General features: G+C 41.1%; 5 protein-coding genes across 8 annotated transcripts; 2 read left to right on the forward strand and 3 right to left on the reverse strand.

Moving 5' to 3' along the window:
- Nucleotides 1-12677: 12677 nt before the first annotated feature.
- cyp2a13l (cytochrome P450 family 2 subfamily A member 13 like) lies at nt 12678-24283 on the reverse strand. Of its 2 annotated transcripts, none has more exons than XM_031901644.1 (11): nt 24167-24283; nt 22970-23051; nt 21616-21812; nt 20465-20621; nt 17737-17886; nt 17240-17400; nt 16905-17081; nt 16298-16433; nt 14939-15123; nt 13666-13807; nt 12678-13466 (listed from the first exon to the last, which is right to left on the reverse strand). In XM_031901644.1, the coding sequence occupies exons 3-11, from the start codon at nt 21796-21798 to the stop codon at nt 13288-13290; spliced, it is 1470 nt and encodes a 489-aa protein (XP_031757504.1). In that variant the 5' UTR covers nt 21799-21812; nt 22970-23051; nt 24167-24283; the 3' UTR covers nt 12678-13287. The 2 variants fall into 2 exon arrangements, with proteins under 2 accessions (XP_031757504.1, NP_001004878.1); NM_001004878.1 differs by lacking the exon at nt 24167-24283 and adding an exon at nt 23204-23265 and having other exon boundaries at nt 13156-13466.
- Nucleotides 23378-38731, forward strand: LOC100494424 (cytochrome P450 2K1). 2 transcript variants are annotated; one of them, XM_018094493.2, is made up of 10 exons: nt 23378-23432; nt 25317-25509; nt 26276-26438; nt 28459-28608; nt 29374-29534; nt 30086-30262; nt 31317-31458; nt 34521-34705; nt 35447-35588; nt 37058-38731. In XM_018094493.2, the coding sequence occupies exons 2-10, from the start codon at nt 25339-25341 to the stop codon at nt 37234-37236; spliced, it is 1470 nt and encodes a 489-aa protein (XP_017949982.2). In that variant the 5' UTR covers nt 23378-23432; nt 25317-25338; the 3' UTR covers nt 37237-38731. The 2 variants fall into 2 exon arrangements, with proteins under 2 accessions (XP_017949982.2, XP_002944453.3); XM_002944407.5 differs by having other exon boundaries at nt 23383-23467.
- Nucleotides 38732-40213: 1482 nt separating this feature from the next.
- LOC100124950 lies at nt 40214-54800 on the reverse strand. Its single transcript, XM_031903023.1, has 10 exons — nt 54708-54800; nt 54351-54542; nt 49430-49592; nt 49192-49341; nt 47361-47521; nt 45206-45382; nt 42730-42871; nt 42214-42398; nt 40960-41101; nt 40214-40581 (listed from the first exon to the last, which is right to left on the reverse strand). Exons 2-10 carry the CDS (start codon nt 54528-54530, stop codon nt 40403-40405), a joined length of 1479 nt encoding a protein of 492 aa, XP_031758883.1. The 5' UTR covers nt 54531-54542; nt 54708-54800; the 3' UTR covers nt 40214-40402.
- Nucleotides 54801-58551: 3751 nt separating this feature from the next.
- Nucleotides 58552-83844, reverse strand: LOC100490986 (cytochrome P450 2K6). 2 transcript variants are annotated; one of them, XM_012964113.3, is made up of 10 exons: nt 83735-83844; nt 81968-82160; nt 79674-79836; nt 78282-78431; nt 76778-76938; nt 71213-71389; nt 69040-69181; nt 67407-67591; nt 60985-61126; nt 58552-59012 (listed from the first exon to the last, which is right to left on the reverse strand). In XM_012964113.3, the coding sequence occupies exons 2-10, from the start codon at nt 82136-82138 to the stop codon at nt 58834-58836; spliced, it is 1470 nt and encodes a 489-aa protein (XP_012819567.2). In that variant the 5' UTR covers nt 82139-82160; nt 83735-83844; the 3' UTR covers nt 58552-58833. The 2 variants fall into 2 exon arrangements, with proteins under 2 accessions (XP_012819567.2, XP_031758890.1); XM_031903030.1 differs by lacking the exon at nt 83735-83844 and having other exon boundaries at nt 81968-82506.
- A 9669-nt stretch (nt 83845-93513) lies between these two features.
- cyp2e1 (cytochrome P450 family 2 subfamily E member 1) lies at nt 93514-114058 on the forward strand. The gene is given in 11 exon segments (NM_001126507.1): nt 93514-93578; nt 94274-94489; nt 97455-97647; nt 99397-99559; nt 99808-99957; nt 101619-101779; nt 104484-104660; nt 107686-107827; nt 110017-110201; nt 112079-112220; nt 113600-114058. Coding segments are annotated over 9 exon segments (1470 nt in total). The 5' UTR covers nt 93514-93578; nt 94274-94489; nt 97455-97476; the 3' UTR covers nt 113779-114058.
- Nucleotides 114059-117871: the final 3813 nt, after the last annotated feature.

Genomic DNA, 117871 nt, shown 5'->3' on the forward strand with positions numbered 1-117871 from the left:
GAGAAACATTTGACTTTTAATAAAAAAAAACCCTAGGTGTTGTAGCTGCAAAAGATTCTTGACTAAAGGTTGAGACAGTTGAAACCTCAATGGTGCTTGGTGTTTATGGGGTGAGCTGATTCCTACACATCTTTAGGTGACTATCCATAATACTCATTTATACAGGATAAAGGGTATAAATGCAGCATAAAGCCGACTGTACCTCCTGTTGCCTGGAGAGGAACGCATCAATGAGGTTTCTCTGGTCATTTATGTCCAACTCGGCTTTGTGTTTCGAAAAAGTCTCTCTAATAAATTCCATCAGCTCCTGTATGTTATTATAAATGGTTTTGTGGCATCCGGGTACCCAACGCATTATAGAGGGGTAACTGTTGTAAAGCTTGTAAAATATAAACCATGAACAGACATTAGCCTTGATACATTTACACAGGGCTTTTATAGAGATTGTTCATCATTCGCTCCTGCCCCAGCGGCACAATCTGGGGTCCCTATCACATACACAAATGCATTCACTAGAATTCATTTAATGATGTTGGCTCACACACTATAATATATATAAAGTGTAAAGGAAAGAGGTGGAGACTGCAACAGTATGTACTTGTTTTTGTTGATACCATTTACAATATAAATAGGGTACTTAGCCCTATCATTTTACTTCATACCTTTCGTCCATAACCCAAAGACTCTGTGACAGAACTATACATTTTCTTTGACTTATAACAGAGAGCAGCAGGAAATGTTAGTAGTTTTGTTCCTGGATAACTGATAAATAGTTTATTCCTATATTGGTACCTACCCACCAGCTGTATTCTATAGCCTACAGTGTTTGTGTATAACATAAAATCTCAGTTTTAATGTCTTGGGCACATTAGGACTGGGGTACAGCAACCTGTCAAACAGACTTGATTATACAAATATTAGGGGACATTTACTAAGACCCCAAACAGGAGATTGCAAGAACACTAAGGAACTCAAAAGCTCAGCCCCTAGTTCTCATTCAGGAGCACCTCTGCCAGGGTCTACACTCCATAATCCATATTGAGTGTTTTTCTTGACTCTTAGGGGCCTATTCATTAAAGTACGATTATGTCCGAATGCTAAAAATTTGTATTTTTTCTGTGCATATTTTCTGTGATTTTTTTGTTAATTTTCGCAACTTTTTCACCAATTTGTGTGACAAAATCTTATTTGTCACAACAAGTACAAAAGTTTCGGATTCATTCAAGCTTCGGTATGGTGACTTTCCTTGGGCCAGGTTGGAGCTGCAGAGTGCCATTGAGCCCTATGGGAGGCTTTCCTTGGGCCAGGTTGGAGCTGCAGAGTGCCATTGAGCCCTATGGGAGACTTTCCTTGGGCCGGGTTGGAGCTGCAGAGTGCCATTGAGCCCTATAGGAGACTTTCCTTGGGCCAGGTTGGAGCTGCAGAGTGCCATTGAGCCCTATGGGAGACTTTCCTTGGGCCAGGTTGGAGCTGCAGAGTGCCATTGAGCCCTAGGGGAGACTTTCCTTGGGCCGGGTTGGAGTTGCAGAGTGCCATTGAGCCCTATGGGAGACTTTCCTTGGGCCGGGTTAGAGCTGCAGAGTGCCATTGAGTTCTATGGGAGGCTTTCCTTGGGCCGGGTTGGAGCTGCAGAGTGCCATTGAGCCCTATGGGAGACTTTCCTTGGGCCGGGTTGGAGCTGCAGAGTGCCATTGAGCCCTATGGGAGGCTTTCCTTGGGCCGGGTTGGAGCTGCAGAGTGCCATTGAGCCCTATGGGAGACTTTCCTTGGGCCAGGTTGGAGCTGCAGAGTGCCATTGAGCCCTATGGGAGACTTTCCTTGGGCCAGGTTGGAGTTGCAGAGTGCCATTGAGCCCTATGGGAGACTTTCCTTGGGCCGGGTTGGAGTTGCAGAGTGCCATTGAGCCCTATGGGAGACTTTCCTTGGGCCGGGTTGGAGCTGCAGAGTGCCATTGAGCCCTATGGGAGACTTTCCTTGGGCCAGGTTGGAGCTGCAGAGTGCCATTGAGCCCTATGGGAGACTTTCCTTGGGCCGGGTTGGAGCTGCAGAGTGCCATTGAGCCCTATGGGAGGCTTTCCTTGGGCCGGGTTGGAGCTGCAGAGTGCCATTGAGCCCTATGGGAGACTTTCCTTGGGCCAGGTTGGAGCTGCAGAGTGCCATTGAGCCCTATGGGAGGCTTTCCTTGGGCCGGGTTGGAGCTGCAGAGTGCCATTGAGCCCTATGGGAGACTTTCCTTGGGCCGGGTTGGAGCTGCAGAGTGCCATTGAGCCCTATGGGAGACTTTCCTTGGGCGGGGTTGGAGCTGCAGAGTGCCATTGAGCCCTATGGGAGACTTTCCTTGGGCGGGGTTGGAGCTGCAGAGTGCCATTGAGCCCTATGGGAGACTTTCCTTGGGCCAGGTTGGAGCTGCAGAGTGCCATTGAGCCCTATGGGAGACTTTCCTTGGGCCGGGTTGGAGCTGCAGAGTGCCATTGAGCCCTATGGGAGGCTTTCCTTGGGCCGGGTTGGAGCTGCAGAGTGCCATTGAGCCCTATGGGAGACTTTCCTTGGGCCGGGTTGGAGCTGCAGAGTGCCATTGAGCCCTATGGGAGACTTTCCTTGGGCCGGGTTGGAGCTGCAGAGTGCCATTGAGCCCTATGGGAGGCTTCCAAACATTTTGCGACTTTTTCGTATTTTTTGCGATTTTTTCGGCGTCTTTACGACTTTTCGGAAATTGTCGCGACTTTTTCGTTACCAATACGATTTGCGCGAAAAAATGCGAGTTTTTCGTAGCCATTCCGAAAGTTGCGCAAAATATGGCGATTTTTTCGTAGCGTTAAAACTTAAAAGGTGCGACGTTTCGCGCAAGTTTTAACGCTACAGAAAAATCGCAACTTTTTGTGCAAGTTTTAACGCTACGAAAAATCGCCAGATTTTGCGCAACTTTCGGAATGGCTACGAAAAACTTGCGTTTTTTCGCACAAATCGTATTAGTAACGAAAAAGTCGCGACAATTTTCCGAAAAAATCGCAAAATACCGATCATTACGAAAAAAACGCAATCGGACGCATTCGGCCCATTCGTGGGTTAGTAAATGTGCCCCTAAGTATACTAAATCCAACTGCAACAAAATACCTAATTCTGTATTTAGATACTTAAATTCTTGGCCCCCAGCTGCTAATTCACAGGCTCTCCTATATCCTTCCTAATCAAAGATTAATTTAATTAAGCAAGTGTCATGCATATGTTAAATTCTAGATGCATAAACTTGCATTTATCGACAATAAATAGTATGGGCCACTTACAGTATAGATATGAAATCTGTTATCTGGAAACCCATTATGCAGAAGATTCAGAATTATGGAAAGGCTATCTTCCATTTATATCCATTTAAAAATAAAACAGTACCTGTACTTGATCCCAGCTAAGATATAATTACCCCTTATTGGGGCAGAACAGCCCTATTGGGTTTATTTAATGGTTAAATGATTCCCTTTTCTCTGTAATAATAAAACAGTACCTGTACTTGATCCCAACTAAGATATAATTACCCCTTATTGGGGGCAGAACAGTCCTATTGGGTTTATTTAATGGTTAAATGATTCCCTTTTCTCTGTAATAATAAAACAGTACCTGTACTTGATCCCAACTAAGATACAATTACCCCTTATTGGGGGCAGAACAGCCCTATTGGGTTTATTTCATGGTTAAATGATTCCCTTTTCTCTGTAATAATAAAACAGTACCTGTACTTGATCCCAACTAAGATATAATTACCCCTTATTGGGGGCAGAACAGCCCTATTGGGTTTATTTCATGGTTAAATGATTCCCTTTTCTCTGTAATAATAAAACAGTACCTGTACTTGATCCCAACTAAGATATAATTACCCCTTATTGGGGGCAGAACAGCCCTATTGGGTTTATTTAATGGTTAAATGATTCCCTTTTCTCTGTAATAATAAAACAGTACCTGTACTTGATCCCAACTAAGGTATAATTACCCCTTATTGGGGCAGAACAGCCCTATTGGGTTTTTTTCATGGTTAAATGATTCCCTTTTCTCTGTAATAATAAAACAGTACCTGTACTTGATCCCAACTAAGATATAATTACCCCTTATTGGGGGCAGAACAGCCCTATTGGGTTTATTTAATGGTTAAATGATTCCCTTTTCTCTGTAATAATAAAACAGTACCTGTACTTGATCCCAACTAAGATATAATTACCCCTTATTGGGGGCAGAACAGCCCTATTGGGTTTATTTAATGGTTAAATGATTCCCTTTTCTCTGTAATAATAAAACAGTACCTGTACTTGATCCCAACTAAGATATAATTACCCCTTATTGGGGCAGAACAGCCCTATTGGGTTTATTTAATGGTTAAATGATTCCCTTTTCTCTGTAATAATAAAACAGTACCTGTACTTGATCCCAACTAAGATATAATTACCCCTTATTGGGGGCAGAACAATCCTATTGGGTTTTTGGTTTTTAGCAGACTTAAAGTATGGTGATCCAAATATCAGACCTGTTATCTGGAAAACCCCAGGTTCCAAGCATTCTGGATAACAGGTCCCATTCCTGTACAAGCTAAAGTTGCCCAGATCTCTTCTCGAGCAGATTTTTCATTCAGATGTTAATAATTTGCCATCAGCAAGACAGGGGAAGTGCTTTAAATGGATAAGCCTTTATTTTTGTACTTTGTACCACTGAACCATTTTATATATGTGATTGTTCTCTTGTGTCACAGGAGACCAAAAAAAAAAAACAATGTTTGTAGCAGTAGCCAATTTAATCAATTCATATTAATCTAATGTAATAGTTCTTACCGTGACCTTTGGCTACTTCATCAAACAAAGGCAGGGCAGGCCGGTCAGCAAACTCATCGGGGTAATTGAGAAGGGCATCTTTCACTGTATCGTAGCCGCACAGGACAACCATCTTCTGTGGCCCTACCCGAACGCTGAATACAGAGCCATACTTCTTAGATAACTAAAAATGTAAAATAAAAGGCATGTGATTTAGTTCAGTTACATTGTGCCTGTCACTTTACATCACTCATGTATACTGGCATACTTTTATATTAAGGGCTTAACTCCATGAGCAGTTTTCGTCAGATTTTGTGGAACAGATTTAATCAGATCCTCCATGCACCAGCACAAGTCTGATTTCAATTTACATGAAGAGGAAACTTTAGAAAGTATATAATATAATATTCCCAAATGCTTAAAGGATACTATACCTATACAAGTATGGGACCTATTATCCAGAATGCTTGGGATCTGGGGATTTCCAGATAAGAGGTCTATCCATAATTTGGATCTTCATAATAGATAATGTACTTAAAATCATTTAACCATGAAATAAACCCAATAGGGCTGTTCTGCCCCCAATAAGGGGTAATTATATCTTAGTTGGGATCAAGTACAGGTACTGTTTTATTATTACAGAGAAAAGGGAATCATTTAACCATGAAATAAACCCAATAGGGCTGTTCTGCCCCAATAAGGGATAATTATATCTTAGTTGGGATCAAGTACAGGTACTGTTTTATTATTACAGAGAAAAGGGAATCATTTAACCATGAAATAAACCCAATAGGACTGTTCTGCCCCCAATAAGGGGTAATTATATCTTAGTTGGGATCAAGTACAGGTACTGTTTTATTATTACAGAGAAAAGGGAATCATTTAACCATGAAATAAACCCAATAGGACTGTTCTGCCCCAATAAGGGGTAATTATATCTTAGTTGGGATCAAGTACAGGTACTGTTTTATTATTACAGAGAAAAGGGAATCATTTAACCATTAAATAAACCCAATAGGGCTGTTCTGCCCCCAATAAGGGGTAATTATATCTTAGTTGGGATCAAGTACAGGTACTGTTTTATTATTACAGAGAAAAGGGAATCATTTAACCATTAAATAAACCCAATAGGGCTGTTCTGCCCCAATAAGGGGTAATTATATCTTAGTTGGGATCAAGTACAGGTACTGTTTTATTATTACAGAGAAAAGGGAATCATTTAACCATTAAATAAACCCAATAGGGCTGTTCTGCCCCCAATAAGGGGTAATTATATCTTAGTTGGGATCAAGTACAGGTACTGTTTTATTATTACAGAGAAAAGGGGATCATTTTTAAAAATCTGAATTATTTGATAAAAATTGAGTCTATGGGAGATGGTCATCCTGTAATTTGGAGCTTTCTGGATAACGGATTTCCAGATAACATATCCCAACCTGTACTATAATAATTCCAACATTTATCCTGAAGACGTTTTACCTCTATCAATGTTTCATATGGTTGTCTCCTATCCATAAGGAGTAAATTGCCAATAACTGGAAGGGCTCTTGGACCCGGAGGGAAATTCTGGCAAACATTCCTTTTCTTGCCAAACAAAACAAATCCCAGAAGAAGGCAAATAAAGGCTGAGAGGAGTATTGTCATTGGATCAGCGGCCAACATGGCTCCAGCCTGACCTGTAGTGAGAAACCACGATAAAGAACATTTCATAATAATAGTATCAGCTCAGATATAATCAAGCTCCAATGTGTATTATACAGGCCGGGCCGGCAGCGCACACCCAGCAGGAGAAGCAAGTACTTCTGCCCGGGGACAGGACAGGTTGGGACAGGAGTTCAATTAGATCTATTTGTTCAGTACTATCAGGTGTAAGGGGGCACTGTATGTAAGGGGGTATATTAGGGGGTGAATTAAGCTTCCCTAGCATCTTCCTTTCCCTTGGGAAGTCTATATGTCACAGAGACTATAGGGCGTGCTTCTCACCCGCTGCCCCTCCTGTATGCAGCACATACAAAAGAATATTTAGTAGAAAATACAAAACATTAAATAATACTGAATATAGAGAAACCAATACATATTAACTCTCTAAATTAACAAACAGGACATTGCATAAAAAGTTGTTACCTGAGTGATACTTCCCCTTTAAAGTTGCTGCAGACACAGGTAGGGCTGGGAGTGCTTCTGTTTATTTCTTCCCCCAGACAGGGAATTTACAGGTCAGGATTGCACATGTGCAGCCCTTTGACCTGCAAGGCAGTAGTAATACAGTCAGGGGCAGGCCAAGCCGATCGGGCGCCCTAGGCGACCCGGTCGGCCAACTCCGATCACCTCCCCGCCCCCCTCGAACGGCGCATGTGCGCCAAAGCACAGGAGGAGGTGCAGGGGGGGGGGGGGTGGTGCGATTAGATCGGTCATTGCCTCCACCCGCTAATGACAAGTAGCACTAGGGGTAGGCAGGAGAGGCCCCCCAATCGTTGCACCCTAGGCAGCTGCCTCTTCTGCCTACCCCTAGTTCCGGCCCTGAATACAGTGCTGTGAATTCAGCTGAGATTTTAATCATTATAGATATATATATATATATATATAAGTGGTGCCAGTGGTTAATGTAACTGTGCTCTGTATTTATGTGTATTTATTATTCTACTGAGCCCTATTTGTTCTGCTGAGGGCTGTGTGCATAAGTAGCACTAAATATATACATAGTTATATACATACATTTTACACCTAAATAAACTACTCTCCCTATCCCGGGATTTTTGCCAGAACTAGACACAAGACCCACTCAACTCTTTACAGGATCCCGTAGGCTTCCCAGTAACCCCCAGTAACTCCCAGCAACCCCTGGGAAGCTTGTCTTCGGCTCATCCAGATCCAGCTTTGGGCTCCAGTCACAAAGTCTCCCCTTTCCCGCCCTCTTACTTTACACACACATATAACTTGCCCTACACTTGCCTTTTCTTCTTACTCCATTCAGGGAACTACAAACAGTCCAGCCTTCTCCCACAGACACAGTGACAGCCACTGAGCAATGTATTTTCCTCACAGACCAGGGAAGAGCAATGCGCACCTTTTACCTGACCCACCCACCTCATAATTATCTGGCAAACCTTTTCATTTTTTGTATATTTTTTGTTTACATTTGCTGCCCAAACAGATACAGATTGGCCGCACACCGTCCTGCAATAAAATAAGGAAACAAGTTGTTTCTCTGCCCCAGAGAGTTTGCAGACTGAAACCATTAGATAAGGAAGTGAGAGAACTGCTGAACTGACTGATTAACTAAACAGAAGAGACTGGGGGAGGGAGGGGTTACTACAGGGGCGGGGACACGGGGAGACAATAATAATTCAGAAAAGAATTCTTGTGGAATGTGGAGCTGGCAGAAGGGATTGGAGAGGGGAATAAAGGCCCCCATACACGGGCCGATTGTAGCTGCTGATATCGGTCCCTTGGACTGACTCGGCAGCTTATCAGCCCGTGTAGGGGCAGAAACGAGCGGGCTGGCCGACCGATATCTGGCCTGAAATTGGCCAGATATCGATCAGCCAGGTTAAAAGATTCAGTTGGATCGGGGACTGCATTGGCTCGTTGATGCGGTCCCCGAACCAACTGCCCCATTGCCGCCTACATAATCCGGTCGTTTGGCCCCAGGGCAAAACAATCGGATTATTATTTCTTTTAAGTTCAAGCTCCCCGATATCGCCCACCCATAGGTGGGGATATCGGGGGAAGATCCGCTCGCTTGGCGATCTCGCCAAGCGAGCGGATCTTACCGTGTATGGGGACCTTAAGAGAGGAAATATCCTGGTGAAAATCAAGCAACAATATAAGTGTAGTTGAAGGTAAGGAGCAGGGATTTATAGTTTACTGGGGCTGGGTATGGGTGGGAGCCATAATGTGAGTTTAGAAGGGAAAAGGAGGAGATAGTGTATGTTCATAAGAGTATAACATATTGTGAGCAGTTGCATTGAGTAAGGATTGCAGGGGCAGCGAGACAGTGAGAGAGCAGGTTGCACAGGCTGTGGCTTCTGTACCAGACCAACTAATAATCACTGGCTCTAATCTGGAGTAGAAAAGCATCAGGTCTCTGGAATCAGGTAGAAAGTAAGGAAAGTCTGCAACAGTGTTTTTCAGAAATCCAGAAAAATAGCTGTATTCACCCAAATCCCCAACTGAATCCTAGTGGGACAGTCAGATGGAGTAATTATCTATTATGGGGTCACTTGGCACTCCTAGATTGAACGACAAGAAGCTGCAGCACTCTTTGCCTGGGCAGGGTTTGTTGTGTATTTGTTGTGTATTGTCTAATTGCAGGTATAACTAAGAGAGGATTGCCATGGATCCGGTCTCTGTACTTCTGTCTGTTGTCATTTGTATTTTCCTATATAAAGTCTTCTATGGCGGGAAAGAAACATCCAAGAACTTCCCTCCTGGGCCCAAACCATTACCCCTCATTGGGAATCTGCACATAATGAATATGAAGAAACCCCATCTAACATGGAGGTAACAGTTTTTGTTACTGTATGTCACACTGCTTTATACACTGCACATTGTTTTATGACTGTTTCCCTTAATCATTATTACTATTATTATTTAGATGACAGTATGCAATTAATGCTTCCATTACAGCTGGCAGAGAAGTATAGCTCTGTATACAGTGTTTACAGGTATGGGATCCATTATCTGGAAACCCATTATCTAGAAAGCTCTGAATTACAGAAAAGCCATATTCCATACACTCAATCAAATCAATCAAATAATCATTTTTTAAAAATATTTCCTTTTTCTCTGTAATAATAAAACAGTACCTGTACTTGATCCCAACTAAGATATAATTACCCTTATTGGGGGCAGAACAGCCCTATTGGGTTTATTTAATGGTTAAATGTTTCCCTTTTCTCTGTAATAATAAAACAGTACCTGTACTTGATCCCAACTAAGATATAATTAACCCTTATTGGGGCAGAACAGCCCTATTGGGTTTATTTAATGGTTAAATTATTCCCTTTTCTCTGTAATAATAAAATAGTACCTGTACTTGATCCCAACTAAGATATAATTACCCCTTATTGGGGCAGAACAGTCCTATTGGGTTTATTTAATGGTTAAATGATTCCCTTTTCTCTGTAATAATAAAACAGTACCTGTACTTGATCCCAACTAAGATATAATTACCCCTTATTGGGGGCAGAACAGCCCTATTGGGTTTATTTAATGGTTAAATGATTCCCTTTTCTCTGTAATAATAAAACAGTACCTGTACTTGATCCCAACTAAGATATAATTACCCCTTATTGGGGCAGAACAGCCCTATTGGGTTTATTTCATGGTTAAATGATTCCCTTTTCTCTGTAATAATAAAACAGTACCTGTACTTGATCCCAACTAAGATATAATTACCCCTTATTGGGGGCAGAACAGCCCTATTGGGTTTATTTCATGGTTAAATGATTCCCTTTTCTCTGTAATAATAAAACAGTACCTGCACTTGATCCCAACTAAGATATAATTACCCCTTATTGGGGGCAGAACAGCCCTATTGGGTTTATTTCATGGTTAAATGATTCCCTGGAGATCCAAATTATGGAAAGATCCCTTATCCGGAAAACCAGGTCCCATACCTGTACCTGATATACAATTTCTCTGTAATTTCTGTAATTCGGAACTTTCTTGATAATGGGTTTCCGGATAACAGATCTCATACCTGTACTGAGCAACGGCCTATAAATATGGCAGCCTTAAGGTAAGCATAACACACTGGAAGGACAAAGGGGTCTAGAAACTAATGTTCTTATTATATCTATTATATTGTATCTAAATATATGATTATATGGAAAAATAAATATGCTACACTATATATTTTTTCTTTATTTTTACTTTTTTTTCTCTTTTATTCATCTCCTTGCTTTAAGCGCTGGTTTATCTCCAATTGTACTGATGTGAGGCTTCTGGAGGAGACCCGGTGGGACTCTTGTTATTCATTAATATTATATGAGTTCTCTGAGTACTACATGATGTACAAAATACTATTTAGTTCAAAGAAGGAAATATCTACAAACTTGAAGGGTCCTCAGTCGCTGACATTTTTGTCATGTGTGCACTGACTTTAGTCACAGCATTGTTTCTATATAAACAGATAAATTATGCCTTTATGATGTATATAGGGAAACATGATGCAATATTAAACACTCTATTGTAATGTATACTGTGTCTGTGCCATTGGCATTGCTACTATAGGCCAGGCCCCTGTGGGAAAAATCTTGTGAGGCAGGGGTGGGCCAAGCCGACTGGGTGCCTTAGGCAGCCTGGCCGGCCACCTCGCCTCTGCACGTGGTCAAAGACAAGCAGTGGGGGAATGGGAGCGCAAACTAGGGGTAGGCAGAAGGGGAACCTGCCTGGCACCCCTCCAGCATTGCACCCTAGGTGCCTCTTGTGCCTACCCCTAGTTCTGGCCCTGTTGTGAGGGCCTGATCCACACAGTTTTTCTTCTGCTCCTCCTTCCCACTGCCAGCTGCCTGTGCACCCATCCAATAAAAGTTAAACAGAAGAAGGGGCTAAGAGAAGGAACTCTCATATAAGAGACCCAGCTGCTCTATCTGTACTAAGGAGCCAATTTAAGAATGTTTAAGCCTTCAGGTACGAGCATCGGGGTACTAAAACCGCACAAGAGTTCCCAAAGTCTTTCGTGGTTTCTTCATTCAAACATTCGATTCTGTATGAAGATAAAGATCTTATTTTTCCAACAAAGAAATAAAAAGCTCAGCAGGTTTTTAGGTGCCAAGCCCTGATCTGTACGAAGCATGGTGTTCAAATGAAGAAACCACACAAGAGAGTTTGGGAACTCTAATGGGGTTTCAGTACCGAAAGCTCGAATGGCTTGAGGATTCCTGAATTGGCCCCTAAGGCCCAGATTCATCAACATTCTGGTTTTAGTGGTTTTGAAACTATGAAAAATGTACAGATGCCAATAAAAAATAACCTTTTTTAAAAAGCACAAACAAAAAAAATGAAACAAGAGGATTTCGAATAAACCTACGAAAACCTTGAAATCCTAATTTTCGTAAAAAATTCTATACAAATTAAATTGTTTAAAAACCCACTCAAAACCTCTAAAACCACGTAGCAAAGTAAGCTTTTCACACTGGAAACGGACAGCTGCCACTTACTGATACATGACCCCACCATATTGACTTTTAAAGAAGATATGGTCCCGCCGGTGCCTGCTGCAATTGAACCTGATGTGTCAACACAAATATCTGTTAGCAAATTGGGTGCAAGTTGCAGCTAACATTTTCAGAGTGGGTATGGGGTCACTTCCAGAGCACAACGTTAAACTGCTATCGCAGGGCTCCCCAACCTTTCTTGCTTGTAAGCCACAGTCAAATGTAAAAAGATTTGGGGAGCAACGCAAGCACCATAAACGTTCATGGAGGGGCCAAATAAGGGCTAAGTTTATATGAAGCAGATTCTGTTACTTGTCACCGTAAGAAATAATTCCAAATTCTTTTCCATTGTGTTTGTCAAGCAAAATAAACTTCACTTACACTATATAAATAATATAAATCTTGGAATTGCCCATCACAGCAAGCAGGCAGGCGCCATTTTGTGGGCATTGTAATTAGGACAAACTTTGTATCACCCCAACTTCTAGTTTATGTGCCAGAATAGGGGACCTGATGCCCATGTCCATACACTGGCTACACAATTAGATGGTGAGGAGGGAGGGGGAAAGTGAGTGCTGAATGGAAAGTGAAAGCAATTGTCTGCCCAGCCTCTATGCCTAAGGTATAGGGGCGGGAAAGGCAATATATGATGACAGATGGTATTTTTTAAATGCCTTTATAGTGGGTATAGATGTCTTAACAAAAAAAGGAATTTGGTTTCATGTTTAATTTGAAAAGGACTTTTATTATACAGTTATGTCTGGGTGACAGGTCCCCTATAATCCCTGTACCCTGCTCATAGCAACATCGTTCCATATTTTTAATTCAACTGTTACTTTATAGTCAATCAAATAAAATCTGAAATTTTCCAGCTGTGTCTTATTATGTATCATGTACAGTAGAGGGAAAAGCCAAACTTAAAAACAAACAACCAGCTTATTACTCTACTGCCCAATCACCCAAGTCTGGGGCTGAAAAAGAAGTACAACAAAGTGGATAAAGATCACAACATAGTGCTTACAGACGTACCTTGGACCACTTTAGCATCAGGAGCACAGGCCCAGGGTCTTAGGTAAGTCATGCCTACAATCTGTGGCTTCTCCTATACGTTTGCTACGTGTTTATTAACCTATAGCAAACAAACAGCAGGCAGCTGTTTCAAAACCAACATCTAATTGGCTTATATGGTTAACACAAGTGGGTAAAATTAGAACGTTTTTATTACATTTTGTGTTGGCGTGGCCCCTCCAGCCTGCAGAACCCAAACTACAAATGTAACTCAAGATAACAAAGTACATTTTAAGAGGAATATTCAGTTAGTCAACGCACTAGCCTCAGGCACGAGGCAAAGCACAAACAGTATGTTGCATAGGGGGCGTAGCGATACCAACGTCAGGGGTGAGATCAAGTTCCTCCCCAGGTGGAGCCTGAAATGTGAAGTTCTGCAGGAGGCTTGTGAAGAACAGGAACAGTTCCATTCTAGCCAAATTCTCTCCGGCACAGCTTCTGCGGCCTAATTTACCGAAACAACAGATATTGGGGTATGTAATGATAGACACAGAATAAAATTCCACATGAATAATGGAAATTCTCAATCTCATTCAACAATGTAATAATGTTCTTTAGACTGTCTACTGCAGTGTGAATTTATATTGCGCATTGTAATTGTAGTTTTATGGCCAAACTATATAAGTGTGCGGCCCCTTCAGTACCTGCTGAGAAGGGAAGGAACGCGTCGTTTTTCACAAAATGTCCTTCTGAGTCGAGGAAATGTTCCGGGTAAAATTCATTCGGCTTCTTAAAGTAATTCTCATCTTTCAGTACAGATGCCAGCAATGGAATTACAAAGGTGCCCTAAAGAGATGAACATTGTGCATTATAACATTTTTATAGTTTATTTTATTTATTATTTATATAGCGCCAACACATTTCCAGAGTTTATTCATCATTCACATCAGTCCCCGCCCCAGAGGAGCTTTTAATCTAAGGTCCCTATCACATTCACACACACTATGGTCAGTATAGTCAGAACCCAATTAACCTGCCTGTATGTTTTTGGAGTGTGGGAAGAAACCCACGCAGACACATGGAGAACATACAAACCCCTTGCAGATAGTGCCCTGGCTGGGATTGAACTCAGGACCCAAGTGCTGCAAGGCAGGAGTGTCAGGGACTGAGCCACCATGCTGCCCATATATTGAGCATTTAGAAAGGAAAAAAAAATTTTATTTATTAATAGCTGAAAGCTAAAATTCTCCATTTTAAATACAATTCTGAACATCCTATAGGAATGAATAGAAAGTGGGTGGGTTTTTCTGTAGTGAGGTCTAATATAACACTTTGATAAATCTGCCCCTACCTTGTCTCTGCCCACAATGGGACAACCCCTGTGTCTTCCCATTCTCTGCTTCAACCAGTCTCCACTAAAGTCCCCTCAACATGTCCCTTATAATGTCCCAGTACAATGTCTCTTGTGTGCCAAGCTGTAATCCCAGGATATGACCTCACCATGTTTCTCCCCATAATCCCACAGGTATAGACAAAATGTCTGCCACAAACATCTAACTTATCCTTCACTATGTCATCACCACAACCTACAAAAATCTATACTAGGTCATGTAGTTGGAAGCCTTATATGGGACCATTCAATTGCTTTCTCCATGTATAGTATTAGACTTTGTGGACCACATATCCCCACCCCACAAAACTCACACATATGGTTTGGATAGTTTACAGAGCCAGCCACAAAAAGGACCAAAGCATGACTTTGTAAAGCTCTGCCTCAATGTTTTCTAGATATGATTTGGGTTATTACCATACATGAACGATATAATGGAGGTGCACTGTGAGCTCCTAGGACTGAGGTCCTTCTGATGTCCACACAACCAGCAGGGGTATCATGGAAAGGATTTTTATAGGAGTTTCCTGTTCATAACAAATATGTTATAGCCACGAATGAGCCCAGCAATATTCATTACTTCTTACTTTGGGTATTAGAAATCCCCTGAAAGTGACATCCTTTGTAGTTGCATGGGGGCCATTCATTGGAAAGATGTTGGCAAATCTCTGGATTTCATGGATTACAGCATCAGTATAGGGCATCTCTTTCCTGTGCTCTGCTCTGGGCTCAGCTGAGCCAATCACTTTCTCTATTTCATCTTGGACCTTCTCTGGTGACGATAAAGGAAATAAAAATATCAATGTCATTATTCAAGCCCTTCCAGGGGCTTATTATTAAAATATTATAAATTATAAATCAAAAAATAGGTCCTGCATCTGCATGTCTTACTCTAACTCAACTGAGCATGTGCGGGCCCCAGGATTGCTGCAAAAGGGCAGCAAGGAAGAGGATTGATCGTCTCCATTTACCCCAGGCCGGTGCAGTTTTCTCCCAGGAGTTTTAAGTAAGCAATTACAATCACTGGGGGGTTCCTAACATTTGGCACCCCCTAATAATTTAGGCTTTCCTTTTCCCTTAATATCACTCTTCCAAGCTATGTAATGAATATAATATTGACCAATCATGGATATAAAAATCAGTAGATGTTGTGTAAGGTTTTGATGCTGAGAAAAACAGTTCTTCCAAGTCTGAGAGATATTTTTTTACCAAAATGTCATCCATTTCCTCAATAAAAATCTCTGTACAGAATATTCTATGGCCATATCTTTTCCTAAAAAATATAGCCTTCCTATGAATATATAAATTGCTGTTTTAGCCATTCAGCCATAGCACTATATTCTATGTACTGTATCTATCTATCTGCCTATTATCTATCTATCTATCATCTATCTATCTATCTATCTATCTATCTGCCTATTATCTATCTATCTGTCTATCATCTATCTATCTATCTATCTATCTATCTATCTGCCTATTATCTATCTATCTGCCTATTATCTATCTATCTATCATCTATCTATCAATCTGTCTATCATCTATCTATCTATCTATCTATCATCTATCAATCTAACTATCTATCTAACTATCTATCATCTATTGTGAGCAATACAAGGAATACAAACACTGTTTGGTGTATTTTTCACCATTGTTAAAAGTGGCATAATGTTAGCACCGGGTAAAATGCCTGTTTGTGCAGCAGCTAATGATGTTTATCATGGAAAAGCCGTGAGTCCCTGGAGTAAATGGAGGGTTAATAGGATAGGACCTCCATTCCGTACTCCAGTTTAGTATTTTGATTTGGCCAACTGTAAGTAGCTGCCTGATTAGGCTGCAGTTGAGCAGCAAATAAAATGATATTGAGTTGAGACTCAGGTAGTTTGCAAGTACATAGAGTATGGTGTGATATTGTTATACAGAGAGGTAATGTTCCACTGCTTCCTTACTTTGGATTTCTGGATATTTCATCATTAACAGAAGTGCCCATCTCAGAGTCGTTGAAGTTGTCTCCATGCCGGCAACAAATAAATCAAACACGAGTATTGTCAGATTGTCATCGTGGAAATATTTTCCAGAATTAGGCTAAAAAATGAATTACAAAACAAACTTTAGGTTGTGAATGACAGTTGAACTTGGCGAAATTGTATCCACACAAATGACCTCCATTCTACATTTGGAGCTTTATTGAGTGATGGCACCATGGTCGGTCTGACAAAACAAAGATCCAGACTGACTAATGACCATGATCAGCCTGTGTATGACATTACTGTCCAATCAAAAAGAGACTGCAGCTCTACTAAGGCATAGATTGTAAGCTATTGCCATAAGGGGCATCATGGCTTTCTGTATTGGTTTGTATAACAGCCATGAATGAGAATTCTTTTTGGAAGTTCCATTTTAACTGCAAAAGATTCTTGACTAAAGGTTGAGACAGTTGAAACCTCAATGCTGATTGGTGTTTATGGGGTGATTCCTACACATCTTTAGGTGACTATCCATAATACTCATTTATACAAGTTAAAGGGTATGAATGCAGAATAAAGCCGACTGTACCTCCTGTTGCCTGGAAAGGAATGCATCGATGAGGTTTCTCTGGTCATTTATGTCCAACTCGACTTTTTGTTTTGAAAAAGTCTCTCTAATAAATTCCAGCAGCTCCTGTGCGTTCTTATAAATGGATTTGTGGCATCCGGGTATCCAACGCATTATAGAGGGGAAAGTGTTGTAGAGCTTGTAAAATATAAACCGTGAACAAACGTTATTATATTATTAACAGACTGCCATTGTATCCTTGTGAAATGGGGCAAAATACAGTTACAATTTGCAATTGTACAATAAGCAATCACATAATATTAAACGTAATATAGAACGTATGTTTACGTGCTTACCATGGCTATGCGGCTTGCCATGAACTTCGTGTTTTCATTCACTAATTTCAGGAGTCTCAGCAACGTTGGATTTTCATAATGAAATCGATGACTGAGTAAAATGGAAGCGATTATGTTGGCTACAGCTGCGTTCATTATCATAGTGGTGTCAAAGGGTTTTCCTTCAGTGTAAACATAGACAAGGTCATTTCAGCACAAATTCTAGTTCTGCATAAAATTCCTAGCGAAGCTGCCCAAATATTGCCATTAATATGACTAACCAAACTTTAGGATTGTGTGTGTGTGTATGGGCTCCTATAATGGTCACTTTAGCCAATCAACCTTTGTTGTGATCAACCCAAAACTGGTCAGGCTGAGTTAAAAATAATACAATATACGATGACCCATTTTGGTGCACGTGTGGGGTTGTCTGGCAACACTTTGTTCGGCTGGCCTGCACGTTGGTTTAGCAGTTTGACCAGTCATTGTGTTGGATCTGACCAACAAACAATACTGACCTCCGTAGGAGCTAAACTTTTGCACTAAATGATCACATTCTTCATTGATCTTGCTCTCTATCGTCTTCTTCCCCATTCCAAAGTCTCTAAGTGTCGAAAGAGCAAAGCGTCTCATCACCCTCCAGTTCTCACCATTGGAAGAGAGAATACCTTTGCAGAAATAAAAACTGTGTTTTAATCCAGAAAATCTAAAACAGAGACATCTATTGCTCAGCTGCAATGTCTTCAGTTAGATGGTCCTGCTCTAGATGGACATACTCAATCTCAGAGGATGCTTTTTTGTCCAATGGGAGTTTGTAATAGGGACTTGTATTCATACATTGTGATCTCTGCTTCTGTGATAACACCACCAGCTTGGTCAGCCACCATCATAATCAGGGCTGCCATCATAAATCACGAGGCCTCCTCACAACAAAATTTTCTGGGCCCCACCGCGCCCAATGGCCCCTCCCATCAGTACAAAGAACACACAGACTTAAAAAGTATCAGAGCCCCCCTAACACAGTTTCCACCCCTAACGCTATGCTGGCCAGGGCCCCTATACACAGTGCCCCCAATTGCCCCCTAAGACAGTGCCCCCATACATAGTGCCCCTCATACGCTATGCTGGCCAGGGTCCCCCAAAGACAGTGCCCCCTATTGCCCCAATACACAGTGCAGCTACAGTAATTGCCCCCCATACACAGTGCCCCCCTAATGCTATGCTGGCCAGGGCCCCTATACACAGTGCCCCCAATTGCCCCCTAAGACAGTGCCCCCATACACAGTGCCCCTCATACGCTATGCTGGCCAGGGTCCCCCAAAGACAGTGCCCCCTATTGCCCCAATACACAGTGCAGCTACAGTAATTTCCCCCCATACACAGTGCCCCCCTAATGCTATGCTGGCCAGGGCCCCCCATACACAGTGTCCCCAATTGCCCCCAAGATCCGGCTTCTTATTTGGCTTCTTCTGTGGCAGCTTCTTCTGTGATGGCAGCGGCTCCTTCTGCAGCGACAGCTCTGGTGACTTTGGGCTCTGTTGCTCCCTGTGCATACTGACGTCACACGTACACACGGGGCGTGACCAATCAGATTGCATTACGGATGACAGGGCCCGTAATAAACTAAAGGGGGCCCGAGCTAGTCAGAAAACTGTAGCACTGCTGGGCCTTTAAAAGTGAAGATTGCCCGGGCCTGGGACAACTGTCCCCCTTGTGCCCCCCTGATGGCGGCCCTGATCATAATCCTCCATTCAATTCAAGTTTCAAGCTTTAAATGGAGAGCAAAGTGCACTGTGGTTAAAGCCAACAATATATGGTCCTATATTGTAATTCTGCCCCTATACAGTTCTCATTTGCAAAAGGAATTACAATATAGGACCATATATTATTGGCTCCAACTGCTACAGAGTGCCATTCTCCTACATCCTTCTATATCAAAGATTAATTTAGTTACGCATAAAAGTATCATGCATATGTTAAATTTCAGATGCATATACCTAGCAACAATAAAAAATTATCTGCCACTCACAGTATAAATTAAAGATGTCCAGATCTCTTCTCGAGAAGAAAAGGATTCAGATGTGCAGATGTAAGTAATTTTCTATCCACTAGACAGAGGAAGTACTTTAAATGCTGGCTTCTGTAGGGGACTGATAAATTAGTTACCCTTTATGTTTGCAGGTGGTCCCCTAAAGTTTATAGACAGCTAAGTTGGGTGCTAAATCGCAGTTATGAGGGGACGCTGTTTCCAGAACTTGTGTAACAGTATGGTCCTGGCTGTTCCATAACTAACCAGGAGGGGTTGTTAGGCGGATGTAGGCCCAGCAGGGGAAGTTAGTTTATATTTCTATTATAACTCATTATAGGAGTGCGAGTTAGGATCAGGGTATTTGGTGAGCAGCCTGATGCTTCTATGAGGAAAGCAGAAGGATAAGGGTCCTTAGTTTACCATCTCAGGATAGGGACACAAGTAAAGGTGGCCATACATCTGCTCTCCCGATATCCCCACCTACGAGTGGGTGATATTGGGCTAATTCGGGCCAAACGATTGAATTAGAACAACGGGTATAGGTGTCCGTTAGTTCGGGAACCGCATCAACAAGCCGATGTGGTCCCCGATCCGACTAATTTTTAAACCTGCCCGATTGATATCTGTCTATCTATTTCAGGCCAGTTGTTAGTGCCCCTACATGGGCCCATAAGCTGCTGAATCAGTCTAAGGGACCCATATCAGCAGCTAGAATCGGCCCGTGTATGGCAGCCTTTAGGGACTACTGTAGCTCGCCTAGGTTGGAGGGCCTGAATTTTGAAGTTGGACATTTTTAAGTTTGACTATCCATAGAGTGGTCACTGGCCCCTGTTGGGCAAACACTTCTGAAGGTTCTTTGACTATATGCTTAACAACTGTATCATCTGTGACTAATGCCCAATACACAGGTGTTATATCCATGCCAATAATAGAAGGAATCATTGTTTTTATGAACCACTGGCGCCCATTTATTGCGCTCACTGAGAATTATAGTTCTGCAACACCCGCCCTCCAGAGAGCTGCTATAGTCCAGCACTTCCATTTACCAATAACCTTACACTTCCAAGTCACTAACAAATGGATAAGCCTTTACCTTTGTTCATTTCATTTTTGAACTGATTGTGCTCTTGTTTAACCAAACCCCCCCCCAAAAAAACAAATAGCAATGTTTGTAGCAGTGACTAATAATTAATCAATTTGTATTAATCAAATCTTACCGTGGCCTTTGGCTACATCATCAAGCATAGGCATGGCAGGCCGGTCAGCAAACTCATCATTGAGAAGGGCATCTTTCACTGTATCATAGCCACACAGGACAACCGTCTTCAATGGTCCTATCTGAAAACTGCATACAGGGCCATACTTTTTAGATACCTGATATTAAAAATGAATTTAATTTAATTCACTTGACATTGTGGCTGTTACTTTACATTACTAATGTATACTGCTATATAGGGTAGGTAGCACACAGTGGCCTAGATCATAGGTCCCCAAACCTGTCCTTGTGACTCACCAACAGCTCATGTTTTTAGAATACAAACCCAGCACCACTGGGGCAGAGATTGTAGCACTGATTATGATGGTCCCCTTGGCTCCCCAAACGTGGCTCCTGATGAAGATTAAATGGGAATATATCCATAAAGTGTAGCTCTATGTTTTTCCCAAAACTTAGGGTGGTGGCTTTTTTGGGGGTAAGAACCCCTCAAACCCCCATTTTTACAAGTAGGTATATACTTTTTGTAGGGTAGGTAGACCATAGTGGCCTAAATCATGGTTGCCCAAACCTGTCCTTGTGACTCACCAACAGCTCATGCTTTTAGAATACAAACCCAGCACCACTGGGGCAGAGATTGTAGCTTTGAGGGTGATGCATGGTCCCAAAAATCCACAGTCTTCTGAGAAACAGAGTATATTAATGAAAATATATCATACGGTGCAGCTTTATGTATTTCCCCACACTTTTAAAGTTAGGGTGGCCTTCACTGGCACACATCTTCTTACTTTTTTGGGGTGAGCACCCCTTAAACCTCCATCTTTTTTTCAGTAATGCTAGATTACAATGTCCTACAGGTGCCTTTGTCCCTTTTTAAAGTAGGTATCTCAAAGTAAACAATATTAATTAAACAAAAGGATGCATTTATAGCCCTACACACAACCCCTCAACCCATGTTTGTAGCTCAGGGGGCATAAAAAAATAGGGTCAATGAAAAGAGAATTAGAAACTAACTAAGCAAAAACACTTTATCATTTTTATGTAGTAATGAGCAACTCTGTCCAATTTGCTTTGCTGAAAAATTTCAGCAACTTTTTTTTATGCAACCATGACTTTTTTTTGCCTTGACTTTCATTTCACCTGAAGATGTTTTACCTTTAACAATGCTTTATAGGGTTGTTTCCTATCCATAAGGAGTAAATTGCCAATAACTGGAAGGGGTCTTGGACCCGGAGGGAAATTCTGACAAACATTCCTTTTCCTGCCAAACAAAACAAATCCCAGAAGAAGGCAAATAAAGGCTGAGAGGAGTATTGTCATTGGATCAGCGGCCAACATGGTTCCACCCTGACCTGTAGTGAGAAACCACAATAAAGAACATTTCATAATTATATTATCAGCTCAGATAATCAAGCTGGCTCCAATGTGTATTATACAGGCCGGGGCCGGCAGCGCACACCCAGTAGGAGAAGCAAGTACTTCTGCCCGGGGACAGGACAGGTTGGGACAGGAGTTCAATTAGATCTATTTGTTCAGTACTATCAGGTGTAAGGGGGCACTGTATGTAAGGGGGGGGGATATTTAGGAGTAAAGCTTCCCTAGCATCTTCCTTTGCCACCTTGGGAAGTCTATATGTCACAGAGACTATAGGGTGTGCTTCTCACCCGCTGCCCCTCCTGTATGCAGCACATACCAAACATTATTTAGTACAAAATATAAAACATTGAATAATATTGAATATAGAGAAACCAATACATATTAACTCTCTAAATTAACAAACAGAACATTCTATAAAAAAGTTACCTGACTGATATTTCTCCTTTACTGCAGTCACAGGTAGGGCTGGGAGCACCTTGGTTTATTCCTCTCCCAGCAGGGAATAAACAGCCCAGACAGGATTGGCACGTGTTCCGCCCTTTGACCGGCAGTAACACAATGCTGAGATTACAATACCACAGTCACTAGACTACTACAACTTTACAATTACCCCCAAGGATCAATGCCATCTGTCATTTGTAGCAGGAGTACTACAGGCAAATGTTAGGCACCCCCCAGTGATTGTAATCACTTACTTTATACCCCAGGCTGGCGCTTCTGTAAGGAGAAAACCCCCTAAAATCTAAACAGCATGAAGGATCTCATATGTTTCCTGTGGTGTTATTGGTTAACGTAACTGTGTTTTGCACATACAGTATGTATTTTTATGTATATAGAGCTACTTATGCACACAGCACTGTACAGCAGAAGGATAAATCAGCAGAACAGGGGTCATTACAATAATAAATACAGATTACAGTTACATGGGCCAAGTGTCAATGTGAAAGAGAAGCTTCCGCTATGTATTATTGTACTGACCCCTATTTGTTCTATTGTTCTGCTGCTCGGCACTGTGCACATAAGAAGAGCTATAAATACAATAAAAATATACTTACATATGTTTCACACATATATATCAACAATGCTTCCGACCCCAGGATTTTCACCATAAATCATAATAAGAACCACTCACCTATATACAGGATCCCTTAGGCTTCCCAGTAACCCTGAGTCCCAGGGTCCCATACAGAGCTCTCTGTTCTTCCCCTCGCTTCCTATACAAACAAACATATATATCTTAAATTTCTTCTTGGTCGGGTCAGGGAAACATAACCGTCCAGCCCAATTTCCTCTCAAAACCACTGGATAAATGTCTCTTGCTCTGTCTCAGACCCAGGGAAGAGCAGTGAGGGGCTGCCGCACATACCTGTTGCACCCACATTATGCACATAATATTATATATATATATAAAAATACAGGGGAGTAGGAGTGAACTTCTGAAGCGCCTACTGAAATAAACAGACTGGGAGAGGAGGGGTTACTACTGGGGAGGGGACACTGGGAGACAATAATAAATAAAGAAAAGAATTCTTGTGGAATGTGGAGCTGGCAGAAGGGATTGGAGAGCAGGAGGGGAGTGAGAGAGAAATATCCTGGTAAATATCAAGCAAAAATACAAGTGTAGTTGAAGGTAAGGAGCAGGGATTTATAGCTTACTGGGGCTGGGTATGGGTGGGAGCCATAATGTGATGTTAGAAGGGAAGAGGAGGAGATATCTTCTATTTAGAAGAGGATAACACATTGTGAGCAGTTGCATTGAGTAAGGATTGCAGGGGCAGCGAGACAGAGATAGAGCAAGTTGCACGAGCTGTGGCTTCTGTACTAGACTACTCCTAATAACCGCTGTGTCTTGGCTCTAATCTGGAATAGAAAAGCCGCAGGTCTCTTTATCATCCCATGGTCAACGTGCAATGCGGCCTCACCCCTCACCCTAATGCCATCCATCCATCCCACCCCCTTTTACCAAAAGGAGACCACAACACCACCAGACATGTTTGACTTGTTGGATGTGGAACAGGCCACAGCTTAATTAGATGTTCCCAGTTGATAATCTTCAATTCATATTAACTTTAAAAACAGTTTACACAAAAGCTATACAATAAACATAAATTAACACACATTTAAACAGATGAATATTAAACATCCTTGAGATTAACTAGCCTAATTCTTTGTCAGTATATGGCAATAGGATGCTCCTTTCCAAACAATGAAGTATTAAAGTACCAACGCCACCATCACCGCTGGAAGCCCGTAGCCGCCATCTGCTGCAATCATCCTGCCTCTACGGGTACGTAGGGGCTCCAGCTACCCAACAATTGTACAAGATTACCTTATGGCAACTGAACCCTCCAAAGCAAAGAAAGCCTTAAACCGGTATGGCTGGCTGCAGAAATAGAGACTGCACTCAAGGAAAATTTCAGCTGGGGAGTTTACCCCATTTATTGGGCGGTTACCCCTTCGTCAGGATAGCCACACAGTGAAAAAACAAAGCTTAAAACAGTAATGGAACCCCACCCCTAATCAGTAGGTGAGTGATTGACAGGATAATTAAGCACCACCAATCCTATTCAGGAACACATTGTTTGTGAAAAAGTCCAGCACAACAAAAACATTTTTAAAAAAAAGTCAAATACAGAAAAGACCAATATAAATTTCTGCAGAAGTCCCATTCTCACAATATCCAGAGTATAAATGTCAATTGTTTGTGAAAAAAGACCAATATAAATTTCTGCAGAAGTCCATTCTCACAATATCCAGAGTATAAATGTCAGTTGTTTGTGAAAAAGTCCAGCACAAAAACACCTCTTTTATTTTAAAAAAATCGGACAAAAAAGACCAATATAAATTTCTGCAGAAGTTCATTCTGGCAATATCCAGAGTATATGGCTGCATTTAACACCACTTTGCCCACATTGCCCAGGACCCCACTACCCTACCTAAAGCTGTGACAATAAACCTATTACTAAGCTGACTGCCACTGCCCAAAGCCAACTAGGGCGGCATGGTGGGGGCACTTTCGCTCGCTAAGCTGAAAACTGATCCCTCTAGTTACCTCACACCTAAAATTCCCAATCACCCTTTTAGCCAATCACCATTGAGTTGTAATCCACTCAGCCAATGGCCTTCCCCTAAGCATCGTTCCCAGGGTGATCAAACGGCTTCCTCAATTACTTCTTTATTTATTTATTACAATGGAGAAGACTAACTGGGATGAAGTAGAAGGGAAATAGCTGAATACACCCTAGTGGTACAGTCAAATAGGGTTAATTACCCTGCATGGGGGCAAAGGGACCCTGTGCCCTGAGGTGCAGCACTTGGCTCTTCTGGACTGGACTGCCCCCTGTCTGCAGACTGGGGAGGGCCAGGTTTTTTGTTGATTGGTTGCTATGGTTCATGATACCTGAATCAAACCTGTTATTGCTTTTTTCCCTATCATTGACAAAATGTGTGTAATTTTGTTATGTTTTTTCTAATTGCAGGTATAACTAAAAGCTAATTGCCATGGATCCGGTCTCTGTACTTCTGTCTGTCGTCATTTGTATTTTTCTATATAAAATCTTCTATGGCGGGAAAGAAAGACCTGAGAACTCCCCTCCTGGGCCCAAACCATTACCCCTCATTGGGAATCTGCACATGATTAATATGAAGAAACCCCATCTAACATTTATGGAGGTAATAACTAATACTATCACCTGTTTTAAAGGGAAACTACACCCCCAGAATAATTACCCAACAGAGTTTGTGTTATGTTAAGTGACCTATTAAAGAATCTTAAACTGGAATATATATATCAGTAAATATTGCCCTTTTACATCCTTTCCCTTGAGCCGCCATTTAGTGATGGGCTGTGTGCTCCCTCAGAGATCAGCTGACAGGAAGTGATGCAGCTCTAACTGTAACAGGAAGTAGTGTGGGAGCAAAAGGCAGAACTCTGTCCATTCATTGGCTGATGGGGCCTAGCATGTATGTGTGCCTTGGCTTGTTTGTGTGCACTGTGAATCCTATGATCCCAGGGGGCGGCCCTTAGTACTTAAAATGGCAGTTTCCTATTTAGGATTACCCAATGGCACATACTGCTAAAAAAGTATATTTTTATGAAAATGGTTTATTTAGATGAAGCCGGGTTTTACATATGAGCCGGTTTATGTGATATATTTTTACAGAGACCTACATTGTTTGTCATTTGTCAGTGGCCCAGGGGGGTGGCTTGTTAGGGGGGGTTTGTTTGGTTTACTCCATATTATTAATATAATCAATTATATTGATTTTTTCATCTTACATGATTGTGTTGCTGTATGTTACAATGCTTTACACACTACGCATTGTTTATAGGTGACTGTATCCCTTTAATTAATATAAGACATTATTTAAGAAGCATATAAAGCATTAATATTATCATTATTAAGCTGACAGTGTCCCATTCATGCTTCCAATACAGCTGGCTGAGAAGTACGGCTCAGTATACAGTGTTAAGCTCGGGACGCGAGACGTTGTAGTGCTTTGTGGCACCGACACAGTGAGAGACGCTCTTATCAACCACGCCGAGGAGTTCTCGGGGAGGGCAAAAATTCCAGTCTTTGATGAGGTTTCTAACGGACATGGTAACTATTCAAAATAAATTTAAAGTTAATTTATAGGTATTTAATCTACAGTCTGGTCATTCTTCTATGCGACAAAACTGTAATTTATGTAAGAATTATATTCTTATAAACAGCACGTTCCTACGTCAGAACATGCTGTTTATAACAAATGGCACATCCAGCTGTTGCTCTCTCCAAGCAGCTAATTTACCACCCAGTCCCCCTCCCGCCTTTCCGCACTTCCGCACTTCCTCACTATACACGGCCCTGTCACTGGCATCTCCTGTCTCACGTCCTTCTCAAGTGTCCGTCCGTCCTGCCTTGTGCTGCTCCCTCCCGGTCTCCCTCACCCACCCCTCCCTCTCCGGTCCTGTTTCTTGCGCCGCTCCCAGTCCTTATCTTTTATCATGTTCACAACAACCTACAAACAAATGAAACGTTATTGTCGGTAAAGTTGGAAACCATTGGCTAAGTTGCTGGCTATTGGGATTGTGCAGTTTGGCCAAACAAATAGATGAGGAAAGTGCCAGTGGTAGGTAACAGGACCAAGGGCTGATTGGCTGGACATTTGTGGATGATGATTCACAGTTACCCAGGTTGTGGTCACACTAGAGGGAAGCTTGATAGGCCATTGGCAGATTGTTTCACGAAATGGCTGAAAAAATTTGCAGCGTGCGTCTAAAAATTGTCGCAGGCGACGAAATAATAGCCGCGTGACTAAATTATAGCCGTGGGCAACGAAATAATAGCCACGCGATGAAATAATAGCCGCGGGCGACGAAATAATAGCCACACGACGAAATAATAGCCACACGGCGAAATAATAGCCACGCGACGAAATAATAGCCGCTGGTGACAAAATAATAGCCGCGTGACAAAATAATAGCTGCGGGCGACGAAATAATAGCTGCACGACGAAATAATAGCCGCGGGCGTCAAAATAATAGCCGCGTGACGAAATAATAGCCGCGTGACAAAATAATAGCCGCGGGCGACGTAATAATAGCCGCGCAACGAAATAATAGCTGCGGGCGACGAAATAATAGCCGCGGGTGACAATTTTTTTTGACGCGCGACATTTTCGTCGTTTCGCAAATTTTCCGCTGTTTCGTGAATCTTTTGAAAGATTCGCAAATTTTTCGGCTTATACTTTTAGCAAATGTCGACTATATTATCATGTTTATCAGTCAAACAGGGTAAAATGGTTGATTGTAAGCTCTTTTGGGCAGGGCCCTCTTCACCTCTTGTATCGGTTATTGATTGCTTTATATGTTACTCTGTATGTCTCCTTGTAGATTGTAAGCTCTTTTGGGCAGGGCTCTCTTCCCCTCTTGTATCGGTTATTGGTTGCTTTATATGTTACTCTGTATGTCTCCTTGTAGATTGTAAGCTCTTTTGGGCAGGGCTCTCTTCACCTCTTGTATCGGTTATTGATTGCTTTATATGTTACTCTGTATGTCCAATGTATGTAACCCACTTATTGTACAGCGCTGCGGAATATGTTGGCGCTTTATAAATAAATGTTAATGTAATGTAATGTAATGGTTGACACATGGGTTAAGCTACAAGATCCTATGTAGGAAGAAGGAAATATATACAAACTTGAAGGGTTCTGAGTCTCTGGCATTTTGGTCAGGGTTGGACTAACTTTAGTCACAGCATTGTCTCTATATAAACAGATGGATAAGGCTAAAGGTGGCCATACACGTGGCGATCTAACATCGTAAGATCCGCCACACACCATTCAGGGCTGAATCGGCAGGTAAGGAGGTAGAAACAATAGGATTTCTACCTCCTTCTGCCGATTCAGATCTGAAGGGAGAATTTTGGTCAGGCGCCTTCTATGGCGCCCGATCAAAATTTTCCAACTGGTCCGATCGGTGAGTCATCCGATATCAGCAGGTTCCTGCGATATCGGTCGACTCGCCGACATACCATACACGCACCGATTATCGTACAAAACGAGGTTTCGTACGATAATATCGGTGCGTGTATGGCCACCTTTAGATTTTTTTGTTTCTCTGTTTATTTTTCTGTTTAGGTATTGTCTTTGCTCATGGGGAGAACTGGAAAGTAATGAGAAGATTCACTCTATCTACACTAAGAGACTTTGGGATGGGGAAAAAAACAATAGAAGACAGAATTTCTGAAGAAAGTGACTGCTTAGTGGGCGTTTTCAAGTCGTATGAAGGTAGGAGCGAGGGTGTATGGGGCAGATTTACTAAAACTCTAGCGTTTCTCATTTTTTTCTGTATAATTCAAATAAACTCATTGTCACCAATGTCTGACATTTACCTATAGTCTGAATGGAAAAAGTACATGTGGGAAAAAGTTGCAGAAAAGTTGCCGCATTGAAATCTTTACTTTTTCAAACCATTGCGCAAAAAAACAGAGTCAAAAATCCAAAACCTCCAAAGTTGTAAAGCTCACAAACGTTCCTCCAGGAAAGGGAAGGGACATCTGCCATTGACTTCTACATGAGCTTGGCAAGATTTTCAGCCATTTTTAAGCATAGTAAATCCAAAAAAAGTTGCAGCTTTTTTTTGGCGGCTTTCAATGCTATAAAAAAAACTGAAAAAACAATCTGACCATTAGTAAATGGCCCCCTATGTGTTTGCATGTTGGGGTGGGCCATAAAAAATAATGCAAGGGGAAGCAGGAACACTAGCAGGTATCTCTTTACTGGTGAATTTACTTGCCCCATCTCCTACATGGTGCTTGTCAACTTCCTATCTGAATGTCACAAACTGCCTCATGTGACTGAATGTGCTAAGTACATACCTCTATAATGTTAAAGAAACATCTCCTGGTTAAGACCCACACGATTGTCGTTCCACCAAACACCATTCCTTCCTACAATCACCACCACCTGGGCCCAGATAAGAGAAGCTAAAATTGTGAGCTGGGCCAAAAAAGTGTTATACACTTACCCCTTCTTCTTTCCTCTATACCCCAGGGAAGCCATTTGATAACACCATGATAATGAATGCGGCTGTAGCCAACATCATTGTGCACATACTGCTCAACCACCGCTTTGAGTATCAGGATCCAACGCTGCTCAAGCTTATAAACATAGTCAGTGAGAATATCAGGATTGGCGGAAGTCCTATCGTTATGGTAAGAATTTGTTCCCAGAATCCTTTTGGTCTATTTGGTCTGGTATGAGGTGGTCTCCTCAACCCTTTTGACTTGTTCTTGAATCCCCACTCCTGGCTCTACCTAAGCTGATCAGAAAACCCCGCGCTACACTGATGAGCCCTAAGAAGGGCGAAACCGGTCTGTAGTTGGGAATCTGATCAGCTATTATCTTGGCTTCTGCTCCAAAAACCCAGTGGGTGAGCTTTAGCCTATAGGATAAACCCATGTAAATGGGATTTTTTTAAGAGCCTTAAGTATTTTGTTCCCAGAATCCCTTTGGTCTATTTGCATTTGTATGAGGAGGTCTCCTCAACCCTTTTGACTTGTTTATGGAACCTACCCTACATCTACCCATATGGAACTGTAGCCTGAAATCTTTTAGTTCTACAGCACCTTCCCTTTTGAACACTTTGGCACAGTGGTTGGTCATCTTTTACTTGGTCTCCTTCCCAGGGTGAGACATGTTTGCCCAGATCCTTTCCGTTTTGCTTTCTTTGTTTATACAAATGTCTTTGTATTATGTCTTAAAGCTGTATAACACATATCCGTCTATAATGCGATGGATTCCTGGAAGGCACAAAACGGTTGGTGCAAACACCGCAAAACTATATGACTTTCTTAAAGAGACCTTCACCAGACACAGAGAACATCTGGATGTAAATGACCAGAGGGATCTTATTGATGTTTTCCTTGTCAAGCAACAAGAGGTAAGGCTAAATTCAGTATTCACTGTTGTGTTAGTTATAGACAAGTTCTATTTGCTTCAAATACAGGACCTTTGCGCTTGTCTACTAATATTTGTTATTAATATTAACATGACCCTAGGTGCCCTGTTGGCGCTAACTAGGCTAGTAGGCATTAACGTTTAATTAGCAAGGGGATTGCACCAACTATGCAGTATAAGGTATTGAGAGACACCAATAAGAAACTCTGGAGAACTTGTGGCAGAACATGAAAGAGGTAATGGTGCCAGGAAGGGCAGCATCAATGATTCTAGATAAGGTGACACTTAGGGACTGTGGGACGTACTTATTTTGCCACAGTTGCCAGATGAGACCTCTACTGCTCCACTGGTGTTATTTATAAAAAGGTGAACTTTCTTTTCACCTTCAGTAAATATATGCCCCAAGGTTAGGGTGGGAGCAAAGGATAAAGGTAAGGGAAAGTGATGGGAAGGTTACTGTCTTCTCTTATGTCAGGGGTCCCTGGGAGCCACATTTAAATGGAAAAAGTGTTGGGGAGCAACACAAGCATGAAAAATGTTCCTGGGGGTGCCAATAAGGGCTATAAATGGCTACTTAATAGCCCCTATGTGGACTGGCAGCCTACAGAAGGCTCTGTTTGGCATTATACTTGGTTTTTATTCAACCAAAACTTGCCCCCAAGTCAGGAATTCAAAAATAACTACCTGGTTTGGGGGCACTGAGAGCAACACCCAAGGGGTTGGGGAGCAATATGTTACCCCCGGGCCACTGGTTGGGGATCGCTGTCTTATGTAATGGTTGCCTTTAGTTTTGCTTTTATGTTGCAGATATTTTTAGGCAGCAGTCACATACTAAGCCCTCTCCTTATGCATACAGCACTGTATTGATCCAGAAAGCTCCATGCTGGAGCACAAGGACCTGCACCTTTGGGCATTGGCAACAGGGCAGTTTACAAACCATGAAAACCCTTCTCCATAATTCAAAAACATCTCCTGAAATGTTTTGTGCCTTCTTACTCTATAATACACAGTGTATTAACTGAGATATGCAATTTCAGGAGAAGCTTTCCTCTACAAAGTTTTTTCACGACGAAAATTTGACAGTCCTTTTAGGCAATTTATTTGGCGCTGGAATGGAGACGACTTCTACCACTCTCCGATGGGGCCTCCTACTAATGATGAAGTATCCAGAGGTTCAAAGTAAGCATTTTTCATGCTCAGATGGACCCCATTGTTTGTCAGTAGGGCATAGACACAGTAAAGCTGATGGTTGAGGATGGGGCATGTGTAACTGCTCCCAAAGGATCTATTCTATATTTATTCCATAGCTCCCAACTTTTACATGACCTCAACAGCTTTTGGAGGGTGCATTTTTACAGTCATGTCTCTCCCATTTTCTCGCATAATAAATGCCAAAAAAACTAACTTTTTTAGATTAAAAAATCATATTTTTAGTGCAAAAAAGTACAAATCGCAGAAAAAAATGGGACCATTCATAAATGGGCCCCTAAGGGCCACATTTACTAAAACTCTATAATTTCTCATTTATTTTTGAATTTTTAAATTCGACTAAATTTCCTCGAATGTCTGACATTTACTGAAAAAAAACATCGATATGAAAAGTCCATGCGGGAAAACTCAAATTTTTCTAATTGTCACTCCAAAAAAGCAGCTTTTTAGAATTGTCAAAAATCATCAAAAATCCAAAACTTCGAAAGTATCGTGACAAGGAAAGGGAAGGGAACTTTGCCATTGACTTCTACATGAACTCGATAAATGTAACGTGGCGAATTGTCGGATTTGGATTTTTAGCCGTTTAGATGCATAGTAAATCTAGAAAAAATTGCAACTTTTTTCCCGGCGGCTTTTAGCGCTAAGAATCCTGATGGTTTGTAAATGGGCTCCTAAGTGTACCAAGTGTGGGAGGGGTTTGTTTATGCAAAGGCTTCTCAGCGGATAGCTGATTTGTTTTCATTGTGCTCATGTAATCAGGCTAAAAATGCTTTATCTTATTACTGGACATGCTGTACCAACCAAGTAGTTCAGTGGTACTAAACATTTTTCCTAATTACGCCTAATGGTCCCAGATCAGGTCAGAGAGTCCTGAACTGCGTACTTGGGAGGGTTTCGGGGGTTTCTGGGCACAACAGGACATTGCTGAGATAGATGAGAGGCATGACCTAACTTGTTCATTCTATGCAATTATATTTCACTTTATGCTATACAATAATATTTCACATTGTAATTAAAGTAAATACTTTGAATATGGCATTATGGCAGGGATCCCCAAACTTTGTTATACCCATGAGCAACATTTCAATGAAAAAAAAGCTGGGGAGCAACACAACCAAAAAAGCTTTCCTAGTAGGATATTATATATTATAAAGCGCCAACATACCCTGCAGCGCTGTACAATAAGTGGGTTACATACATTGGACATACAGAGTAACATATAAAGCAATCAGTAACCGATACAGGAGGGGAAGAGAGCCCTGCCCAAAAGAGCTTACAATCTACAAGGAGACATACAGAGTAACATATAAAGCAATCAATAACCGATACAAGAGGTGAAGAGAACCCTGCTCAAAAGAGCTTACAATCTACAAGGAGACATACAGAGTAACATATAAAGCAATCAATAACCGATACAAGAGGTGAAGAGAGCCCTGCCCAAAAGAGCTTACAATCTACAAGGAGACATACAGAGTAACATATAAAGCAATCAATAACCGATACAAGAGGTGAAGAGAACCCTGCTCAAAAGAGCTTACACTCTACAAGGAGACATACAGAGTAACATATAAAGCAATCAATAACCGATACAAGAGGTGAAGAGAGCCCTGCCCAAAAGAGCTTACACTCTACAAGGAGACATACAGAGTAACATATAAAGCAATCAATAACCGATACAAGAGGTGAAGAGAACCCTGCTCAAAAGAGCTTACACTCTACAAGGAGACATACAGAGTAACATATAAAGCAATCAATAACCGATACAAGAGGTGAAGAGAGCCCTGCCCAAAAGAGCTTACAATCTACAAGGAGACATACAGAGTAACATATAAAGCAATCAATAACCGATACAAGAGGTGAAGAGAGCCCTGCCCAAAAGAGCTTACACTCTACAAGGAGACATACAGAGTAACATATAAAGCAATCAATAACCGATACAAGAGGTGAAGAGAACCCTGCCCAAAAGAGCTTACACTCTACAAGGAGACATACAGAGTAACATATAAAGCAATCAATAACCGATACAAGAGGTGAAGAGAACCCTGCTCAAAAGAGCTTACACTCTACAAGGAGACATACAGAGTAACATATAAAGCAATCAATAACCGATACAAGAGGTGAAGAGAGCCCTGCCCAAAAGAGCTTACAATCTACAAGGAGACATACAGAGTAACATATAAAGCAATCAATAACCGATACAAGAGGTGAAGAGAGCCCTGCCCAAAAGAGCTTACACTCTACAAGGAGACATACAGAGTAACATATAAAGCAACCAATAACCGATACAAGTGGTGAAGAGAGCCCTGCCCAAAAGAGCTTACAATCTACAAGGAGTAACATATAAAGCAATCAATAACCGATACAAGAGGGGAAGAGAGCCCTGCCCAAAAGAGCTTACAATCTACAAGGAGACATACAGAGTAACATATAAAGCAATCAATAACCGATACAAGAGGGGAAGAGAGCCCTGCCCAAAAGAGCTTACACTCTACAAGGAGACATACAGAGTAACATATAAAGCAACCAATAACCGATACAAGTGGTGAAGAGAGCCCTGCCCAAAAGAGCTTACACTCTACAAGGAGTAACATATAAAGCAATCAATAACCGATACAAGAGGGGAAGAGAGCCGGCCTAAAAGAGCTTACAATCTACAAGACATAGGTCTTTATGCCTCCAAAACGTGCCCCAAGTCAGAAATTGAAAAATAGGCACCAACTTTGAGGCCACTGGGGGCAACATCCAAGGGGTTTGGTGAACAAAAATGTTTCCCTGAGCCACTGGTTGGGGATCACTGCATTATGGGGTGTTTCTGTATGGAGTTGGTATTTTCTCCCCGTGTTTCAGTTCCCTCCCACACTCTAATGACATACAGGCAGGTTATTTGTCTCCACATAATAGGAACATGATACGAACCCTAGATTGTAAGCTCCACTTGCGAATGATGTGTAATCTCTCTAAATAATAATAATGGTTATATGTGGATCCCTTCAAACACTGCTTCATATTCACTTTTATGTTTCTTCCAGAAAATGTTCAAGATGAAATTGACAGAGTGATTGGATCAGCAGAACCTCGGCTCGAGCACCGGAAACTAATGCCCTATACTGATGCTGTTATTCATGAGATCCAGAGATTTGCCAACATCGCCCCTACTAATGTTCCCCATGCAACAACTAAGGACGTCACATTCAGGGGCTTTTTCATTCCAAAGTTATTGTTATTGACAGTTTCCTTTTGAAGAGCACTTTATTTGTAGTGCAAAGGATTTTGCATTACACCCATATTTTACTTTTTCACACTGTGTATACTAAGCTACATATATGTAGGGCTTATTCTACTAGGGGAATGTTGGGGGTGCAAATGGGGGTGCAGGGTATCTTTGGGGTTGAAGGGTATCTCAGGATACTTCTGGAACTACTAGAAGTCTAGACTGATTCAGCTGACGGTTACCTACGGGGATCCCAAAGAGTAATCAGTTATCACTAGGGGACACATTTACTAAACAATTTTGAGATAATTTCTAACTTATAGAACATTTCAGAATGTATGCAAAAAGTTTGTTAAAATTCCACAACTTTTTCATGGTTTTCATAAAATTTCCACGGAAAAAACATACTTTGCGCAAAGAATATAAACATTTTGGAATTGGTTAACGCTTTGGTTACACTTTCCTCGGGACTATCTTTTCACCGGGTTGGATCTGTCGAGTCCCATTGAGTCCTATTGAAGGCATCAAAGCCAGAAAGGTTTTCATGACATAAACTTTTTGGCACTAAAATATTGTGACTTTTGGAACCCAATTGTGATATTTTTGTATTCGAGACATTTTAGAACTTCAGAAATTATCGTGGTTACTCCGAATTTTTACCGTATCGTGTAAATGTGCCCCTTAATGTTTCTGTGGGAATTCTTTTCTTTCCTGATGGGTTACATTCTTTTAAAACATTTTTAGGGAACCCAAATAATGCCACTGCTGACTTCGGTTCTAAGAGATAAAGCCTATTTCAAAAAGCCGGAAGAATTTTACCCGGAACATTTCCTTGACTCAGATGGAAATTTTGTGAAAAATGAGGCCTTCCTTCCCTTCTCAGCAGGTACAGAGAATCTGTTTAATCAGTATAGCTGAATGGCTCTATGCATTTACAGTAGCTAAGTGTACAGTATACCTTTATAGGGGTTACTATTGTATTTCGCAACTATATTATAATATTAGTTATCTGAATGAATAAATGTGAGGACTTTTCAGCGAGAATGTCGAAAAATGATCCATATGTTCACAATAGAATGGTGAGAATATGTACAAACTTCATTACTATGTACAACAGATTGGTTAGAATCAGGATAGAATGATAAAAATGTGTAAGATATACAGTAGTTGCGATAATGAGCAGGATTGAATGAGAAGAATGTGTTGAAGGGGAACGGGTATGTGCAGTGGTGAGTAGGGATGTAGCGAACCTCAAAAAAAAAGTTTGCGAACCCATTCGCGAACTTACGCCAAAAAGCGCGAATATTCGCGAACTTTGCGAACCCCATAGACTTCAATGGGAAGGCGAACTTTAAAACCTAGAAAAGCCATTTCTGGCCAGAAAACTGATTTTAAAGTTGTTTAAAGGGTGCCACGACCTGGACAGTGGCATGCAGGAGGGGGATCAAGGGCAAAAACTTCTCTGAAAAATACATTGTTGACACAGCGTTGCGTAAAACCGCAAAGGCAGCTGGCAGACCTAGCGGAAATACGTTGCGTTTTTTGCTATTTCGCACTATTAGCACCATGGAAATGGGATTTGCTTACACCAGTACTAGGCTGAAAAACGCCATGTGTGGCTTGTGCGGCGTTTTTAGGGCGAGAAAAAACGCAGAGAAAAAACGCAGTGGAAAAAAAACCGCGGCGAACTGAAATTGCGAACATACGCAGAAAGTTCGCGAACTTCCGAACACCCGATGTTCACGCGAATTAGTTCGCCGGTGAACAGTTCGCTACATCTCTAGGGGTGAGAATATATGGGATGGAATAGAAACAGAATTGGGAGAATGTGTATGGCAATATGGAGAAAATGTGTGGCTATAGAATGTGTGAGAATATATATATTAGATAGAAACATGAGTATAACAGCACAGAGTGTAGGACTGAATGGCAGAATCAGTGGGGTAGGGGAGATTGTGTAAGGAGTGAGGATGTGACAGAATAGCATGGTTATGTAGGGTTATATGGTTAGTATTGTGGGATAGAATGATAAGAACAGTCAGGATACAATGGTCATGAACAACAGGAGAGGATAGTTAAGCACAGAACAGAATAGTGGAGTAAAATAGTTGATAGTAAGTTTAACCCAACATATCACTTGGCACTGGAAAATGCATTGAATAAAAAGGTGAAAATGTATATGATCTAATGAGCATCTATTCATTGGGGGTTCTCTTCTATAACCTCTTAGTGCTTTATGAGTAAATGAGTATGAGTGCTTATGAGTGCTTTATGAGTGCTTTTATGAGTAAATCTGACTTGCTGATTAATGTAAAAATGATTTTTTAATATGGACTCACCAGCTTTCCCTCTTAGGTAAAAGAATTTGTGCCGGAGAGACGTTGGCCAAGATGGAGCTCTTCTTGTTCTTCACAAAGTTACTGCAGAACTTCACATTCCAACCCCCTCCTGGAGTTGAGGTCCAACTGACCTGTGCAGATTCAATGACGTCCACCCCTCTGAACCAAAACATTTGTACTTTGGCTTGCAGCTAGAAAAAAATGGCAATACAATCAGTCTTCTAATGAGATGAAAGAAAAAAAATACAACAAATGAAAAAGGAAACCTGTGTGAGAAGGACATGTTAATCCCCAGAGGGCACTGAGATTCTCTTCTATTTGTAGCTGCCATTTTCATAAATATGTAGCATTGTTTTGTTTTTTTTACCATATGTGCATATTTAAATATATGTATTTTCTATGTTTTACATTAGTAGTTTATTGTATTCATGTTTTTGGGCCACAATATAGGATATTTTTATACGTCCCGACGCAATAACTGGTGTTTGAAAAAGTATGTCATTTTTTTCTAGACCAAACATGACATATTGGATTTTAGGCAGATTTACTGATGTAAAGAAATTATTTACAATTTGGGGCCACAAAATAGGGGGGCCTGAAACCAAAAAAGAGTGGAAATGTTGGGTCCAGGCAAGCTGCAAATTAGGAAAGGTCCAGTCTTAATCCTAGCAATTGGTTTTTAGGCTTGGCACATCCTAGCCATATGTCAGTGATTGCCCATGTAAATATAGCCAGCCTCTGTCAAGGCCTGACAGCCCTTAAGGTGCCCATACATGTGAAGATTCCCTCACTTGGCCAAATAGAATATCGTATCTATTTAAATCACCATCTCTGTAACCTAAAAGGCACCTAATCATAGGGCATAAGACTTGTAAGGCTACAGAGAAATGGGCTTATTTATCAATTGTCAAGTTTCTGAATTCGAGATTGTTTTTCTACCTCAACTAAACTCGCATTTTGAATGGTGGCTTATTTAATAATAAAGAAAATATGGCTTGACTTTGCCTAGGCAACTCCCATTGACCGCTCTATAAACTCTCAAACTTGAATCGTGAATTTCTTTCTTCCATAATGGCACCAAGACTATAAACAGTTCAGCAAGGATCATTGATATTATTGATAATTATGTTGAAAATGTTGAATATAACGATAAATATGTCATCTGTCACCACAATCCAAGTAGGAAGGCCAATTAAGGGATGTGCACAACTTGTGTTGTGTAACTTTATAAACTTTATACAGATTTTTAACTCTACTTTCCATTTTATACATAATATATTAATTCTGGTGAATATTTAAATAAAGTTTGAACTCTGAGCAAGGACACAGTCCGCTGTGCAAGTACATTTTTGGTGTTCTGACCATATAAAGGATAAGTAAAATCTTTAAAAATTGCTCCGAGTGCTTTTCTAAGCACTTTTGCTGTTTACAATATTTTTTTTTGGTTTCAGAGTTATTACGTTTTTTAATAATTGGCAGTATAATGAATTTCATTACAGCGTCCCCTGCTGGTAAGTTCTTTTGACTGTACATTTAAAGAGAAAGATGAGAGATACATTCAGAAGGAAAACAGAAAACTGTTGTGATGTTGCTCTGCTCAGGAAAGACTTGAGAAAGGACTTCTGAGGCTTCTGATGTATTTCTCGAGCAGTGTTTTATTACATTTTTATTAAATTTGAAAATGGTTAAAGCTGCCTCCTCGTTGAATGACTACAGTCACTTTGTTCTGACAGATGTGGAAGAGTGAATAGGGGAGTGTAGTTAGTACATGAAGCCAAAATTTTTTTTAAAAAACCCTGTTCTACACTTTGTTTTTTATTTATTTCTAGGCAATAAGAAGGAGGTAAGATTACTGCCTTCACTCATTTGTGCCTTAATATTCTGTTGATGGTAATTCAATAAATGACTTTATGCTCGCCACCATTCTTAGCATTGGCAATAGACCAAAATGTCATTTTCACAGTAGCACCTACTGCCATGTACCCTACAAGTGCCTGTTAGCGACTGTCTTTTTCTGGTGAGCCCTAATGAGCTCCACCTAATCTGTGGGTGGAGTCTAATAGAACTCATGCTCTGGTCAAGTTGACATCCATTTTGGCATTTCCATTGCGTGCACACACACATACATGCAAACAGTGAATAATGTACCCATTATTGTAAAATATAAGGATATTATAAGTCACAGAGGAGTTCACAAACATACCTGTCCCTCTTACCAGCCAATGTGATGAAAGCTTGACAGGTGACAAGATAATAACTCACCTCAACACCTCTTGTAAATTATAACAAATTAGGAAACCATATACATGTGAAATACTGTTTGGGAGGCCCTGTCTCTCAAAAACTGACCCAGTGCTCTTCTTTTATCTGCCACCCAAACCATTACCCTAAAAGCAGGTTCTTTTGCAGGGAATTGTGGGGGGTTGCTCCTGGAGCTTTGTGTTGGTGGGTGGTGGCAGGAGAGGCAGAGAAATGAGAATGCAGCAATCAGAGATGCTTCTCTATAAGAGGGAGGAGAGAGATGATAAGCGGTAGGGGGGGGTAGACACAACGGAGCATTGGCTGGATTATCTGCAGGCCCGGATTTGTGGCAGAGAAATGAGAATGCAGCAATTAGAGATGCTTCTCTATCAGAGGAAGGAGAAATATGATAAGCGGTAGGGGCTGTAGACACAATGGAGCATTGGCTGGATTATCAGAAGGCCTGGATTTGTGGCAAAGCCACAAAGACATGTGCCTAGTGCAGCACAAATTTAGGGGTGGCATGCCTAGAGCTGTCAACTCCCCCAATTATCCGGGTGTTATCCAGTTTAGGCATCCCAACACAGTAAGCAATTACCCAAAGTTTTTAGCTTCTCTTTTAAAAAGTTTTTTGACCCAAAGGTCCTATTGCGCATATGAAAGGAGAGTGGAGGGAGGTGAAGGCTGTTGGGCCCCAGGTGCCCCCAGTAAAAATCCAGCCCTGATTATCAGCTTGCCTCCAAACACCTATACAATGCTGTGCTTTCTTAGAGCACCACAATAGCAATTAATAATGAACAGGAATGGCAGCCTGCACAATAAAATAGAAATTCCAATAAACTAATTTGCAAATTCAAATTTTATTTTCTGGAAAATTATGCTCACCATATGCATTGTATATAAAGATAATTTAAAAAAAATTACAAAATGATAACAGAATCCCTTTAATATATATAAAAAGCTACAAAGCACAGAATATTAGGTTGCTACGCATGCAATTAAAAAATGATGTGTCATAAATAGATTTTAGCTTCTTTTTATCTTCATTAGACAATACTTTTTTATACACATCATGATATAAAATATTTTATCACCAAGACCTTTAGTTTAGCTTTGAGTCTTAGTTGCGAGACAAGGCACAGATCTTATGAACCACAGGAACTGACGTAAACCCTCCTGTAGTGGTTAAGTTGAGGTCCTGTCCAGGAGGGGGCTGGAATGTGAAGTTCTGCAGAAGGTTTGTGAAGAACAGGAAGAGTTCCATCTTGGCCAACGTCTCTCCGGCACAACTTCTTTTTCCTAAAACAAGCAGATTTAGAAACATCAGTGATGATATCTGTACCATTTAATTATCATTCCACAAAGGCCGATACCAGCAAGGCTAGCCTCTTTTATGAAGGAAGCTCAGAAATCTGTTGAGACTCAAATAGACAGTGGCTCACACTATGGCTCACAACCTGACTGTATCACTTGGGTCTAGGGGGAATCAAAGGAATTATAGCCTTTGCATACAGTCAAAACTCCTGACTTATTTTGAGGCAATATAAGGTCTTTATAAAAGTAATCCTTTTGATGCAAACCAATTATTTCAACACAGATTGGATAATAAATGTTTGAATTGATTTGCTCATTTCTGTGGATAGGCTGAACCTGTAACTGGAATAGTAGACACAGTACCTGCTGAGAAGGGAAGGAAGGCCTCATTCTTTACAAAGTTTCCTTTGGAGTCAAGGAAATGTTGAGGGTAAAATTCATATGGTCTTTCAAAGTAAGCCTTATCCCGTAGAACGGAAGTCAGCATTGGGATCACTTGGGTTCCCTAAAATAAAGGTGGGAATAATAATTATAGTAAGCTGCAGATGAAGCTACTTGGATTTGTGAGTTAAATGCCTCATAACCCAAGATAAACTGAAGAAACTGTGTTATCTTAAGTCACGTAAAACTCATTTAGCACTTTTAACCTTTCAAAGAGCACCATTGTTTACGTAAGGCAACTCCTTAATTAGATGGGACTTCTGTGTTAAATGGGATAAGTGAGTTAAATGAGTTTAGTTATTCTGTGTTAAACACGAACCAAAGTGGCTTATGTTTCCAAGTATGTTTGTGAAGATTCTCATTCATCCAGGTCATGGTATATCTGTAGTAATAAGTCAAATCAACTGCACTTGCTGTATTTTGCCAGTCATCCAACTGAATTGAGAAAGCCAGTCGGATTCTGACTTGAGAAAGCCAGTCGGATTCTGACTTGAGAAAGCCAGTTGGATTCTGATTTGAGAAAGCCAGTTGGGTTCTGACTTGAGAAAGCCAGTTGGATTCTGACTTGAGAAAGCCAGTTGGATTCTGACTTGAGAAAGCCAGTTGGATTCTGACTTGAGAAAGCCAGTCGGATTCTGACTTGAGAAAGCCAGTTGGATTCTGATTTGAGAAAGCCAGTTGGGTTCTGACTTGAGAAAGCCAGTTGGATTCTGACTTGAGAAAGCCAGTTGGATTCTGACTTGAGAAAGCCAGTTGGATTCTGACTTGAGAAAGCCAGTTGGATTCTGACTTGAGAAAGCCAGTTGGATTCTGACTTGAAAAAGCCAGTTGGATTCTGACTTGAGAAAGCCAGTTGGATTCTGACTTGACAAAGCTAGTTGGATTCTGACTTGAGAAAGCCAGTTGGATTCTGACTTGAGAAAGCCAGTTGGATTCTGACTTGAGAAAGCCAGTTGGATTCTGACTTGAGAAAGCCAGTTGGATTCTGATTAGAGAAAGCCAGTTGGATTCTGATTAGAGAAAGCCAGTTGGATTCTGACTTGAGAAAGCCAGTTGGATTCTGACTTGAGAAAGCCAGTTGGATTCTGACTTGAGAAATCCAGCTGGATGACTGGCAAAACATCTTCAAGAAAAACACAAAGTTCAGTTAATTTGACTGTTATGAAAAATTCTCACCTTTGGAATAAAATAGCCCCTGAAAGTGACATCCTTAGTTGTTGCATGGGGAAGGTTAGCAGGAATAATGTCTGCAAATCTCTGAATCTCATTGATAACGGCATCAGTATAGGGCATTTGTTTTCTATGCTCTGTTTGAGGCTGAGCTGATCCAATCACTTTGTTGATTTCATCTTGGACCTTCTCTGTCATAATGAGCAAAAAAAGTAAATCACTCTACAGTGAGATGGACAGTAAGCCTGTGGGAGATGGCTATATGGCATGAAAGCTTGTGGGTGATGGCTATGTGGCATGAAAGCTTGTGGGAGATGGCTATGTGGCATGAAAGCTTGTGGGAGATGGCTATGTGGCATGAAAGCTTGTGGGAGATGAGTATGTGGCATGAAAGCTTGCGGGAGATGGCTATGTGGCATTAAAGCTTGAGGGAGATGGTTATGGACATGCTTGTGAAAAGTTACTGATATACATACTTCAATATATACTAAAATTATGGCTGGAATTGAAACAATCACTTACTTTGAATTTCTGGATATTTCATCATTAACAGGAGGCCCCATCGCAGTGTTGTTGAGGTGGTTTCCATTCCAGCAACAAATAAACCATCTACAAGTGATACTAGATTCTCATTGTGAAAAAACAGTCCAGGATTTGGCTTTTCCTGAAATGCACAGAGTAGATATTAAATAAAAGGCCTTCAAATACATGTCTAATGGAGTTATGATGATAAATGCTATTAAGTTGTTGTGTTGGGCCACTGGCCAGGGTAACATGTGAGTTTTTGCAAGGAGATTCAAACTAAATTCTCACTGAACTTTGCCAAATTAGTAGTTTGAGTTCTTTGCCAGTAAAAACCTAAAAATTCTATAATGGAAGCAGTCATTGTAGATATTGATGGAATTTATTGACGGCATGCCTCCTATCCCCAATGCTGTTTGCCCTAGCAATTGAGCCACTGGACACTCTACTTCGGGTGTCAACAGTGATAGAAGGGCTAGGACTACATTCCATTGAAGAAAACGTTGATGCAGATGACATGCTTATTTATCTGGCTAATCCCACCGTGGCCCTGACAGAACTATTGCGGGTGTTCTCAGCCTTTGAATCATTCTCTGGCCTCCAAGTCAACAAGAATAAATCGGTTATTTTTTCCAATAGATCCCCTTCCCAGTGTTCCACAATCATATATTGAGTAACGTCAGGTGGTACCCAGTTTTAAATACCTACTGATAATAGTTAACAAAGATTTTACTAAATTTGAGACCACACCAATTGTACAGGGTGTGGTCTCTAGAATCTATGTATGGCAGGACCTCCCCCTCACTCTCCCAGGTAGGATAAACCTACTCAAAATGGTAATTCTCCCCAAATTAAATTATGTCTTCCAGAACTCCCCAGTAATCCCCCAATAAGCCCAATGGTTTAATTGCCTTAATAAAATAATCAGTGGTGTCTCTGGGCTGATGCACACCTGTGTCTCAATATGAAAATCCTACAGGCACCCAGCACTAAAGGAGGGTTGGCGCTACCAGATTGTAAACTCTTCTTCTGGCCGAGCCAGCAGGTCTATGTTCATTGGTGGTTGACGCCGGCCACAGTTAACCTGGCTGTGATGTACTCTTTAGGAGCATTAGCCAGACTCCCGTACAGAGGTCCCTCACGTAATTACCGCATTACTACTCTGATGCTTACGGTGAATACAGTTTTTCAAAGATCCCCACAAATATGGTCCTCTCTGACTCCTTTATGGGGAAATTCCTCACTCACCCACTTTTCTGTAGTGCTTAAGATTAGTCTATGGGCAGATAAAGGTATTAAAACATTAAATGACATTGGGAAAAAGGGAGGTTCCCCCAGCTTTGTATTTCCCTTCCGTTTACAACTTAGACAAGCTTTTTCTGTCCAGTTTCCTACCAGACCATTACAGCTAAGAGAATCTTCCCTAGAAAGATATCTACACAGAACTGACCTGAGTAAAGGTTTGTTATGGTTTTATATTTTACTATGGCAATTAAATTAAACCCAATAGGACTGTTCTGCCCCCAATAAGGGGTAATTATATCTTAGTTGGGATCAAGTACAGGTACTGTTTTATTATTACAGAGAAAAGGGAATCATTTAACCATTAAATAAACCCAATAGGGCTGTTCTGCCCCCAATAAGGGGTAATTATATCTTAGTTGGGATCAAGTACAGGTACTGTTTTATTATTACAGAGAAAAGGGAATCATTTAACCATGAAATAAACCCAATAGGGCTGTTCTGCCCCCAATAAGGGGTAATTATATCTTAGTTGGGATCAAGTACAGGTACTGTTTTATTATTACAGAGAAAAGGGAATCATTTAACCATGAAATAAACCCAATAGGGCTGTTCTGCCCCCAATAAGGGGTAATTATATCTTAGTTGGGATCAAGTATAGGTACTGTTTTATTATTACAGAGAAAAGGGAATCATTTAACCATGAAATAAACCCAATAGGGCTGTTCTGCCCCCAATAAGGGGTAATTATATCTTAGTTGGGATCAAGTATAGGTACTGTTTTATTATTACAGAGAAAAGGGAATCATTTAACCATTAAATAAACCCAATAGGGGGTAATTATATCTTAGTTGGGATCAAATAAAATGTACTGTTTTATTCCTACAGAGAAAAAGGAAATCATTTTTAAAAATGTGAATTATTTGATTAAAATTGAGTCTATGGGAGATGGCCTTTCTGTGATTCGGAACTTTCTGGATAATGGGTTTCTGGATAAGGGGCCTGATACCTGTATATATGTCCATAGGTTGTCCAGATAAGTTCAAATTGGTGTGTGAACCACATCCTGTTCTGTAATTCTAAGGTTTTCAGTAGGCATTGAATCAATAAGCACAGCAGACTTGTGCCTATATTAGGTGCCAATATATACTGTAGTTGCCACATAAAATAACATTTAGGCACCCTGTAATGAGCTATACAATTAGCCCTTGTCCACAAAAATGATTACCCTTACCTCACTTTGCTTGGCAAGGAAGGCATCAATGAAATCTCTTTGGTCGTTTATGTCCAGTTGAGCCTTGTGTTCAGTAAATGTTTCTTTAATAAACGTATGAGATTTCTGAGTGTTCTTTATAACATTATGGTGACTCCCAGGTAACCATTTCATCACGGATGGATATGCATTGTATAGCTTGCAGAAAGAAATGGCAATGATGGCATTTTAATAAGTGTTCAAATACGTTTCTATATAAATAGAGTTCATCTTGAACCCTACATTTCCTACAGCAGGGATCCCCAACCTTTCCTACTCGTGAGCCACAGTCAAATATAAAAAGACTTGGAGAGCAACACAAGCACCATAAAAGTTCATGGAGGAGTCAAATAAGGGCTGTGATTGGCTATTAGGGGCCTCTATGCACCCTATCAGCTTACAGGGGCTTTATTTGGTAGGAAATCTTGTTTTTATTCAACCAAAACTTGCCCCCAAGTCAGGAATTCAAAAATAACTCCCTGGTTTGGGGGCACTGAGAGCAACATCCAAGGGGTTGGGGAGCAACATGTTCCCTCTGAGTCACTGGGGATCACTGGTGTATAGGCGTACAATGTAATGTTAGTAATTTAGCCATAGTACCAAGGTAATCTTGGAATCCAAAATTTCAATCCTCCTTTTAGGAGTAGCAATTTTACCCATTTTTTTTCCTCTACCAGGTCATCAGAATAAGGTCCCCTGCTCCTTCTCTTTGGGCAAATAGGTATTCAGAGCTTTGCTACCTAAACTGCCTAAATAATTGGGGCACAAACCCTGGCCATGGAAGGCTGAATGAATAGATCAGAGGTCCCCAACCTTTCTTACTCGTGAGCCACAGTCAAATGTACAAAGACTTGGGGAGCAACACAAGCACCATAAAAGTTCATGGAGGTGCCAAATAAGGGCTGTGATTGGCTATTAGGGGCCTCTATGCACCCTATCAGCTTACAGGGGCTTTATTTGGTAGGAAATCTTGTAATAGGATACTAAACCATATTAATAACGTTAAAAAAACATACAGACCCCGTAATGTTCCGCCTTACGCATTTCGTACCCTTCTGGTACTTAGTAATAGGCTGTTGTGTCCCTGTCAGAGAGAGGCACCACTCCCCTCAATGTTATGCATAATGTTAAACTGATTCATTTACAGGGTTCTGTATTATGTAAAGCTATATGTACTTCATATAAATCAATAATATATTAATGGAAATCTCGATACACTTTATGCCAATAATCCCTACATTAAATCAGCACTCCCTTAATCAGTATAAATTGAGCTTAATACAATACCTACACTAGAATTAGCAATATTAAATAGTAGAAGATCTATTCGAGTGTTGCACTGCTCCTAATGGCCTCATTAAATTACTTAAATCAATATTCCAATAAAAGACCTAATAAATAATATCTAAAGAAATATATAAAAAAACAGTAAAGCCATTGTAACATTGTCCCCGGGCTCCTCCATGTAGGTGCGCCCCCGGCAAGTCCATCCTCAGCACGTTCCATAACACGCAATAACGCGGGGCTGTGTCGTGACGTCGGCGGGCATTCTGACATCACTTTTGGCGCCAAATTTGAATTTAAAACCAGTTCTCTGCTTGTTTCAATTGCCCAAGCTGGTTCTGTGTACCTGGTTCCTAGCTAAGCTCTATTTGTGATTGATCTACTGGTTTTGACTCCTTGCCTGACTTCTGATTTGCTACTCTTCGCTGCCTGCCACTGACCCTTGCCTGGCTTTGATTCCGTCTGATCCCTTCTGTATCGCATTTCTGTAAATAACCTTGGCCATAACCTTGGCCGTGATGGGATCCCTGTCAATCCCACCGCAGAATGTCCAGGGCCCCAAAAAGGCGTCGGTGAACAGGGCTCTCCTGCCTCACCTAAGAGGTTATTCCTGGCAGTTTCAGGCTCCTATACATACAGTCCGTAACAATCAAACTCATAGTTAAGGCCCAAAGGTAAGCGTGTATGAAACTGAAAAACCTAGAACACTTCCCCTCTAGCCAAGAGGCCCAACAAATTCCCTCCTCTCACTCCTAATCTTACTTTCTCAATTCCCTGGACTGAAAGAAAATTAGTATCACTCCTACTGGACTGTGCAAAATGTCTTGTTATATTGCAAAAAGAAGTGCCTCACCAAAACTATAGGACTCCCCAGAATCCTGACCATTTCATTTGATAAGCCAATGAGCTTCAGAAGGGTTGGATCCTGATATTCAAAGCGATGGCCAAGCAGAATAGATACGATGATGTTGGCTACTGCGGCGTTCATTATCAAGTTGGTCTCAAATGGCTCTCCTGCAATTATAGCAATGGAATATACAGGTATGGGACCCGTTATCCAGACTGCTTGGGACCTGGGGTTTTCCGGATAAGGGGTCTTTCCGTAATTCAGATCTCCTACCTTAAGTCTGCTAAAAAAAATATTTAAACAGCAATTAAACCCAATGGGATTGTTTTGGCTCCAATAAGGATTAGTTGGGATCAAGTACAGGTACTGTTTTATTATTACAGAGAAAAGGGAATCATTTAACCATGAAATAAACCCAATAGGACTGTTCTGCCCCCAATAAGGGGTAATTATATCTTAGTTGGGATCAAGTACAGGTACTGTTTTATTATTACAGAGAAAAAGGAAACCATTTTGAAAAGTGTGAATTATTTGATTAAAATGGAGTCTATGGGAGATGAACTTCCGTAATTCGGACTTTCTGGTTAATGGGTTTCCAGATAAGGGGTCCGATACCTGTATAACAAACTACATAATACATACATGTTTCCTAAGAAATAAAGCAGGAAAGTATTAATTTGTACATAATGCCCTATATACTGTACACTACTCAAGCTTAAGATCCCCAAGGGATCTTAAGCCAGGGATCCCCAGCCTTTTTTCCTTGTGAGCCACACTTGGATATAAAAAGTTTTGGTGATCTGCTCAGGGCGGTGATCGGCTATTTGGTAGCCCCATGTGACTGAGGTTCTGCTTGGGGTAAAACTGTGTCTCTGTGCTCCCAAAACTTGTCTCCAAGCCAGAAATGTAAAAATGGCACCTACTTTGAGGCCACTGGGAGCAACATCAAAAGGGTTGGGGAGCAACATGTTGCAGTGACTCTGAGCCTATTGGTTGCAGTGACTCTGAGCCTATTGGTTGCAGTGACTCTGAGCCTATTGGTTGCAGTGACTCTGAGTCTATTGGTTGCAGTGACTCTGAGTCTATTGGTTGCAGTGACTCTGAGCCTATTGGTTGCAGTGACTCTGAGCCTATTGGTTGCAGTGACTCTGAGCCTATTGGTTGCAGTGACTCTGAGCCTATTGGTTGCAGTGACTCTGAGCCTATTGGTTGCAGTGACTCTGAGCCTATTGATTGCAGTGACTCTGAGCCTATTGGTTGCAGTGACTCTGAGCCTATTGGTTGCAGTGACTCTGAGCCTATTGGTTGCAGTGACTCTGAGCCTATTGGTTGCAGTGACTCCGAGCCTATTGGTTGCAGTGACTCTGAGTCTATTGGTTGCAGTGACTCTGAGTCTATTGGTTGCAGTGACTCTGAGTCTATTGGTTGCAGTGACTCTGAGTCTATTGGTTGCAGTGACTCTGAGCCTATTGGTTGCAGTGACTCTGAGTCTATTGGTTGCAGTGACTCTGAGCCTATTGGTTGCAGTGACTCTGAGCCTATTGGTTGCAGTGACTCTGAGCCTATTGGTGACTCTATACTATATTTAGTAAAAGGCACTTCCTATGCTTCTTCTCTCCTAATTATAGAATTGTTCAAGATTCCCAGCTTATCCAATGGGAGGCATATTATAATTGATTATTTTATTAAACATTACACATATACATTACCATAACTTTAATATGAATAATTCATAGCTATATAACTTCAGAACTTAATACATATACCCGACAATGGGCCCTTATAGTTTGTGTAAAACATGCAATACACGCACTGTATGTTATAATTCAGATCTAACCTTTGTAGGATTGAAATGTTTCCACCAGGGAATGACATTCCTCATTAATTCTGTCCTCTATAGTTCTCTTCCCCATGCCAAAGTCTCTCAGTGTCGCAATTGTAAATCTTCTCATCACTTTCCAGTTTTCACCGTGAGAAAAAGTAATACCTGCATAGAAAATAGGTGCACTGGAAATATATAGTCAGAAACCAAAAGACAAACTATATTTAGAAAAATGTAGTTTAAATGTAGTTACCATGTCCATTTGATCTTCTATGAAACGTTTCTATGATGGGCCGGTCTGAGAACTCCTCGGCATGGTTAATCAGAGCGTCTTTCACTGCGTCATACCCGCACAGAACAACCACCTTCTCTGTACCCAACTGCACACGGAATACTGATCCGTACTTTTTCCCAAGCTGTAAAGTGAGAATTTAAAAGGCAATAAATAGATGAAATAGTTTTCAGATATTACTTATATGTCATTTATAGACAATTAATTATATGAGTGCAAACCCTTGCCCCTTCCACATCATCTAATGTCCTCATTCTTTGTGGGTATTTTGGCCAACTTGATGTTAAATGCTAGTACAGGTATTGGACCTGTTATCCAGAATGCTCGGGACCAAGGGTATTCTGGATAAGGGGACTTTCTGAAATTTGAATCTTCATACCATAAGTCTACTAAAAAATCAATAAAACATGAATTAAACCCAATAGGATTATTTTGCATCCAGTAAGGATTAATTATATCATAGCTGGCATCAAATGCAAAGCTCTGTTTTAGTTTTACAGAGAAAAAGGAAATCAATGTAAAAAATCTGAATTATTTGATTAAAATGAAGGCTATGGGAGACAGGCTTTCCGTAATTCGGAGCTTTCTGGATACCGGGTTTCCGGATAACAGATGCCATGCCAGTAGTAAATATAATTATAATAATAATAATTATTATTATTAACATTTATTTATAAAGCGCCAACATATCCCGCAGCGCTGTACAATAAGTGGGTTTCATACATTGGGCATACAGAGTAACATATAAAGCAACCAATAACCGATACAAGAGGTGAAGAGGGCCCTGCCCAAAAGAGCTTACACTCTACAAGGAGACATACAGAGTAACATATAAAGCAATCAATAACCGATACAAGAGGGGAAGAGAGCCCTGCCCAAAAGAGCTTACACTCTACAAGGAGACATACAGAGTAATATATAAAGCAATCAATAACCGATACAAGAGGGGAAGAGAGCCCTGCCCAAAAGAGCTTACACTCTACAAGGAGACATACAGAGTAATATATAAAGCAACCAATAACCGATACAAGAGGGGAAGAGAGCCCTGCCCAAAAGAGCTTACAGTCTACAAGGAGACATACAGAGTAACATATAAAGCAACCAGTAACCGATACAAGAGGGGAAGAGAGCCCTGCCCAAAAGAGCTTACACTCTACAAGGAGACATACAGAGTAATCTATAAAGCAACCAATAACCGATACAAGAGGGGAAGAGAGCCCTGCCCAAAAGAGCTTACAGTCTACAAGGAGACATACAGAGTAATATATAAAGCAACCAATAACCGATACAAGAGGGGAAGAGAGCCCTGCCCAAAAGAGCTTACAGTCTACAAGGAGATATACAGAGTAGCATATAAAGCAACCAGTAACCGATACAAGAGGGGAAGAGAGCCCTGCCCAAAAGAGCTTACAATCTACAAGGAGACATACAGAGTAACATATAAAGCAATCAATAACCGATACAAGAGGTGAAGAGAGCCCTGCCCAAAAGAGCTTACACTCTACAAGGAGACATACAGAGTAACATATAAAGCAACCAGTAACCGATACAAGAGGGGAAGAGGGCCCTGCCCAAAAGAGCTTACAATCTACAAGGAGACATACAGAGTAACATATAAAGCAATCAATAACCGATACAAGAGGTGAAGAGAGCCCTGCCCAAAAGAGCTTACACTCTACAAGGAGACACACAGAGTAACATATAAAGCAACCAATAACTGATACAAGAGGGGAAGGGAGCCCTGCCCAAAAGAGCTTACAATCTACAAGGAGACACACAGAGTAACATATAAAGCAACCAATAACCGATACAAGAGGGGAAGAGAGCCCTGCCCAAAAGAGCTTACAATCTAATTCCTTCTAAACAGCAAGTCAAAAGCCAACACAAGGGGCCTGATGGTCATAGCTAGGTCAGAACACCAAATCTTGTAGGCAATTTCAACATTTTGGGCAGTAGGTCTTTTGCATGGTGTTATTAATGGTATCTACCACCTGCATGAAAAGGGTCATATTTACAGCATTTCTGTTGCTCTATGCAGCTGCTGTAGACTACCTAATGTACAAGGGCAGATGGTCAAGTCTTCTGCCCAAGGATTATCTCTCTTACTCCCAATGCCTATTTACAAAAAATAAGCCAAAGGCACAACATGCCTTTGCAAGATGCAGGTTGAGGGTGTGGCCCCATTAAGTTATAGTAACAATATGGTTACAGCGGATACAGAAAAGGCAGATGTGCTTAACCAGTTCTTTTCTTCTGTGTATACAGTAGAGGAGCCAGTGGGCCAAGTCCCACCCAATAGCTGCACTGTTGCCTCAGCTCCAACTACACAGTGGTTGGCACAGGATATGGTGCTTAAAGGGTTACACACGATAAATGTAAACAAGGCACCTGGGCCAGATGGAAAACCCCCTCGGGTACTGAGAGAGCTAGGGGCAGAATTGCAGTGGCCCTTGTTTCTGATATTCTCAGACTCTCTTTCATCAGGTATGGTACCTAGGGATTGGAAGAAGGCGAATGTCATTCCCATATTTAAAAAGGGAGTAAGATCTCAGCCTGGCAATTATAGGCCTGTAAGTTTGACATCCGTGGTGGGCAAGTTATTTGAAGGCTTGTTAAGGGATCACATTCAAAATTATGTAGTGGAGAATGGCATTATGAGCAGTAATCAGCATGGCTTTATGAAGGACAGGTCATGTCAGACCAATTTAATTGCTTTTTATGATGAGGTAAGTAAGAAGCTGGACAGTGGGGATGCAGTAGATATCATCTATTTGGATTTTGCCAAAGCATTTGATACCGTTCCCCACAAACGACTGCTTTCTAAGCTAAGGTCTATTGGTCTTAGTGAAGTCGTTTGCACATGGATAGAAAACTGGCTACAGGATCGGGTACAGAGGGTGGTTGTTAATGGCACATTCTCTACTTGGAGTAAGGTTCTCAGTGGGGTCCCTCAGGGTTCTGTACTGGGTCCACTTTTGTTTAATTTGTTCATAAATGACTTAGGGGAGGGTATTATGAGTAATGTATCAGTGTTTGCAGATGACACAAAACTCTGCAGCCCAGTCAATTCTATCCAGGATGTGACATCCCTGCAGCAGGATCTTGACCAACTGGCAATCTGGGCAGCTAAGTGGCAGATGAGATTTAATGTGGATAAGTGTAAGGTCATGCACCTGGGATGTAAAAATATGCAAGCCCCGTATACCCTTAATGGGACTGCACTAGGCAAATCCATAATGGAGAAGGACCTTGGAGTCCTTGTAGATAATAAACTTGGCTGTAGCAAGCAATGCCAGGCAGCAGCTGCAAGGGCAAACAAGGTTTTGAGCTGTATTAAAAGGGGTATAGATTCACGGGAGGAGGGGGTTATCCTTCCCCTTTACAGAGCGCTGGTAAGGCCCCATCTAGAATATGCTGTTCAGTTTTGGTCTCCAGTGCTCAAACGGGACATTACTGAGTTAGAGTGGGTCCAGAGAAGGGCAACTAAGCTGGTAAAGGGTATGGGAAGTCTCAGTTATGGGGAAAGACTGGCCAAGTTGGGTCTGTTTACACTGGAGAAGAGGCGCTTAAGAGGTGACATGATAACTATGTATAAATATATAAAGGGATCATATAATAACCTTTCTAATGTTTTATTTACCAGTAGGTCCTTCCAACGGACACGAGGGCACCCACTCCGTTTAGAAGAAGGGAGGTTCCATTTAAACATTCGGAAAGGATTTTTTACAGTGAGAGCTGTGAAGTTGTGGAATTCCCTCCCCGAATCAGTCGTGCTGGCTGATACATTATATAACTTTAAGAAGGGGCTGGATGGATTCTTAGCAAGTGAGGGAATACACGGTTATGGGAGATAGCTCTTAGTACAAGTGAGGGAATACAGGGGTAGGGGAGATAGCTCTCAGTACAAGTGAGGGAATACAGGGGTAGGGGAGATAGCTCTCAGTACAAGTGAGGGAATACAGGGGTAGGGGGGATAGCTCTCAGTACAAGTGAGGGAATACAGGGGTATGGGAGATAGCTCTCAGTACAAGTGAGGGAATACAGGAGTAGGGGAGATAGCTCTCAGTACAAGTGAGGGAATACAGGGGTAGGGGAGATAGCTCTCAGTACAAGTGAGGGAATACAGGGGTAGGGGAGATAGCTCTCAGTACAAGTGAGGGAATACAGGGTTATGGGAGATAGCTCTCAGTACAAGTGAGGGAATACAGGGGTAGGGGAGATAGCTCTCAGTACAAGTGAGGGAATACAGGGGTATGGGAGATAGCTCTCAGTACAAGTGAGGGAATACAGGGGTAGGGGGGATAGCTCTCAGTACAAGTGAGGGAATACAGGGGTATGGGAGATAGCTCTCAGTACAAGTGAGGGAATACAGGGTTATGGGAGATAGCTCTCAGTACAAGTGAGGGAATACAGGGTTATGGGAGATAGCTCTTAGTACTAGTTGATCCAGGGACTGGTCCGATTGCCATCTTGGAGTCAGGAAGGAATTTTTTCCCCTCTGCGGCAAATTAGAGAGGCTTCAGATGGGGTTTTTTGCCTTCCTCTGGATCAACTAGTAGTTAGGCAGGTTATATATAGGCATTATGGTTGAACTTGATGGACGTATGTCTTTTTTCAACCCAACTTACTATGTTACTATGTTACAACATGAGATCTAAGCTCGTAGAAGCACAAGGCCATTGAGAAGCCTAAATGTTGACCAGGAATTTCTAAAATCTCTCTTTGCTGGTCAACAAGCTACGTGGTATTTGTGGAATCTTCATTATCATGTATTAACAAGAGCAATGGGATTTAGATGATTGGAACCTTTGGTGCAAAATGGAATATTCAGTCTATTTCCTTACAGTAAATAGTCATTCTCATGAAATATGTTTCTGTTTACCTCCATGAATGTCATATAAGGTTTCTTCAAGTTTATTATATGTAGATTTCCGATAAGGGGTAATGGCTTTGGTCCAGGGGGGAAGTTTGGAGGGGTTCCTTTCCCACCATATACAAGGTATATCAAAAATAGGCAAATGACAATTGCCAAGAACAGAGTGATTGGCTCAAAACTGACCATGACTAGAGGAACCTGAAATGAGAAGAAGGACATTTATATTGTACTAACTAATGCATTCTGCAGAACAGTCTATGTCCAAATGTCTATAGGAAGTAAGAGCAATAAAACCCTACTCTTGAATTATGAAGTTATTTCCAATAATGCGAATGAAACATAATGAAAACTGTAATCAATTACCTGTGAATACACCAATGTTGTGTGCTGTTTGCTCCTCAAAAATCTCCTTTCTGACCTCTACGACTGCTTTTTATTTAGTATAAAATGGCATGATTAAATATTGACTTTATCAGTTATTTGTCTGGTTTAAGTGTGGAAGCCCTGCCCCTTGGCATTTTAGAATTTTAGATTTTTGGGACTGTGAGACTGCAATAAATGTAGTTACAGTATAACTAAATGTGCTACAAACAGTCCAGTTCATCCAAGTTCTTGCTTGTACACAGACTAAAGAACACAAAGTTCCAAGTAGCTCATTGCTTTGATATAAGAAACGTTTGAGAACTGGAGTTCCATCTCTGGTTGCAGCTAGGGAAACATGTAGTGGTGGCTGTGTGAGTTCCACAATTACTAAACTTTGCTTTACTAGATTATTTTGTAAAATTATTCTAAAGCAGTGGTTCTCAACCTTTCTAATGCCGTGACCCTTTAATCCTAAGACCATCAGAAATATGTGTTTTCCGATGGTCTTAGGCGACCCCTGTAAAAGGGTCGTTCGACCCGCAAAGGGGTCCTGACCCACAGGTTGAGAACCACTGGTCTAAAGGTTATCAGTCTGAAGGCCTCATGTAGTGATATTTAGCCGCTTATTTGCCATCCTAGATATCATGGGAAGCCCTCACAAAAGCTACTTAGCATTAGATATAAGTGATGTTTTACTTTTAGAACCATCTAATGATACAACAATCATTTTACACAACTGTCTTCAAAACAATGCAAAACAATATCTAGTATAAATAAATCTAAAGCAACTGGACTTGCTAAGTAATCATTGAAGACGTTTCGCTACTCATCCGAGCAGCTTCTTCAGTTCAACTAGTCCAGTTGCTTTAGATTTATTTATACTAGATATACCATGACCTGGATGAAAATCTTCATATGCAATGTAAAAAAATCTAGTTTTGAATAAAGGGGGACCAAAATAAATGTTGGTCTACAAAAGGAGAAAGCAACCCCAACGGTCTGAAAAACAATGGATTGATGTATGGTCAGTGAGCTTTATTGTATCCTCAACTGTTAATTCATCTGTAAGGAGGTCTTATATGTCTATGCAGATGTATTGTCTGCATAGACTATCTGAAGTCCATTTAGACTCCACCAAGCTTCATTGTGTTTCATCAATGATCTCATCTCCATTCACCACTATGGATTTGTATGTGACTATTTGTTATGTCATGTATTATAGTGGGCTGCCAAATTATCAATTGTCTGCTAACAAATGCCATTGGTACTGTAAAGAAAGAGAGTATACTAGTTAATATAGATGACATTACTGAGATGTAACTGGATATATCTGGGCAGGAAACCTGAATGTCTATGCCATGTGTAGGAAGAACATGCAGTGGGTTTTTTGGATATAAAGTCTCGTTTTAAAGCCAACTATTAAGGAGCTCATACAGTAGGAGGTGTGCATAGCAGTACTGTAGAACTACAAGGTTGTGGTAAGAGCTTCTAATGTAGAAGAGTATATTGCATCATACTTTGAAAGTGGCTTGACATTTAATATAGAGAATATCTTCAGATGCAAAGAAGAACTAGACTTGGAGTGAGTTACTAGTCATTGCTTCAAAAAATCTTTGTGCTTTATTCTTAAAAATGGGATTTTTAGGTAAATCCTATGGAAGTGGTTCCTAAACTGGGGGCTCAGTTTCGAAACCAGTTAGAGTGATATTTGAGAAGAATACTAATTTGTTGTAGAAGACACACCGGACAGTCATTGCTCCACATAGTATATTGGGTTCCAGATGGAACATGCTGAGCCATAATGCACTATCACAGTCTACATCTTCTATAGATAAGCCTTAAAAAAAAACAAAAAAAGTAAGTGATCTACAGCACTAAAAGCTCAATTGAGTAGAATAATTCTGTACAGCGTGCCAGTGGTAATTGTCCCTTAACGTAGAATTTATATATAAATACAATTGTGCTAATGATGAGTATTCTACAGGTTATGTTTCCAATTTCACCTATGTTTAGAGACAACACGATACATGGCAAGATCAAGAGACTCAGCCCAACTAGGGATGCACCAAATCCACTATACTGGGATTCTGCCAAATCCAGAATTCTTCATCAAAGATTTGGCTGAATAGTGAACCAAATCCGAACCCTAATTTGCCCGAATCCTGAACCAAATCTTGGTCTTTTTTGTCCTCAACCTCTCTGGGCAATTGACTCATTTCATCAACCCACATGCCCCTGCCAATAAGCAAGGTTTGGGGTTTTTTAAACGCAAATCACCTTTCCCTTGTGGAATTTAATGGAAAGACTTGCTAAATCTATTGCTTCATAATTCTGCTGCTACATAAGTAAACCATTAACATCACCAGCCTACAGTACAAATGGAATACTGATTTTTATGCCAGGACATTTTGACACTCAGAGGCTTATATTTATTATTGCTCGAGCAAGTGGTTATAGAAAGCGAGCAAGTGGGTTCCCATTTTCTATAATCCATTGCATGGGCTTGTTGAAGAACAGATATTTTTTGGAAAGGAATAACAATCTTGGCAGGTTTTAGCCAAACCCAGGATAACCCTCTCCTTTCCTCCTTCCCACACTAGGTTATCTTCCTCTTACCCAACTGGCTTCATCATCCTAAAGCTGTTCTCCACCACCAGCACACCTATCCAAGCTACAGTAGGTCCTGCTCAGTGAGCAAGAGACTCAAAATATTGCCAGTCAATTCCAGACTTGCAATTTGATGCTCTAGATCCCCAAACTTTCTTACTGGTGAGCCACAGTCAAATGCAAAAAGACTTGGGGAGCAACACGAGCACCATAAAAGTTCATGGAGGAGCCAAATAAGGGCTGTGATTGGCTATTAGGCAGCCTCTATGCACCCTATCAGCTTACAGGGGCTTTATTTGGTAGGAAATCTTGTTTTTATTCAACCAAAACTTGCCACCAACCCAGGAATTTAAAAAAAAACCTGCTCTGGGGACTCTGGGAGCAACACCCAAGGGGTTGGGGAGCAATATGTTGCTCACGAGCCACTGGTTGGGGATCACTGTTCTAGATCTCTAACCTGAGCTTAAGTGACAATTCACTCACATCCACCACAGCGGCACCTTGAAACTCCTCTTCCAAGTATGATCCCATATTGCAAATGATCAGACTTTCAATCTTGATACCACTCATTATGCCAATTAACTTGTGCACAGAAGATTAGACATAGTTATTGTGACGCTCACCACAATTTCTATTTTCCCTTCCGGGCTGGAATGAAACCTTTACTGCTAGAACAACATGGGTTTTGAAGGCCATTTATGGGGCATTACCACATTTAAAGGGAACTCCCATGTTTGTAAGGCACTTCAAGTTTCAAAGGATACTCATGTTTAACAGTGAGTCCTATGTTCGAGCGATTGTGTGTTCAAAAGAAATATATGTTAAAGCCAAACAAGAAAATGGTAATTTGAGCAACTGAGTAGTTTATCTTTTCTCCTGAGCAATAGCGATAGGCAAAATAATTCACCAGGCATGGTTTTGCAGCGAATTTCCACGGTTCTCCATTGATGGATTATTGGTGGAAAATTTGCTGCATCAAAATTCAGCACGTGACAAAAAATTGTCGCCCCGCATCTAAAAAATCACAGATTTTTTTTTCCAAACATTCACGAATTTTCCAGCGAAGCAAAACGGGAAAAATTGGCTCAGCACTACTGACCAATGGCAATGGCTGCTTCTATTTTTTCCTAGAGCTGATCCTCCCTGGGAAAGACCGCAGTTTGTGATGGAAACATTGGGAATTTTGGTAGAAGATATAACCTTCCCGTTGTTAAACCAACTGACTTGTGAGACAATATAAACATGAATACAACGATTTTATCTGCCGTTATCATAACTGTTTCAACATGTATCTTGAGTATATTTTTAAAAAATATATATGTATATATATATATAGAACAGTAAAAAAAAAAATACAAAATAATATTTCAGACATAGTTGCTATACGTGAACAATCTCTTTCCATACACTTTGGATTTCGGTCTGTTGAAAATGTCTTTGTTTAGATGACGACAGACTTTTAAGTTTGTTTTTTAATTTAGAAGCTACATTTTGTTTTTTATTGTGTGAAGATGGTTTTCTAGCCGCGAGGCAAAGCACAGATCTGATGCTCCTGGGGTTTGGATGTCATTGCATCGGCACAAGTTAGATCGACCTCAACTCCAGGAGGGGGTTGGAATGTGAAGTTCTGCAGTAACTTTGTGAAGAACAAGAAGAGTTCCATCTTGGCCAACGTCTCTCCGGCACAGATTCTTCTACCTAAGAGGGAAAGGCAATGTGTACATATTAAAAATGATATTTCCATGACTCCATTGTCATAAAATCAGTACAAAGTAACGTTTCTTTGTAATTACATTACTAAACCCTATGAGGTCCTGCTACAAACTGAGTTTGAATAAATGCTGCTTATATCCCAACTGCTGATTGGTTTAGCTCTTGTTGGAGCCAGTCAGTTTATTATTAGATGCATTAATGAGAAGACAAATTATTTCTGAAGATAAACGATCTTGTATTGTATAATGAAGCACTTTCTATGTTATGAAACACTTTTGTAATTGATATTGACCATCTATATACATCTATAGGGCCTTACAAGAATTTCAACTGTGGCCCTGTGAGAAGGTTTTGGGGAGCCTTTAGTTTATGATCCAATCTCACTCATTCTGTGTTATCTCCCTATTGATATTCATAATATTTGCTCACAGTTCTATCCCACAAATAGCATCCTATCCTTCTTATTATTAGCAGGGTAATATATTGCTCCAGTGAGAAATCCCAGGCATTGTTAAGCAACCAGAAAAGATAAAAGTGCATATTTGGAGCCGGTGACAATCAATACTTAGGGGCAGATTTATTAATCCACAAACGCTCCCTTCGTATTTTCAGCAACTTTTTCGTACTTTGCGACAAAATTTGTGCGACAAAACCGTGTTGTCGTGCCGAGTAGGAAAGTTTCGGATTTATTCAAGCTTCATTATCGTGACTTTCCTTGGGCCGGGTTGGAGCTGCAGAGTGCCATTGAGCCCTATGGGAGACTTTCCTTGGGCCAGGTTGGAGCTGCAGAGTGCCATTGAGCCCTATGGGAGACTTTCCTTGGGCCAGGTTGGAGCTGCAGAGTGCCATTGAGCCCTATGGGAGACTTTCCTTGGGCCGGGTTGGAGCTGCAGAGTGCCATTGAGCCCTATGGGAGGCTTTCCTTGGGCCGGGTTGGAGCTGCAGAGTGCCATTGAGCCCTATGGGAGGCTTTCCTTGGGTCGGGTTGGAGCTGCAGAGTGCCATTGAGCCCTATGGGAGACTTTCCTTGGGCCGGGTTGGAGCTGCAGAGTGCCATTGAGCCCTATGGGAGGCTTCCAAAATCATGCACAGAAGGATCAAAGTTGGAAAGGTTTTCCCGCCATTTATGTTCAATACGAAAATTTCGGATCGCCAATACGATATTATCATGACTAATACGATTTTTTCGTGATATTTGCGATCTTCAGAAATTATCTAATCCAATCCAAATTTTTCCCATTTGGGATTCGAACTCGTGATTTGATGAATCGGCCCCTTAGATATGTTTTACAACAATATTTTATTTCCCTCATTTTCACCATTGTTTTCTATGTTTTATCCTATTATTCTGCTTATAACCATTCTATCCTGGATGTTCTTGCCTTTCTATCCAGCACTAATATCCATTCCATTCTGCACATCCTCACAATTCTGTTTCATAAATCCTCAATGCAACTATCCTATACATTCGTATTATACTCACGGTGCTATCCCATGCTTGCCATTCTATCCCACATTTATATCCTATATAGTTATGTTTACATATCACATATTCTGCCTATTCTATAGCACATATTTCACCACTTTCACAATTACTGTATGTCTCTAATATTTAATATCCCATATACAATAACATTTCTGTTCAGCACATTCTAGCCATATATGCTTATTATCTTAATTTTATCTCACATTCAACATCATTCTGCTCATTCTGACTATGAAACACTGTCTGACAGGTTTGGACTGGGCCGCCGGGACACTGGGAAAATACCCGGTGGGCCCCAGCGGCCCAGACCCCTCATTTTGCCGCTCCCCTGGCCGCCAGTGTCCTCCTCTGATGCTTTTCACTTACGTGCTCTCAGGGGAGGACGTTGGGTGGAGGCCCCTGTGGGGCAAAGTAGAAAAAGAGATACGTCTTGGTATATTGAGGGATACTAATGCAACAGAGACACAGTACCTGCTGAGAAAGGAAGGAAGGCTTCATTTTTAACAAAGTTTCCTTTGGAGTTAAGGAAATGTTCCGGGTAAAAGTCTTCTGGCTTTTTGAAATAATCTTTATCTCGCAGAACAGAAGTCAGCACTATCATCACTTGGGTATCCTAACAATGAGCAAAATGAGAGGAAAGAAATGAAAGGAGAAGGAAAGGTACAAATCACTGGGGGGTGCCTAATGTTAGACACCCTCCTCACCTTTTTTTTAGTTTATTTTCCAAATAAATTCATTAACAAGAATGTCAGACATTTATCAAAAAATCTGTACTGAAAAGGCAAGTGTGGGAAAAAGTTGCTGGAAAGTAACGACTTTTTCAACTTGGAGCACAAAAGCCAACATCAGAAAACCCAAAAACCTCTAAAATTACTAACAGGCTGGTGGCTGACTGAATCAACTGCTTTTTCAATTCAACAAAAAAAAGGGATAAGTATTTTTTATTAACTTTATTCAGAATCACTGTGTTTTCTAACTGTTGGGTTTAAATTTTTTCAAAAGTATTTGCTCTTTTTGGTGCCAATTTACAAAGTTTGGTTAACTATAAGGCTTACAGCAGGTTTGCCAGAGTTACATTCCTTTGTAATTACCCTCAGTTTGAGGGGGTGGGGTTTGATTAGTTCACCTTAACAGACTGTTGAAATAGAACCACTGGCACTCCAGTGGAGCTTGCTCTGGTGGTAGGTGCTCTGTAAGTGATTGCTCTTTAAAGGGAAACGAAAGTCAAAGTCACTTGGGGGTGCCAAAATGTTAGGCACCCCCAAGTGACTTTAACCGCTTACCTCGTACCCCGGGCTGGTGCCCCTGTTAGGAGAAAACAGCACCAGCCCGGGGCACCTGGAGCGCAGCGCTTCCGTCTTCCTCGCTTCCTTTTCCTGAGTGCCAGCGGTGGGCGCATGCGCAGTAGAGTGAAAAGCCGACTTTAACATTTAAGTTCGGCTTTTCACTCTACTGCGCATGCGCGCGCAGCGAATCAGGAAAAGGAAGCGCCGGCAGCTACCCCGGGCTGGTGCTGTTCCTTCCTCACAGGGGCACCAGCCCGGGGTAAAAGGTAAGCGGTCAAAGTCACTTGGGGGTGCCTAACATTTTGGCACCCCCAAGTGACTTTGACTTTATTTTTCCTTTAAGTGGGGGCTCTATAAGTGGAGTTATAATCACAGGAGTTAGTGGGTGCTCTATAAGTGGAGTTATAATCACAGGAGTTACAAACTAAGGGAGTTAAAACAAGGTTAAAAAAAAAAAAAAAAAAAAAAATTTTTTTGTTTATTTAATAGCCTTTTTTCACCAATTTTTGTTTAACTGTTTCTGTAACTGGGAGAATGAGTGGCAGCAACATTGAAGCATGTATGCAGTTGTGGAACAACAGTTCCAAAGTGCATACCTCTGTTGTGGATGTGAGCGAGTTGCCACTTTAGAGGCTCGCGTTAGAGCACTAGAGGAACAAGTTGCAACACTGCGTTCTATTGACAATCTTGAAAGAAGTCTCTTGCTAACTGAACAAGAACTAGCGGGGTCAGATAGTATGGGGGGAGGGGAGCAAGGAAAGGATGATAGGGCAGTAAGCTGGGTGACAGTTAGAAAATCGAGTGTGGGGAAAAGAAAAAGGGAGGCTGCTCCAGGGTTTGCGCATCCCAACAGATTTGCCAGATTGTGTGAAGAAGATGGGAGTGTGAACTCTGGACTGGCGGTTCTAGATGAGGCTGATCTTTCTAACAGCCGGGAGACCAGTTTCTCTAGTAGTGGTGGGGAGGAGAGCAGAGCTAGGCCTAAACAGATGGTGGTTATAGGGGATTCAATCATTAGGAAAGTGGACAGGGTAATCTGTCGAGCGGATCGCTTCAACCGGACAGTTTGCTGTCTTCCTGGTGCCAGGGTTCGGCATGTGGTTGATCGGGTCGACACATTATTGGGAGGGGCTGGGCATGACCCGGCTGTCTTGGTACATATCGGTACTAACGACAAAATGAACGGTAGGTGGGGGACCTTAAAGAGTGAGTTCAGGGATCTAGGCTCTAAAATTAAGCAAAGGTCCTCCAATGTAATTTTTTCGGAAATTTTGCCGGTGCCGCGTGCTAGTTTAGGGAGACAGCGGGAGCTTAGGGAGCTAAATGCGTGGCTAAAGTCTTGGTGTAGGAAGGAAGGGTTTGGGTTCCTAGAGCACTGGGCTGACTTTTCTTTGGGGTACAATCTATACAGCCCTGACGGATTGCACCTCAATGGAAGGGGGTCTACTGTGCTAGGGGAGAGAATGGTTAAGAGGCTGGAGGAGTGTTTAAACTAGACAAGGGGGGGGTTGGTAAGCTAGATTCTTATGGGAGAGCTAGTGTAGATGGGGCAGTGGGACCAGTAAAGGGTTGTGGGGGAGGAGTGAGGGGGGCATATAGTTTATCAGATAAGGAGCTTCCATTGTTACAAGGGAAACAGACTAATTTTCACCTTAGCTATAACTGTCCTTTAGCTAATGTAAGCTGTAGAGGAAGAAGTAGTAATCTCCGCTGCATGCTGGCTAATGCGCGTAGCTTGTCGGGAAAAATAGGGGAGCTGCAGGCTATTGCATGTATTGAAAATTATGATTTAATAGGTATCACTGAGACCTGGTGGGATGAAAAATGCGACTGGGCAGTGAATTTAAATGGGTATACGCTTTTTAGGAGGGACAGAGGGATTAAAAAGGGTGGAGGGGTTTGTCTTTATGTAAAGTCAGATTTAAAGCCATGTAATAAAGACATTACCAATGAAAACGTTGAATCTCTTTGGGTAGAAATTTCAGTAGGGCTGAAGGTCACAAAGAAAATGATCATTGGTGTATGCTATAAACCACCCCGTATAGATGAGGGGGATGAGTCCCAGCTACTTTTACAAATGGAGGAGGCTTCAAAATTGGGTCAAGTTGTTATTATGGGGGACTTTAATTATCCGGACATTGACTGGAGTAATGGGGGGGCTAAGTCAGAAAAAGCTAGTAGGTTTGTAAATATGCTAAATGACAACTTTTTATTTCAGGTGGTTCAAGAACCTACTCGGAATGAGTCTATTTTGGACCTGGTAATATCTAATAATACTGAACTTATCTCTAACATTTGTGTGGGTGAGCATTTGGGGAACAGTGATCACAACATGGTCTCCTTTGAGATAATGCTGCAGAGACAGCTCTATAAGGGAGTAACTAAAACGCTCAATTTTAGACGTGCAGACTTTGCCAGTTTAAGGGCATCTCTGCAATGTGTCAACTGGGAAAGGCTTTTCATGGGGTTAGACACAGAAGGAAAATGGAACATCTTTAAAACATTGCTTTGCAGGTATACACAACAGTATATTCCCCTTGTAAGCAAGGAGAGGCATCGCAAAGCAAAACCCTTATGGCTGAATAAAAGTGTTAAGGTCGAGGTTGGTAATAAAAAACGTGCTTTTAAAGCATTCAAGTTAGCTGGGACAGCGGAAACTTTCATCAGGTACAAGGAAGCAAATAAAGCAGCAAAAAAGCTATCAGGCAAGCTAAAATAGAGATGGAAAGGGATATTGCAGCTAGGAGTAAAAAGAATCCAAAATTATTTTTTAATTATGTGAATAGTAAAAAAATGAAGCAAGAAGGGGTGGGAACTTTATTATCACGGGGAGGTACGTTGGTTGATGAGAACGGGGAAAAAGCTGAAATTTTGAACTCTTATTTTTCATCTGTCTATACATCTGAGGAGCCAGATAATGAAGGCTTCCCTTTTAATATACCCAGTGCTAGTAATTTAGCTACTGACGCATGGGTCACTCAGGAGGAAATTCAAAAGAGACTTGAACATGTAAAGGTAAACAAAGGTCCAGGACCGGATGGGATTCATCCCAGGGTATTAAATGAGCTGAGCGCTGTGATTGCCAAGCCTCTTCACATAATTTTTCAGGATTCGTTGAGGTTTGGCATGGTGCCAAGAGACTGGCGGATTGCTAATGTGGTGCCGTTATTTAAAAAGGGATCTCGTTCTCAGCCTGAAAACTATAGGCCTGTTAGTCTGACATCAGTAGTAGGAAAGCTTCTGGAAGGGGTAATAAGGGATAGGATAGTTGAATACATTGCAGTTCACAATACTATTAGTTTGTGCCAGCATGGTTTTATGCATAACAGATCTTGCCAGACTAATTTAGTTGCCTTTTATGAGGAGGTGAGCAGGAACCTTGATGCTGGAATGGCAGTTGATGTCATCTACTTAGATTTTGCTAAAGCGTTTGATACAGTACCTCACAGAAGGTTAATGATCAAATTGAGGAATATTGGCCTAGAACATAATATTTGTAATTGGATAGAAAACTGGCTGAAGGATAGAGTACAAAGAGTGGTGGTAAATGGAACATTTTCTAATTGGGCCAGTGTGGTTAGTGGAGTACCGCAGGGGTCAGTCCTTGGTCCTTTGCTTTTTAACTTGTTTATTAATGACCTGGAGGTGGGCATAGAGAGTACTGTTTCTATTTTTGCTGATGACACTAAATTGTGCAAAACTATAAGTTCCATGCAGGATGCTGCCGCTTTGCAGAGCGATTTGACAAAATTGGAAAACTGGGCAGCAAACTGGAAAATGAGGTTCAATGTTGACAAGTGCAAAGTTATGCACTTTGGTAGGAATAATATAAACGCAAACTATCTACTGAATGGTAGTGTGTTGGGGGCATCCTTAATGGAGAAGGATCTAGGGGTTTTTGTAGATCACAAGTTGTCTAATTCCAGGCAGTGTCATTCTGTGGCTACTACAGCAAATAAAGTGCTGTCTTGTATAAAAAAGGGCATTGACTCAAGGGATGAGGACATATTTTTGCCGCTTTATAGGTCCCTGGTAAGGCCTCACCTTGAGTATGGGGGGCAGTTTTGGGCTCCAGTCCTTAAGAAGGATATTAATGAGCTGGAGAGAGTGCAGAGACGTGCAACTAAACTGGTTAAGGGGATGGAAGGGTTAAACTATGAGGTTAGACTGTCGAGGTTGGGGTTGTTTTCTCTGGAAAAGAGGCGCTTGCGAGGGGACATGATTACTCTGTACAAGTACATTAGAGGGGATTATAGGCAGTTGGGGGATGTTCTTTTTTCCCATAAAAACAATCAGCGCACCAGAGGTCACCCCTATAGATTAGAGGAACAGAGCTTCCATTTGAAGCAGCGTAGGTGGTTTTTCACGGTGAGGGCAGTGAGGCTGTGGAATGCCCTTCCTAGTGATGTGGTAATGGCAGACTCTGTTAATGCCTTTAAGAGGGGCCTGGATGAGTTTTTGAACAAGCAGAATATCCAAGGCTATTGTGATACTAATATCTACAGTTAGTATTACTGGTTGTATATATATAGTTTATGTATGTGAGTGTATAGATTGGTTAGTATAGGTTGTGTGCTGGGTTTACTCGGATGGGTTGAACTTGATGGACAATGGTCTTTTTTCAACCCTATGTAACTATGTAACTATGTAACTATGTACTGTAGCATGGTTGGGAAAGCCAAAGAAGGAAGGTATATGCCTTCCGGAATCCTCTGTGAAGCACCGAGGGCTGTGACATTGAGGGTCTGTTCAGCTGGGAAGGCTGTAGTTGTAAGGGGGCTCCAAGAGTATTGGCTGCCGCTTCTACCTAAAGAGCTAAACCCCCAAACTCTGATGCAAAGAAAGATCTTACAATTGTAGAAACGACATCTGCAATTGACTTCTACATGATCTCGACAAGTTTTAGCTGACATATTTATGTTGCATAATAAATCTTGGAAGAGTCACAACTTTTTGGGGTGTTCGACGACAAAAAGCCCAACCCGAAAAAGTCGCAGCTTAGTTAATGCTCCCTTTAGTCATGTTTAGTTATATAAACTATAGCAGGGTTTCTTAGGCAAACACACAACTTTTACCAGTGCAGAGCAGTAGTACATAATATATTAATTACTTTGATACAATTTCATTTTTGGTGTTACTGTCCGTTTAAGGAATCAAATCATTCAAATGGCTGCAATGGGAAATTGGTGGCCCAACAAATTTGAAATCAAATTACATTTTACAGACCATGGTTCAATCCTTCCTTTGTATTGTAACATTCGGTTAGGCTGCCGGTTCGTAAAGCAATTGGGGAAAATTGACCACACAGTCCAACTGTCTGGACATGTACGTCACCAGGGGGCAGTTTTGTAAGCCAATATTGTGGTCCTATCCTGTCCAAAAGTTTATAGTCTAATACATTTGGATGACTGCAGGAGGAAGAGCCACACTTCTCTTCACCTATGTCTGATTTGTTGGGGCCATTTGCCTGAATGAACAGGACAAGAGAATGTGACCGCCCTCATGTATGGCCACCATTCAGTTGGGAGGCTGAGCAAACAGTTATTAGCGAATGGTGTCCCTCCACTGTTTTTACACACAACCCTCTTGGAAATAAAAACAAAATACCTTTGGGATAAAATAGCCCCTGAATGTGACATCTGTAGTTGTTGCATGGGGAAGGCTAATAGGGGCGATGTTGGCAAATCTCTGAATCTCATGAATGACGGCATCAGTATAGGGCATTAGCTTCCGGTGTTCGAGCCGAGGTTCTACTGATCCAATCACTCTGTCAATTTCATCTTGGACTTTTTCTGGAGGAAACAAAAAAAGCAGAGAGGGAGCGGGTAGTAGAGGGATTCGTTGTAACAATGTATGAATGCTACCTACAGTTTATAGCAGTGATCCCCAACCAGTGGCTTGTAAGCAACATGTTGCTCACCAACCCCATTGATGTGGTTTTAAAACACTTATTTTTATATTTCTGACTTGGAGGCAAGTTTTGGAGGCATAAAGACCATGTGTACTGCCAAACAGAGCCTCCTGTAGGCTGCCAGTCCACATTGCGCTACCAAATAACCAATCACGTCTCTTATTAGGCACTGTCTTTCATGCTTGTGTTACTCTTCAACCTTTTTATATTTAAATGTGGCTCACTAGTAAAAAAAAAAGGTTGGGGACTTTTACTTGTCAGTTCTTATCCATTCATGGAACCATAGTTGGTAGTGATGGCATTTTGCAAGGAGGTCAGTTATGGGGAGATTTTGGGCAAATAAATATATGCTGTCCAAGATATTCATGGAATTATTTACCATATATTATACAGGTATGGGACCTATTATGCAGAATGCTTGGGACCTGTGGTTTCCGGATAAGGGATCTTTCCATAATTTGGATCTCCATACCTTAAGTCTACTAAAAAATCATTTAAATAATGAATAAACCCAATAGGATTGTTCTGCCCCCAATAAGGGAGAATTATATCTTAGTTGGGATCAAGTACAGGTACTGTTTTATTATTACAGAGAAAAGGGAATCATTTAACCATTAAATAAACCCAATAGGGCTGTTCTGCCCCAATAAGGGGTAATTATATCTTAGTTGGGATCAAGTACAGGTACTGTTTTATTATTACAGAGAAAAGGGAATCATTTAACCATGAAATAAACCCAATAGGACTGTTCTGCCCCCAATAAGGGGTAATTATATCTTAGTTGGGATCAAGTACAGGTACTGTTTTATTATTACAGAGAAAAGGGAATCATTTAACCATGAAATAAACCCAATAGGGCTGTTCTGCCCCCAATAAGGGGTAATTATATCTTAGTTGGGATCAAGTACAGGTACTGTTTTATTATTACAGAGAAAAAGGAAATCATTATTAAAAATTAGAATTATTTGCTTATAATGGAGTCTATGGGAGATGGCCATTCCGTAATTCGGAACTTTCTGGATAATGGGTTTCCGGATAACAGATCCCATACCTGTATAGAGAAAATGCAGTGTATAAAAGCAAGGTGGCCTTAGCTGTAATCACAGTTAACAAAAACAGTGAGGGGAAGATCAACCCATCTATGAGATTCTTTGCAGAAACCATTATATCTTCTTCGCTCTCCGTGTTTGTATGTATGTCTCTTTGAAAAACATTGAGACATGTCTCGCAAGTCAGTGGATCAAAAACTGGACATCCCATTTAAATATACATTACAGGTACATTATAAAGCAATTATATTCCATCAAATCCTATAAATTGGTTCCTTACTTTGAATGTCTGGATATTTCATCATTAGCAGGAGGCCCCATCGGAGAGTGGTAGAACTTGTCTCCATTCCAGCGACAAATAAATTGGCTAAAAGTGCTACCAGATTTTCGTTGTGGAAAAACTTTGCAGAAGAAGGCTTCTCCTGAAATATCCAATATTAATATCGTCTACATTACAAATTGAGAAGGCATTTAGAGCTCTGGAGCTAAAGGGGTTTTGATAAAAATATCAATAATAGCTTCCGGTTGCTTCTCTTTGCTATGGAAATAGGTAGTGATGAGCAAATTTTTTTGTCAGACATGGATTTGCAGCGAATTTCCGCATTTCACCATTGGTGAATTGTCTTGCATTTGTTGCACGTAAAAAAAAAAGTTGCGGGTGCGTCAAAAATAGACGCGATTGTGGCAAAAAAGGACACGTGAGACAAAAAATTGTGCAACAAATGCATTTCACTGATTTTTTGCCGGGACAGATTCGCTTATCACTAGAAATAGGCTTTAGTAGGTGATTGCTACCCTTACAAACAAACTGCCCATTTTAAGGTATCTTTAAAGAAGAGTAGGCAGCAACCCTTCCAACTAGTGATGAGGGAATTTTTTCGCCAGGCATGGATTCGCAGCAAATTTCCGCATTTTGCCATTGTTTCACGGAAATGTTTTTGTTGCATGTCAAATTGGTTGCGTCAAAAAAAGGGCATGGTCGTGTCAAATTGGGCACGGTCGCGTCAAAAAAAGGGCATGGTCATTGTTTAACAGAAATGTTTTTGTTGCACGTCAAATTGGTCGCGTCAAAAAAAGGACATGGCCGTGTCAATTTGGGCGCGGTCGCGTTGAAACAATGGCACGGTTGCATCAAAATTGGGCACGGTCGCGTCAAAATTTGGTGTGGGTGACAAAAAAATAGACAAAAAATAGAAGTGGGTGACAAAAAAAAAAAGCGCAACAAATGCGTTTTGCGCCGTTTCGCAAATTTTATGGTGAAGTGAAACGGGACAGATTCGCTCATCACTACTTCAACTCTTTCCCCTAATATAAATATAGATTCAGGGTCGGACTGGGGGGTGCAGGGCCCACCGGGGCTCCCACCCCAGGGGCCCTGCAGGTGCCCCAGCCGCGTCCCCTAACCCCCCCCCAGGGGCCCCCCTAACCCCCCCACAGGGCCCCCGCCTGACGTCCTCCCCGAGCGCGTATAAATTGAACGCGTCGGGGAGGAACAGTCAGTAGGGGGAGCGCCGGCAAAGGTCGGACTGGGCCGCTGGGGCCCACTAGGGCCGGGGCCCACTGGGATTTTTTCCCGGTGTCCCGGCGGCCCAGTCCGACCCTGTATAGATTAGTGCTTCCAACAAGTTCCCTTTGCTTCTTTTAATATACAATTAGACACCTATCCCTTTGCTGTCTGTAAAATAAAAGCACAGAAACAGAATCCCTTCCAATAGTTCAGTATTTTAAACCGCAGAACCGCAAATTCTATCAAATTTATTATATTAAATGGCATTAATGGAAAAGAAAGTATTCTTTAAATAGTGATGAGCGAATCTGTCCCATTTCGCCGAAGAATGTGCAAATCTTTCAAAAGATTCGCTGAACGGTGGAAAATTTGTGAAACATTGAAAATGGTGTGTGTAATTCTTTTGGACGATCAAGACAATTTTTTTTTGGGCCGCGTCATTTTTTTTACGTTTTTCACTCGTTTCAAGAAAAAATTGGCCAATGGCAAAACGAGGAAATTCTCAACGAATCCTTGCCTTGTGAAAACTTCACTAGAGCCCAACAGTTTTCACATTTTTCTTTATTTTTCAACCATTTCTCAAAACACACGGGACAAATTTTCTCCTGTATATTTGCCAATATTTGTCTCAATCTAGTTTCAGTCTAGTAAGGAGGAGATGACATCACACAGCCCATCATCAGTAGGAGGAGCAGATGACATCACACACTCCATATCTGGTTTCTTTATTAAAAGTGATGCTTTAGCGTACTGACCAATCAGTTGGGAGAAGTGTGTTTAGCCTAGGAGGATAGTGTGGCTGGTTTGATATCTGCCTGGAAGGTGACTTTCATGGTCTATTACCTCTTTTATGACAGTACCATCCACATTATGGAACTTAATTTCCAAATAAATATCATAATAATGAATGGGGATAATTCCTGTTCATACGTGAATTCAGCCTTACCTCTTGTTGCTTGACAAGAAATGCATCAATGAGATCCCTCTGGTCATTCACGTCCAATTGTTCTCTATGTTGGGTAAATGTCTCTTCAAGAAACTTGTATAATTGTGCTGTATTCTCACCAAGAGTTTTGTGACTTCCGGGAATCCACCGCACAACAGATGGATATGTGTTATACAGCTTGTTAACATAATAGAACACATAAATAAAAATGTTAATTTCCAAGATAAATATACATTTATTTGAAACTTTCATAGTATATTCATTAAAGAATTCTAAACTGTGAAAACTAAATTGAAATATGGCTATGAAGATTCTCATTCATCCAGGTCATGATATACAGTATCTAGTAGAATTAAGTCTACTTTGAACTGAAGAAGCCACTCGGATAAGGGATAAAACGTTTTCAAGAAAAACTAAGAAAAGTCCAGAGGCATGGATTTGGCCGAATCCGAATCCTGACGAAAAAGGCCGAATCTTGGCCGAATCCCGAATTTCAATTTACAGTATCTAGTAGAATTAAGTCTAAAACAACTGGACTTTTCTTAGTTTTTCTTGAAAACGTTTCACCCCTCATCCGAGTGGCTTCTTCAGTTCAAAGTAGACTTAATTCTACTAGATACTGTAAATTGAAATATGTCTATGAAGATTCTCATTCATCCAGGTCATGATATACAGTATCTAGTAAAATTAAGTCTACTTTGAACTGAAGAAGCCACTCGGATGAGGGGTGAAACGTTTTCAAGAAAAACTAAGAAAATATGTCTATGAAGATTCCACTCGGATGAGGGGTGAAACGTTTTCAAGAAAAACTAAGAAAACATGTCTATGAAGATTCTCATTCATCCAGGTCATGATATACAGTATCTAGTAGAATTAAGTCTACTTTGAACTGAAGAAGCCACTCGGATAAGGGATAAAACGTTTTCAAGAAAAACTAAGAAAAGTCCAGTTGTTTTAGACTTAATTCTACTAGATGCTGTAAATTGAAATATGTCTATGAAGATTCTCATTCATCCAGGTCATGATATACAGTATCTAGTAAAATTAAGTCTACTTTGAACTGAAGAAGCCACTCGGATGAGGGGTGAAACGTTTTCAAGAAAAACTAAGAAAAGTTCAGTTGTTTTAGACTTAATTCTACTAGATACTGTAAATTGAAATATGTCTATGAAGATTCTCATTCATCCAGGTCATGATATACAGTATCTAGTAGAATTAAGTCTACTTTGAACTGAGGAAGCCACTCGGATGAGGGTTGAAACGTTTTCAAGAAAAACTCAGAAAAGTCCAGTTGTTTTAGACTTAATTCTACTAGATGCTGTAAATTGAAATATGTCTATGAAGATTCTCATTCATCCAGGTCATGATATACAGTATCTAGTAAAATTAAGTCTACTTTGAACTGAAGAAGCCACTCGGATGAGGGGTGAAACGTTTTCAAGAAAAACTAAGAAAAGTTCAGTTGTTTTAGACTTAATTCTACTAGATACTGTAAATTGAAATATGTCTATGAAGATTCTCATTCATCCAGGTCATGATATACAGTATCTAGTAGAATTAAGTCTACTTTGAACTGAAGAAGCCACTCGGATAAGGGATAAAACGTTTTCAAGAAAAACTAAGAAAAGTCCAGTTGTTTTAGACTTAATTCTACTAGATACTGTAAATTGAAATATGTCTATGAAGATTCTCATTCATCCAGGTCATGATATACAGTATCTAGTAAAATTAAGTCTACTTTGAACTGAAGAAGCCACTCGGATGAGGGGTGAAACGTTTTCAAGAAAAACTAAGAAAAGTCCAGTTGTTTTAGACTTAATTCTACTAGATACTGTAAATTGAAATTCGGGATTCGGCCAAGATTCGGCCTTTTACGTCAGGATTCGGATTCGGCCAAATCCATGCCTCTGGTCGAACCGAAACCGAATCCTAAAAATCATGTGCCTTTTTGTCACATAAACATAGAAGTTGAAAACTTTTCCCATTTTCCCCAGATTTAACCCTTTCAAAACCTAATTAGCACATGCTAATTAGGATTCGGTTTGGTATTCGGTCAAATCCTTTACGAAGCGTTCGGGGGTTCGGCAGAATCCAAAAAATTCTCATCAGACATTTTATTGCTCAAAGATATGGTATGGTTGTAAGACTGTATTACTATACACATTCCTACCTAATTTGTACTCCCCAAATTAGCTAGCAACTTAGCAATTATGGGTAGAGGAACACAGCTTTCAGGATGAGCTTAGAAGTAGAATATCTAACTAAATATCATTTTCAGGTGACCACTGTGGTGTACATGTGAAGGGGGGAATGTGTATTAATCAGTGTCTTTGTTCTATCCCTAATGGAAAGAAGGAATAGAGCCAGAGACTGTAGCAAAAAAAAAAAAAAAAAGAGAGAACGTTGTACTCAACCACTAAATTTGAAACCATTAGGCGGGGGTGCAATGAGGGAGTGACCACAAAATACATAGAAACAACAAGAGCCCCTCTGCACTCCCCCATTACCAATATATATAGGGCATTAACCCATTCTGTGCATTAAGCTGCCAAGCAATGCCCTCCCCTTTAAGCAAAACAGGGACTGTTTGTCCATACATTGCACTATATTCAGCTGCCCAACTGCATCAAAGTCATCCCTTCTGGCCAGTCCTACACTGACTTAATTTGCTTAAAGGGGAGGGCATTTCTTAGTAGCTTAATGCACAGAATGGGTTAATGCCCTATATATATTTATAATGGGGGAGTGCAGAGGGGCTCTTGTTGTTGTTTCTATGTATTTTGTGGTCACAACCTCATTGCACCCCCGCCTAATGGTTTCAAATTTAGTGGTTGAGCACAACGTTCTCTCTTTTGCTATAGTTTATACAGGAGCAGGGCCGGCTCCATGTTGTAGCTCCCACCCTTCCCAGCTGCAGTCAGGTGATCCCAATGGGTCAATAAAAGAACAACCATTTGGGGGTTTAACCGTGAAAGCAAGCAAGTTGCAGGTAAAAGTTAGTCCCTTTGCTAAATGTATATTGAAGCAGTAGAATTCTTGGTGAATCGCTTAAGTCAGTGTAGGACTGGCCAGAAGGGATGACTGTGACGCAGTTGGCCAGCTTGAAGTATATTGCAATGTATGGACAAACAATCCCTGTTTTGCTTAAAGAGGAGGGCACTGCTTGGCAGCTTAATGCACAGAATGGGTTAATGCCCTATATATATTGGTAATGGGGGAGTGCAGAGAACGAGAGCCTGGGCAGAAGCCTTATCCTTGGCAGAAGACCCAAAGAGGAAGAGAAAAATGACCAATTGGTGTTTCCCCAACCTGTGCACCCAAGAATTACAAACTCCAATGTGTGAGTATGTAGTAATAAGTCAAATCAACTGGACTTGTTGTGTTCTTCTTGAAGACGTTTTGCCAGTCACCCAACTGGCTTTCTCAATTCAAAATTGATAGCTACACCATGACCTGGATGAATGAGAATCTTCCCAAATCTCTAAAGTATCAGCAAGTCCAAAATAGTGGTTTTAGAAGTTTTTTAAAACCACGAATAAACTCATTTTCTCTAAAACCGGGAATGCCAAGTGACTGATCAAAATGACCGTTTTAAAAAAGCATGAACGAAAAACTCTCACAAAGAGAATCCTAAAAAATACATGAATTCCCTGAAAAAAAATTGTGTTCATAAAAATTATCATAAGTGGATTTTTCTTTTAATACATTTTTTTTTTGTTATTTTCGTTAAAAACAAAAACACATAGGGGCTGATTTACTAAGACACGATTTCGAATCCGAATTGGAAAAATTCCGATTGGAAACGAACATTTTGCGATTTTTTCGGCGTCTTTACGATTTTTGCGTAAAAACGCGAGTTTTCCGGCGTCTTTACGATTTTTGCGTAAAAACGCGAGTTTTTCGACGTCTTTACGATTTTTGCGTAAAAACGCGAGTTTTTCGTAGCCATTACGAAAGTTGCGCAAAGTCGCGATTTTTCGTAGCGTTAAAACTTGCGCGAAATGTCGCGCCTTTTAAGTTTTAACGCTACGAAAAAGGCGTGACTTTGCGCGCAAGTGTTAACGCTACGAAAAATCGCGACTTTGCGCAACTTTCGTAATGGCTACGAAAAACTCGCGTTTTTATGCAAAAATCGTAAAGACGCCGAAAAACTCACGTTTTTACGCAAAAATCGTAAAGACGCCGAAAAAAATCGCAAAATTACCAATCATTACGAAAAAAACGCAATCGGACGCATTCGGCCCGTTCGTGGGTTAGTAAATGTGCCCCATAGTTTTGCTTAAGAAGCATTTGTGAAAAAAGGCCTTTAGTAAATGGGCCCCATAGTGTAAGAAATTTGAACACTACAGGCCAGGACTCTGCTGTCTTTCTACACCTGAAAGACAAGGGACACTCCTTTGAAAATAGCAATGTCCAAATTTTGGACAAAGAAGACCGCTGGTTTGAAAGAGGTGTAAAAGAGGCCATTCATGTCAAAGTGGAGAAACCATCCCTTAACAGAGGCGGGGGACTTCGACACCATCTGTCTGCTACATACAATGCTGTTCTAACATCTGTACCCTGGCAGTTTCAGAACTCTTCACACATCCATTCATGCAACTCTAACAAGTAACACCTGTTTGAAGAGTTGCATGATACTTTGGTAATCCTTTCAAAGTAACTCCACAGCATTCACACCTCTGTGAGTTTCAGATGTCACCTCTCTGAAGAGTTACAAAGTGCCATTGTGATTGGATTAGTGGAAGAGTACATATGCTGAGGACTTCCCATACCAGTCAGTTGAACTGAAGAAGCTGCTCGGATGAGTAGTGAAACGTCTTCAATGATTACTAAACAAGTCCAGTTGCTTCAAATTTATTTATACTAGATATACCTAGGGGCTGATTTACTAATCCATGAATCTGAATGAGAAAAATTCAGATTGGAAAACAAACTTTTTCGTAACCGTTACGACTTACGTGAATTGTCGCGACTTTTTCATAGCCATTACAAATTTCGTGAATTGTCGCGACTTTTTCATAGCCATTATGACTTTCGTGAATTGTCGCAACTTTTGTATAGCCATTACGACTTTCGCGAATTGTTGCGACTTTTTCGTATTGAGCGCTCGAAAAATTTGCGACAATTCGTGAAAAAGTCGCAAAATACCGATCATTACGAAAAAAACGCATTCGGACGCTTTTCAGACGTTCGTGGATTAGTAAATGTGCCCCCTAGTATTGCAGACTCAAACTGAAGTACACAGTGATTGTAGAGATGTGGAAGCCACAGATCAGGGGTGGCCAGACTTTTTTCAGTCGCGATCGACCGGACCGATGCGGAAGTGCGGTGTGAATGCGTACGTACTCGACGCAGCGTACATATTCACGCAGCACTTCCATATCCCCGGCTTGATCGTGGTCCACCAGAAATCCACGGGGGATCGAATGGTGGACTGCGATCGACGTATTGGCCTCCCCTGCCATAGATGAATGGTCATTTATGGTTTCTTGGTGAGAATGAGAAATGGAGTGACTTTTTCATAATTCTTAAATATGGCAGAATAGTTTAAAATTCAAAGATTACCATAACGATAGGACTTCCACCAATCTTTATATTGTCAATGACTATGTTTATAAGTTTGAGCAGCGTTGGATCCTGATAGTCAAAGCGGTGGTTGAGCAGTATGTGCACAATGATGTTGGCTACAGCCGCATTCATTATCAAGGTGTTATCAAATGGCTTCCCTGGGGTATAGAGGAAAGTAAAGGCAATAAGTGTAAATATACTCACCCACATATACATCCATACAGCTGCCCCCACTGATAGCAACATACAGGTATCAGTCCTTCTATAAGGGTATTTAACCTGGCCTCCTTCATCGCCAGTGTATAAATCCAAACACAAATAATGATGATAATACCTGTGTCTTGCACTGCATTAAAAATTGGGAACAACTCAAAGTGACCTTTCCCAAAGATTATTGCATCAACTAGGCTCCAGGAGTACTGATTAATCATATCCTATTCAAAAGGGAATAACTGTGCCAGTGTTTGGGAAAAAAGTTGTAAAGACAATATGCCATGTTTGCCATAAGCCTTATCCCGCTTTCTTGATCATTGAATAGCCCATTGCTATGGCATCTCCAGCACTAGTTGGCCACCCTCCTCTACTTTGCCTGCTACTGCTTCTTTGTAGTACAGGTATGGGATCTGTTATCCAGAATGCTCGGGACCTGGGGTTTTTCGGATAAGGGATCTTTCCGTAATTTGGATCTCCATAAGTTAAGTCCGCTAAAGATCATTTAAATATTGATTAAACCCAATAGGGCTGTTCTGCCCCCAATAAGGGGTAATTATATCTTAGTTGGGATCAAGTACAGGTACTGTTTTATTATTACAGAGAAAATGGAATCATTTAACCATTAAATAAACCCAATAGGGCTGTTCTGCCCCAATAAGGGGTAATTATAACTTAGTTGGGATCAAGTACAGGTACTGTTTTATTATTACAGAGAAAAGGGAATCATTTAACCATGAAATAAACCCAATAGGGCTGTTCTGCCCCCAATAAGGGGTAATTATATCTTAGTTGGGATCAAGTACAGGTACTGTTTTATTATTACAGAGAAAAGGGAATCATTTAACCATTAAATAAACCCAATAGGGCTGTTCTGCCCCCAATAAGGGGTAATTATATCTTAGTTGGGATCAAGTACAGGTACTGTTTTATTATTACAGAGAAAAAGGAATCATTTAACCATGAAATAAACCCAATAGGACTGTTCTGCCCCAATAAGGGGTAATTATATCTTAGTTGGGATCAAGTACAGGTACTGTTTTATTATTACAGAGAAAAAGTATATCATTTTAAAAAATTAGAATTATTTGCTTATAATTGAGTCCATGGCAGATGGCCTTTCCATAATTTGGAACTTTCCGGATAAGGGTTTCCATACCTGTATTCTGCTTTTTGGTCAGTTCGTGTGCATGCAAGATGGAGCAGCCCCAGGTAAGAACATATTTAAATGCACAATTTTCTATGACACCGCCCAACACACCCATATACACACACATACTCTCACTCCTACCTTCATAGGACTTAATTGTTTCCACTAAGCAGTCACTTTCTTCGCTGATTCTTTCTTCTATGGTTTTCTTCCCCATCCCAAAGTCTCTTAGAGTAGAAAGAGTGAATCTTCTCATCACTTTCCAATTCTCACCATGACCAAAAACAACACCTGAGAAGAAGAAGTCAACTATGTTGACCCAAATTTATCATTCAAGCCTGATCTATATATGGGTTTGCTTAGGGACACTAATGCAAGTCATTTCACAGATAACACATGTCAAGGACGCTTGCACTAGGGACCCTTCTAGAGTATGGAGATTCTACTTATTAGCATTAAGACGACTTGCCATTTGCTTATATTGTTCACTAAATACTGGGGTATAACCAAACATTTCGAACAATCTCAATCTGGTGTGACCACATCCGATTCAACCAGTCAGAACGGAGAACATGGTTGATCACCAGAAACAGATGTTCGGGCTCCCAGTTCAGCAAGGAATAGAATGTGATTGTATTTCCATAGCAATTCAACTGACTATCCTTTGGCCCTTTTTTATAATAGTGAGCATTGCCATTATTATAGTAAGTATTGTCATTATTGTACTATTGTTAAAAAACTGCTACAAACATGTATTTTTTCCCGTTCCACCAAGATGAATTGAGAACATCTAGATCCTGCAAAATGTAGCAGTAGATACTTTTCTGAAAAGTCTATGAAGATCTTCATTCATCCAGGTCATGGTATATCTAGTATAAATAAATTTAAAGCAACTGGATTTGCTAAGTAATCATTGAAGACGTTTCACTACTCATCCGAGCAGCTTCTTCAGTTCAACTGACTGGTATGGGAAGTCCTCAGTATATGGACTCTTCCACTAATCCAATCACAATGGCACTTGGTAACTCTTCAGAGAGGTGACATCTGAAACTCACAGAGGTCTGAAAAGCTAAACAAGATGACTTTTATCATTAACAGGGTTCTATTAAAATCCTTTCTAAGACCCTCTTCTGCACTGCTGGCACAGGATACATAAAATGGTCTCCTCCAGTCTCTCTCTGTCAGCTCTGGGGCTTTTTCTACTCTGACTGGAGATAGCCAACTGACCAAATCCAAGATGGAAGCAACCACCAGGAGATGTGAGCTAGTTGCTTGCTCTTATACGAGACGGGAGCCAAATTCATAGGGGTTAAATACAAGAACTGCCCAACACTCCCTAGACACAGGAGACAGAGTGCTTTATGATATACATGCCACATCTTCCACATCTTCCACATTCAGTGGGACCAAAAGTCTACATCCATGTAACATATGCTGGATACAAGGAGCCTGAAGGATGAAGGATTTCTCTCAAGTCTAAAGTATGAAAGTATGAAAACAGTTATCATTAAGATTCATTTTCGATATGGTTACCAAGTCCTTTTGAAAAGTCTTCAAAAATTGGCATTTTGGCCCTCTCTGAAAACTCCTCGGCATGGTTGATAAGAGCGTCTCTCACTGTGTCGGTTCCACAAAGCACAACCACCTTCTCTGTCCCAAGGTGAACACTGAATACAGAGCCGTATTTCTCAGCCAGCTGTAATGGAAGTGTTAATAAAATACCGTCACCTAAATAATAATAATTCTTTGTTTGCACTGAAAATAATAGGGGTCATTTACAACATCAAATCCTATTTGCCATGCTTTTTTCCCCCATAATGCATCATTCCAGCATCTTTGCGGTTGCAACAGGGCATTGCAGCGGACACAATTGCATGTGATGCACCAAAATTAATGCAATTTCACTTTCACTTCATCATATATTGGATGCCATTGTTATGGGGTCTGGTTGACACCATTTCTGGTGTTCGGCATGTAAATGACAAGTGCCCCCTGTTGGTTAGGGCTTGCTTTGCCAATTGGTACTCAGGGAACCGTGGAGATACCGCCGGATGTGGCAGGTTACTCTGCATCAATTGGTGCCACTGCGGTAGATTCGGAATGGAAAGCAGGAAGGACAGCGAGTTGCTGAGTGCAATTATATAGAAGTGCCCAGAGTACATTTTGAGGCAAGTACCTTTAAAGAATGGGGGTTTATAACTCATACCTGTAGAAAATATGTCATATTTGAAGAATTGTACCAACAATTACATAAACAAAAACCTCTAACATTTGGTACAAGCTCCAACCAATCAATCCCTTTGGGCCACCAATAACTCATGTATCATGTCACACAGGGAAGGAATTAGGGGGTAGACAGAAAAGGCACAGGCATCTCCCCCAACTGAGGGAGGCATGGAGCAATGGTAAGGGCTTCCATCAGAAATCACAGGGCCCCTCACAACAAAATTTTCTGCATCCTCCAGCTCCCTCCCAGCATCCTGCCCAGCATCCTCCAGTTCCCCTCTAGCATCCTCCAGCTCCCCCCAGCATCCTCCCCAACATCCTCCAGCTCCCCCCTAGCATCCTCCAGCTCCCCCCTAGCATCCTCCCCAACATCCTCCAGCTCCCCCCTAGCATCCTCCTCAACAACATCCTCCAGCTCCCCCCTAGCATCCTCCAGCTCCCCTCTAGCATCCTCCCCAACATCCTCCAACTCCCCCCTAGCATCCTCCCCAACATCCTCCAGCTCCCTCCCAGTGTCCTCCAGCTCCCCCCAGCATCCTACAGCTCCCCCCAGCATCCTCCCCAGCATCCTCCAGCTCCCCTCTAGCATCCTCCAGCTCCCCCCAGCATCCTCCCCAACATCCTTCAGCTCCCTCCCAGTGTCCTCCAGCTCCCCCCAGCATCCTACCCAGCATCCTCCAGCTCCCCTCTAGCATCCTCCAGCTCCCCCCTGCATCCTCCCCAACATCCTCCAGCTCCCTCCCAGTGTCCTCCAGCTCCCCCCAGCATCCTCCCCAACATCCTCCAGCTCCCTCCCAGTGTCCTCCATCTCCCCCCAGCATCCTCCCCAACATCCTTCAGCTCCCTCCCAGTGTCCTCCAGCTCCCCCCAGCATCCTACCCAGCATCCTCCAGCTCCCCTCTAGCATCCTCCAGCTCCCCCCTGCATCCTCCCCAACATCCTCCAGCTCCCTCCCAGTGTCCTCCAGCTCCCCCCAGCATCCTCCAGCTCCCCCCAGCATCCTCCCCAACATCCTCCAGCTCCCTCCCAGTGTCCTCCATCTCCCCCCAGCATCCTCCAACTCCCCCCGGCATCCTCCCCAGCATCCTTCAGCTCCCCCCAGCATCCTCCCCAACATCCTCCACTGGTGGGGGAACAGATTGAAGTGGACAGATCAGCAGGGATTGGAGCAAGTGAAGAGGGGAAGGGGAAATGAACAGTAGGGGTGGTTTGTGGACCCTGTGGGGGAGGAAGATGGTAGCTTGTAGACTGAGGGGCAAGATGGGGATGACAGAACAGGCAGGGGAAGGGGCTACCGCATGCAGGCACGGTGCCAGGCCAAGTAGTATTGGCAATTCTACTTGGCCCAGCTCTGGCAGTAGGCCAATAGCTTCTATTTTTGTGAATAGGAATAGTTGTGATAGTTAAAGTAGTTGGCTGCATCAGTTGAACATTGTTAGGTGGAGAGAATGCACCAGTATTACTGGTTATTATATTACTCACATATGCTGTGTATGGTTTAGTGTAGAACCTGGGGTCAGTAGGATTCAGAAAGGTGCAGGTAATGTGGAGAGATTAGTAGGAAAGGATGGTAACTACATACAACTGATTTATTGTGTTACCTCCATAAATGTTAAATGGGGTTTCTTCATATTCATCATGTGCAGATTCCCAATGAGGGGTAATGGTTTGGGCCCAGGAGGGAAGTTCTCAAGTGTTCTTTTGCCGCCATAGAAGACTTTGAATAGGAAAATACAAACAACAACAGACAGAAGTACAGAGACCGGATCCATGGCACATGTGGTTTAATTGCACCTACAATTAGAAGAAATAATAAAATAACAGGTATAGGGAATCATAATAACCAGCTAGTAAATATTTACTAACCTACTGTTTAACTGTTATGCTTTACGGCAGGGGGATCCAAACTTTTATACCCACGAGTCACGTTCAAATGTCAAAAGAGTTGGGGAGCGACACAAGCATAAAAAATGTAACTGGGGTGCCAAATAAGTATGGTAGCCCCTATATAGACTGGTAGCCTACAGGAGGCTCTGATTGGCAGTACACCTGGTCTTTATACCCCCAAAACTTGTCTCTAATGAGAAATTCAAAAATAACTCCCTGGTTTGGGGGCACTGGGAGCAACACCCAAGGGGTTGGTGAGTAACATGTTGCCCCCGAGCCACTGGTTGGGGATCTCTGCTCTACTGCTTGTGGCACACATGACATATTGGGACTGATTCACTAAAGGTCGATAAAACGAGCGCTATTTATAGCATACGTTAAAAATGTTATTGCTTCTTATTTTTTGTGACTTAACGCTCGCGTCATAATTAAGACGCAATGTTCTTTGCGTTATTTAACTCACGATGAGTGCTTTTATTGCATTATTTCCCGCTGCGCGCGATATAGTTCTCCGCTTGCGATATTAGTGCTCGCTATTACGCACATAACCATTACTTTCGGAAAACTACTGTTCTGAAATGCCCATTTCCCTGCAAACTGGCGGCTGCATCACTCTGGGGCCAACACAGACTTGAATAAATCCCACTGCAAAGTCCATATTACATAGTAACATAGTAACATAGTAAGTTAGGGTGAAAAAATACATACGCCCATCACATTCAACCATAATGCCTATATATAACCTGCCTAACTGCTAGTTGATCCAGAGGAAGGCAAAAACCCCATCTGAAGCCTCTCTAATTTGCCCCAGAGGCAGAGTTGCCAAAAGCTCCTTAACTGTACTTTTCTATAATTACCGCCTGCCCCAAGTAGGGGGTTAATATTCACACAGACTAATGCGATATTTAGCACGCTTAACACTTCATTTGTGTTTGTGAATCATGCGTTAGTACTATTTCTATGCGCTAATTACCGCAATGCGATAGAAATAACTGCATTTTTAGTGCATGCGAAATGCGTCTTAATGCATGCAAAATGACTTTGATGAATCGGTACTTATTTATCGCATGTTTTTTAATGCAAAAAAGCATGTGATAAGCGTTATCGACCTTTAGTGAATCGGCCCCATTGTCTCTGCTTTGTCCAAGAAAGACTGATAGGAACCTATGCAAAACCCGGAGCAAACATTTTGATGTTATCACCCTACCTGCGGCAATTTGCCTCTCTCTGTGTCGGAGAGCACAGCTGTGCGGCCAATCACTCTTGGGTGACAGTTACACAATATGGTTATACAACATGTTTCTGTAGGCGGTGCCTTTTGCGTGTTTTGGAGTAGAGCCAAGATACAACTGTCAGTTACAATCATTTATATGCAACTAATGCCGCTTTCTCTCGCAGTCCCTGATATGACACATGCTACAGTATATTTATTACTCCCACCCATACCCAGCTCCAATGAACTATAACTCCCTGCTCCTTACCTTCAACTACACTTGTATTTTTGCTTGATTTTCCCGGGGATATTTCTCTCTCACTCCCCTCCTGCTCTCCAGTCCCTTCTGCCAGCTCCAAATTCCACAAGAATTATTTTCTTTATTTATTATTGTCTCCCAGTGTCCCCGCCCCTGTACTAACCCCTCCTCCCCCAGTCTCTTCTGTTTATTTTAGCAGTTCCCTCTCTCTAGCTCGTTCGCTCACATTATTTCCTGCTTTTTGCAGCTTACTCATGGGGGATAATATCTAAACATAGGTGCTAAGTTGCACCAGTGCAGTTGCCCATAGCAGCAACTTTTTCAATGCTACTTTATTTCTGGTTGCTACCAGCAAAAGCACCTGGGCAACAAACAATCCCAGGTTTCATTTACAAACCTGCCTAATCCCTAAACACACTGATATCTATAGTACCCCTAGTATGGGCATAGGTATGGGACCTGTTATCCAGAATTCTTGGAACCTGCATTCTTTCTTTAATTTGGATCTCCATGCCTTAAGTCTACTTTTACAGAGAAAGGGGAATCATTTAAACCCAATAGGGCTGTTCTGCCCCCAATAAGGGGTAATTATATCTTAGTTGGGATCAAGTACAGGTACTGTTTTATTATTACAGAGAAAAGGGAATCATTTAACCATGAAATAAACCCAATAGGGCTGTTCTGCCCCAATAAGGGGTAATTATATCTTAGTTGGGATCAAGTACAGGTACTGTTTTATTATTACAGAGAAAAGGGAATCATTTAACCATTAAATAAACCCAATAGGGCTGTTCTGCCCCAATAAGGGGTAATTATATCTTAGTTGGGATCAAGTACAGGTACTGTTTTATTATTACAGAGAAAAGGGAATCATTTAACCATGAAATAAACCCAATAGGGCTGTTCTGCCCCAATAAGGGGTAATTATATCTTAGTTGGGATCAAGTACAGGTACTGTTTTATTATTACAGAGAAAAGGGAATCATTTAACCATTAAATAAACCCAATAGGGTTGTTCTGCCCCCAATAAGGGGTAATTATATCTTAGTTGGGATCAAGTACAGGTACTGTTTTATTATTACAGAGAAAAGGGAATCATTTAACCATTAAATAAACCCAATAGGGCTGTTCTGCCCCAATAAGGGGTAATTATATCTGAGTTGGGATCAAGTACAGGTACTGTTTTTCACAAAACCGGTCTGTAGTTGGGAATCTGATCAGCTATTATCCTGGCTTCTGCTTTAAACCCAGTGGGTAAGCTGTAGCCTATAGGATAAACCCATGTAAATGTTTTTTTTTTTCAAGAGTTTGGAATTTATTCCCAGAATTCCTTTTGTTTGCTTTTATCTGTATGAGGCAGTCTCCTCAACCTTATTTATTTGTTTATTAAGTATACAAATATTGAGTACTTCACTGATTAACCCTTTCACTGCCAGCCGTTTTGAACAAAGTGGAACTTCTACTGCCAGACAGTTTTTGAACATTTTGCACTGTTTGACTTTAGGGGCTTTTCCTCGGGGGGAATTTTAGTTTACCCAGGAAAACTATATATCGTTTTTTTCGGGACATCCTAAGCTTTCAAAATATGGTGGAATTTTTGTGTAATTCCAATTCTGTAACAAGATATAGGCTTCTAAATGTCTAAAAAATTAAAAAAAAAAATATTTTCTATAATATAAACACATACACCAGAAACAAAAATTATTTTATGCACTAAAATACACCTGATTTGGAAAGTCCCATGTCTCCTGAACGTGCCAATACCAAATATATATAGTTTTATGGCGATTTCTCACTTGTATAGGTCAAAAACTACCAGCAGTACACTACCAAATTTCCAAAGCACTGCTCCAGAAAACTGCATACTTTAGATTTCAAGGACAAAAATTCCACTAACAGAAGGTTTATCCCATAAAATTGTACATTTTTGGAAAGAACAGATTCTGGGGAATCCAGAATAGGCACAACTGTCTGTCTACTCCAAACTATCAAGTCGCAATGCTTTCCTAAAGTTATTGGTTTTTATCAAAACTTGTGATTTTTTTGTAAAAATCGCTTCAAAGCTTCCAGTCTATAGTATCTTATCTTCTACAAGTTATAAAGTAACCAAATAAAACACCCTAAATATGAATGCCAGGGGTCCCCTGAACAGTTTGATGCCCAATATGTATAGGTTTAGCTAAGTATGTGGCATGTAGGGGCCCCAATGTGAACATACCCCCATATGATCTATCATTTCTGTCATTTCAGCTCCTGCAAAATCAATACATTTACATCATTATATGTGGGATAAAGCTAGTAAAAAGTACGCTCACCCCAGAAAGCCATATATTTTTGGAAAGTACACATTCCCCCAAATGTAAAATGGGTACCCATGTCTTTCTACTCCAAAGTACCAAGTCGCAAAGCTTTCCTAAAGTTGGCAATTTTGATAATATTTCCAAAAATCCTCTCAAAGCTTTCAGTTTGCAGCATCTTATCTCCCATGTATCATTAGGTACCAAGATAAAACACCCTGAACTTGAACGCCAGGGGTCCACTGAACAGTATGATGCCCAATATGTTTAGGTTTACCTAAGTATGTGGCATGTAGGGGCCCCAATATGAACCTACCCCCATATGATCCGTCATTTCTGTCATTTCAGCTTCTGCAAAATCAACACATTTACATCATTATATGTGGGATAATGCTACAAAAAAGTACGCTCACCCCAGAAAGCCATATATTTTTGGAAAGTACACATCCCCCCGAATCTATAATGGGTACCCGTGTCTTTCTACTCCAAAGATCCATGCCGCAAAGCATTTCTAAACTTAGCAATTTTGATGACAATTCCAAAAATCCCCTCAAAGCTTCCATTTTGCAGCATCTTATCTCCTACATACTGTTAGGTACCAAGGTAAAACACCCTAAATTTGAACGCCAGGGATCCACTGAACAGTTTGATGCCCAATATGTATAGGTTTACCTAAGTATGTGGCATGTAGGGGCTCCAATGTGAACATACCCCATATGATCTGCCATTTCTGTCATTTCCGCTCCTGCAAAATCAATACATTTACATCAATTTGTGTGGGACAACGATACAAAAAAAGTACACTCATCCCAGAAAGCCATATATTTTTGGAAAGTACACATTCCCCCGAATCTAAAATGGGTACCCATGTCTTTCTACTCCAAAGTACCAAGTCGCAAAGCTTTCCTAAAGTTGGTAATTTTGATAATATTTCCAAAAATCCTCTCAAAGCTTCCAGTTTGCAGCATCTAATCTCCCATGTATCATTAGGTACCAAGATAAAACACCCTGAACTTGAACGCCAGGGGTCCACTGAACAGTATGATGCCCAATATGTTTAGGTTTACCTAAGTATGTGGCATGTAGGGGCCCCAATATGAACCTATCCCATATGATATCTGTCATTTCAGCTTCTGCAAAATCAACACATTTACATCATTATATGTGGGATAATGCTACAAAAAAGTACGCTCACCCCAGAAAGTCATATATTTTTGGAAAGTACACATTCCCCGAACTCTAAAATGGGTACCCATGTATTTCTACTCCAAAGTACCAAGCCGCAAAGGTTTCCTAAGTTTGCCAATTTTATGACATTTCCAAAAATCACCTCAAAACTTCCAATATGCAGCATCTTATTTTTTATAGGTGATCAGGTACCAAGATAAATCACCCTAAATATGAACCCCAGAGGTCTACTGAACAGTTTGATGCCCATTGTACATAGGTCTATCAAAGCACATGGCACTTAGAGACCCCAAAATATACCTTGTGGCACACTAATTTCATGGCTTACCTTTACCTAATTCATAAACACATGGCAGTTTTATTTGGGATAGAAACTGCAGAAATGTAGGGTAACCCCTGAAAACCATATATTTTTGGAAAGTACACGTTCAGACAAATCCAACATGGGTAAAGAGTCCTTTCTACACAAAAGTATCAATCTGCAAAGCTTTCCTAAAGCTAGTGGTTTCTATGACATTTCAGAAAATCGCCTAAAAATGTTGCAATTTGCCGCATTTATCTCACACAATTTCTTGCCTACAAAAGGAAAATCACCCCAACTAGGAACACCTAAGGTCTACTGAACAGTTTGATGCCCTATATGCATAGATTTACTAAACTATGCGGAGTACAGGGGCCCCCAAATAAAAATAGTGCATTCATTTTCATGAATGACGCTCCGGCTCGTGCAGTTTTTGCACCCGGTATGTATATTATGTGCCATAAGAACCCCTAACAGTACAGAAACCCTAGAAAACCATACATTTTCTGAAAGTACACATTCTGACAAAACAAAAATGGGTAAATACATCTTTCTACTGCAAACTACCAAACTACAAAGCTATGCTAAACAGAATGGTTTTTATGACATTTCTGAAAATCATCACAAAGCTTGCATTTTACCTCATTATGTACCCCCCACAATTTTTAACGTATAAACATAAAACACTCTAAATATGAATGCCAGGGGTCTACTGAACAGTTTGATGCCCTATATTCATAGATTTACTAAACTATGCGGGGTACAGGGGCACCCAAATGAAAATAGTGCATATGAGTTTTCACGAATGACGCTCCGGTTTGTGCAGTTTTTGCACCCGGTATGTGTATTATGTGCCATAAGAACCCCTAACAGTACAGAAACCCTAGAAAACCATACATTTTCTGAAAGTACACATTCTGACAAAACAAAAATGGGTAAATACATCTTTCTACTGCAAACTACCAAACTACAAAGCTATGCTAAACAGAATGGTTTTTATGACATTTCTGAAAATCTTCACAAAGCTTGCATTTTACCTCACTATGTACCCCCACAATTTGTAACGTATAAACATAAAACACTCTAAATATGAATACCAGGGGTCTACTGAACAGTTTGATGCTCTATATTCATAGATTTACTAAACTATTCGGAGTACAGGGGCACCCAAATGAAAATAGTGCATATGAGTTTTCACTAATGACGCTCCGGCTCGTGCAGTTTTTGCACCCGGTATGTGTATTATGTGCCATAAGAACCCCTAACAGTACAGAAACCCTAGAAAACCATACATTTTCTGAAAGTACACATTCTGACAAAACAAAAATGGGTAAATACATCTTTCTACTGCAAACTACCAAACTACAAAGCAATGCTAAACAGAACGGTTTTTATAACATTTCTGAAAATCGTCACAAAGCTTGCATTTTGCCCCATTATGTACCCCACATTTCATAACGTACCAACCTAAAACACCCTAAATATGAATGCCAGGGGTCTACTGAACAGTTTTATGCCCAATATGCATAGATTTACTAAACTATGTGGGGCACAGAGGAAGCCAAATTGAAATACAGCAGACAAAATGTCCATGTGCTAGACAAGTAACAAAGAACAATATGAAATGCAGTAAAATCGCTAAAATCCCCCCCAAAAAAACTAAAATCAATGTTTTTTTTTTTCCTAGTGATATCTGCAATAGAATCACAGTTTGAGTATTCTGGCTTGGGCAAATTAGGTTTACAGACAAAGTAAAGCAAACAACAACCATGCATAACTGAAAAAGCAATAAAATGGCACCAAAATCACAGAAAATGTAATAAAAACACCAAAATAATACACAAAAGGTATTGCGCAGTGCGGTTAGCGAATACACTATCCGCAATGGCAATAAAACATTTTTTTTAGGCAAGAATAAAAACGATGCGATAAAAAAAAAAAATTACAAAAGTGAGTGAGTGAGTAAGTGAGTGTGTACACATGGCAAAATGTGTTTTGTGTGCATGTGTGTGTGTGTGTGCAAGTAACTGTGAGTGTAATAAGTGCTATGAATGTGTGAAAATGTATGTGTGTGTGTGTAAGTGTGAGTATAAGTGTGTATTAGTGTAATATGTGTGTGTATGTGTGTTTGTGTGTGTAAGTAGCACATACCTGGGGTCCATGGAGCTGCAGATCGCTGGAATCGCTGGAGATCGCTGGAGATCAGACGCAGGCAGAAGATGCAGCAGCAGCAGGAACGGTGAGTAACAGGAAGCAGGGGGGCGGAGGGGGGCGCGCAGGAAGGAAGGGAGAGAGGAGAAAAAATCTGGCATGTAGAATATACGTGCCCGACTTTTTCTAAGGGGCCCCTGGGCGATCGCGCCCCAGGGGCCTCTAGTAACCGCCCTCTGCGCGTTGTCTAGGGGGTTCCTTACCTTCCGCTTGTTCTCTGCGCTCGGACTAAGCAGCGAGCGCAGAGAACAAGCGAAAGGTAAATAAAACGTAGCTCCTACGTGCTGGGCATTCAACGCCTTTTTATAGCAGCACGTAGGAGCTACGTGCGTGGCAGCCAAAGGGTTAATGAATTCTTGTGAGAGAAGGATTTAAACAATATATGGACTTTGAATGATACGGTATGCATAATGTTAGTTTACCTATCAGGTTATATCTATTTATTAATTTTAATCTAAGGATTTTATGCCTTTTACTAAGTAAATGATGTGCCGTCATCATGCTATGTTTTGAATTTGTACTGTTTATTGCATAAATATTCCTCTTTCTGTATATTCACTGTGAGATTAATGGTGTTTTTTTTGAATAAGGACAACCTGTCGGTTGCTATGGTTGGTTGCTATGACCGGTTGCTATGGTAAAAGTTTGGTTAGTAGGCCAATAGTGCCTGTGGAATTCCCTATATGGATTGAATAATACGTCTATATGCGCATGCTTGAAATTGGTTAGTGTGTATTATCTTATAATTGTATCTGTTATTTTCTGTAATTTTTGTAATTAAAATTTATTGCTGTTTAAATCTTCTGCATATTATATAAATGATGACTTTTTTAGTACTACCACTGTGCTGGTGTTTTCTGTGTGCAAACCCTTGTCCTTTTTAAAATTACTGTTTTAGGTACCCTATATGGGGGTACAGTTTCTGTGTTTTTTGCACCAAACACCTATACAGGTATAGGACCCATTATCCAGAATGCTTGGGACCAAGGGTATTCCGGATAAGGGGTCTTTCCATAATTTGGATCTCCATACCTTAAGTCTACCAAAAAATTAATAAAACATTAATTAAACCCAATAGGATTGTTTTGCATCCAATAAGGATTATTTATATCTTAGTTGGGATCAAGTACAGGTACTGTTTTATTATTACAGAGAAAAGGGAATCATTTAACCATGAAATAAACCCAATAGGGCTGTTCTGCCCCCAATAAGGGGTAATTATATCTTAGTTGGGATCAAGTACAGGTACTGTTTTATTATTACAGAGAAAAGGGAATCATTTAACCATTAAATAAACCCAATAGGGCTGTTCTGCCCCCAATAAGGGGTAATTATATCTTAGTTGGGATCAAGTACAGGTACTGTTTTATTATTACAGAGAAAAGGGAATCATTTAACCATTAAATAAACCCAATAGGGCTGTTCTGCCCCAATAAGGGGTAATTATATCTTAGTTGGGATCAAGTACAGGTACTGTTTTATTATTACAGAGAAAAGGGAATCATTTAACCATGAAATAAACCCAATAGGGCTGTTCTGCCCCCAATAAGGGGTAATTATATCTTAGTTGGGATCAAGTACAGGTACTGTTTTATTATTACAGAGAAAAGGGAATCATTTAACCATGAAATAAACCCAATAGGGCTGTTCTGCCCCCAATAAGGGGTAATTATATCTTAGTTGGGATCAAGTACAGGTTCTGTTTTATTTCTACACAAAAAAAGGAAATCAGTGTTAAAATTCTGAATTATTTGTTTATAATGGAGTCTATGGGAGACAGGCTTTCTGTAATTCGGAGCTTTCTGGATAATGGGTTTCTGGATAATGGGTCCGATACCTGTATTACTTTTTTTGTATGTGAAGTGAGTGCCCTCCATTTATTTATATTTACTATATATTTGCTACAGTCGGCTGAAAATTAACAAAGGGAAATATCTTGAAAACCAACATCACCTTGTTTTTTTTTACCCACAATGCAGCATTGCAACACAAATGCAGCTGCTTGTATTTATGCATGATGCACCAATGTATATGGAAAGTAGCACCTGTTTTGGTATATACTGTATGCCCCCTGTATTTCTGTTGGAATGGGGCTAACTATAAGCCTAATAAAGGCAATATTGTTTAAGTCATTTGGTGCAAGAGAGTTTTTGATTCTAAGGGAACCCTGGGATTAGATCTGGCAATAGTTCCAGGGATCCCTAACATCCATCTCTGCTATTTATCAGCTCATTAGTCCAGAACCAGGTAGTCCAGCCAGAACCTTCTGTAAATAGCATAGATACCTGCTCAATGTTGGGTTCATACTGGCACCTCTACCGATTTCATGACTAATTTGGTTTATTAGGGATCAGCAAAATGCTCAGTCATTGTTTGGCTGCCAACTCACGCTGCCCTTGGCCTTTCCCCACATCTTATCTGTCTGGGACTCTCAGAGTGAACAAGTCATTTGTAGGTTAATTATTTAACTGCTGTAATAAATATGAAAAGTAATTTGCAATAAAACAAATCCCCATATGTTTTTGTTAGACATGTTCCAGGGTATAGGAGATTGAGTTGTCCCTTTACAGATGCAGCCAGCAAGTTTTCACATGTTGTCTCACCATGTCCAGACACCATTTTTTGAGTGTTAAGTCCTGCCTCTAGATGGGGCTAGGGTGCAAAGACTTGCCAGCAAAACACAACAGAAAATGCCATCGACCATGCGCCACCTGGTGGCAAACTTTTGGTATTTTTTTTCTCCCACTGATAACTGCATAACCAGTTAGTGACATAACACAACAACAAGGTAAAGCAACTTGGCTGCATTTGTATAATGGAATTTCGCTGACAGAGCTTCTTGGTAATAGAAGGAATCTTTTTTATCCATGGTCGGTTTGGAGTGTTTGCTATGTTCTGCCAATACAGAATGAAGCTTTGGATGCGATTTTGTAGGGTTTGTCACCAGAGCCATTTTAATGTACAAGTGGACCTCAGGCAAAGATCTCCTTGGTGGGTCCCCACAACTACTCCAATACATTCCTTATACTCTCAAGCAGGGGCCCCCAAGTACCGTAAAGCAGGAATACAGCAAACAGTCTGTGCTTACTGAAACAGTCTGTGCTTCCGGTACACTGTAATCACAAATACCAGCTTTTTATTTCAAATATAACCTCTAGGAACATTTGTTTTAATAAGAAAGTAAAATAAATGTTGAGCTGATTAAAATGAGGAGTCTGCCATTTTTGGGGATGCGTCAGTCATTATAACATATAACATTATAGCAGATAAAAGTCTGATGGTGGGCCCCCTGTCCTGCTGGGCAATTGGCCCTTTTGACTATTTATAAAAACAGGCCTGAATGTGCCCAGTGACTAGTGATATGGCAAATGCTGTATCTTTTTCGTTATGTTCTCCTATGGCAGAGGCAAGTGACCCAATGCTTGGGGCATACGGGACAGCTTCAAACCCTTTTGTGTTTCTCCTGATCATTTGTGTAAATAATGGAGGCTCATTGCCTTGTGCAGTTTATGGCTGAGAGCAAGTAAGCTGCTTTTCCTTCCCTGCCCCACGTTCCCCCCCAGCCCAGTTCCTATGGTAATGCCCCCACTATTTCCCGACCAGTAACAGAGAAGGAGACAAGTCCCCTTTGTTCCCTAGGGTTCACGTGCTTAACCCTGTCATTGTTTAGCCGCAGTGACTGATGGGCCAAAATGTTCATTTATTCTAGTATTGTCCCATCTGAGTGGCCCAGGGGCCTGTCAATCCGCCCTAAGCAGGGACCCCCCCCCCCCCCCTTTTCCAGATAAGACCTAGCAGAGCCCCTTCCCAGTTAGTTCTTGCTGCGGAACGATACAGAGAAGATACTTTGAGCAAGGTAAAGCTTACAATAAAAGATTTTAATGGAACCCGTGGAAATATCAGTGTGCTTGCCTCTATTCTATTAGACTATTTGCACAGTGGGTCGGGCTGGGAGAGGCTCCTAGCACCCTACAACAACAGACTTACAAGTAGGTGGGTGCCCATAAGTTTGTTCTGAAAGGACTGTGTGTGTGTATTGCTGGGGGCTTTAATCCCCTGTGCTCTATGATTTATCCATAGAACCAATGATTCATTGGAGCGGGGAGTGAGTTGGGGGGGGGATGTTTGTCACTGATAATATATTTTTTTACCTTTCTCAGGCTTGGAAAAAAGTACAGCACATATAAAATGATAAATTACTAGAGATATATAGGAAAGCAATGTTATTTTTTGGAAAAGGCACACAATATGCCCCCCACCACACACTGGGAGCAAACACCTAGCAACAGACCCAGACAATACACTCATGGGAAGACTCTTCCACAAAATCTGATTTATAGAGTGTAGGCCATAAACTCGTAGTGGGGAACTGTGTAAAAGGCCAGCGGCTACCCTTTAACACACAGGAAATATTATTGCTGTATCTGATGGAATGTTGCTGCAGTCGTAGGAAAATGTTACAGGTACAGGTACAGGTGTAACGCACCCTTGGTTAATGCTTAGCTAACTTGCCACGTGACCTGCAACTTATAACCCAGATTTTTTTTCTAGGAACACCTTTCAAGGTAACAACAGGTAGTCCCTTGTGGGCGGGGCTAACTAACATAAATATCAATAGGAGACCGCAGGTCCCTATCCATTGCCTGTGTTACTGGGGCAAACAAGGACCTAGAGACAGTCGCTGAGCAGAAGACAAGGCTGGAGCAGGGAGCAGTCTGATTCTACAGCTCCATCTACTGAGCCCACCTTGCTCTCCCCCTTCTGCAGGTTGGTACTGAGTTACTTTGTGGTTTTACATGGGATTTATATCTATATTATACATTTATATGTAGTTTCCATGCTTTACTCATTTCCCATAGCTATAGTTAAAAAAAAGAGATCTTCTTAACTTGGTGAATTCAATGAACCACATCTATGGGGGGGCGGGGAAGAATTAATAAAAGTTAATAATAATAATAAAATATAAAAGTTATTTGTTTTAGGTCTGCTAATCAATATCATCCAATAACATGTTTTATATCTGTGTACCCTGGTTTCCTCGCACACTCCAAAACATACAGGTAGGTTGATTAAACTGCCCCAAGTGTGTGTGAATGTGATAGGGAGATTAGATTGTAAGCTCTACTGGGGCAGGGACTGATGGGAATGTGATAGGGCCCTTAGATTGTAAGCTCACTGGGGCAGGGACTGATGGGAATGTGATAGGGACCTTAGATTGTAAGCTCACTGGGGCAGGGACTGATGGGAATGGGATAGGGACCTTAGATTGTAAGCTCCTCTGGGGCAGGGGCTGATGGGAATGTGATAGGGACCTTAGATTGTAAGCTCCTCTGGGGCAGGGACTGATGGGAATGGGATAGGGACCTTAGATTGTAAGCTCCTCTGGGGCAGGGACTGATGGGAATGTGATAGGGACCTTAGATTGTAAGCTCACTGGGGCAGGGGCTGATGGGAATGTGATAGGGACCTTAGATTGTAAGCTCACTGGGGCAGGGACTGATGGGAATGTGATAGGGACCTTAGACTGTAAGCTCTACTGGGGCAGGGGCTGATGGGAATGTGATAGGGACCTTAGATTGTAAGCTCACTGGGGCAGGGACTGATGGGAATGTGATAGGGACCTTAGATTGTAAGCTCACTGGGGCAGGCACTGATGGGAATGGGATAGGGACCTTAGATTGTAAGCTCACTGGGGCAGGGACTGATGGGAATGGGATAGGGACCTTAGATTGCAAGCTCACTGGGGCAGGGACTGGTGGGAATGTGATAGGAACCTTAGATTGTAAGCTCACTGGGGCAGGGACTGATGGGAATGTGATAGGGCCCTTAGATTGTAAGCTCACTGGGGCTGATGGGAATGTGATAGGGGCCTTAGATTGTAAGCTCACTGGGGCAGGGGCTGATGGGAATGGGATAGGGACCTTAGATTGTAAGCTCACTGGGGCAGGGACTGATGGGAATGTGATAGGGACCTTAGATTGTAAGCTCACTGGGGCAGGGACTGATGGGAATGTGATAGGGACCTTAGATTGTAAGCTCCACTGAGGCAGGGACTGATGGGAATGGGATAGGGACCTTAGATTGTAAGCTCACTGGGGCAGGGGCTGATGGGAATGGGATAGGGACCTTAGATTGTAAGCTCACTGGGGCAGGGACTGATGGGAATGTGATAGGGACCTTAGATTGTAAGCTCACTGGGGCAGGGACTGATGGGAATGTGATAGGGACCTTAGATTGTAAGCTCCACTGGGGCAGGGACTGATGGGAATGGGATAGGGACCTTAGATTGTAAGCTCACTGGGGCAGGGACTGATGGGAATGATGTATAATCTGTGTAAAGTACTGTTGAATATTTCAGTGCTCTCTCTAAATATGTGTTGGTATAGGATCCATTATCTGGAAAACTGTTATCTAGAAAGCTGCCAATTACAGGGAGGCCATCTCCCATAGACTCCATTTTAATCAAATAACTGTTATATAATTGTTTAAATGATTTCCTTTTTGTCTGTAAGAATAAAACAGTACCTGTACTTGATCCCAACTAAGATATAATTACCCCTTATTGGGGGAAGAACAGCCCTATTGGGTTTATTTAATGGTTAAATGATTCCCTTTTCTCTGTAATAATAAAACAATACCTGGACTTGATCCCAACTAAGATATAATTACCCCTTATTGGGGGCAGAACAGCCCTATTGGGTTTATTTAATGGTTAAATGATTCCCTTTTTTTCTGTAATAATAAAACAGAACCTGTACTTGATCCCAACTAAGATATAATTACCCCTTATTGGGGGCAGAACAGCCCTATTGGGTTTATTTAATGGTTAAATGATTCCCTTTTCTCTGTAATAATAAAACAGTACCTGTGCTTGATCCCAACTAAGATATAATTACCCCTTATTGGGGGCAGAACAGCCCTATTGGGTTTATTTAATGGTTAAATGATTCCCTTTTTTTCTGTAATAATAAAACAGAACCTGTACTTGATCCCAACTAAGATATAATTACCCCTTATTGGGGGCAGAACAGCCCTATTGGGTTTATTTAATGGTTAAATGATTCCCTTTTCTCTGTAATAATAAAACAGTACCTGTGCTTGATCCCAACTAAGATATAATTACCCCTTATTGGGGCAGAACAGCCCTATTGGGTTTATTTAATGGTTAAATGATTCCCTTTTCTCTGTAATAATAAAACAGTACCTGTACTTGATCCCAACTAAGATATAATTACCCCTTATTGGGGGCAGAACAGCCCTATTGGGTTTATTTCATGGTTAAATGATTCCCTTTTCTCTGTAATAATAAAACAGTACCTGTGCTTGATCCCAACTAAGATATAATTACCCCTTATTGGGGCAGAACAGCCCTATTGGGTTTATTTAATGGTTAAATGATTCCCTTTTCTCTGTAATAATAAAACAGTACCTGTACTTGATCCCAACTAAGATATAATTACCCCTTATTGGGGGCAGAACAGCCCTATTGGGTTTATTTCATGGTTAAATGATTCCCTTTTCTCTGTAATAATAATAATTTTAGTAGACTTAAGGCAAGTAAGGTCCCGAGCATTCAGGATTAAAGCTTCCATACCTGTATAGCTAAATAATAATAGGTTGCTGACTGGCTGTTGAGTTTCACTATACCATATGCAACATCTGTACCCGTGTTTGTTTTCTTAATGATGCCAAAATGACACAATACATTTTGTCTTGTGCTTTCTAATTGCAGGTGTACCTAAGAGAGCATTGCCATGGATCCGGTCTCTGTACTTCTGTCTGTTGTCATTTGTATTTTCCTATATAAAGTCTTCTATGGCGGGAAAGAAACATCCAAGAACTTCCCTCCTGGGCCCAAACCATTACCCCTCATTGGGAATCTGCACATAATGAATATGAAGAAACCCCATCTAACATTTATGGAGGTAAACATAATAATGAATTAAAAAGGCTCATTCCATCATCATTCCAAGCTTTCCCAGAGTAATAGTGCAGTAAGAGACCCTATTAGTAAACTGTGCAGTTCGTCTTAGTAAGTCTGTACTCTAAGGCTAAGGGCACATAGGACTTCTCTCTGTCTCAGCCTACTGCAGCATCAATAACGTTATAAGGGTGGGATTCACTGGGTACAAGCCAGATGCATATGTAACTGTAACACACTATGGAGACCCTAAAAGTAACATTTATTCAAGACAGTTGTTCCAGGGCTCCCTTGTGTGCACACACCCTGTGTTTTTCTCAATTACTGTGCAATCCATCAGAGCAGGCTGAGCCAGCACATTGGCACTTGGTGCAAGTTGTAAGGGGAATTCGTAGGAGCAAGAACCCTTTTTGGGTAAAATTGCACTTCTGTGCCTAAATGAGTCTTTTTGTGTGATGAAATGAATTTAACGAAGAGCCAATGTTCATTTAAATCCCAGTGATAGTCCCCCCAACAATAGAATCTATTAGTTTCATTATCACTATACCAAGGAGAAGCCAAGACAAACTCTTATAGCAATTCATATATAGTTGACTTGATTTAAAGGTTATATTAGAGTGCCCATAGTGCTTCAGTCCCTTCCAGAGTGGACAAACACTGTGACAGTTGGGCTAAACTAAAGGTAATTGGGACTATTCTACAGGATGTAGCCAAAATAATAGACTGAAACCAGGGGGCGGTGGCCACAATGTAAGCTTTCCTGCATAAAAATAATGAAATATTTCTGCTGCATGACTGCCGGCTTCTAAGCAATCAACATAATGTGCCTTGACCTGCATTTTGCCTGATTCTTTCTCAAAAGGCATTGAATTCTCATAATAATTCCATCACTTTGTGACTTATTACTTGTTCTGGTCACTTGATTTCACCTAGATATACAAATAGCTAAAAGAGGTTTGTTTTTTAGTTCTCTGAGACACTGTGAATTACCTCTACCTCTACAACAGGGATCCCCAACCTTTCTTACTCGTGAGCCACAGTCAAAAGTAAAAAAGCTCGGAGAGCAACACAAGCACCATAAAAGTTCATGGAGGAGCCAAATAAGGGCTGTGATTGGCTATTAGGGGCCTCTATGCACACTATCAGCTTACAGGGGCTTTATTTGGTAGGAAATATTTTTATGCAACCAAAACTTGCCCCCAAGTCAGGAATTCAAAAATAACTCCCTGGTTTGGGGGCACTGAGAGCAACACCCAAGGGGTTGGGGAGCAAAATGTTACCCCCGAGCCACTGGTTGGGGATCACTGATCTACAATAAATAACCTGTGGCTGTTCTGACTTTATTAATTTTAGGGGTAGGTGATGGTCTTTTGTGATCAGGTTCTTTAAATTCTTTATTTAAGCAACTGCTTCAAAGCCACTAATTCAATTCCCCTGAATTAGATTCCATTCCGTTTCTTTTTAATGTATAGTATCCTCCCAAAAATTCGTATTTGTAAGTCTACCGAATATTAGGATAAGGCTTGCAAAGCCAACTCAAGGCCAAGGAACTAGAAAAAGGCATCCCAACAACCTCAGTTTAGTAACTTGACCACATTCACAGCGAGCTCTCTACTCTGTTACTCATTTTATCTCAGTTTCCCTTAAGTTAAAACATAAAAAGAAAAATCAGATTGGTTCCTAGGGATAACTACAGGTACAAATAAAGGATTATCATTTAGCTGACAATATCCCATTTATGCTTCCATTACAGCTGGCTGAGAAGTACGGCTCAGTATTCAGCTTTGAGTTTGGCCTGAGGAAGACGGTTGTGCTTTGCGGCACCGACACAGTGAGAGATGCTCTTATCAACCATGCCGAGGAGTTTTCAGAGAGGGCCAGAATTCCCGTTTTTGAAGATATCACTAAAGGACATGGTAACCATATTCAAAATATATGTTTGTGACACCTGGCTTAATAATTCATCATAGAAGGCCCCTCATATCCGGCATGTGTTGGACTTTGGTTACATGGAAGTCCTCTTCTGCTCCTACTAAGAGTGGTGCATATATAAGGTCAAAGTCTTATTGGAATAAGAATGAAACAGAACTTAATGTTACCTTATGACTGAGTGTAATAGAGGTGCTCGCTGTAATAGCACATTTACAGACTTTTTTCTTCTCAGGTATTGTTTTTGCTCATGGAGAGAACTGGAAAGTGATGAGAAGATTCACTCTTTCTACACTAAGAGACTTTGGGATGGGGAAGAAAACTATAGAAGACAAGATTTGTGAAGAAAGTGACTGTTTAGTGGAAATATTTAAGTCCTATAATGGTAAGAGTGAGAGTATATATATATATATATATATATATATATGAGTATATGGCTGGTGATATAGATAATTTACATTCAGAATATTGTCCATTGGCCAGTAAAAAGAATAGTTAAGAGAGAAGCACAGGCAGAGGCAATCACAAGAAGCAGATCAGTATGGCGGGGCATCTGTGATGAGATATCAAACATTCCAAAAGTCCCAAGTCTACCCAAGTCAATGTCCTTTTTTTATACAAAAACTTTAGTGGACACTTTGACAGTTAAAAAGCCTGTTATCCATGATAACCTTAATTTCTTCTCAATAAAGGACACCCCCAACAATTCCATTTAATATATAACTAGTATTAATGTTTTGCCCAAATGTATATTCTTGCAGTTATCAATGTTAAATTTCCTTTACTGATTTGATGCCCAGTCCCCCAATTTATTTGTATCCCATCAAAATCTACATCAACCCCCAAGGTCCAGATACCTGTCCACCTGTGGTTTTACTACCAAAAATACCACGCTTACTGGCCTATAGTAACATATCTAAAAAATATTTGTAACGCTTTTCTGACCCTTTAGGAACAAACCCAGACTAGTAATGATATAGAGAGCATGGGTTACATTGCGACACTTAATACAAAGGAGTAGGCCTCCGCTATATGGGAGAATCAGGATGGAGCGAGGGTGTAGTTGAACTACAACTAGCTGAGGTGTGTGGTGTAAATAGTAAATGATGGACGCCAGAGGATTCTTGCTGATCAACTATAATACAAGTTTATTGGACAAGACACAACTTAATAGTGCAGCAGGGTTATACTCACAGACACAGCAGTATAGGATTTGTGATCACCGTAGTAAATACAAGGGTGACACTTAGGCACAGAATATCCCACTTGGAGAATGCACAGAGGATTAGTTGACACCTGAGATATAGACCTTTCAGAAGGGAGTGTTCCGGCTGACTGTGGTCCCGGGGAGAGCTCCTAACACTGGTACCTGGCGTCTAATAAAACCGGTCCCTAAAGAACGACTACAGAGCCGGGGTGGACTAAACCCTTTTACAACTCCTGGTTGGGGCTATTGACTGCCCTTGCTAAATAAGCTGACTATTCTCACCACTTCTAGAGGGTGCTATTACATATAACTGACTCTACTGGCTAGATCTCATTCACAGGGCCCTGTCCCCGACTTACAAATTGGCAGTTCTCCTTACTGGGGCCTAATTGCCTCAGGCTCAGTGACTAGCAGCCTTGAGACACAGCAGCCAAAGAGGAAGACACTATATAGTCTGCCAAGGGGAGTGGTCAACCTGGCTAAACCTATAGAGGGCAGCCTAATAACTGTAATCTGAGTGTAGAGGGCTCTGCCCTATAACAGCACAGATAAGGAAAAGATAAGGGATAACACTATAGGGAGCTTAACCCTATGGGTCCCTACATATTATACTTTTTTTGAACACTGGCACCAAGACTAATATTAATGAGTCACAGAAGATGGACAACCACAAAGCTGAGACCTTCCCTGGGAAATGTTTCATTGGAAATAGGTCACACACACACAAAAAAACTGATTTTAGGATAAAATTGATTATGGTTGGGATATTTAGTTTATAGTCTTTGAAGAATATCCTGGAATGTACACATCTGCATATATTTTCTCTTCTTTTCCCTTAGGGAAGCCGTTTGATAACACCTTGATACTGAATTCTGCTGTAGCCAACATCATTGTGACCATACTCCTTGGGGATCGCTTTGATTATAAGGATCCAACAATGCTGAAACTTGTCAAAGTAGTCAATCAAAATATCAGGATTACTGGTGGTTTAATGGCCAGGGTAAGTTATAGTATTTTATTCCATACATTTTTATTAATATCATGGTTAGTTCTATAAATTTAATGGAAATATTGTCAAAGTAGTCAAATGTTACTGAAATTTCATTACTGTTTGGTGTGTTTTCCACTAGTGTTGAAGGTGGGATACAAGTATCGCCAGGTAAACTGCCTGGTTTTGCAGCAGGTAATGCTGTGTGTAAGTTACTGGCTTAGGAAAAGCCAAATGAATAGGTCCTGGAAATGAATGGAGGGAGAGTAGGAAAGACCTTCCGTTCCGTACTCCACTTAGTATTTTCAGTTGGCCGGCTGTAGGGAGCTGCCTGATTAGGCCGCAGCTGAGCAGCAAATAAAAGGGCTGTGGGATTACACAGGGGGGAGAGTTGGAGGTTGATTCTTGACTCAGAAGGTCACTCTCAGAGCAGGGGTCACTTTTAGGAGCTGGGGGTGCCTCCTGCAACTGCGAGGAGCAGAGGGAGCGGTAACCAAGTAGGAGTCACCCAGAAAAGTGCCAGGAGTCACTGAGTAAGGTCTCTCCGAGCCGGGCACAGGGCAGGAGGGCTGCTTGTCTGTGTGAGGAACTCCCAGAGGGGCTGAGGGTACTGCCTGTCTGTGTGAGGAACTCCCAGAGGGGCTGAGGGTGCTGCCTGTCTGTGTGCGGAACTCCCAGAGGGGCTGGGGGTGCTGCCTGTCTGTGTGCGGAACTCCCAGAGGGGCTGAGGGTACTGCCTGTCTGTGTGAGGAACTCCCAGAGGGGCTGGGGGTGCCTCCTGCCATTGCAAGGAGCAGAGGGAGTCATGACCAGGTGGATGAGTGCTGAGAGGAGTCAGCAAGGCTCAAGGCAAAGCCTGAGTGTTTGTGAGTGTGAGTTACTGTGGACGTGTGAGAGTCACTAGGGACAGTAAGAAACCCCGTAAAGGTTCCAGAGTGTGGAAGTAACCCTGGAAGGTGAGACCCCTGAAAGTGATAACCCTGAACTGTTTATGAACTGTCTTGTGTTTATGTTGGGAAGAATTGGCCCTAAATAAACCTGTGTTTTGCCTGAAGAAGTCCTGTCCCTGTCTCTATGCTCCAGATCCTCTGCATGCCTGCCATTGCTAATTCCCCCAAAATTACATGTACAGACAGTCAGCGTGTCACAAGGTAAACAAAGCTCGAGGGTATTAAACCAGCTTAGCGCTGTGATTACCAAACCTCTTTTCTTAATTTTTCAAGATTCATTGAGCTTTTGGGATTGAGCATTGAGACTGGCGAATTGCTAATATAGTGCCGTTATTTAAAAATGGGTCAGTCCTTGGTCCATTGCTTTTTAACATGTGTTTTTAACTTTTTAACTTGTTTATTAATAACCTGGAGGAGGGCATAGACAGTACTGAAGTTCCATGCAGGATGGTGCCGCTTGGCAGAGCGATTTCATTTAATTGGAAAACTGGGAGCAAAATAGAAAATGTTGGGAGGGCAGATTCTGTTAATGCCTGTGAGAGGGGCCTGGATGAGCTTTTGAACAAGCATAAGGGTTGATGTAAGTGTGATAAAGCTTATTGCATGCTTTTTTGCGTTAAAATTGACGCGAAAAAAACCCAACTATTGGCATGTGTTAAGTCGCATATCGCATGTGTTAAATAGCATGCAACCAAATTTTTAACGCGTGCTATAAATAGCGCTCATTTTATCGCACTTTAGTGAATCAGCCCTATGGTATCCAAGGCTTTTGTGATACTAATATCAACAGTTAGGGGCAGATATACTAATCCACGAATCCCGAAAGGGAAAAAATCGTATTGGAAACAAAAATTTTGCGACTATTTTGTCCCCCTCGCGATTTTTCGTATTTGTCGCGACTTTATCGTATTTTGCGTGATTATTTCGTCACCCGGAAAAACCAATCCGATTTTTTTTGCGACGGCGATTAAAAAGTTGCGGAAAATATACGAAAAAGTCGCGACGGCGACGAAAAAATCTCGGGACATACGAAAAAGTCACAACGGAGACAAAAATGTCGCAAAAATACTGATCATGGATTAGTAAATCTGCCCCTTAGTATTAGTGTTTGTATATATAGTTTATGTATGTGAGTGTATAGATAGGTAAGTATAGGGTGTGGGTGCTGGGTTTACTTGGAAAGGTTGAACTTGATGGACTCTGGTCTTTTTTCAACCCTATGTAACTATGTATATATAGTTTATGTATGTGAGTGTATAGATAGGTAAGTATAGGGTGTGGGTGCTGGGTTTACTTGGAAGGGTTGAACTTGATGGACTCTGGTCTTTTTTCAACCCTATGTAACTATGTATATATAGTTTATGTATGTGAGTGTATAGATAGGTAAGTATAGGTTGTGGGTGCTGGGTTTACTTGGAAGGGTTGAACTTGATGGACTCTGGTCTTTTTTCAACCCTATGTAACTATGTATATATAGTTTATGTATGTGAGTGTATAGATTGGTAAGTATAGGGTGTGTGTGCTGGGTTTACTTGGAAGGGTTGAACTTGATGGACTCTGGTCTTTTTTCAACCCAACTTAACTATGTATCTATGTAATCCTACAACTCTGAGTAACAAAATGTGTAATAGTAAGGAGTGAACATTTCAAATGTTTATTATTCTGTTTCATTCTTATAATATGGGGGACAGTATAAAATGTCTTGTATCTGTAATTTCTATATATTTTCTTATGAAAATTCAAACATGTCTTATTATGTCTTCAAGCTGTATAACATATACCCAAGTATTATGCGGTGGATTCCCGGCAGTCACCAAACTGTTTCTAAAAACATGGCAAAAGTATTCAAATTTCTTAACGAGACATTTACTGAGCACCGAAAACAACTGGACGTGAATGACCAGAGGGATCTCATTGATGCGTTCCTTGTCAAGCAACGAGAGGTAATGCCAAAATCACGGCTATACAGAGAATGCTTGGGATCATTCTTTATTCCTCTCTCCTACAGGTCCTCTGTCCTCTGTGTCTCCACTAGTGATGTACAAGGGCGCCCCAAACCTGTGGGTCGGGGGAGTTTTGTGTTAGCAAATGCACATTGCAGGGCACGGGCCGGTGTGGGCTGAACCCGCACATCACTCGTTGCCTTTTTAAAGAGATACTAACACCAGAAATGAAACCTTTATTACATCTATCATAGCATTGTCTTTGCATGTTATTTATAATTTTGCCTTAAATATATTGCCCAATGCTTTCACATTACCTATCAGATTCCCCATGTCCTTCTATTAAGGGGCCGCCATATTGGTGCAGCAGGAGTTTGTTAGCAATAGAAGCTATAACTCAGGGGTCCCCAACTGCCGGTCCACGGACCAGTGCCGGTACGCGGGCTGCTCTCTAGTGGGCCGCCTCTGTTCCTGGCTGCGCTGAATATGTGTGTATAAAAGCAGTGCGCCTATAAAGACATGGGGTTTTAGAGGCGCCGTTCAACGTGCCACACATATAGAGGCTCATAGGAAAGCACAGTATGTATAAAGACGTAGTTGAACGCGCCGCATGTATAAAGGCGTAAATGAAGCCTCCCCCCCCCCCCCACTGGTCCGTGGAAAAATTTTTGTGCTTGGCATCGGTCCTTGGCACAAAAAAGGTTGGGGACCACTGCTATAACTGACAGGTTGAGAAGGGACAGTCAGGTTTAGGGTCTTCAAGTAACACTTACTAGCGATAAGCAAATCTGTCCCATTTCGCTTCGCCGAAAAATTAGCGAAACAATAAAAATTGGGAAACAAAAAAATCTGCAAAATGCGTAAAAAAAATTGTTGTGTGTCAAATTGGACACAGTCGTGGCAAAAAAGACGCAGGTGACAAAAATGTTGCTTGTCTATTTTTGTCGCACTCGTTTTTTTTACCTCGCCCAATTTGACGCGGCCATGACTTTTTTTTTTTTTGAACAAATTTTTCTGCGGTGAATTTTCGCTGAAGTTTGCGGGGAAATTTCACTGCGAATCCATGCCTGGTGAAAACATTCGCTCCTCACTATTACTTACAAAAGCAGCCCTATTTTTTGTTTTGCTGAAAAATTTGCGAAAACACAGAAAAATTTGTTGCGCGTCAAATTGGGCGCAGTCGCGGCAAAAAAGACAGGTGCAACAAAAAAGTTGTGCGACTAAAACAGGTGACAAAAAATGTGCGTGTTTTGCGTTTTTGCCGCATTTTTGCCACGCCAGTGCCCAATTTGACATGACCACAACTTTTTTGGGCACGCAACAATTTTTTCAGTGGCAAATTTTCTCGGAAGTTTCGCAAAACAATTAGCCGATGGCGTAATGAGGAAATTTGCTACAAATCCATGCCTGCTGGAAAAATTTGCTCATCACTATTATGTACAAAAAAAAACGATCAACAAGACCTATTTTATGAACATTCAGATTTTGTAGTGTAGTTTCTAAGGGGCCCCTTCATTAAAGCACGATGGCCACGATTAGAAAAAAAATTGTATTTTTTTAAAAAGTTTAGAACTTTTTCTACTGTTTGACTTTTTCTTGATACGTTCGTTATTCCACGAAAAAGTCCTTCTTTTTGTACTTTGCGACAATGAAAGTTTCGGATTCATTCAAGCTTCGGTATCGTGGCTTTCCTTGGGCCGGGTTGGAGCTGCAGAGTGCCATTGAGCCCTATGGGAGACTTTCCTTGGGCCGGGTTGGAGCTGCAGAGTGCCATTGAGCCCTATGGGAGACTTTCCTTGGGCCGGGTTGGAGCTGCAGAGTGCCATTGAGCCCTATGGGAGACTTTCCTTGGGCCGGGTTGGAGCTGCAGAGTGCCATTGAGCCCTATGGGAGACTTTCCTTGGGCCGGGTTGGAGCTGCAGAGTGCCATTGAGCCCTATGGGAGGCTTTCCTTGGGCCGGGTTGGAGCTGCAGAGTGCCATTGAGCCCTATGGGAGACTTTCCTTGGGCCGGGTTGGAGCTGCAGAGTGCCATTGAGCCTATGGGAGACTTTCCTTGGGCCGGGTTGGAGCTGCAGAGTGCCATTGAGCCCTATGGGAGACTTTCCTTGGGCCGGGTTGGAGCTGCAGAGTGCCATTGAGCCCTATGGGAGACTTTCCTTGGGCCGGGTTGGAGCTGCAGAGTGCCATTGAGCCCTATGGGAGACTTTCCTTGGGCCGGGTTGGAGCTGCAGAGTGCCATTGAGCCCTATGGGAGACTTTCCTTGGGCCGGGTTGGAGCTGCAGAGTGCCATTGAGCCCTATGGGAGACTTTCCTTGGGCCAGGTTGGAGCTGCAGAGTGCCATTGAGCCCTATGGGAGACTTTCCTTGGGCCGGGTTGGATCTGCAGAGTGCCATTGAGCCCTATGGGAGACTTTCCTTGGGCCGGGTTGGATCTGCAGAGTGCCATTGAGCCCTATGGGAGACTTTCCTTGGGCCGGGTTGGAGCTGCAGAGTGCCATTGAGCCCTATGGGAGACTTTCCTTGGGCCGGGTTGGAGCTGCAGAGTGCCATTGAGCCCTATGGGAGACTTTCCTTGGGCCGGGTTGGAGCTGCAGAGTGCCATTGAGCCCTATGGGAGACTTTCCTTGGGTCGGGTTGGAGCTGCAGAGTGCCATTGAGCCCTATGGGAGACTTTCCTTGGGCCGGGTTGGAGCTGCAGAGTGCCATTGAGCCCTATGGGAGGCTTTCCTTGGGCCGGGTTGGAGCTGCAGAGTGCCATTGAGCCCTATGGGAGACTTTCCTTGGGCCGGGTTGGAGCTGCAGAGTGCCATTGAGCCCTATGGGAGACTTTCCTTGGGCCGGGTTGGAGCTGCAGAGTGCCATTGAGCCCTATGGGAGGCTTTCCTTGGGCCAGGTTTCTATTCATTCCTATAGGATAGTGGGTGAAAGTTAGAGTTCACCCTAGTCAGTACAGGCTAAAATCTGTATTTTTGTGCTCCTAATCTGTAATGTAGACAATATTCATTTGGATCTGCAATTTCAGGAGAAACTTTCTGCTAAAACGTTTTTTCACAATGATAACCTGACAGTCCTTGTAACCAATTTATTTGGTGCCGGAATGGAGACGACTTCTACCACCCTTCGATGGGGCCTCCTGTTAATGATGAAATATCCAGTAATCCAGAGTAAGTATGCAATGTATAGGAATGCCTTATCTATGTCCCATTTTTCATCCGCTGGTGGAGCTCAAGAGGGTGACATGTTCCTTGTGCCTCCTTGGGCATGTGTAAGAGTAGGGGTAAAGAGATTCTGTCATGATTTTTATGGGTAGTTTTTTTACTAAATTATACTGTTTACATAGCAAAAAAATAATTTTATCTTTTTTGAACCAATACATTTATTTTGTAGTTGTAATATTGGTTTGTAGGTGGCCATCTTAGGTCATTGTGCCTGAGTCTGAGATTTCAGGCCATCTTAGGTCATTGTCCCTGAGTCTAAGATTTCAGAAAGAACCAGCACTTCACAATGGAAACTGCTTTCAGATAACCTATTGTTTCTTCTGCTCCCATGTAACTGGATGAGTCATGAGCGATATCGGCGGATTCCAGGCTAATTCAGTAACAAGTGGCCTTGTTGCAAAACAATCGAATTAGAATGACAGGTATAGGCGGTCGGTAAGGGGACTGAATCAACAAGCTGATGTGGTCCCCTATCCGACTAAATTTTTTAACCTGCCTGATTGATATCTGCCCAATTTCAGGCCCATTGTTAGTGCCCCTACATGGGCTGATTAGCTGCCAAGTCGGTCTAAGGGACCCATATCAGCATGTGTACTTTACTTGCAGTAAAGAATGATAAAGTTTATCAGAACACAGGTCACATGGCTGATGGGACCTGGGAAACTAAGAATATGTCAAAACCTATGTCAAATTTCAAAATTAAATATAAAAAAAATCTGTTTGCTCTTTTGAAAAATGGATATCCGTACAAGATTCTGCTGGATCAGCACTATTACCTGATGCATTTTCGAAAACACAATAGAATCCCGTGAAGGTTTCTTACAGTTACTAATATAATGGGATAAAGGAGGACGTGGAGCACAGTATTAACCCTTTCAATGCCATTAATGATCTTTAGGCAGTATGATATTCATTGGCTATTGTGATCATTGTGATCTCAGCCAATCATTTCCTTGCCTTCAGAGAGAGAGACAGAGATTTGGTAAAATGATGGTGAGCTATTATCCACTGCCATGTCCCAACTTGGTGCTTAAAAGCCCACTAGTCCACGTTACCATATGATTTTACATTTTACTTATTTACTGGATTCAGGACCCTGGTGGTGTGTTTTGACTATAGGCTGCATTTGGCCTCAACACAGTGCAAACTGACACCCCTTTTGCCAGTTTAGCTGTGCATTATGTTGCCTAATGCTAATACTATAAACTAGGCAGGGAGTAGTGAAGGTGGGTGTGATAGACGGCAGGCAGGGAGTACTGGAAGGTGGGTGTAATAGTTGGCAGGGAGTACTGGAAGGTGGGTGTGATAGTTGGCAGGGAGTACTGGAAGGTGGGTGTAATAGTTGGCAGGGAGTACTGGAAGGTGGGTGTGATAGTTGGCAGGGAGTACTGGAAGGTGGGAGTACTGGAAGGTGGGTGTGAGTCGGCAGGGGGTACTGGAAGGTAGGTATGGCTGCTTACTTAATAGGCTGGTGGCTGGTTGAAGCAACTTTTTTAAACTCAACAAAAAGGATAAGTATAATTTATTAACCTAATTTAAAGTCATTGGTGTTTGTGTAACTGCTGTGGTTTGATTTTTCAAAAGTTTTTGCTGTTTTTGGTGCAGATGCAGCCAGCATACATTTTGCCTCATGATGTCCAGACACCATTTTTTCGAGTGTTAAATCCTGCCTCTAGATGGTGCTAGAGTGCAAAGATTTGCCAACACAATAGAAAATGCTATAGACCATGCGCCACCCAGTGGTGAATATTGGTATTTTTTTCCCCTGTTAACTGGAAGTGATATAACATGACAACATGATAAAGGATCTTAGCTGCATCTGTATTACCCGTTTGGCCACATTGACAGCTTGGCAGAAAGGCAAAATCCCATTTCAGTTATGTAGGAGATTTCTAGATGCTTCTGCCACTTTTTGCTTCAATGAAATAAGCTTTTGCTGTTTTATCCTGACCATTGCCCAGTCTGAACAACAGGTGGTTTGCTAGTTCCATTTCATGATATCAGCAGTGCAAAAACTACTAAAAAAAATGTAATCAGGGCTTATGAGCATTCTGAGAAATGTTACATTCAGTTCTATTTATGCTATATATCAACACTGTGTAAGTGTATAACAGAATCATTTATATTTGCTCCAGAAAAAGTCCAAAAAGAAATCGATCAAGTGATTGGCTCAGCCCAACCTCGCCTTGAGCACAGGAAACAAATGCCCTATACTGATGCCGTTATCCATGAGATTCAGAGATTTGCCAACATCGCACCTATTAACATTCCCCATGAGACAACTCAGGACGTCACATTCAGGGGCTACTTTATTCCAAAGGTACTTTCTATAGTTGCTCTATAGTTGATATTTCAGCTTTTAGAAACCTTATTAAAGTAAGTCTAGATCAGTGGTTCTCAACCTTCCTAATGTCGCGACCCTTTAATACAGTTCCTCATGTTGTGGTGACCCCCAAACATAAAATTATTCCTAAGACCATCGGAGATATGTTTTTTCTGATGGTCTTAGGCGACTTCTGTGAAAGGGTTGTTTGACCCCCAAAGGGGTCCTGACCAACAGGTCGAGAACCACTGTTCTAGATATTCCCCAAAGTCACATATGTACCTCATGTCTTGCCTTCATTCTTTTTACTTCACACAAGAGAAAGACAATTTGTTAGCTTCTTGTTCCCCTGACTATTTCATGGGATACTAACAAACCCTCAAGTAAACCCTGCACGCCTGAAAAAAATTCTTTTTCAGGGAGGTACTATAGTTAAAAAGACATTTTTATTTATCAGGTCATCATGCAGTAACAATATTGTACCAAATCAATATATACCACCCAGTGAAAATATTGAAAAAAGATATGAAGGAGCTCCGTTGACAAAGGCGTTTGAGCCGAAACGTTGGGCTCTCATCCAGAGTATCTGCCTTCATAGCTTTTTTCAATTTTCACTGGGTGGTATGTATTGATTTGTTTATCTTATCTTTTCAAAGATCTGCAAATTTTTGGCAAATTTTTTGGGCAAAGTGAAACCGGACAGATTCGCTCATCACTAAAGACCATTCTTGTGATGTCCCAAGCCAGAAGGAGATAACTGCTAACGTATTAAGTTCTTCATGATGGTGGCTCCATTAGGGAAATGGTGCTGGGAGAGGCTCCATTTATATCACTATGCGAGTCACAATTACCCTTTCTAAAGCTTGTGGGCAATTCACATTAAATGATGACAGAGTTTACATCTCTAAGAAAAAATGCATCTCAAAAGTTGTGGCATTACATCCATACTGAGGCACTGATTACCAATTTCGGGGTGCTGCTACTAGTGGAGTGTGGGGAGGGGAAGAGATTTATTCCTAGAGATTATTTCAAGATAAATCTTGTTCCAACAAATAATAATAAAATAAGAAATATGAAAAAGGAGAAATTTTTTAATTAAAGTTCTTAGTATTAAGATAAAATATTATTCACTGAAATACTTATGTTTGCACAGATGCCTCGAATGTGGACATCACACCCCCACTTACAGTATAATATTCCACTGTTCTTTTGTATGGTACCAATTTTATTACATTAGAGTAATGTATTTAGAAGTAGTTTGGATAATAATAAGGCCATGGTCAAGAAGAAGGGTTATCCAGTCTCTCTCTCTCTCTCTCTCATTGATAATGTTATAATGTTGGGGTTACAGGTGCTACACCAGGCCAGTACATAGTTAGAATATATAGGCTAGTACAGTCATCCCCAACCAGCGGCTCGGGGGCAACATGTTGCTCGCCGCCCCCTTTGATGTTGCTCCCAGTGGCCTCAAAGTAGGTGCCATTTTTACATTTCTGGCTTGGAGACAAGTTTTGGAAGCATAGAAATGCAGTTTTACTTCAAGCAGAGCCTTCTTCAGGCTTGCAGTCCACTTGGGTTACCAAATAGCCCAAGAAGTTTTTCATGCTTGTGTTGCTCACCAACACTTTTTACTTCCGAGTGTGGCTCGCAAGTAAAAAAGGTTGGGGTGCCTGAACTAGTAGAACAAAATCACTGGGTTCAAAATCATTGAGCTAGACTGAGAAAATTGTATTATCTTGCCAATAAATGTTGTTTTTAGGTTTGTCTTCCCAAATGTAGATCATCTGTCCTCACTAAATATTTCTGTAGGACTCATAACATATATGATAAAATATATCTTTATTTTCTTCTTGACTTCCTTTACACATGTTTAGGGAACCCAAGTGATTCCAGTGCTGACATCTGTTCTGCAAGATAAAGCTTATTTCAAAAAACCAGAAGAATTTTACCCGGAACATTTCCTTGACTCAGAAGGAAAATTTGTAAAAAATGAGGCCTTCCTTCCCTTCTCAGCAGGTACTGTGTCTCTTCCATTAATATCTATCAATGTATTTAGATGCAACTCTGTATCTATTGATTAAATATATAAGTTAAAGAACATTCTGTTACTGGAGTTACATGTATGGGATCTTCTATCTGGAATGCTTGAAACCTATACATGAATAGTAAGACGGTGTTGGAGAATGATCAGAATCAGCAGTATAGATTGGTGAGACTGTGCAATATAAATTGATAATAACTAGCAGGATAGAATGACTAGAACATACAATAAGGTGGAACTTGTGGAATACAATAGGGAGAGAGCATTTAGGATATAATTGGTAGAATTTAAGAGTCTTAAAACTAAGAGTGTGTGAATGGAATGGTGAAATGGCGTAGTCTAAAATGGTATCAATACGTGCAACAGAGGTATGAGTGCATAGAACAGATTATGTGGGCTAGAATGGTGAATCTAGCATATAATAGTTAGAATAAAGAATATGTGTGGAATGTGGTGATTAGAATGTGTTTAATAGTAGAGTATATGAGGATATAGAGGACTGAATTGTTAGCTGTGAAAATGTAAAAAGTCAGTCCCTGGAGAATTTTGTTGAATGCCACATCCAAATGATATGGATGATACAGTATATGTTACTATGAATACTGGGCCCATGATATGCAGGGCCATTGTAAGCAGGGGGTCTACTTGTAAACCTGCTCTGGGATGAGAAGATAGTCAATGAGATGGTTTTTTTGTATTTGTTAAACACCCAAACAAAGCCATATATGTATAAATATCAGGCATTTTTAGTCCGGAGATGAAGAATCATTACCACTAGGTGTAAAACATTAGACACAAATGGCTGACATTACTTAAGGTCCCCATACATGGGCCGATCCGCTCACTTGGCAATGTCGCCAAGTGAGCGGATCTTCTCCCGATATCCTCGCCTACGGATGGGCGATATCGGGAAAATCCAGGCTAATTTGATCATTTGTCCCCAGGGTATAGGAAAAGTCAGTCCGGGGACTGCGTCAATGAGCCGATGCGGTCCCCGATCCAATTAGATTTTCTAACCTGCCCAATATCAGGCCAGATGTCGGTCTGGCAGGCCTGTCGTTAGTGCCCATACACGGGCCGATTAGCTGCCGAATCAACCTAATGGATCCATATCGGCAGCTAGAATCGGCCCGTGTATGGGGACCTTTACTCTCAGATGGCTTCACATTTGTTGATCATGCACATTATAATACACTGGCAAGAGCAAAACTAGTTATCTAGTTATCCAAACTGTATGTCTAGCCTGCCCACACATGCTTTCATAAAAAGGGTAAAGTGAAACCTTACTTGCCACTGATTGTATGATGTCACATAAATATATTTTTTTTATGAACTCACTGCCTTTCCCACTTAGGTAAAAGAAGCTGTGCTGGAGAGACGTTGGCCAAGATGGAACTCTTCTTGTTCTTCACAAAGTTACTGCAGAACTTCACATTCCAACCCCCTCCTGGAGTTGAGGTCCAACTGACCTGTGGAGTTGCCTTGACATCCATACCTGCGGACCATAAGATCTGTGCTTTGCCTCTGAGCTAGAACAAAAATGTACATAATAGCTATAAAATAAAGCTGCTATGTAAAAAAGAACTAAGAACAAGGGTCCAACAAGCTCATTGTTCTTGTTCTTGCGGGCACCATATTGAAAAACAGTTTAGCACCATTCGTTTTTGTTTTTTTACTGTTGTGCGTAAATATATTTTTCTATATTTTAGTGGTGCCACTTTTACAAGTTTCTCTGATTCATAGCTGTAAATATGCCACTGAAAATCTAGTCAAAGAATGAACCAATGTTATTAGAATAAAGAAAGTACATCCAGATTTGGCACGGGAGAGTTTTTCTTATCCTCTGTTCTAGACTGCCTGGTTGTGTGGAAAATGCTATACATAGAGGGGTAATTCGTTCCTAATTATATACTGTGTACTGGCAAAGTTGTTTCAATATTAGCAGTATAGGCATGGGTTCCATGGGAAAGGGACATGCTGCCAGGGACTGAACTGATTAATCTGTATTTGTCCATCCGGAGTGGAGTGCTGGGTTGTGTCCTTGGCGTGACTGGGCTAGGGGATGTTTTATGCATTATTCATCATTATATTAAGTTATCTTGGTTACTGCAAATTTGTGTGCCTGCTGACATTCCCACCACTATGTTCCAAGGAAAGCTCCATATTTTCGAGTCCAAAGTGCCTGTCTGTTGGGTAACAGAAATGTTGTTGTCCTCTGACACTACTACATCTCTCTTTAGTGAGGCTGCATAGTTCTCATCTGGTAACATAGCTAAACACATGGAAAAGGAGGCACAATATCACATAATGGGCCAGATTTAATTTGATGGGAGACTTATCTCCTAACTTTATTCGAGATTTTCATGTAGACTTCAGTAGAGTTTCCATGTAGACTTCAGTATAGTTTTCATGTAGACTTCAGTAGAGTTTCCGTGTAGACTTCAGTAGAGTTTCCATGTAGACTTCAGTAGAGTTTCCATGTAGACTTCAGTAAACTTTCCATGTAGACTTCAGTAGAGTTTCCATGTAGACTTCAGTAAAGTTTCCATGTAGACTTCAGTAGAGTTTCCATGTAGACTTCAGTAGAGTTTTCATGTAGACTTCAGTAAAGTTTCCATGTAGACTTCAGTAAAGTTTCCATGTAGACTTCAGTAGAGTTTCCATGTAGACTTCAGTAAAGTTTCCATGTAGACTTCAGTAGAGTTTCCATGTAGACTTCAGTAAAGTTTCCATGTAGACTTCAGTAGAGTTTCCATGTAGGCTACAGTAAGTTTCCGTGTAGACTTCAGTAGAGTTTCCATGTAGACTTCAGTAAAATTTTCATGCAGACTTCAGTAGAGTTTCCATGTAGACTTCAGTAGAGTTTCCGTGTAGACTTCAGTATAGTTTTCATGTAGACTTCAGTAGAGTTTCCGTGTAGACTTCAGTAGAGTTTCCATGTAGACTTCAGTAGAGTTTTCGTGTAGACTTTAGTAGAGTTTCCGTGTAGACTTCAGTAGAGTTTTCGTGTAGACTTTAGTAGAGTTTCCGTGTAGACTTCAGTAGAGTTTCCATGTAGACTTCAGTAGAGTTTTCATGTAGACTTCAGTAAAGTTTTCATGTAGACTTCAGTAAAGTTTCCATGTAGACTTCAGTAGAGTTTTTTTGTAGACTTCAGTAGAGTTTCCATGTAGACTTCAGTAGAGTTTCCATGCAGACTTCAGTAGAGTTTCCATGCAGACTTCAGTAGAGTTTCCGTGTAGAGTTCAGTAGAGTTTTCGTGTAGACTTCAGTAGAGTTTCCGTGTAGACTTCAGTAGAGTTTCCATGTAGACTTCAGTAGAGTTTCCGTGTAGGCTTCAGTAGAGTTTTCATGTAGACTTCAGTAGAGTTTCTGTGTAGACTTCAGTAGAGTTTCCGTGTAGACTTCAGTAGAGTTTCCATGTAGGCTTCAGTAGAGTTTTCATGTAGACTTCAGTAGAGTTTCTGTGTAGACTTCAGTAGAGTTTCTGTGTAGACTTCAGTAGAGTTTCCGTGTAGACTTCAGTAGAGTTTCCATGTAGGGTTCAGTAGAGTTTCCGTGTAGACTTCAGTAGAGTTTTCATGTAGACTTCAGTAGAGTTTTCATGAGATAAGCCGTAAAATAAAGTTTTATCATCAGTTCGAGTCAAAATATGAAATGAGAACTAGAAGGAAATGAGGAGATGTTGACATACTGATGATCCAGTAAGTAGGCAAAATTCTAGATCCATGAATGGAGCAGACTTTAGGCAGAGATGGATCTTCATGTGCCACTATGTCACTCAATTTACTTGGACACTTGTTACTGCCCAGCATTTGATTTGGAACAGGAGGCAGGAAAGAATATGCAACTATATGAAAGAGCAGGGAGTGCATTTGAAGCAAGTACCTTTTTTGAATGGGTTTTTATGCACAACTGATTGCAGGGATAATTGCAAATGACAACAGACTGGACCCATGGCAATATGTTTTAGTTACACCTGGAGTTAAAAGAATTTTTGCTAATTAGGACCCGGATTCGGTTCAGCTGGGACCGTGGATTCGTCTGAAACCAAATCCTTCAAAAAAAGGCTGGATTCCGCTCGAATTGGTTTGAAAAAGGCTAAAGAATACATAGTACCTAGTACTTTTTTGGGGGGGTAATTGTTACCTACCTGGGTGGTAGAATGGTACAATAAATTTCTTTAGTCTACTAGCAAGGGGTGGTCCCCTAGTATCAGTCAGAGGGAGGGGATTGCCCAGGTAAGGAGATAAAATAAAGTGAGAAGTTGCCCTAGGGCTCTTTGGCTGCTGTACCAGAGAAACCTACATGAGAGCAAGTGCCCATCAATACACCTAAAGGTAAGTCAGCTGATAGCACAGATCCTGTAGTACTGTGGGTCAATGTCAGGCCTCCTCCTAGTTTAGTAAACTGCAAAGATACAGTAGGGCATTTTCACAATAAGGGGATTTATTATGCGGAAACCAAGTTTAATCAAATACAGGTACGAGACCTGTTATCCAGAATGCTTGGGACCTGGGGCTTTCCGGATAAAGGATCTTTCTGTAATTTGGATCTCCATAACTTAAGTCTTTTAAAAATCATTTAAATACTGAATAAACCCAATAGGATTGTTCTGCCCCCAATAAGGGGTAATTATATCTTAGTTGGGATCAAGTACAGGTACTGTTTTATTATTACAGAGAAAAGGGAATCATTTAACCATGAAATAAACCCAATAGGGCTGTTCTGCCCCCAATAAGGGGTAATTATATCTTAGTTGGGATCAAGTACAGGTACTGTTTTATTATTACAGAGAAAAGGGAATCATTTAACCATGAAATAAACCCAATAGGGCTGTTCTGCCCCCAATAAGGGGTAATTATATCTTAGTTGGGATCAAGTACAGGTACTGTTTTATTATTACAGAGAAAAGGGAATCATTTAACCATTAAATAAACCCAATAGGACTGTTCTGCCCCCAATAAGGGGTAATTATATCTTAGTTGGGATCAAGTACAGGTACTGTTTTATTATTACAGAGAAAAGGGAATCATTTAACCATTAAATAAACCCAATAGGGCTGTTCTGCCCCAATAAGGGGTAATTATATCTTAGTTGGGATCAAGTACAGGTACTGTTTTATTATTACAGAGAAAAGAGAAGCATTTAACCATGAAATAAACCCAATAGGGCTGTTCTGCCCCAATAAGGGGTAATTATATCTTAGTTGGGATCAAGTACAGGTACTGTTTTATTATTACAGAGAAAAGAGAAGCATTTAACCATTAAATAAACCCAATAGGGCTGTTCTGCCCCAATAAGGGGTAATTATATCTTAGTTGGGATCAAGTACAGGTACTGTTTTATTATTACAGAGAAAAAGGAAATCATTTTTAAAAATTAGAATTATTTGCTCATAATAGAGTCTATGGGAGACGACTTTTCCATAATTCGGAACTGGATAACAGTTTTCCGGATAAGGGATCCCATACCTGTAATTTACATTTTTAAATATGATTTCCTTTTATGGTATACAGTAACCATCATTGTGCAGTCATCAAGAAGTAAATTATTACAAAAAACAATAAAAAAATCCTTTGCCCGCTCTGTGTATTTCACGAATAAGCAGATTCCAGCTGTCATA

This window comes from Xenopus tropicalis, chromosome 5, assembly GCF_000004195.4.
Source record: "Xenopus tropicalis strain Nigerian chromosome 5, UCB_Xtro_10.0, whole genome shotgun sequence".
In the NCBI taxonomy this organism is placed as follows: Eukaryota; Metazoa; Chordata; class Amphibia; order Anura; family Pipidae; genus Xenopus; species Xenopus tropicalis.

What these genes read in the sequence shown, in the direction of transcription:
- cyp2a13l (XM_031901644.1), bottom strand. Translation starts at nt 21,798, where the DNA reads ATGTTGGCCGCTGATCCAATGACAATACTCCTCTCAGCCTTTATTTGC. An exon ending in TGATGTAGCCAAAGGCCACG is followed by an intron (nt 17,887 to 20,464) that starts GTAAGATTTGAT and finishes ATTTCTGCAAAG; the next exon opens with GTATTCTCTCTTCCAATGGT. An exon ending in TCCTTTCCAGGCAACAGGAG is followed by an intron (nt 16,434 to 16,904) that starts GTACAGTCGGCT and finishes TTCATTTTTTAG; the next exon opens with CCTAATTCTGGAAAATATTT.
- LOC100494424 (XM_018094493.2), top strand. Translation starts at nt 25,339, where the DNA reads ATGGATCCGGTCTCTGTACTTCTGTCTGTCGTCATTTGTATTTTTCTA. An exon ending in GAAGTATCCAGAGGTTCAAA is followed by an intron (nt 31,459 to 34,520) that starts GTAAGCATTTTT and finishes TGTTTCTTCCAG; the next exon opens with AAAATGTTCAAGATGAAATT. An exon ending in GGGGCTTTTTCATTCCAAAG is followed by an intron (nt 34,706 to 35,446) that starts TTATTGTTATTG and finishes AAACATTTTTAG; the next exon opens with GGAACCCAAATAATGCCACT.
- LOC100124950 (XM_031903023.1), bottom strand. Translation starts at nt 54,530, where the DNA reads ATGGTCAGTTTTGAGCCAATCACTCTGTTCTTGGCAATTGTCATTTGC. An exon ending in AACATTTCAATCCTACAAAG is followed by an intron (nt 47,522 to 49,191) that starts GTTAGATCTGAA and finishes CTATAATTGCAG; the next exon opens with GAGAGCCATTTGAGACCAAC. An exon ending in CTTCCTTCCCTTCTCAGCAG is followed by an intron (nt 40,582 to 40,959) that starts GTACTGTGTCTA and finishes TGCTTGTTTTAG; the next exon opens with GAAAAAGAAGTTGTGCCGGA.
- LOC100490986 (XM_012964113.3), bottom strand. Translation starts at nt 82,138, where the DNA reads ATGGATCCGGTCTCTGTACTTCTGTCTGTTGTTGTTTGTATTTTCCTA. An exon ending in AACAATTAAGTCCTATGAAG is followed by an intron (nt 76,939 to 78,281) that starts GTAGGAGTGAGA and finishes TCTATACCCCAG; the next exon opens with GGAAGCCATTTGATAACACC. An exon ending in GAAATATCCAGACATTCAAA is followed by an intron (nt 67,592 to 69,039) that starts GTAAGGAACCAA and finishes TGTTTCCTCCAG; the next exon opens with AAAAAGTCCAAGATGAAATT.